The sequence below is a fragment of the Nannobrachium achirus genome (assembly GCF_963921795.1).
Source record: "Nannobrachium achirus genome assembly, chromosome: 17".
NCBI lineage: Eukaryota > Metazoa > Chordata > Actinopteri > Myctophiformes > Myctophidae > Nannobrachium > Nannobrachium achirus.
The window spans coordinates 13,566,986-13,711,164 of NC_137824.1; the positions used below are offsets into that span (position 1 = coordinate 13,566,986).

General features: G+C 43.0%; 4 protein-coding genes across 5 annotated transcripts; 3 read left to right on the forward strand and 1 right to left on the reverse strand.

Annotated features, from left to right (window-relative positions):
* Nucleotides 1-4,333: 4,333 nt before the first annotated feature.
* LOC308302270 (caspase-7-like) lies at nucleotides 4,334-14,327 on the forward strand (the record flags this gene model as incomplete). The annotated part of the gene is made up of 5 exons (XM_080746529.1): nucleotides 4,334-4,404; nucleotides 8,211-8,350; nucleotides 11,959-12,134; nucleotides 13,581-13,728; nucleotides 14,095-14,327. The coding sequence occupies 5 exons, from the start codon at nucleotides 4,334-4,336 to the stop codon at nucleotides 14,325-14,327; spliced, it is 768 nt and encodes a 255-aa protein (XP_080602655.1).
* A 5,758-nt stretch (nucleotides 14,328-20,085) lies between these two features.
* On the forward strand, nucleotides 20,086-47,863 carry irf2b (interferon regulatory factor 2b). Of its 2 annotated transcripts, none has more exons than XM_080746272.1 (9): nucleotides 20,086-20,386; nucleotides 27,679-27,771; nucleotides 30,396-30,495; nucleotides 33,798-33,974; nucleotides 34,473-34,528; nucleotides 35,432-35,540; nucleotides 35,652-35,801; nucleotides 42,187-42,233; nucleotides 43,473-47,863. In XM_080746272.1, exons 2-9 carry the CDS (start codon nucleotides 27,685-27,687, stop codon nucleotides 43,773-43,775), a joined length of 1,029 nt encoding a protein of 342 aa, XP_080602398.1. In that variant the 5' UTR covers nucleotides 20,086-20,386; nucleotides 27,679-27,684; the 3' UTR covers nucleotides 43,776-47,863. The 2 variants fall into 2 exon arrangements, with proteins under 2 accessions (XP_080602398.1, XP_080602397.1); XM_080746271.1 differs by lacking the exon at nucleotides 20,086-20,386 and adding an exon at nucleotides 20,492-20,574.
* Nucleotides 47,864-61,229: 13,366 nt separating this feature from the next.
* snx25 (sorting nexin 25) lies at nucleotides 61,230-106,315 on the forward strand (the record flags this gene model as incomplete). Its single annotated transcript, XM_080746530.1, has 21 exons — nucleotides 61,230-61,520; nucleotides 62,507-62,594; nucleotides 71,679-71,895; nucleotides 73,777-73,949; nucleotides 77,985-78,171; nucleotides 80,108-80,178; nucleotides 81,810-82,003; nucleotides 85,267-85,398; nucleotides 86,029-86,178; nucleotides 88,136-88,261; nucleotides 88,970-89,131; nucleotides 92,276-92,407; nucleotides 94,017-94,157; nucleotides 94,672-94,785; nucleotides 95,337-95,414; nucleotides 99,967-100,050; nucleotides 100,610-100,730; nucleotides 101,036-101,102; nucleotides 101,265-101,446; nucleotides 101,997-102,097; nucleotides 105,566-106,315. Coding segments are annotated over 21 exons (2,883 nt in total), but the record flags the coding sequence as incomplete, so codon positions are not given.
* LOC308302272 (ATP-binding cassette sub-family F member 1-like) lies at nucleotides 105,987-116,978 on the reverse strand (the record flags this gene model as incomplete). The annotated part of the gene is made up of 2 exons (XM_080746531.1): nucleotides 105,987-106,150; nucleotides 115,172-116,978. 2 exons carry the CDS (start codon nucleotides 116,976-116,978, stop codon nucleotides 105,987-105,989), a joined length of 1,971 nt encoding a protein of 656 aa, XP_080602657.1.
* Nucleotides 116,979-144,179: the final 27,201 nt, after the last annotated feature.

Below are 144,179 nucleotides of genomic sequence, written 5' to 3' on the forward strand. Positions count from 1 at the left end.
AAAATATAAGCATTGTTTCTGGTTAAGGCCGTCTACATATATATTATATATATTTTTTATCGATGTGCATTTGTTTTTTATTCACTTGTCAAACTTATAACTGACAAATTAGATATGTTTGGACAATGCAATTCTCCTCTGCAGGCTAGTTTTGAGACATTGCTCTTCCCACCAAAACAACCAAAGACCACTCAAATTTTGATTGTTTTGTGTCAAGTACAGTTGTGGCAAGAAACATGTGCAGTCATTGGCTGTTAAATTTTAAAGAGCTAGGAATTAATGGGGTCAACCCTAAAGTGGCCCATTTTAGCTGATCAGGTGGCTCAAAAAACCTGAAAAGTGTTAATCTTGAAAATGTGTGACATTTTAAGGTTAAACATTTAAAAAAAAATAACCATCTAATTTTCCTACATACATTTAACACAAATATATTAAGGACAGTCTATATTAACTATAAAAAATACATTCAGCGTTCTGCACTGCTTTTTCTTAGTTTCCCAGGCGATTTACCAAAAAGCGGCCCACATTACCTGAGTCCACCCTAAATCTGCTACTACTGTATGTGTTTGAGTATAAGACAGAATAGGCTATCACCTTAAAATGCATTTGTCATCAGTGGGTGGCCTGTTTTAAGAGGGTGGGCTGTTAAGAGATAACATTTATAGGAACTGACTTTATTGTGTAGTGTTATGTGTTGTGTTATTATACTGTTAATTAAAATTTACAATTTAAGCATTTAGCAGACACTCTTAATCAACTTTACAGTAAGTAAACACATAGACCAACCTACATAAAATGCATATACGTATACAGTAGTGTCTCAACTAGGATAGGTAGACCAATAACCTAGCATCAGTCTAAATATTAGGCTATAATACAAAAATTAAGAATCTGTACATTACTATACAAACTAGGATGCCAGGTCAACAAATGAATCTGTACTCTTTTGTCTAAATAACTGTCTAAATTACATTTAAACCTTTGCATATAGACTGCTTGCATGCCGACAAGGCTTAGATCAAATGCTAATTATATTGCTTAGTTCATGTTTGTGTCTTAATTGTGCAGTATAATCTAAGACTCATATCTTGTCATATAAATATTTTTTGGATCTTGAACCTAATACAAATTCATAGCCTACAATAGAGATTACAGTCATATAGATTAAGGAGATGCGCTGAATTGTTTCACTTTTAGTTCAACCTCAAAGTGTTCCGTTTAGGAGTTGTGAAATGAGTTGCAGTTTGTATCACTTTGAACTGTGACCACCAGGGCAGGAATTTCACGGCGGCCACGACGGCCATGGCCGTCGTTGCCCCTCTCTTTGGCCGTGTGCCCCTCGAAAAATGACATGCTCAAACGGCCACAGTGGCCGTGGTGCCCCTGCTGTCCCATGCAGTGCCCAGCGCCCACAGCAGTTCACAATTTCATTGAGGAATAAAGAGGAGACGAAAATAAAGACTGGGCTAAAATCTGTCTTCATTTTAGTTCACGAACAAAGAGAGTACGAAATATGTCCTGCGATGCGCATTACGGTCAAACACCTGCTGCTTTCTGACATGCAGTGGCAGATAGAGGCGGGACGTTCGCGAACGAATCGAGTCTTTTGAACGGCTCTTTGATATGAACGATGGGATCCGGTTCGCAATCGCAGTAGGGAGCCGTTCCTTTAATGAACAACAGTGGTGGGAAAAGTACAACAATGTAGAACTACTCTGCCACAAGTTGAAGTTTGGAATAAAAAATGTAAAACTACTTGAGTAAAAATATCAAAGTATTGGTATCAAAATGTAGTTAAAGTAGAAAGTACTTATTATGCAAAATGTCCCATTTCACAATTTTTCCAATGAATAAAATGTAGGGGGAAAAAACATTTGAAAATAGCAGATCTACAAGCTCACAGCTTGTAGATCGGCAGGTAGGCCTATGTACCTATTATGTCCGAAATAAATGTATATAGGGTTGAAGTGATAATTATAATCAAAATCTACAAAGTAACTACAACTAGTGACTAGAATGAGCCAGTCTTTTGAACGGCTCTTTGAAATGAACGGATCCTAGAGATCCGGCTCACTTCAAAGAGCCATAAATCCCATCTCCAGTGGCAGAGCGCACGCACACACACAGAGAGAGAGAGAGAGAGAGAGAGAGAGAGAGAGAGAGAGAGAGAGAGAGAGCGAGAGAGAGAGAGAGAGAGAGTTGAATGGACACAGCAGTAAAAGTTACAAAACTACTAAGCGACGATGTTTATCTGTCACAGAGGCATGGAGGATGTTTGCAACATGTTCCAACGTTATCAAGCCATACGTCCAACACGCGACAAAATAAAGGAATATATAAGGCTAGAACAGGGAACCAGCTGATGTGATGGAAATAATCCCCCCGCGCAGATGTGTGGAGACAGAGAGAATGTGAGTGAACGGCTGTGTACACGTACCTGAACTCTAGCATTAGGCCAAAAAAAAAAGAATCCATACAAAAAAGTTAAATCCATGTTGGTCTACTGTTAGCCTAGCGTGTAGCAACAACAAACACAAACTCAAACGACTAGCCCCCTTGTTTGCGTGCGACGCTCACGTGTATGCACATGCACGCGCGGGTGTGTGTGTGTGTGTGTGTGTGTGTGTGGTGTACATGCTTATGGTTCTGCAACTTCTGCAGGTGTTGTTTAGTAATGTTAGGCTGTGGCTACTGGGTTGTGGGTTCAGTTGGATGAACTGGACATTGTCTACTAGCTGGTATTGTCTTACTGTACTGTACTGTACTGTACTGTACTGTACTGTACTGTATGTAATGTACTACTGTAATGTACTGAGATCAGTTGGTTGAATAGACATTGGTTATATAACCAGGACAGGTGTTCTGTGTTCTCTTGTACTGTATTCCTAAAATAGTTTTTTTCATCAAAAGGATGAGAGGAAATGTTGTGTGAAATAATTATGATTACATGGCAATCTTTGTCCAATTAAGGGGTAAATAAAGGGGTAAAATAATTGTCATGATGACTAAAACTAGTCTAAAATGTCAACAGTTTTTGTTTGTACTTAATCTTTAAGCAAAATTAATTATGACTGTCGAGGCGTGGACTTAAAATCACTGTTTTAATTGATGGCCTTCTTGCCCTGGCACTTGGCCTTTGTGCCCTCAAAAATTTGACAACACTAAAGGCCAACTGGCCTTGCCCCTAAAATGACGAAATTCTAGGCCTGGTGACCACAAAGTAACATCTTTATTTTAATCTTCCTCTACAATCAGCAACATTATTTCCCCATTCGTGCTCAATTATGTAGCAACTTGTTTCAACCTTTACAATCATGTAGAGCAGGGGTCTTCAACAGGGGGTCCTCAGAGTTACTACAGGGGTCCTCCAAATCTTTGAGGGATAGAAAGTATTTCTCCTTTTTTATATTAACCCTAGTGTCCATATTCTGAGAACTTTAGCCAAAAAAAGCAGATCTACAAGCTCACAACGCCTCGCAGCGCGAGGCGTTGTGAGCTTGTAGATCGGCTATTTCCGGCAAAGTGCTTTGGTGTAGAGGGGAAAAAGAGCAGACTAAGTGCAGAGTTAAAGGTCAGAGTGAAAAGTTTGTTGACGGTTCAAGTGGTTAAATATCTGAAAACACAAATTGACATGAATCCAAAATAAACTGATGATTGTGCTGTCAAACGATGAAACTATATGGAATCTGTGAACAGGTTGTGGGGGGTCCCTGCTTCATCTCTCTCTCAACTAGGGGGTCCTTGGCCTGAAAACGTTGAAGACCCCTGATGTAGAGAATCTCTGAGAAGGAAAACTTGAGTGCCCAAAATTTTAGGTCAGGAAACTGACCCTACACTTACCCTTACCCTATAATCTACATCACTGGTTCCCAAACCTTTTAGCTCAAGACCCAAACGAGCACATTTTAAGACGTTTGCCCAGGACCCAAACCAGTGAAAATAGCAGATCTACAAGCTCACAATGTATCAGCTATTGTCACTACTTCTTAAACACTTATTTCCCCGTTTTTCGGGGGAAATCATTAAAAAAAGAACAAACCTTTGAAAAATTTTGGAATTATCAAATAGGTATTTTAATAGGTGTTTTTAATTGATGAGTTGTGATTTCTTTCTTTTTTTAATAGTTTTTTTAATCTTAAAAAAGATATATATATGTAGGAATAAAAAGGGGATATTTATTCGCGAGAGTCACAGCCCATACAAATTGGTCCACGACCGAAACTGTTTGGGAAACTGGTAGTACATTCTTCTAAGCTCATCCTGTCATTGTTTATGACCGGCCATGTTTATTATTTGTCCTCCCAATCTGCAGTGTTTCAAGTTGTAGGAAATCATGTCCGACTGTGAAGCAGATACCGGGAACAATGCTGATGGTGTCGACGCCTTTGGATTTTTCTCAAAGAGGTATGTGTACACACACACACATACACACACACAGGCATTGACAGTTTGACACTAAGGCTTGCCCACTTGCCCCCGGCAGGTAAATAAAACTTTCGGGCAGGTGAAGTCTGCTTTCAGGCTTTCAAGTGCTCATTTGAGAGGGGACACAACCGTCTATAAACACAACACAACATATCTGTCTAAACATCTGAATGTGGCCAGCGCGCTCTGTCTTCTGGTCTGTGGAATGTAACAAGTGTGAAACCACAGACATATTCAATCATAGCTATGTAGGTATTTGTATTTGGAGGTATTGTGTGACATTTTTTATCGCACAGCCCCAGAAAGTAAAGAAATAAGTTTTACATTGAACGGTAAATACAATCTTACCAATCATTTTACAATGGACAATTAACTTTTCGGGCAAGTGGGCATGACCTTTGGGCATGTAGAACATGACCTGTACTTGCCCGACGGGCAAGTGCCTCTGAGAGCTTAGTGTCAACCCCTGCCCGCACGCACGCACGCACGCACGCACGCACACCCGCACGCACGCACGCACGCACGCACGCACAGGGGCGCTGGAACTCCCAAATCCCAAGGGGAGCTGAGCTTGGAGGAGTTCATGCGTGCGGCCTCTGGCCGCGCACCGAAAATTCACGTTTTTTTATCCGGTTTTGGGTTATTTTTATAAAATATAAATCGGGTGCTTATTCCCCGCAGAACGGTGTAGCAAGGAGCTGTATTAGTTACTAGTTATTTTAGCACACAGTGCAACACACAGCACGCACACACACACACACAGTCACTCACACACTACAAAATCGGGTATTATTTTTGTAACAGTTTTCTACTGTTTTTTATTCCCCATATACAACGGTGTTAGTTTGCACCAATGAGCCTACAGACGGTTTCTAGTTTTCAAATAAATAGACTTTGGTGTGCCATCAAAGCGGGATTTATTTTAAAACAAAATTTAAATTTGACTTCCCTTCTGACTGGAGGTGGCAAGGTCACCATGTGATAATCAAACACCTTTTTTCCAACATATTTTATTCCCCAAAGTCAAATACATTATTGTTTTAATATAGCTCTGTGTGTGTGAATATATAGGCCTATATTAAAAAAAAAATGGATTTTTCTCAATCGAAAAAGTTATTTTTCTCCTCCCCACCACCAGGGGAGCTGCAGCTCCCTCAGCACCCCACTTCCAGCGCCCCTGCGCACGCACGCACGCACGCACGCACACACACACACACACACACACACACACACACACACACACACACACACACACCAACAAAGCCAGGGAACTGTACACCTGGCAGTCTGGCCCCTGCAGGCTAACCTTACCTGTTAACGTCCACCTGCAGCTCTTTCACAATGTAAACCTCCTACCATTGTACGATTGTACCCGTGGGGGAGTTGAAGGGAATGTGTTAAATGTATAATAGGTCGATATATATACTAAGACTATCTAATTATGTAGTTATGCGATCTTTGACTGAACAATGGAGGTATAGTGTTACAGTGTTACTTGTGGCACACAAACGTATTCTACAGGATAGCTGCAGAGCCGTCCAAAGAGCATTGAGGGGGCAGGTGCTCAGACCTCACAAAAGGGCACTTCGGGTTTTTGTGGAGGTCCTTAGTGCCATTTCATACTGTATATATATCCTATCACACAAAGAGTTGGCGGCCCCTCTGTAGTAACTCTGAGAGGGCCCCCTGTTGAAGACGCCAGAGATGGACACAATAAGGCAAAGACAACAGTCCAGAGGCTAAAAGAATGAGTGATTATATTTTGCAACCAAAAATGTGCAATTCAATGCAATCGGTAAAAATCCATGAACAGCATTTTTACTAAAACAGTATACATCCCAGAAACAAGTACAAACAGGAAATGACAATGAAAGTTACCGGCCCATCCCTTTGACCTAAAAGTCATCTGATAATTAAGGGTCTGTCGGAGAGCAGATGAGTCCAGGTTCAGGTCAGGACAGGTCTTAACTCTACAGCTCTGCCCTACAACTGTGCAGGTCAGCACAGTTATCTGGCCTCTGGAAACAGCGATGCTGTCTCTCACAGTAGATATCTGAGTTCACGTAAATGTTCCTATATTGTCTTTTGTTCAAGCTATCTTTTGGGCTTTGATAGTACACAGTGGAGATAGCTGGGAGTGACACTCAGCAAAAGGTCACCGGGATCCGGACTCGAACCCACGTTGTCATCCATCAGAGCCTATCCGGTATGCACCTGGACCGCTAGGCCAGCAGGCGCCCAGAGTGTTCCTATATAGCCTATTCTCAAATTATTTGACAACATCCGCAAGAACGTACAGTAAAGAAGGTCTCCTCTCAAATAGACTAGCTGAGGACAGCATATCACACACCCTTCACTCCCAATACTGACTAATCCCCTCAGGCGGTCGATACAGTGCCAGTCAGGTTACTTTACACCACTGGGACTGTTCAACAACTGACGTGTATCAAGTACACAAGTCAGCACATGTATAAGTTGAAGGAATGTCGTTTGTCTTTGATACAACCCTATATCGTCACTGTTGGATGGAAACGTGCTGCATTTAAAACACTGTTCAAGAATGCAGTGAGATAATCATGGCAAATAGCCTCTTAAAGGAGTAGTTCACCCCCAAAATGACTTTTTCTTTTTCTCATATTGATTACTCACCCCATGGAGACTTGAGTTCAATAATATTTTGGGGTTTTTGATTCCGGATGGTCATTGACAGAGGGTATGCGCAATGCATAGTGAATGGCAAATCGAGTGGCAAATCGAGTAGCAAAGTGAGTGGCAAAGTGAGTTTAACATCGTTTAACGTTGTTTAATGCAATCAGATAGGACTTTTCTGTTAGGATGTATGGGCTGTCAAGGCCAGAAAGTAGTTTTTTGCCACTCAGTTGGCGTTCCCGCTTAACACATGGGAAGCCAAGGTTTCTAACATTTCTAGCTGTTGCTGCTGCCGTCGTTCACTTACGCTTTAATTTTGAAGAGCCTCGGAAGCTTTGTGCGTGTGCACGTGAGTGTCCACTGACGATTGAGGAAGAAGATCCATTTGTTTACAAACGCTCGCGAAACTAAAATCCAAACCGGGGCCGACCATCGCGGTAAAGTGTCGCCGTGAAAACAGGCAGATCTCTGCTTCCCTGGCGTTCTTTGCATCTTATTCATAGATAAAGCTGTTTTTATGTTTCAGCCTAGAATGGAATTGTATGTAGCCTAGATCCTCCATTTTGTTTCTCTGCGAGCCACGGTATGACGTATGGACCAGGGTCTTTCACAGGGTACACAGAACGGATGCAGCTGCATGTAACCAAGTTAACCCTTTGTCTCGTCTCTCAACGAGATGACTCATTTTTGGCACAGCGACCTCCAGTGGCCGTATCTCGTTACTGAACGAGTTTGGCTCCCAAATTGTTAACATCCGGGTATGATGATGATGTCACGCGCATATGCTCTATTCCGGGACCCAAATCCATTTGGTCCCCATGCGGAATCAATGGGGGTAAATTTACTATAATAATTTCTTTGTCTTAGGAATGCGACAAATACACAACAATATTATTGAACTCAAGTCTCCATGAAGTGTAATTGTGCATCAGGGGGGGAAACTAGCTCTGCAGGGTGTCTGAGGTATGCATTGTGTGTGTGTGTGTGTGTGTGTGTGTGTGTGTGTGTGTGTGTGTGTGTGTGTGTGTGTGTGTGTGTGTGTGCGTGTGCGTGTGTGTGTGTGTGTGTGTGTGTGTGTGTGTGTGTGTGCGTGTGCGTGCATACGTGCGTGCGTATATGTGTGTCTGTCCATGCAGCCAGCCTCAGAAACCCAAGACCATCAGCAGAAATAACTCAGATAATGGGGTTGTCTCAGTGCCCTCTGACCCCTACCGCTACAACATGGACTACCCCAGCATGGGAACCTGCATCATCATCAACAACAAGACCTTCAAAGGTAGGACTGCACCTGTACCACAGTAGCCTGGGTAGTAGTGGGTGCCAGCCTGCTACGCTACGTTCAGTGGATTGCTTTTTGTCGCTTCGCTTCTCAGTCTGGCCAGGCTGCATGCTTGTTTTTTTGCCAACGGGATGCAGGATAGATATTCTGCATCTAGCTTCTAGGGGGGGTCCCTTTGAGATGGTGGGCCACGGCCAAATACATATCATTTTGGAGGTCCTTGGCATGACCACTGATATAGCAACATAGGCCTACATACATTCTTTTCAGAAAACTGGATTGTTAAGACATTTGTAGAATCGACCCATATCAGTGGTTTTCAAACTTTGTCATTTCAAGCAAGGACACCCCAAAATTATATGCATTTGTCCGCGGACCCCCATCTCAAAATATTTTGTTCCAGGGACCCCCAGAAGCAAAGGTTTGTGTTAAAAATGTTCACTCTGAATTAACAACTTCAGAAATAACTTCGGAAATAGAAATCAAATGGAGGCTTTCCAGACTGAGTGGCAAAGTGACAAAACCAATCCACGGAACGTAGTGTAGCAGCAGGCTGGTACCTAGGCTAGCACCACAGTGAGTGTGAGCTTGTATATCTGGTATTTTTTGATAGCTAAAGCATAAAATAACAGTTAAAGCGGTTCAAGTCTAACGCGTTCCCGGTCTCAATAGGTTTAACTGGTTATAAAGACAAAGGGCGGCAGCATCATCGTGAAAACACTGGTATTGCAGAGTTCAACAACACATAATATGTTCTAACAACAACCTTGGTTGGAACTGCTCAGTGCTCAAAAGCCGTGCTGGCATATATGGGCTTGTGCGTCCTTCCTTTATTCATTTGTCTCAAATGCTGAGTATTCACAAAATGACATTTCATGTTGGTGTGAGGCAACGTTCCAGCCAAACATCACGCAGTTAGTTTCACAAGGTAGACATGGAAAGGGGAAGCTCTTCACTTGACCAGACACAGACACACCATGTGGATGGTCTGACCACAAAGTGAAAACGTGACTGATATGTCTGTGAAAAGGGTTCCGTTTTAACGTGGTTGTTGTGAGATCACAGACAGTTGCTATGTGTTTTATTAACTACCGTTGTTTTGTGTTGAGATTGGCACATTTCCTGGGGCAATTTTCCCAGATCATGCATGGCCCACGTGTCTTCTTCTTCTTTATTAGTTTTTTTACTGTCAAAAAAGCATCTGCAATGTAGTGCATTTGAAACTACATTGCAGTGCACATCATGGGGTGATCACTGCTTGCCTCCTGTGAATTGTTTTATGTTTTATTTTTGTTTATTTTATTTTTATTTTGTTGTTGAGTGAGGTCAACAGACAAAGTGACATACTGTAAATAAGATGAAAAAACCTGAGTGAAATGTGCCAATGTGAACCAGAGACATCGGTACTAGTCCTGTGCCCGGGGGTATGCATACTCACATTATATGAGGGATTGAATGTAGGAGTCTCAGAAGTAATGTTGGAGAACTCAGACCCATGCCCATTGGGCAGAATAGTCACCATCCATGTCCAGTTGTGCAATACCCGTTGTATCAGTCTGTGACGTCAGAGTATGACGTCAGCATGCAGACAGACAGCCATGGTGGCGACACTGTATATTATCAGTGATGTCAGCATGCAGACAGACAGTGGACATCATCTCCCAAATTTGGGCATTGTTTCAGCATGCGGCTGTTACCATGGTGGCCACACTGTTTAGTATCAGTGATGTCAGCATGCCGATCTCCAAATTTGGGCATTTTGTCAGCATGCGGCTGTTACCATGGCGTGACACTGTTTAGTATCAGTGATGTCAGCATGCAGACAGACGGCAGACGGACGGACATTCGCTAAATTAATACCCATATATGGAGATTCCTTTATTATCAATATTAAGGACATTATTAAGGATATTATGTTATCAATATTAAGGACATATCTGGGAATGCCCATATTTGGTAATACCCATATACAGTATGGGCATTGATTGACATAACATTGTTGACTGTCATTCAGGGGTCTCCATATACAGTATGAGGTCCCAAATACATCACTGGTAGTTAGAAGATAATCGCAATGGCAATACAAGTACGATGCACAGGTAATCACACTTTAATTGCATTTTACACATCATCAGTTGTATCACTCTAGATTTTAACCACTCTTTGTGCCAAGATGTACAACAGATGTAGGCCAGATGTAGGCCACTCTTCACGTCCTGGACAATGCCAGATCAAAAACCCTGAGAACCACACTGTAATAGACTATCCACGACAATCAGGATACAAGGTGTTGCAATCTTCACCCTCGCAAATAGTATGTCGTTCACTTCTGTGAAGAATTCCATGATGTCATGGTGTCAATTTCTAAGATTGCTTAACATCGTGGCTTCACCAACAGAATCCCTGCTTCCATTTATTTTATTTTACTGTATTTTATTTACAGTCAGCGGCGCATCTTGTCGAGACGGCACAGATGCGGACGCAACGGCTGCAGAGGAGACCTTCACTCGGCTCGGCTACAAAGTCAAAGTAGTCAAAGATCAGAAGGTGTCACAGATGAAAAAACTACTATACAAGGGTATTTATATAATAATTATTATTGTTGTTGTTATTATCATTTACTCAGGCATATTGTTGTCTAATCTATAACACAGTTCCCTTGTACAGGTTTTTTGTGGGGGTCAAAAACACTTTACATACAGTTTTCTCACCTGGATTTCTCTGTTTGTTTACCATGTCCAAAACTGTTACTTTCAGTATTAAATTTCAAAAGTAGCAAAAATAGCAGATCGACAAGCTCAAAACACGCCGGGTTTCAGGCTTGTAGATCTACCACTTTTGATAGTTTTGTGTGAAGCTGTGGTGTGATCTCGTAAGGCATTCAAGTTTTTTTTAGAAAGGTACAGTGGTCAGAGGTTCCTGTCTGACCTTCGGCTGGCCACCACTATTTGGCTAGCAGTGATATTCTTGGACTGGGTGTGAACCGTGAACACGAAAATGCTTCTTTTGAAGCCTAGAACTGAAGAAGTAATACCTGGTGACAAGTTGGTCAACGTCTGACCACGTGTCAGACGTTTGATGAACGTTCCTGATGATCCCGTGTCACATGAATGCAGACTTGCGTTCTCGCTCCCAACTTTTAATAGGTTGACCGACGTGTTGGCATTTTAACCCATTTAGACCTGGAAAGCATCTGTGTCACTTAAGATTTTAAGCACTTACTTATACCATTATTTAATACTTTAGCTATTCAAAAATAGCACATTTACAGCGCTATGAGCTTGTAGAGCGAGTGTCTGCACCGAGCAGAGCGATGTCCGCTTTTCCGGCCCGGTGCCGTTCAAGTTGCCACTGATAGGCTTGGAATTGTAACTAATTCCGCCATGTTGCTCAACTCGTCATCGTATACAACCTGGGTGAGAATGCACGCCACTGTCGTGCTTAGGTAACAGCCCCAAGGAATGTGGGTAAAATGCCCACCACTGCTTTTATCCTGTACAACTAGAAGAAACCCGACCTGGAAAGAATAGTCTGTAGTGGACACACATACAGTATACACACACATCTAAACAATGTCTCTCTATCTGTCCTCTGTTCCTCTACAGTATCTCAGGAGGACCACAGCCGCAGTGCGTCGTTTGTGTGCGTGATGTTGAGCCACGGAGACGAGGGGAAGATCTATGGAACAGACGACCGCATAGAGCTGAAAGAGCTGACGGGGATGTTCAGAGGAGACCGCTGTAGGGGTCTGGTGGGGAAACCCAAACTCTTCTTCATACAGGTCAGTATGAAGGGACTCCAAACTGGTAAAATAGACAAAGCCTACCCAGCAAGCCAAATGACTTCGTGATGGGGAAATCCAGTTTTTCCGACGTAGCGATAAGACGAAGTGTACTAACAGGGGCAAATGTACTAACGGGGTCTCCTACCGTACTGATAGGGCGACATGCAAATTTCCATTCAGGCTTTTCTGCCGTGCCGATAAGGCGAAATGCAAATTTCCAGGCTTTTCTGGTGAAATGCATTCATAGTTATGACTGCATTCCAACAGACCGCGTGCAACACATTAGCAGAAATGTGTGAAATGTTATGACTGCATTCCAACAGACCAAGTGCATTGACGTTGTGATGACGTCCTTCAGAACTAGGCCAGATCACAACCCATATGGGGATGATCTCGACGTCATTACAGGACGTCATATGGACTTTTTTGTTTGACAGGATTATTGTTATTGTTTGTAATGTTAGTTGAAATATGATATAATAAATAAAGGCATAATAAAGGTTATATTCTGGGACATATCTGACTAGTTATGATAATTATCTGTTCTCGATCGGACCCTCTCTGATTAATCCAGGACGTCCGTTTTCGTGGGCAGGATTTCTGTTGGTTGAAATCAGGTGATATTCGGATAGATAGATCTGAGATCTATCTATCAGCCAGATAGTCCTTTAGATAGTCCTTTAGTTGACCTTGTACCAGTGAACTGTACTGTCCTGTACCTTTTCCTATGCAAATCTCTGAGTCTCAGAGAATGAATCAATGAATCAGTCACATGTAGGACACTCAAAACAACTAGCGACAGCAGAATTCTTCATGGGCACATCCCAGTCCCACAGATGCGTGCAGAAAACTCTGATCTCCATTTTCTTTCTATTTTATTATTATTTTTTCCTTTTTAAATTAACTTCCTTCGTGATCATAGTACAGCGTCACACAAAAGCATCAAAAGTGTTTTCTTCTTTTTGCTATTTTTTTTATTTGAATCGTGAAAAGTGACTTTTTGGACTTAATCAGGTTTCCACCCCACAGCAGTGATGTTACTTACAAATGGGGCACACATTTAAAGGGTAAATAAACAGACTCTCCAAAGCTATGAAATGTTATTGCCCAGAATTATCTACAACAGGTAGATAACAACCAAACACTAATGTCTTTGCTGTGGAGGCAGAAAAAGTACAGACTGAGTACAGAGTAAAAGATCAAGTTTATTATTGACGGTTCAAGTGGTTAAATATCTGGAAACACAAATTGACATGAATCCAAAATACACTGATGATTGTGCTGTCAAACAATGAAACTATATGGAATCTATTAGCAGGTTGTGGGGGTCCCTGCTTCATCTCTCTCTCAACTAAAGGGTCCTTGGCCTGAAAACGTTGAAGACCCCTGTGTTAAATGTTGTGTGGTGTTATGTAACCATCGTGTGCCCCTGTGTTTCACCAGGCATGTCGTGGCACCAACAAGGACGATGGCGTTGACTCCATGGAGATGGACAGTGACATTCAGACGGACGCTGTGGATGTCACACCGTCAGAAGAATGCAGGATTCCAGTGGAGGCAGACTTCCTGTATGCTTACTCCACTGCACCAGGTAAGTCATGACAGCAGATGTGGGGATGGTGGGCTAGGCCAGTGGTTCTCAACCTGTGGTTCGGGACCAAGCCCCCAGAATGGCTTGTAAATATACTCTCTCTAGTCAGGTCCTTGACACGAGAAAGCTTGTGAATGGATGCTGCATGTGGTCATTCTCCAGGGAGCATGTCGTTATTTCGACGTAACATTTGTTTGCCGTCCCATTAGTTTGACGCTGGTGAATGCTAACCTGGTGAAATGCTAACGTGCCGACGCTGGTGAATGTTAACCTGGTGAATGCAACTATGCGTAAACCTAACCCTAGCGCTTAGTCGAACAAACGGGAAATGTCAACAAAATATTGAGATTTTACCATTCTCCATAGGATACTACTCATGGAGGAACTTTGCCGCTGGATCCTGGTTCATGCAGGCGTTGTGTGAGACGTTGAACGGACACGCCCGGGCCCTGGAGCTGATGCAGTTGTTGACCAGGGTCAACGGGAAGGTGGCGCGGCACTTTGAGTCGTACAGCTCGCAGCCCGGATGCAACAAGAAGAAGCAGATCCCCTCTATCGTGTCCATGCTGACCAAAGAGCTCTACTTCCCCAACAACTAGTTCGGTGAATGGTGCTTTTATATTGCGCTTTTATCCAAGGCGCTTTGCAATGGTTGTGCATTACATTCACCCATTCTCACACACACATTCATACACTGATGGCGGAGGAAACTACAGTAACTAAGCCATATGCGGCAGCATTGAATTCACAAGTTCAGCGCATTGTGAACTTAACTTGTGAACTAAATGCCGCACCCATCTGGCGGAGTCAGGTGAGGAGGAAACCCTGAATCCATGCAAGGCACCAACCTGCTCATCGGGAGCAACTAGGGGTTCAGAGTCTTGCTCAAGGACACTTCGACACTAACTCTGGGGGAGCCTGGGATCGAACTGGGAACCTTCTCGGTTTCAAAGCGGCCACTCTACCTCCTGATCCACTACCGCACTAGGCTTTGAATGGCTTCTTACCAAGGACCCCCAGTTTGATATTAATTGGGCCACGGACCTCCATTTGATACCATTGGTCATCTCTGAGTCTGAGATGCCTGGGTGGTCCCTGCATCAGACGTTGACTAGCAGTGGATCTAAGATGGCTTGTCTTGGACACATGCTATGAAAGGCCCCAGAGTGGATCTCCGAAGTGTCCCTCAGATGGACGCCACCGGGGAAAAGTAAACAAAGTTGACCTAATTGAGGTCACCTGGCGGAGAATGACCTCCTATCATTGGTCTCTTTACTCCCTGACTCACTTTGTGAGCAGTTTTTCTCATTTCAGTGCAAGAGTCCTATTATGTTCTGTTTCCATTTTATTGAGCGTTTTTTGTTTTCCTTTTTAAACTGTTTGCCTTTAATGCCCAACATAGCAATAGATTATTTTATGAAACGATTTTGTATTCATTGTTTTTTTTTATATAATCGATTACATCGATAAGTTCTTTTAACTTGTGCAACCCTACAGCATATGAAGCAGTCTCGTATACAACCACTGGAGGGAGCTCTCCTCCCAGAGATGATGTTATGTTCATAGCTATATGGCAGTTTATGAGTCAGCAGTTTTTCCCATTACCCTCTCTAGTCAGGTCATGGTCAGGTAAAAAAAAATGCATAATGGTGCAAATGACTACTGAAGGCTACATGTGTAAGTGTCTTCCTCAGTGTTTTGTGTTTTTTACTTTAACACAGCTGCTGCTATGCACCATAAAGTGCCTAGTGGCCATAAAGTCAATACCTATACAGTTACTGTGTTGGTACAGTAATAATTTCATGATAGGCTATGAGTATTTAAATTGGTCAGACTAACAATAGAATACAACAGAACTTCAGAAGATACTTCTATAAAATGAAGCGTCGATTGGCATGCACAAATTCAGTGAAGGCAGTTCAGAACTGTTTCGTGCGCGCCATGTTTCAAGAATCAAATATTGGGACATGGTTTGAACATTTTATTTTTTATATATTTTTTTGCTTTACCCCCTGAACATGAATGTGGTGTGTATTGTCAAATGAAATCAATCAAATAAATATTTATACACGTAAAAAAAAAGGACAATCATTTCAGCCACAGGCCATATAAAAACTGCTCTTATGACACTATTGACCAATTATATTGCTGCTGGAACTTTGGACACTCCTGCTCTGAATTCACCATGTCCTGTCTACAGTACATGCACAACCTATGACAAGTGAAAATCACAACAGAAAAGCAGTGGTGTAAAAGAATTACAAAGTATTTAACTTAAGTAAAAGTACCAATACTGACAATGTGTGTACACTCTGTGTTTTGAGTAGCCTAGGCTATATGCACTTTACACCACTGCAAGTCTGGGAGGAAAGACAGTAACTTTATCATACCACCACCACCCGCAGGCCGCAGCCGCTGTGCGCGCGTGCGTGCGTGCATGTGTGTGTGTGTGTGTGTGTGTTTGATATACCCATCCCATTCATATCAGATCTACAAGCTCAAAATGTGTTGCTTCGTGCCACGTTTCTAGCTTGTAGATTTGATACTTTTGTGTGAAGCTGTAGTGTCCTAGGATGATCAATAGGGCATTAATTTACAAAAAACAAGACAAAGTTTTTAATAAAATTAAAAATAAACAGACTCATAGAATATGAGATAAGTGTTTTTTTTTCTGCCCGACAGTGAAGATTATGTTGAATAGGCTACTATTTTTGCTTTTGACATTCTGAATTTGCAACCTTAAAAATCACACAGAAAGACAACATTGTAAACCGAAGGGATTTTGTTTCTGTATTCAAAACATGCTTTTTACAGATTAGAAAACACAAGTGAGAAGCCACAGACAGAGTCATTTCCCCTGCTGGAGGGTGCAGGTGGTTTTGGGGTCAGTATCTTCCATGAGTCAAAAGTGATAGCGTTTCTACTTTCATTTCTGCCATCAGTGAGACAGAAAGGAGAGGGGAGGGGGGAAGTGAAACTGCAACACAGCCCCCCCCCTTATGTCCCATCGCTTGGAGCGACGATCGGTCTGTGATTGGTCAGATGGGTGGTTCTCAACCTGTGGGCCGGGACACCCAGGGGTGTCCCCAAATGATCCCTTTTCTCTCTTAAAGGAGTAGTTCACTCCCCAAAAATATACATTTTACTCGATTACTCATTCCTAAGCCATTAATTGGATGACTTTTGATTGATTGATGGATTGATTATTTTATTAGACAAAAATGGAGAACAGTACAAGTATATATAGTCAATCCAATTGAAATGTAGTACAGTACAAGTACAGTTAAACACTCTGCCTAAAAGGAACATCCAATGAGACCTGTTATGGTCTTTTTACGTTGGAAGCCCTCAGTATTTAATTCATGGACATAATAAATAGCAAGCAAAGAGAACATTCAATAATATTGCAGTTATAAAAACACTATATGTACAGGATAGGGGAAACAAGGGGGTGGGGCTACGGTAAGGGGGGGTGGGGGCTCACTTCTCGCCTGTCTATGGGAGAAGTGATAACTACCTCCTTCTCTGGCCTCCTGAAAGGTGAGTTTTCAGGGCAGTTTTGAATGATGCCAGCGAGCTACATGTTTGACCAGCAGTAAAATGGTGAATGGTGAATTTATATAGGCCTATAGCGCTTTACAGAGATTGTGCATTACATTCACCCATTCAAACACTGTGAAACAATACAAGGCACCAACATAATCATCAGGAGCAGTTGGGTGTTCAGAGTCTTGCTCAGGGACACTTTAGCCTAACTCTGGGGGAGCCTGGGATCGAACTGCTCCCGAGAGGAGCAGGTTGGTGCCTTGTATGGTTTCCTCTGCCAATGTGTGTGTGAATGGGTGAATGATCATTCACCCATTAAGATTGTGCATTTCGAAATGCACAATCTATATAAAGAGCCTTTTCCCCCCTCTTTTTTTTACCATTGAACTAATAGAGCCTTAACCTCGCCTCACCAGACTTTCTGAGAGAAAGCCTGGTGATCGTTAACAGCGGGCGGTTTGATCCGGTCTAGGCGGAAACCACAAGCCGAAGACGCGGCGTCGCTTTGTTTTGGTTCCCTCCTTTTGTTTCCCCAATCCCTATTAATATGCTCGAGTAGCCTAGTGTAGTCTTGCCAGTCGCTACGAGTTGGAATAAAAGATGCATATTCCAAACACACATTTTCCAAAAGCAAAACTACGCCGCATCAAGGAGTTTATTAGGTAGGCCCTAAAAGTATGTCATTGAGCGCAGGGAATTATTTTGGGTTAAAACTGAATCCGGTTTGATAGTTCCGGCAAATTGTAGTCCGTGGAGTACTACAACATGACGTAAAGTGGTTTCCTCTCCCGACCGGATCAAACCTCGAAAAGTTAAGTGATCCCCGACTAAGGCCCTATCACACTGGGCAGATCCCGGGAGCCTGCATGGCTGCTTGCTCAGGGGATAAATTGTATCTTGACCATCAGGTTGAAATTTGAGTCAGATGATCCTGTCTCTCTAGGTGAGACATGACCTTTGACACAATCTAATTGTCTCAATAGAAGAGCATGAGAGAAAATACAACCATCCACCCCAATTGTATATAAATGGTAAATGGTGCATTTATATAGCGCTTTTATCCAAGGTGCTTTACAGAGATTGTGCATTACATTCACCCATTCACACACACACATCATACACCGATGGCGGAGAAAACCATGCAAGGCACCAACCAGCTCACCGGGAGCAACTTTTAGGGTTCAGAGTCTTGCTCAAGGACTCTTCAACACCAACTCTGCTGGGGGAGCCTGGGATCGAACTGGGAACCTTTCGGGAACCCTCCGTGTTATAATGACGGTTTCTCTACCCCAGAGACACTGCCACCCCAACATGACTTTAACCCCCTTGGGGTATACCTTGTACATAACCCAAGTTATATTATATTAACATACTCTACCGTATTCATCAGACAAAATTATGGTACATTTTGTTATTAAAAAAAAAGGTTGCAGGATAGTGCTACTTTAAGCACTTTAATACCCCTAAAATGAAAATAAATAAATAAATAATAATAAATACAATACAAATAAAATAAATAGGACCACGACAGCGTCAAAAGTAATCAATCAAGCAAATATTACCAAAGAGGATTTTATATATTTTAATAGCCTATCTAAGCTTGTGCTTATAGCCTATAGATGTACTATTTTCACAATATTTGTCTGTGGGACAGAATCAAGCAGTGATGTCGCAACTCCTACACAGAATTCCAAGTGCTTGTCGGGGGGGGGGGGGGGGGGGGGGGGGGGGCAGTTCAAATATGATTATGTTGGGGGGTCCTCAGTTTAAACATAATTATAACACAGGGTTAGATCACTTAGATAAGATAACTGTATCTGGAGGTGAGAGGTTGATGAATTCAAAGATTTGTGAATAAAGGTGTCTGGTTCCTCCTCCTGTCTTTTTAAATATAGGCCTATATATTAATATGGACTTGAGTCACTTTTGATATAAAGTTGTGGGACAGATTCACATGCCGAAAATAGCAGATCTACAAGCTCACAAGGGACCATCAATAAATATTCATTATCATAATATCACTATTTACTATTTTATCAATTATGAGTTATGACTACACCACGACCATGTCACAGTCAGCGGTTGGTTGGTTGGTTGGTTGGTTGGTCGCTGCTGACAACCAACTAACCAAAGTAGCCAATCCGAGCTAAGCTCCGTCCGTCTGACCTGAAACATGACGGTCGTACTGCATCTCACGACCGTCATGGATTGACTTCAACCTGGTGTGGAGCAATGCAGCCAATTTGCCACGTACGTCCACACAAACGTTCAAATTTAAAACAAGAAGTGCTTACTGAAGGCTCGCGCGTGTTACAATATGGTGCGCATAAACACAATACCCGTATTTTCCGTATAGTTTAAGAAAAAGCATTTTAATTGGATCGGCGGCCATTTTCTCGGATTTGTAACTACGCGACCCTATCGGTTGGGAGGTGTACTGCACTCTGAAACATTCAATTATTTTTGAGAAAATTGCGACCAATTGGATTAAAATGCTTCTTATTAAACAATACAGCAAATAAGTCTAATTCTGCTTGAGCGTACATTATTGGGACATTATTGAGCCTTCAGTAAGCACTTAATTTTTTTTAATTTGAACGTTTGTGTAGACGTACGGGGCACATTTGGCTCCATTGCTCTATACCAGGTTCAGGTCGATTCATGACGAAACATGTCATGTTTTTTGGCCTACGTCCTCCTGGTCGATGGGACGCTGTTGCTGTGTGTGCTCTCGAGAGTTGTGAGTTGTGACACCACAGAGCAGGAGGGGATTTCCACCAACCCCCTCCTCCTCCACTTCCCGAAGAACAACTACAACCTCCTGCCCTGCTTTTGCTTTCGATCTGCGCACTACAGAAACAGAAATAAAACCAAAAGGAAAATAAATAAATAAAACAAACTATTATTTTTTAGTTTTTATGAAAACAAGACAAACCTGCAAACGAGGGAGGGAAGAGGCGTCACTTTACCCCACAACCGACAACAAACCAACAACAAGTCAACCCAACCACTGGTTTATAACCAACCAACCAGTGCTACAAGAGACTCCAATCACTCCACGCTGCTTGTTGTGACACCACTGTGTACAGGCGAAAACAACACTAGCAACAAGGTAACCACTCTTTATTTCCGCATGTTCCTCTCCTCGTGTGTGTGCGTGCGTGTGCGTGTAGCGCGCGCGCGCGTGTGTGTAAAAGTGAAGTGTGAAGTGCAATGCTCATTACAGAGGACCAGCCAGCAGCAGCCACTGACTGACCGACTGTCATGACGGATGATCCCACTGCTAATGCAACAGCAGCAGTAAGTGAAAGTGGTTTGTTGTTGAGGAGGGACATTTTTATTTTCACTTTTAGCTTCGGTGCTGTGCTGTCTGTCTGTCTCTGTGTGTGTGTGTTGTTGGATAGTGGGGGGGGGCATACTGGCTGGTGACAGGCTGGTGATAGTCAAACACTGTCCTGCTATTGATCTGTGCTTGTTTTGTGGTGACTCTCTCTGTATAGCTGAGCTCAGGTTAAGTTAAAAAGGATTATGGGGTTATTGGTTCAAGTGGTAACTTCAGGTGAATCGTAGTAAACTAGTAATTACTGGCTTGTTGGCATTATAGTCTTGGTGCAAGTTTTGTGACAATGTATTCTGGTGATTTGATTTCATTTGACTGGAAACAATGTAATAAACTAATAATACTTACACTTGGACTTGGCTCCCTGATACTATCTTGCCTTTTTTGAGCTGAGCGCAGGTTAAGTTAAAAAGCAGTGTTTCGTGCAAAATGGAACCAGTCCATTTGGTTCCATTTGTATACTGTCAGAGTTACAGACTTGTATGGGTCCATTTAGACCCCCCATGAAGGAACCCACACAGTCCCTGGAAACACTGAGTTAAAAGGATATGGGGTTATTGGTGCAACTGGTAACATTGTATCCAGGTGAATCATAATAAACTAGTCATTACTGCATTGTGAGACTTCAGAAATGGGAATGTATTCGGGTGATTTGATTTGACTGGAAACAATGTAACAAACTAATAATACTGATTGAGAGACTTCGATATTCATTTGGCTGATATTGAAGTACACTTGACACTGTCTTGCCTTTTTTTGTGGCAACTTTGTGTCTTTGTAGCTGAGCTCAATTCAAAGTTCAAAGGAAATGGCTGTGGTGCAAGTGTTGTGACAATGTATTCATTCACAGTGATTTGGTTCTGATTTGAAACAATGTAATAAACTGTTGATAGTGATTCAGAGATGTGGAATTGAACCACACTTGACTTGGCTTTGCTGACACTGTCTTGTTCACTTTCTTGTTGTTCGTGGCAACTCTGTAGCGAGCGAGCTCCAAAGGAAAGGGGTCGTCTTGGTTGCGACTGCAGGTTTGTAACAATGTACCAGTAGTGATGTTTCAATGATTTTATTTGACTGAAACAATGTAGCGTTGATTGAGAGACTTCGATATTGGCTGTCAGAAGAAGGAAATAAAACTAAATATACAAGCCAACCTGACTTGGCTTGTATATGGGCTGCCTTGTGTCAGTGGTGTAAAATGTACTCTATTTTTTTACTTGAGTATATAGAAATACTCTGTTACATGTAAAAGTCAGAAATTCAACATGTACTTGAGTAAAAGTACGAAAGTATTGGCATCAAAGCCAAGGTATACAACAGGGCTAAAGTGGTTCATGTGTGTTTTATAATATTATAATTCTGCAAATTAACTAGTAACTAAAGTTTTCATATAAATGTAGTGGAGTAAAAGTACAATATTTGGACCCGAGATCTAGTGGAGTAGAAGTAAAAGTATTGGGTATTGGAAATACTCTAAATTGTACTTAAGTACAGTACTTAGTTACTTTACACCACTGCCTTGTGTTGTGGGCATTTTCAGGTTGTTTTTCTCAACAGGATCACAGAGGATTGTGTTGACACGCACGCACGTACGCACAGACACATGTAAGCACAGACACATGTACAGCAGACACACACACGCAAGCGCACACACACACACACACACACACACACACACACACGTGCACGCACGCACACACACACACACACACACACACACACACACACACACACACACACACACACACACACACACACACACACACACACACACACACACACAGCAAAATCCTCATTCTGGCTTTAACGCTGACATTGTAAATATCCCAATTCTTTCATCTGACTCAGAGAGTGCAAATGTAACCACAAATGGACCCGTACAGTTGGTACAAGAGGTTATGAAATCATTTCAACCACTGCGGTATTAAAGGTTTTATTGCAGAGAGTATTGTGTGTGGCAGTGTGCTCTGCCATGCTTGGTTAACAGTATGCTAACCAGGAAATGGGTGTTTGTGTGTGTGTGTGTGCGTGTGTGTGTGTGTGTGTGTGTGTGTGTGTGTTGTGTGTGTGTGTGTGTGTGTGTGTGTGTGTGTGTGTGTGTGTGTGTGTGTGTGTGTGTGTGTGTGTGTGTGTGTGTGTGTGTGTGTGCTGTGCTGTTTGTAATACTGAACCTGCACCAGTGGAGGCGTATTTTTGGTCATAAACAACTCTAAATGAAAGTACTACAGTTTGTCTTATAGGCTATTCTGTACTGTAGAATGATCAGACTGCATTAAATATAGATTATGTGAAAATTACCACCAGTGCAGGTTTTGTTAACAACACAGGACTGATGATTATGATGATGATTACTATTATAATTATACTTTTATGACAACAATGGCAGAACACATTTAGGGATTTAGGGACGATAAGTGATATTATCGTTTATCATGATAAAAAAACACTCTTTTTATCGTGATATTGTCCTCCATCATGCATGCACTGGGATCAATTCACCTTTTATTTACCGAGCTGCATATCCGGTACCAATTAAACCCTCTACAATTGGTAAAAGGTACTTATAATATATACATACTTGATAGTCTTTTTTTTCTCACTCTCAAATATCCAAAAAATAGCCGATCTACAAGCTCGCAGCACGTCGCGTTGCGATGCGTTGTGAGCTTCTTGATCTGCTATCTTTTGGGCAAATGTTCCGCCCCAGGATAATGGATTTTGATTATCGTGATAATATTGTAAATCGTGATTTTATTTTTTCACAATAATCGTGATATGAATTGTTCATATATTGTCCCATCCCTGAACACATTCTTGTTTTGAATTCTGCGTGTGGGTTGGATGGTCAGCTAGCTGGATCAAAGTCTATGACTGGCAATACACCTCCTCCTCACAAGGCCAATATTTACCTTAGAATAAACCTGCATTCAATACAGTTTATTCCATCCAAGTTGCAAATGTCAGGCTGATATTTCAGCATCGGAAACCAAACCAAACAAAATCTTTATTATGTACTCATAAGTTAACAGCCTGTCTGGACTGGAAGTCATGAAACTAGCCTATATTGTCTCTGTGTCCTGCCTATCTGTCCAAAACTCCCACTTGCAAAGTAATTGTTAAAAGTAGCAGATCCACAAGCTCAAAATGCGTCGCTTCTCGCCACGTTTAGAGCTTACAGATCTGCTACTTTTGATGCTTTTGTGTGACACTGTTATGATCAAATGTTCATTTACTTGTTTATTTGGTGAAAAACAATGTTGTTTTTGACAGCACAATTTGATTTAGTTTTAGTCATAGTCTTTTGAATAAATTGTCATTTAATTTTAGTCATAATTTAGTCACCTGAAATGTTTTAGTTTTAGTCTAATTTTAGTCGACTAAATATCATGTGTTTTTAGGTGACTAAATCTACAGTTGATTTAGTCAACTGAAATGTACTTTGGCGGGCCTTGATGGCCTTGTAATGACAGATTTTACACTTGGTTGCGTGCTGAAAATTGCAGATCTACAAGCTCAGCGCGACGCGTTGTGAGCTTGTAGATCGGCTATTTTCAGTACGCAACGCCTGAGAGCAACCAAACATAAAATGACTCTCTTCTCCACTAGTCCCTTCCTAACGTTTTAGTTTTTATTTTGTTGACGAAATTGTCAATAGATTTAGTCTCAGTTTTAGTCATCACAGCTTAGTTTTTATTTAGTTTTTATTTAGTTTTTGTCAGTGAAAAAAAACGCAGTCGACAAACATTTTTCGTCATAGTTTTAGTCGACGAAATCAACACTGGTGAAAAACATCAAAAGTTAGAGTATGGTTTATGTCCAGACAGTCAGCAACACAATGTGTGAGCTGAGATTTTAAACAGCATTATCATGTATAGTCATAACAGCCAGTGGGGGAGTCCTGAAAGAAGCCCATGTGTTTTTGAACCTTGTCTGGGGAGTGTCTGACTGACTGAGTGTGCCAGAGGACTTTGACTGGGTGTGTGGCTGGTGTGGACGCAGCAATGATTCTACAGCAGGGATTCTCATTCAGATCTTTGAATATATGTATATTTAAAATTGTAACTCAATTTTTGCCTCTGGGGGTCCCTGGAACGGGGGTCCGTGGCCAAATACATATAATTTTGGGGTTCCTTCACATGAAAAAGTTTGAGCACCTCTGACATAGAAACATAGGTTTTCAAAAAACCTTCGAAGGAATTGAAATATCTTTCAAAAATAGCAGATCTATATTTTTGACACCTCTGCATGGAGGCCCTCAATCCGCAGCCTCCATGGGAGCTAACAGATAGCAGTCCACAGCCACAGACATATTCTAGGAAAACCCTTGATCCTTCCGCAGCTTAGGGCTGTGTGTAAACACTATACATGGGAGCCTGGCAGCCTGCTGCGAAACGAGAGAGAATGAAAAGGTGGAGTTTAGTGACTTTCATTGATGGGACATCGTGGCATGCAACATGCAATCGTCACTGTCTGGTCAAAACCTCTTAACTCCATTTTTTAGGTTTTAGATTTCTTTGTTGGCATAAATATGTGCTATTGAACACCCTTTACGTCTGTGTGTCGTTTAAAATAATATTCAACCAATGAAAAGTAAAAAGCCCTTCGGTCAAAACTTGAGTTCATTTTCCCGAAAACGAACATTTTGGAGTTAGGAGGTTTCGGCTCAAAATGTATTATTCACTCTATAATCGCTGACAAGTGACTCTGCTTCTGTCACATGCTATTGTTTCTCCCAAAGCCCCAAAATCCACACTCCCCCATACTTGACACCAGACATCAGGATTCGTAATTTGGCGAAGATCACGTGGTGCCACCAGTGAGACACATCTTCAGGTTTAGTTGGCAACTTGGCAGCAATGGTGTCGTTCATCCAGGCACTCAGCTCGGTGACGCGGGTGTACGCAGACTACGCACCAGGCCGGTGGACATCGCAGGTTGGACTGCCCACCCAGTTAGCAATACCAACCACAGTCCATATTCCTTCTTTCTCACAGACCAGAGGGCTGCCAGAGTCACCGGAGCAGACAGATTCCAGAGGCCCCGGCACTGATCCAGTCCTCCAAGTATTTCTTGCACTGCTCATTAGGGCTGTCACAATTATTACATAATCGTCTAATCGTGATTATTTGACATTATCGCAATTATTTTGTCATAATCGTCTAATTGTGATTATTTGACATTATCGCAATTATTTTGTCATAATCGTCATAATCGTGAATGTTGAAATAGCAGATCTACAAGCTCACAACGCGTCGCGACGCGTTGTGAGCTTGTAGATCGGCTATTTCCACTATCAAAGTTATTTTTTAAGTAGTAAGTTGTCAAATATGTCAGTAATTTCTGTGTATATTTAGGTTATGTGTCACATCTACCATGTGCCACTTCAAAGCCTAAAAGCCAAACAGAAATGTAATTATCAACGACAAAAACACAATTAAATCGTTAATCGCCAATTATTTGAGTGACAATTAATCGTCATGTAAAATGTCATATCGTGACAGCCCTACTTACTGCTCATTGGTGAGGAGGGGGAGAGTGGCCTGCTGGAGCCGGGCAGTGCGGGCATAATTAGAGGCATCGGTCACGAACCACCCCGACGTCACGCACATCATTCCACCCGGGAAGATGTCACTAGTCTCAGCCACGCAAACAGGACTCACATGCTTGCCCAACTCTGCAGGGCGGGCAAGCTTTATAAGGTGAATGTCACTGTTATGCGCGTCAGGGTGCTTGAAGGCCTTTGCAACCTCGATGACCTGGATGTCCTCCTTGCTGGAGGAGAGGTCGTGCTCGCCCAGGACCACACGGGTAAAGCCGGGCAGGGCAGCGGCCAGAGGTCACCACCCAGTTCTCGTTGACCAGCGATCTGCCACAGTAGTGGCGGCCAGTGGGAGTCTGCAGGGACACCTGCCACGGAAAAGAATGAGCCAAAGCCTCTTCACCGTAGACGATACATGGGCAACTGGCGGCCCGGGGGCCACATGCGGCCCCCACCTTCACTTAATGTGGCCCTCAGGTTAATACCGGGATGCTGATATTGATTTCAGCTGTTATAATTCCAAACATGAGCTGCTTTAATTCCATCATATTAGTAGCTTAATGATTATAGTAGTATTAAAATGTTTTTTTTATTTTTTTTAATGTCCAATCAATGTATTTGTATTTAGGTTCATGAAGTTAACATGAGTATATAGGCTAACTTAATGCGTTTGAAATTGAATCAAAATGTTACATTTCAGTATTCCAATAAAAAAAATAATAATAATAATTCAGGATTCCAATTCAAAAGAGGCAAAAATAGCAGATCTACAAGCTCAAAACGCATCGCGCGATGCGTTTTGAGCTTGTAGATCTGCTATTTTTGCTTCTTTTGTATGAGATATGACAAAGTAGGACGTAGCAATGTGGCCCTCTGGAGTGAAGGTGGAAATATAGTGGCCCTCGCCATCATCAAAGTTGCCCACCCCTGCCATAGACGATGCGGTCGTATCCACTGATCACCGGTGTTATGGCAGGTGAGCCGCAGCCTGAAGCAACAGCAAGAGCGGCCAGCAATGAGAGAATCCTCAGGAAATCCATGGTTCCCAACCTGACTCTTGCAGGATGACTGCAGGGTCTTTTATACTGGAACTGTAGAATACAACTCAAAGGAAAAGCCTTAAGTCCAGGAGCTGGATGATGATCTTGAAGGTTCTAGTCTCAGTTAGTTAAGGTTAACACTGATGGTCCTCACGCCTACGTCACGCCACCGATCTGACTGTATTTGGAGATCTCTGTATCTGTCAGTCCTTATATGGTATACAGTATGCCCGCATATGGGCATGCCCCCTTTTGGGCCCATATGGAGATCATCCCTTTTTTGGGTTGTACAGTTACCAAACTTTAGCAAACTTTAGGTCTGAATGGCAACTATACAGTAAGGGCATTTACGTGTGATGTACAAGCTCACAACGCGTCGCAACACAACATGTTGTGAGCATGTAGATCGGCTATTTTTTCCGCAAAGAGATTTGATAGAGAGTGAAAAAAAGACTGTATCAAGTGTGTCAATTTTTTGTGTACAGGCCACCATGCCAGTGGAGAGGATGCGGATGAGGCCATGGATAGAGGAACAGATCAACTCCTGTCAGATTCCTGGACTGCAATGGGTTAACAGAGTAAGTACACACACACACACACACACACACACACACACACACACACACACACACACACACACACACACAAAGGCTGGACAATATTAGGAAAACCTACGATATTCGATAACGTTGTTGAATCCCTCAATATCGATATTACTCAAAAATATCAGTAAAATCAATTGCATTATATCGTTTTTAATGTTTTTCTGCTTTAGGTCCACTGCTACCCAGATAATGAATAGCATATCCATGCATGCACATTGCACAGTACACATAGAATAAATAAATGAAATGCCTTATTCCCATTTTCCAACAATGGTTTTAATGAAACTGGTTACAGATGGACTGCTTTTTTTGCATGTGCTACAGTACAGTACTGTATGTGCATGCATAGTGTGTCTGTTAATTCATTTGACACATACACCAATACCTCATGTCAAGCCGCCTTCATCGATATGTATACCTCGCATGTTCATACCTCGATATTGATACATTTTTCCATATATTGCCCAACACACACACACACACACACACACACACACACACACACACACACACACACACACACACACACACACATTCACACTAGCTGTGTGTGTGTGTGTGTGTGTGTGTGTGTGTGTGTGTGTGTGTGTGTGTTTGTGTGTGTGTGTGTGTGTGTGTGTGAATGGCTGTTATACGTACAAAGGGATGTGCATATTACGTCACGACAGAATTGTGGAACTCAGGGCAAAGGACACATCAAAATACCATGCATCCTCAGTGAGAATGTCCAAACATTCCTGGGTCATTCCATCCATGTTTCACGCCTTTATAACCCAGACATCTTTACACCTTTGACAGCTAATACACTGTCCAGATGGTGTTGTGGTTGATGAAGAGTCCAGAGAAGTGTCTGTGTTAGAGATAGCCTTGCACCTTTGACCCTATAGCCTAGAGGAAACTTTCATGACCAAGGCCATTAAATACCACCCACTCCTACATACCATCTCAGAGCTGGGCTACAGGTGCAGACTATACATTTTTACATTTCGCACTGGTTGTTAGAGGGTTTCAGCAACTTGGGATGCCCAAACAGGAGGCAAAAAGGCTGGCAAAGTACTGTGCTGTCTCTGCCATAATTGGTAGCCGCCACATATAGCGAAGATGCTGTTATTTATGCCAGTAGGTCTCAACCTTTTCAGAACGCAAACCCTTCAAAATAATAATATTTGAACTGGTGACCCCCCCGCAAAATAATCATATTTGAACCCCCCCCCCCCCCCCCCCCCCACCCTGACAAGCACTTGGAATTGTAGGAGTAGAGGCATTACATTTAGTTTGACTCAGTTCCCACAGATAAATATTTAGTCGGGGGCCTTAGGGAGATAGAATGGTAATTTCGTGCTAATCAGTCTAAAAGTGCCAAATTTTGCACAGATGTAGCGGTAGCCCAGGGCTTGCTCTAATGATTTAGCTAGGACGCCCGAGTCGGCGACCTTCGGGGTCGCCACAGCGGCCAAATCAAGTTGGGCTCCCATCGACTTTCTATACAGGAGGAAAATACCCAGAAAAACTGTTTATTATACCCCTTATTATGACCTGCTGTATCATGAAGACATAGGGTTACCAACCGTCCCGTAAGATACGGGACCTTTTTTGGAAACTAAAAGACGTGTCCCGTATTGAACTGAAACGGGACGCTCTTTGTCCCGTATTTGAAGGTTGGGGGATAAATATGAATGACGGGATGATTTAATTGAGAAATGACTGCGATTCAGCCTGTCAATGAGCTTCCACTCTGCTCTCCTCTGAGACAAGTGCTGCATCCCATTGCTGAGTGAGGTGCTGCGCTGTTTGTAAGCAGCCCATTGGCTTATTAACAGTGTTGCTAAGACACAGTCTCCGCCCCCTACACCAATCCCTTCCCATGGGCAGTAGGTTCAGTCCACAAGTTGCCTGCGAGAGACGATACGAGTGCGTGCGAGCGAGCATACGACAGTGCTCGGCTCAGAACATTGTTTAATGTCTTAAAAAAAACGTGTGACAGAAGATTGTGTACAAACAGATTAGACATGAATCCATGATAGGTGATAGCCTAAACAACAAGGTGGAAAAGCAGGCAAGCAAGCAGAAAATAAGCCATGGATTGTGGGAGCACTATTGCAGTAGTCTTGTCTGCCAACTAAAGCGACCCCAGACAGGCTAGTATGTGAAATAACATAAGCATGCGTTGATTTTGTTTTTAAAAACCTAATGGTTATTACTGTATGCCAATATGATTAAACTAGTGTTGGGTAACCAGAGAGTGGGCACATAAGAACCAGGTAGACCTAGGCTATATGTTTTGGAAAATTGAGAGAAATACAGTATAGGACTACACTACATGATTTTAAGGTAATAGGTTAGGTGGCCCAAAGACACCCGAATTAATATTGTGAAAAATATGATTTAATATAGGAAAATACCAGTTTTAGCCAACTTTATAACCGAAAATACCCGATTTTTCGGCGGCGCCTACGGAGCCGCATGTTTCATTAGGAGGTGTCCCGTATTTGAAAATGTACCATGATTTAGTGAATGTAACATTTAACTGTCCTTTAGTATGTGTGTGCTGGCATGCTCTCCTTTATGTGTGGTTAACATTTGAATCCATCCATCAGGAGAAGAGGATCTTCCAGATCCCATGGATGCATGCAGCTCGTCACGGATGGGATCTAGAGAAAGACGCTCCACTGTTCATGAGATGGGCTGTGCACACTGGTAATTTACACACAAAACTACACTTCTATTTCATACACACTGGTAATTTACACACAAAACTACACTTCTATTTCATGCACACTGGTAATTTACACACAAAACTACACTTCTATTTCATACACACTGGTAATTTACACACAAAACTACACTTCTATTTCATGCACACTGGTAATTTACACACAAAACTACACTTCTATTTCATACACACTGGTAATTTACACACAAAACTACACTTCTATTTCATACACACTGGTAATTTACACACAAAACTACAGTTCTATTTCATACACACTGGTAATTTACACACAAAACTACACTACTATTGCATACACACTGGTAACGTACACACAAGACTGTGCTACAGACTGTGCTACTATTTCATACACAAGTGTGACTCGCGTCGCGAAAACCACACTGGTTATCATGATTTGTGTGATAGGAACTTCAACCCTAGCATCCCTATGCTGAGGGGAACATTAGCTCCTCCCCAAAAAAAGCTGATTTACAAGCTCACAACACCTCGCGGTGAGAGGCGTTGTGAGCTTGTAGATCAGCTGTTTTCGGGCAAACAGGTTTGGTTAGACCAAAAAAAAGAGCAGATCAAGTACAGAGATAGTGGTCAAGTTTGCTTAGTTAGTATAGAGGGTTTAAGTGGAATACACGTTAACATGGATCCATCATGGTCAACAAAACAAAGACACATGAATTTACACTTTTAACACTAGTGCTTTCAAAGGCTGTCTATGACGCCATGAAATCAATGAAATGTTTATGTATTTGGGGGGGGGGGGGGGGGGGTCCCTCCTGCTTCAACTCCCTCTCTCAGATAAGGGGTCCTTGGCTGGAAAAACTTCGGAAGACCCACGCTGCCATAATGGGAACACAAATCAAAAAGCGTGGCGCTCATAGATATGGGAGGCATGCAGAAGGACCGGACGGGCGACTCCCTTTTCTGCTCCACCTGGCCTTGAAGGCTGGCTCGCCTTGACAGACAACAGCGTTATAATTGTTCAGACCTGTTTAGACCGGACGTGTTTATACCATTAAGACTGGGCGGAAACGGCAACCACTTTAAAAAAAAATGTTTATACATTGGCTATTAAAAAATAGCAGATATACAAGCTCATAGCGCGGCACCGAGTGCCGCGCTATGAGCTTGTAGATCTGCTATTTTCGAAAAAAGCTTTGACATTTGTGCAAATCTTTGAATATCCATAATTTTTAAATCAGCCTTTTACTCAAGGCTTCTGGGCGGGTCCCTGGAACAAAATATTTTGAGATTGGGTTCCGCGGTCAAATACGTACATATAATTCTTGGGGTCCTTGACATTAAAAACTTTGAGCACCACAGATAAAGAAACCTATGTTTTTTCAGAAAACCATTAGGATTTAGAAGATATTTTTAGGTGTTTTTTCAGGTCTTAAAGGGCTGCTGATAGGTCAACATCTGGACCTCTGTCTTCTGATAGGACAATACCTGGACATACAGAATACTGACCCTCTCCCAACCTCACACTCTGGCCCAATCAAATGGCTCTGCTTCTTTCTCTCTCTCTGTCTCTGTCTCTCTCTCTCTCTCATCCCGCCCTGCCCCCTTATAAACCATGGCAACGCATGGAAGACGCAAGAAGGTTCAGAAGAACACTTTTTCTTTCTCCTGTTCATCATCTTTTTCATGAGTTGGATTCTCCAGCAAGATTTGGGACTTTCTCATTAGCAACACATTAGGTATACTTTTCTTTAGAGAGCTTTAGAGACACTATGTTGTTTCTTTAACATCATTTCTTACATTCTGAAGGTTTTCTAAAGCTTTTAGCAATTCATCTTCTTGAAGAGCCTTCCTTGTCTTTGCTTCCCAGTTTGATATTTTGTGGTGAGTAGCGTTTGCTTTTGGTGTTTAGCCTTAACACATTGTTTTATACGTTAGCTACTGAAGAATAGCAGATATGCAAGCTCATAGCGCGTCACTTTGTGCTGTGTCATGAGCTTGTAGACCTGCTATTTTCACAATAAAAGAGAAAAAAAGAAATAATAATCTTTTTAATTTACCCAAGTCTTTGCTTCTGGGGAGGGGGGGTCCCTGGAACAAAATATTTTGAGATGGGGGTGGTCGGCGGCCAAATACATATCAGTTTGGGGGTCCTTGACGTGAAAGGTTGGTGCAACACACTAGGTTTTATCAGAAAACGTAGGATTTTGAAGGCAGAGTCTGCCTGGGGTGTGAACAGGATACAGGGTGATGATGACTCAACACACAGAGCTATGTGGGGGCCTGTCGAAACAGGCCAGTCTTGTCAGGTCAGTCTTTTGAAGATCAGATGACCTGAGTGTCCACAGCTCTGAGGTCAAAGGGGGGGAGGGTGTTCCCTAGCTTAGGGCAGGGTTTCCCAAACCTTTTTTGTCTCAGGGCACCCCATAAATACGTTTTTAATCTGAGGCACCCCTACATAATATCATTTTCACTCCCAGCACCTTATATTTATAGCATATCGTCGTTGTCGGGTAGAAACCTTGTATGTCCAAAACTGTTCGTTTTGTATTTATCATCTATAAAATGTACTAAACTAGTGAAAACAGCAGATCTACAAGCACACAACGCCTCGCATCGCGAGGCGTTGTGTGCTTGTAGATCAGCTGTTTTCACTAGTTTTGTGCGACAGTCTTGTATGATGAAGCAGGGCTTTGCTTTACCAAAAGACGTACACATTTGAAACTTGGAGATACAAGGTTTCTACCCGACAGTGTCGATATTTTAGTGATGATGTTGCGAGGAAAACGTTGAGATAATAGCCATTTTGGTTAGAACTGACTGAAAATAACTTTGTACTTCAAGTTTAAAATGATACTAAATATCTTTTCAAGTGTCCAAATAAATTCCAAATATTATCAACCAATCTCGCGGTACCCCTGGACTGCTGTCGCGGCACCCCAGGGTTCCCCGTCACCCATTTTGAAAACCCCTAGCTTAGGGGGCAGTGGTTCTCATCCTGTCCCCACATGATTTGGGGAGGGGGGTCGCGAGTCACACTTGCAAATGAATCCCATCCTTCTCGCTTTTTTGCCCATATATGGAGATCCCTGATGTCATCAATATTACATGAGGAACCAGCATTTTCGTGACGTCACCTTTATGCAGCTTCTTCATTGGCTAAAAGTGTTTTTTTATTTCCTGTTTCCTCATTTTTCTGTTTCCTCATCTTGCCCTTATTATGGCGTCTTACTGGTGTGTGTGTGTGTGTGTGTGTGTGTGTGTGTGTGTGTGTGTGTGTGTGTGTGTGCGTGTGCGCGTGTGCGTGTGTCAGGTAAGTACCAGCCGGGCGTGGACCGTCCAGACCCCAAGACGTGGAAGGCGAACTTCCGCTGTGCCATGAACAGCCTGCCCGACATCGAGGAGGTCAAGGACAAGAGCATCAAGAAGGGAACCAACGCTTTCAGGGTCTACAAGATGCTCTCCTCCGCCGAGAGGAACAGCAAGAAAGGTCCTCCTCCTCCCCACGTTTTACTGGTCATGCAGGGGGAAACTAAACGATTTAATTGGGTTTTTGACAGTGGACATTATGGAGAATATACCATGAATAAATTAGATTTCAGTTGTTTTCCTTTTTCTTCTTTTAGGCTTTGTGAGAAAAGAGAAAGTTATTGCCCACTGGTACAGGGGTCTTCACGAGGCGTTGTGAGCTTTTAGATCTGCTATTTTTGGCTACAGTTCTCAGAATATGGACACTAGGCTTCAAGTTGTTAATATAAAAAGGATTGGAAGATTTGCAGGACCCCCTGTTGACCCCTTGTTGAAGACCCATGCACTAGCACTATCAATAAAAGCAGAAAACCCCAAACAAATATCTATCAGCCTTTTCCACTATTTCCGCTATGTTTGAGCATGTTTTAAGATTTATGAACATTTTTTTAACAGATTAATTCATTCAGATGAATGGGAGTGATTCTGACGACTCACTGTTTTTTTCTCCCTCCATCAGGGAAGAAGAAGGAAAAGACCAAAGGACACAAAGAAGGAGACATGGGTGAAACAGACGTAAGATAACTTGGATTTACTGTCCATAAATAAATGCATTCAAAAACAAGTTCTTTCATGAAATACACAACGCTTTATTGGTACAAACATGACATAAACAAGGCATTTTAAACTGTAAGGCACACACACATGCACACTGTTTTTTGGTTGATTGAATGGGTTTCTGCCGAGCTTCACACTTGATTTTATTCCCTTAATAAACATTGTCCCACTTAAAGGACAACTCCGCCCTAAATCACTTCTTGGCTAATTTTCCTACTTGTATTGATCCAAAATGACTGTCCATGGGGTCTATTAGGCACACATGCCCCTGTTGTCCAGTTTCCCCAGCAGAACCCAGCAGCTCTCATAGCATAGAGTGGAGACTATAAGCCTATCGCTTTTATACTATTTGTTGTGGTCAAAAGTGATTTTCTTTGAATGTGTTACTAGTTGTCATTACAAACACAGCCATGCCCTGGTTGTCCCACACAAGCCACCACAATCTCATTGATCATGTTTTGGGGTGAGCATTTGGCACAACTGCCATTCAAAGTGACTGTACTGGCGCATCTTTTCCAGGACTTGGCAAAACACATAAAAGCATAACATCTGTTTAGCAGAGTGTGGTGGCTTGTGTAGGACAACGATGGCACAGATGTGCTTGTAATGACAACTAGTACCACATTCATGAAAAATAAAAACACTTTTGTCCACAACAAATAGTGTAAAAGCGATAGGCTTATAGGCTCCACTTTATGCTATGAGAGCTGCTGGGTTCTGCTGGGGAAACTGGACAACAGGGGCATTTCTGCCTAATAGACCCCATGGACAGTTTTGGATCAATATAAGTAGAGCCTAAAAGTGATTTAGGGCGGAGTTGTCCTTTAATCTCAATGTATCTCTCTCTACCCCTCCATCCAGGTGCCTCCTAGCTCCCCCTCTCTAGACTGGTACCAGTCTTCTCACCTGGTACCTCTCAGCTACGTGAAACAGGAGGACTCGGAGCACCAAGTATCGGACAGCACCTCAGGTACCTTGATTACCCAATCGTCTGTGTGTGTGCTTCTATTTACGAATAATGGGGAAGAGTGTTCGTCAACAAATCGATTAAGCCCTGTTTTCTACTTGTCGCACTGTGCAGCGCTGCGCTGTCTAGGAGACGATCAGGTGATCACCAGCGAGCAGCTGCCATTCGTCTGCCAGACCATCGAGGTGACCACTGAGAACGAAGAACAGACCGTTAGCTCCTCCCACTACCCGCTCCAGATCTCCCCTGTGTCGTCGTACTGTGGTGAGACGCACATACGGACACACGATCGCACGCACGCACACTCAGTCACTCACTCACTCAGACAGAGAGACAGAGCCACTGACCGAGTGCAATCCAATAAATTACAACCTGCCGTTTATAAAGGACTTTTGTTTTCTTATTTTTTTTAAGATACCTTTTGGGCCTTTTGCTGCCTTTATTGATACTGTAGGTATACAGTAGGTTGACAGGAAACGGGGAGAAACATGGGGGGTGACATGCAGCAAAGGTCGGGACTCGAACCCACGACACGCTGTCAGGCCGGAATACTACCTGTGGCCAAGGCCTATCAAGGACTATTAAGACCTTTTTAATATAAAAAAACAAAAACAAGAAAAACATATTGCATCAAAATTAAACGACAAACTATGCTATAAAAACTGGTCAAACATTGGCCACATCGTCGGAAGAGGAGGAAGAGTTAAATGGTGCACTTATATAGCGCTTTTATCCAAAGCGCTTTACAGAGATTGTGCATTACATTCACCCATTCACGCACACATTCATACACCGGTGGCGGAGGAAACCATGCAAGGCACCAACCTGCTCACCGGGAGCAAAGTGGGGTTCAGAGTCTTGCCCAAGGACCTTTCGACATTAACTCAGGGGGAGCCCAGATTCGAACTGGGAACCCTTCGGGAACCCTTTGTGCTCTAATAACGGTTTCTCTACCCCTGAGCTATGCCGCCCCAAGAGTTGAAAATAGACAATCTACAGATAGACATACGAGGCGTTGTGAGCTTGTAGATTGGCTATTTTCACAATGTTTATCTGTGGAGCATAGTCAAAATAAAGAACTACGTAAGTGGTCCTTGTAAAGGCTTCCAGAGGGTCCCCCAGCTGAACGTTTGATAGTTAGGAGCCAATGGGACCCCTTAAATGTCTGTAACTCAGAGACTGTACAAATGGGATACAGTGCGTGTGGCATCGTAATTTCGAATGTCGTGAAAATAGCTGATCTACAAGCTAACCCTGCAGTGCATGTATTGGTGAGGGCCAGCATGTTTTGCTCTCAACAAGTCACTTCGGTATCTATAGATCCTATCTTTATTGCGTGTTAAGTACACGACATGTATAGCTGGCTATGCGTAAATCATATTTTAAAAGGTGTGTGTGTGCGTGCGTGCGTGTGTGTGCGTTTGTGCGTGCGTCCTGTTATGAGCTGAGATGGTGTGCGTATGCGTACTGTTATGAGCTGCAAGGGTTTTACTGCGGGTCATATATGTGGAACAGTTGTTTATGGTGGTTGCATAACTGTATTTCTTGGGTCAGAGATTGAATTTATAGCAGCCTGTATGACTATAAGACTGAGGAAGTGTCACACCGCAATGTCATATTTTATTTGCGTGTGTTTTTGTTCAGTGGTTCTCAACCTTTTCAGGCCGTGACCCCCAAAATAATCATATTTTAACTGGGGTACCACCCCCACACCCTGACGAGCACTAAGAGTTGATGCTTTACTTATTGTATAACACGGTTCTATTGTGAAAAGGCGTCGTGAGCATGTAGCATTGTAGATCATCGGCTATTTTCACAATTTCTGCCTCCGATATTTGACAATTTTACCAATATTTAACTTGTCATTTTAGAGGTATTAAAAAGTCCTCAAATTGTCATTTTAGAAATGTGCAGATGCCCTCTATACACTTAAACTTTATGTTGGTGTGTTTACTGTTGAGTGAGAAAACAATGTTGCACATTAAGTTAATCATCTGGGGACCCCCCCAAAATCATTTGGGGACCCCCTTGGGGGTCCCGACCCACAGGTTGAGAACCACTGTTTTAGCTAACCATAATAACCTTGGCAGTGCACATGCGTTTGTGTGTGTGTGTGTGTGTGTGTGTGTGTGTGTGTGTGTGTGTGTGTGTGTGTGTACATGCATGGTATGCGCGCACGTGCATGTGACTAATAGACGCGTGCAAACTTCAGTTGAAAGGTTTTGAGGAAGTAGGTCTGACTTGAAAACATGTGTTCAACAACAAGTCAGCTTTTATTCTCAGTTCCATGCGCACACACACACGCACGTACGCACGCACGCACGCACACACGCACGCACGCACGCACACACACACACACACACACCCCAAGCTAGATATACTACCAGCAGCTCCCAATGCAAGGACTGTGATCACTGGATTTCCCATCAGGTGATTAGATCGTTATCTAGCCGTCCGTCATCACTGTCATTGTCTTTTTATTTATTTATTGGCTGGAGATCAATGGACTCTGGAGTGCACTGGAGCCGTTACCCAATCACTGCGTGCGGTGTAGACCTTATGTTATGTGTGGGTGGGTCGTCTACTTCCCTACAAAGGAAGTGGCTCCTTGCAGAGGTCAGGTTTCATTCACTTTCTAGGGCTGTCTGTCACTGTCATGACGTTTTCCTTGACTAGTAAGTATTAGTAAGTAAGTCTTGCAGAGCCATGAGGCCCATAGGAGCCTGTCTCCTCTTTCTGTAGCGTGAGGCAGCTTGATGTACAAGTACACCCCCTGGACATGATGTACAAGTACACCCGCTGGACATGACGCCAGTATGTCGCAGGGACTTGACCCCCAATCCAACCCTTGATGCTGAGTGCCAAGCAGGAGTCACATTTATCATTTTGGTATGACCAGGCCGATAACCTTGACCTCCCAGTCTCAGGGTGGACACTCTAACCGCAAGGTTAGAGTGGAGCTGGAAGCTACGTTAACAATGAATTGTCATACAAATAATTGCGATTAACAATTGAACATTGGAACATATAACATGATTTACAATTTAGGCATTTAGCAGGCACACTTAATCCATAGAGATATACAGTAAGCAAGGTAGACACAAGGTAATGCATCAAATGCATAGAGACAGTGTGCCTTTCTCGCTCAAGGGTCGTTCCCAAACTTCTCAGGCAGCCACCCCCCAAAAAATAATCCTATTTGAATTGGGGACCCCCTCCCAGCACCCTGACGAGCTCGCTTTCACAGTTTAAATATTGTGAAAATAGCCCAACTACGAGCTCACAGTGCAAGGCCTTATCTTTCTTACGTAATATTTGGCCAATTTGGTCTTAAAAATGTCTTAGAAGTGATTCGATAATTGTGACTTTAGAAATGTGCACTCTGCACATCTATACTGTATGTTGGTTACTGTTGACTGAGGGAAACTATGTTGCACACAGTATGCTAATCATCAGGGGACCCCACCTCTAGGGCTGTCACGATATGACATTTTACATGACGATTAATTGTCACAAATAATTGGCGATTAACGATTTAATTGTGTTTTTTGTCGTTGATAATTACATTTCTGTTGGCTTTTAGGCTTTGAAGTTGTACATGGTAGATATGACAATATACAAAGAAATTACTGACATATTTGACAACTTACTACTTAAAAAATAACGTTGATAGTGGAAATAGCCAATCTACAAGCTCACAACGCGTCGCGATGCGACGCGTTGTGAGCTTGTAGATCTGCTATTTCCACTATTTCTGAAATTTTTCAACATTCACGATTATGACGATTATGACAAAATAATTGCGATAATGTCAAATAATCACGATTAGACGATTATGTAATAATTGTGACAGCCCTACCCACCTCTGTGAACCCCACCAACACACTGATTTAGCTAAAAGCCAGGTCTTGACCTTAACCACGTTCTATCAAACATGCTGAAACTGCCTCACAATGCTACCTGTTGTTCTCGTAGGGCTGGCTGAGTCACTTCACTCTTCCCAGTTTTCTGTCTGTGTGTGTGTGTGTGTGTGTGTGTGTGTGTGTGTGTGTGTGTGTGTGTGTGTGTGTGTGTGTGTGTGTGTGTGTGTGTGTGTGTGTGTGTGTGTGTCTGTGTGTCTGTGTGCACTATGATCGGATGGTATGACAGTAGTTGGCTTGGAGTCAAGGTTACTTTGACTGTCCACACAAGTGCCTCAAAATTGTACTTGAATACATGTACTTATAGTTACTTTACACCACAATCTTTAGGGAAGCATATCGTTCTTTTCGTGTGGAAAGCCGTCCAAAACCGTTTCGTATTTAACATTTGAAAATAGCTGATCTACAAGCACACAACACCTCGCGTGCGAGGCGTTGTGTGCTTGTAGATCTGCTATTTTCACTAGTCTAGATCTGCTATTTTCACTAGTCTAGATCTGCTATTTCACTAGTCTAGATCTGCTATTTTGAGGCGTTGTGTGCTTGTAGATCTGCTATTTTCACTAGTCTAGATCTGCTATTTTCACTAGTCTAGATCTGCTATTTCACTAGTCTAGATCTGCTATTTTGAGGCGTTGTGTGCTTGTAGATCTGCTATTTTCACTAGTCTAGATCTGCTATTTTCACTAGTCTAGATCTGCTATTTTCACTAGTCTAGATCTGCTATTTTCACTAGTCTTGTGTGACGGTCTTGCATGATGAAGCAGGGCTTTACTTTACTTTGAAACTTGGAGATACGAGGTTTCTGCCCGACAGTGATGATATGAAACATTGTGTTTCTTAGCCGTATAACAGCCAGATCAACAAGTCCAGGCAGCTTCTCTCGCTCCCATCGTGGTTTTGTAGCCTGGAGGCGCAACAACCTCCTCACCAATGCAACGACGGGCCATTAGGGACAGATCGCCTGCCAACAACAACCTGCCCTCGCAACTGTTGGCAACTGTTAGACCTACCAGCTCACGACGGAGGTTTCGCCTGATCTCTTACATTGACATTATTTAGAAGGAATAACTTCACTTGAGATGCAGCATCTCCGTGTTCGATGGGCGTCCAAAGATGGCAGTACGATAAGACATGGCCTTATACTCTCAAGAAAGCACAAAAACATTGTTCAGTCAGATATCATTGTCATTTTCCATATCAGCGTTAGCATACCGTTGATGTAAAGGAATGTTATTTTGATGATGGAATATGTTTCTGGTTTTCATTGTTTATAATAGAGCGCAATCTTTATATTACAAAAGAGTAAGTGATCTACTTCCGGGTCATGTATCGCTAACTTAAATACCAAACCACTTGGCCAAGATGTACTACATATGTATCGCTAACTTAAATACCAAACCACTTGGCCAAGATGTACTACATATGTACTAAATATAGCTTAAAAATTCAAACACCCATGTCACCTTTGCAAGATGTCGTTTCCAAACCTCTGTATACAGTTGTATTTGTTATTACCCTCATATTTTGCCTCTGTATAAAATAGTCCGCCGGTCAAATATATCCCACCGGAAACGTGCGCTGTGGCACAATAGTTCCGCCACAATAGTTCCCCCCCCAATTTTTTTTTTCCTTTTTTTTTAACTTTTTTATTTTTTTATTTTTATTTTATTTTATTTTATTTTTTAACTAGATGTGAGCGGTCCGAAGGGCCGCGACCCTCTAGTAGTGTAACGATCGTGGACATAAGAAGACGGTGCAGTCTTTAACATATTGAACGATCTCTTCAGTTTTGAAACGTAGACCTGTTCATTCATCTGTGCTACTGTGTATAATAATGATGTCACGTTTGTGTGTTTTCTGTGAAAAGGTTGAACTTATGTTTTATATCTGTTAACCACTTTCAACCTGGTGTTGCCCTATTTTGGGCATTATAGGGGAAAATCCTTCATACATTTTCAAAAAGGTGTGATCTACAAGCTCACAACAGGGGGGGGCATTGTGAGTTAATTACTTATTAACTCATTTCTAGCCGATCCCGAGTATACTTGTGAAAAATACTCAAGTATTTAGAGTGCCAATCCCGAGTATACTCGCGTAAAATACTGTATATAGAGTAACGCTGGCGTTCTTACCCTAGGGTCCGTTGGAAACGATTGGCACGATTGGACTCGCCGATTCATCATCATCACGGATGCACGTGCACAAAATAGTAATCCCTTAACATGGAGGCCGACGGCCGATCTCATCTTTAATGTCCATTATCTCCAAAAAACACTCTAGAAGCCAAGGATGGCATTAGATTCTCGCAAAAAAAACATATGTTGAAAGGCAACGGTCGGCCATTACACAACCGCATGTGGATGACGATCGCTTCCGGTGAATGACGTCATGACGTCAAACCGGAAGTGTTTACGCAATAGCCTTCTGGCCTTCAAAATAAGAGAACGGTCGCGGATGAAGCCTGCAAGAGGCACGCTGGACATTTTAACCCGTTAATTTCTGGAGCACTAAATGGGTTAAGAGCTTTTTTTTAAGCGGTTGACGAGACTTTGAAAAGAGTTTGAATTGTATTCTTGTCTCTCTTGGCCTACAGGTTAGGTCAGAATCAGTCGACTCACTAACGTACGTCTTTCTCTCTGTCTCCTTTTGTCTCTCTCTCTCCATTGTCCCTCTCTGTCTCTGTCTCTGTCTCTGTCTGTCTCTGTCCCTTGATTCTATGTCTCCAGATAGTGACACGGACAGTTTGCAAAGTGACGCAGAATACACCAACGAGGTAAGATTTGCAACACACACGCACCCCCCCACCCACACACGCACACACACACACACACACACACACACACACACACACACACACACACACACACACACACACACACAGAGTCACACAGAGTCACACACGTACACTTTCCACAAACAGCCTGTGGTTTGAGTTACAGTAACATTTGGCCTATTTGTCTGCAGGTATAAACCTGTTTATCTTTCAGATAAAGTTAATGATTCAACGTGTGTGTGTGTGTGTGTGTGCGTGCGTGCGTGCGTGCGTGCGTGCGTGCGTGCGTGCGCGCGCGTGCGTGCGTGTGTGTGTGGGGCACCTTAGAAAATGGAGGAGATGTGCTTGTCAATCATTAACAGCCTGCATGTTTCCTGTGTATATTATACAAGCACTAGGATGTAGTTACGGTGGCGCTGTAATCTAAAAAGAAAGCGCTGACCTCAAAATGAGGTGTCTTTTGAGATTGACAGCTGTCACAGATCGAGTCACGGTTGCCAGGCAAAAACACTGTCTGGGCAATGACGAGGTTTCTTGCAAGATCATTATTTAAGATGAATCTTTTAATGTTTATTTCAAGTGTTTCGGTGCAATGTAGAAGAATTGTTATTTTGGTCAACATTTTGCCTGTTATCTCTCCTATGGTACCAACATCAATACAGCATGGAATTGTGGGCAAAATCTTTATCCAACAATAACAAAATATGAGTTTTGGGTCTGAGAGGCTAAATCTCATCAAATGGTGGTCCACGGTTCAAATGCCAGATAGAATCAGTGGTTCTCAACCTGTGGGTCGGGACTCAAATTATTTCCGGGGGTCCCCAGATGATTAACTTCAACGTGCATTGTTTTCTCACTCAACAGTAAACAAACCAACATAAAGTTTAAGTGTATAGAGGGTTTATGCACATTTCTAAAGTAACAATTTAAGGACTCTAAAATGTCAAATTAAACAAACATTGGTCAAATTGTCAAATATTACAGTCAGGCATAACTTGTGAAAATAGCAGATCTACATGCTTGTAGATCGGCTATTTTCACAATAGAAGAACCATTTTATACAAAATGTAATGCCTTAACTCTTAGTGCTCGTCAGGGTGGAGGGGGTCCCCAGTTAAAATATAATTATTTTGGGGGTCGCGGCCTGAAAAGGTTGAAAACCACTGCGATAAATAACGAACCTCGATGTGAAAATTGTCAAAAAGCCCTGACATAGCTTTTATCCTTTTTGCCCGGCAGGGTTTCAGCGGCGCCTGGAGGCGGGGCTACGCCTCGTCGGTCCTGCGGGTCCCGTCCTGCTCGCTGCCCGGCATGGCCACCTTCGTCACCGCGGCGGCCAACAAGCCGGGCTTCCGCGTGACCACCTCGCGGGACCCCTCGCCGCTCATCAGCTACCACAGCGAGGGCTGGTCGGCCGCCTACATCCACAGCTCGGCGCCCTACGGCCCGCCGGGCCCCGTGACCACCGGGCCCTCGGGGAGCCACGAGACGCGCGCCAGCGTCATCATGAAGACCTCCGACGTGGTGACCACCTCCTCCTGACCTCCGACTCCCATCGTGACGTCGCCGTCGAGTCCTCGTGACCTCATCTGCGAAGAGAAAAGCCTGGACAAGATATGAGGCAGAGAGAGTTGGAAGTTGTCTTTTTTTCACAGTGCGGTGTTCCTGCAAACGTATTCCCCGCTGGAAAAAAAATCTGTTCTACGTCTCCTGCTCCGTCGGTTGCGCTCGCAAAAAAAACAATATACAAACAAACACATAGATTCGGACAACTTTACACCTATTAAGAGCGACTTAAGAGCTACAATCTATTTGTGTTTGTTTCGCTGGGGAATGTAATCAGATTAACATTTCCGCAGCACTTCCGCCACTTCCACTATAACCAACCGGAAGTCATATCTTGCCCAGGGTGTCTTGACCTCCGCGCGGGACGACGGAAAAGGGGCCGGATCTTCATTCAACACTGTGTCCTCCCAGACCATAGGATTCCATTTTCTTTCTTCCTAAAAACAGCAGCAGGACGGCCCCCAAACAGCCAGGGTGGGCGTGTAACGCCCGGGATTCGAACCCGGGTCTCCCGCGCGAAAGTCCAATATCTTAACCATTGATCCAAAGGGCTGTCCCTATGGACCAAGGGAGATACTAGACTTTTGAGGCCATCAGGTCGAGGCAGTGAGTCACTCTGCTGCAGGGGCTTAACTCGATCCAGAGAAGGCACAGACTTTTCAAATCCTCCACTCACCGCCTGCTGGATTAACATCAACCAACGCTGCCATTTGGGATCCTTTTTTGTTTTGTTTGTTTGTTTGTTGCTGTGACCATTCTCTTTTTGGCATCCCTCTCCTGGTTTTTCGTCCCTAGGGGGATGCATGCGCAGAATGCCCGAATGCGTTAAAAAGCAATCAGAGGTTTGTCGTCGATGACCGATTCTTTCACGTGAAACTAAATACCCCAAGCAAGTAGCAAATCGTCTGTTGTTTTAGGAAAAACAACAAGCTCCAAAAAGAAAAGGTAATCATAGGCATTGTCCTTTTGCTAGGGTAAAAATAATGACTAAAATAATATATACACGTCTTTAGAGTTTTCCCTGGTAGTGAAAAAAGAAGGCTTCTGTCTGTCTGTCAGTCTGTCTGTCAGTCTGCCCCTTTTCCACCGGTGGTTGAACCGGTTCAGTTCTTTTTCACCTAATATTGAAACCAGTTCAGAGTGTTTCCACTGAAAATGAATTGGGTTCAGAACCCTAAAAGTTGGTTTGGAAATGGAACCCCAAAAATGGCCGCCAGGCTCCGTGAAAGCAGCCACGGTTCCCAAGACTTAGGAACGGAACCCGTTCAAGAACCAAAGTTCTTTGGGTGGAAAAGGGGTCCTCTTGTGTCTCTCTGTCTGTTCTCCCCTGTCTGGAGACCCTCAGGACCATGTTAATGCATTCAGGAACAAACTAACACAGACGGTTGGATCGACGGACGGCGTGAAAGACACGGACGGACGGACAGACGGACAGACAGAATGAGATGCGTCACTGACTTGCTGTGAACATGTATTCAGTTCTTTTCTGCTCTTTTTAAACAATGTACATAGATGATATATATATGTATATGTACAGTATGTATGCAAGCCGCTTCTGCACCTTATGGACAGCACTGGTGTGTGTGTGTGTGTGTGTGTGTGTGTGTGTGTGTGTGTGTGTGTGTGTGTGTGTGTGAGCGTGCGCGCGTGTGTGCGTTAGTGTTTTGTGTGTGTGTGTGTGAATGAGACAAACCTCACCCTGAGGATACTCGTATGTGCCTTTCATGTAGTTTGGGGTTTGACTCGGCGTGTTTGCGCTTATAAGAAGGTGGTTCTCAAAGGTTTGGGATTCAGGGACCCTCAATGGGTGTTCCAAATGAACCCTTTACGAGCTCTGTAACTCTGAGAGTGTTCAGATGAAACCACGTTGGACCCACGCATTACGGGTCCCTTTTTGGTTTCATTTGTACACTTGTGCGTCTCAGGTCCTTAAATTATAACCCTTGTTTCCGACATGTCCTTTCCTCGCGTGTTGGAAACCTAGGAAAGGAGAAGAGGGGAAGGGAAAGGAGGACATTTTGTTAAGATGAATGGGTCATAAAATTACTCGTGTCATGTCTTACAACGTCCATTTCTGATGACCATAGCACACGGTAACCCTAACCCATTCGCGTCATCAGGGAATGGCAATTGCCACCCCTTAGTTTTAACATTTAACCTAAAATTCTGTTATTTTATGCAACTCTGAATTGTTTTCGCAGATGAATCTGATTTCATCGCAACCGATGCCCGTCCGTGCACATGTGACACGTTATAATTAAACATGTGTTTTGTTCTATGCAACAATTCAATTATTAACCGCTTCCCTATTTTGGGAATGTCATTACAGGTGAATATTTTCAAACATTTTCACTTTTCGCCCCCAAGAAAATGGTCGAAAAATAGTAGATCTACAGGCTCTCAACACGTCGCTGAGAGCATGTAAATCCGCCTTTTTTGCTGTTTTTTTAGAAATGGCTGTTTTATGAAATTACGCCTCTGGGAACCACTAACCTAGGTCTATGTCCTAAACGGTTTAGTACCACTGCCTGCAACCAACACAAATAGGACCACGTCTAAAGTAAACAAATCTGACCTGTTCACTAGCAAATAATAGTTTTATTGACAGTCGGTAGCACTTAAAGAGTGTATTTGAGAAACAAATTGGATTTGCCTGCTGTCCACCCTTGAACAAAGCCTTTAGTCCGCTAGCTACTAATAGAGCTAGCCGACACGCGGTGCGCTTGTGGTCTCGTATGCGCAGTGTATCGAGCATAAAGTCCAGAGATCTGTGATGGACCGTTGATGTAAACAGAGTCATACAAGAAGAGTGGGCACTAAGGAAGAGGGGGCACCTCAATTTAAAAAATTTTAGCGAAAGGGCCTTTCTGTGTGGAGTTTGCATGTTCACAAGAGGCTCCTCTGGGGAGGTGTTCATTGGGTGGGTCCCTCCTGAGGTCTTGAGGTGACACATAACTGGGGTGTAGAAAGGAAGATTGCATCTAGCCTTGTTTTATGTCCTTCTTTTCCCAGCCTATAGTGCTCGCTATGAGCACACTGACACTGATTTATAAGGAACCAGGTATAGGGTTTTCATCCGGAACCGGATCCAACAATGAGGAACCAGAATCGGTTTCCGGAATCCCTGGTTACGTGCACTTCACGTCTGTTGGCCAATAGTGGTGGTTCTCAAACTTTTTTTATTTCATTTCTAAGGACCACCATAACTCTGGAACCAAATGGACCTGTGTGGACTGTGCATTTGTGCACTGTGCACGGGTCAATTTGGTTCCATTTATACACTCTCAGAGTTGTAGACCTGTAATGGTCCATTTGGTATCCCCTCCAGTAACCCAGAGGGTCCCTGAACCTCGCCTTGAGAACCACTACAATAATATGTGTACTGTACTGTACTGTACTGTACTGTACTGTACTGTACTGTACTGTACTGTACTGTACTGTGTGTATGATTTAGAATTTGTGTTCATCCAAAATTATAATGAAGGCCAAAATGATATAGATTTTATTTTTTTTAAATACATAGGAATGATTAGAGGGAACCGTTAAGGAATCGAACCGTTAATTATAGGAACAAGAGCTCTGATTGGCTTGTGTCGCGTGTCACTCACCACTTAGAGACCTTTGACTCCGGGTCAAAGGTCAAAGCCAGAGACCTGTCACTCAATACATTTGTTCTGTCAAAAAAACTAAAAGAAAAAGAAGAAAAGAGAAATAGGAGAAATAACTGCCTGACAAAACCGTCGCATTGTCGGGTGTAAACTGTGTTTGTTCGCTCACTTTTCAGGAAATGAAAAATAACTTGTGTTCCAATGGATCCAACGTAGTTATTTATTCAAAAGCATGTGTTAATACTTTTCATTGGTTGTAGATCTACAAGCTCGTAGGGCTGTCACGATATGACATTTTACATGACGATTCATTGTCACTCAAATAATTGGCGATTAACGATTTAATTGTGTTTTTGTCGTTGATAATTACATTTCTGTTTGGCTTTTAAGCTTTGAAGTTGCATATGGTAGATATGACACATAACCTAAATATACAAAGAAATTACTGACATATTTGACAACTTACTACTTAAAAAATAACTTTGATAGTGGAAATAGCCGATCTACAAGCTCACAACGCGTCGCGATGCGACGCGTTGTGAGCTTGTAGATCTGCTATTTCCAAAATTTTTGACCTTTTTTTAAATATATGACATTTTTTCAACATGGAAACGATTATGACGATTATGAAAAATGATCACGATTATATCAAAAAAATCACGATTAGACGATTATGTAATAATTGTGACAGCCCTACAAGCTCGTTGTAAGCTTGTGGACAGGCCATTTGTTTTTTTGCTGTGCTTGTATGACTAAGAAGGATGTTAATGTACAAACTTAGACGTTATGAACATACAAGGTTTCTGCTCGACAAAACAATATAGGAACAACAACCACTAAGCATATTTATCAAACGTTGTCTCCACATGCACATCATCACTGTAGGCCAGGGCAGAAACCTTGTATATCCATATTTGTATGACAATTCCTCGACGAATGCTGTGTTTTATACGTTTTGGGCAGTAGAAGCAAAAGATCACAACGTGTTGCGCTTTTTAGCTTTTTTATACAATATTTTCCTATAATGGCATGGACAAAAATGGGACAATAGATTGAAAATGGATACGTGTGTCTGTGTGTTTCATCGATATTGAACCAATGAACTGTATTGGCAAGAGATTGTGACTAAATAAAAACAATCGTAAATAATAATAATAATAATAATAAAACAATAACTATGTTGTCTCCAATGGAACACAGGTTAGGCTGTTTTCCCCCATTACCTAAAAGCAATAAATGCACTTACGTTTTCCCCTGGAAGAAATCACCTGCATAAAATCTAATGTATGAACGAAAGAATGTTTTTAGACTCCAATAGAAACCCATTTTAGAAGATTTTAATTAAAACAAAAACAAAAAAGAATCCCAAGGGTCCTTTTTCTCCCTCTAGGCTCTACACCAAATATCTTTACCAAAATAGCTGATCTACAAGCTCACAGATGTGAGGCTAATGTTTGCCTCTTCTGACATGCCCAGAATAGGGACTCTAAAGGTTGATGTGGGGTTATGATACATAGGCAATATTTTAATCCGTTATGATCACTTTTCCTTTTGTCATGATTCTTAAAAGCCCCAAATAGACATACACATTATGGCCAAATCTACCTGAATTTAAGTTTATATCTCGACACACAGCACAAAATGTGTAACTGGTTATTCGGTTTAAATCTTAAAGTGATCTTAAAGAAAAGAGCTACATTTATGTTGATAATTCAAACGGGTGTAAAGGTTTAATTTGTTGTAATTGCACTTAGAAATGAACTGAAATCTATTGACTTATGTTTAGTACGGAAAATACTACAAGTCAAGACAAGCGAGTTCATTGCAACCTGGAAGAATCGTGGCCCATTAGTTGTGATGAAATCTAATTGTGAGCAGGGGGGTCATGTGGGTCATCAGGAGATGGCAATTGGCACTCCCTAGTGTTCAGAACATGTAACCTCAGTTATTCAGTTATTCATTTCTTTTATGCATTATAATTAGCCTCCTAAACCACCAACTTCCGGAAGTTAGTGGTTTACGAGGCTACATTATAATTTCCCCCCACTACATTTGTTGCAGATTAATCTGATTTCATCGCAATCGTTGCCCTGGCGATCTAGCCTAACATGTGACGCATGTTATAATTTTCATAAGCCTTTTATTGTTTAATGCAACCAATTCATTTATTAACCACTTTCCCAGTTTTGGGAATGTCATAGGCGAACATCTTCAAACATGTTGTCTGTTTTGCAAACAAATAGTGAAAATATTTTTTTTGCCACCCCCTATTTCTTTCTGAAATTACACCTCTGCTTGTGAGTCCCAACCTTACTTTTCTCTCTAACGACTACTTAAAACCTGAGAGTGCCTGTTCCCGCTCATGCTATTGTAACTAATGAGATGATTGAATTAGAGTCATTCCTTCACACTATAGAGCCCCAATCGATGCCAGGGTTTTTAAATCAATTTGTAAAAACTTAAATTTGATTATGTTCAGTTTGAGAACTTTTAAAGTGAGCTTGTCAGCTGTGGATTATGCTATTTGTTGAACGTTTTCAAATGGTTTTTAAAATATCATGCCTATCAATGTCAAGTAATGGCTGATAGATCAGGCAGCCAAACCGATACATGTTCCCACACAGTTCAGATGTCTCATTTAAAGTGCCTAAAAATGTTCCATGTGTCTCCCATGGTGGTCTAGCATCGCAATGACTTAAATGCTCTTAAACTCAGTCCATTTCTGCTTCATTTTAACATAAAGGGAGGTGGCCATAAGGAGTGGCCAATATGTTTTTTTTATTTTTTATTTTTTTATTACATATAGCTCCTGCAAAAATATGAATGAATGACGTTTGATGAACTGAAATGTTGTTATTGTCATTGAGCAATAGGACGTTCTTATCAGGTGGTTTTGGCTGACTGTGCTAATAATCGGCTTCCGTGTTGTCTAGTTACCAGATTCATGAATCACATCACGTCACTGTTATTATTTAAGTGATAACCTTCACAAACTTCTTCCTTAAGTCAAACTATGAGGAATTAAAAGACAAAGCGTGATATCATTTCACTGTTGACGCCCAAATGGACATGTTCAAACTGCAGGAAGCTGTTTTGTACAGCCTGTTCCGTTATATCCCGACAGTCTCTTAATACAGTACATGGATTTAATGAAAGCTGCATATCCTTGCTATTTGGGCAGAAACCTCTCTTTGCCATAATTGTAACTTTCTTTGTGTTGTTTCGTAAATGAACACCCAAATTCAGGGGTCTTCAACAGGGGGTCCGGGACCCCTAGGGGGTCCTCAGAGTTACTACAGGGGGGCCGCCAAATCTTAGCACCCTATTCTATTCCCTATTCTGAGTGGAACATTAGCCAAAAATAGCCGATCTACAAGCTTACAACGCCTCGCGCTGCGAGGCGTTGTAAGCTTGTAGATCGGCTATTTTTGGCAAAGAGGTTTGTAGAGGGAAAAGAAGAGCGAGAGTATTTGATAGTTCAAGTGGTTCAATGTCTGAAAATACACATGTTGTCATCCAACATGATGACAGAGCTGTCAAATAAGTCTAAGCTGTCTAAGAAATCTATGAACATTTATAATCTGCCACACATTTTATATAATATGTAGTACTTTAGGGGTCCATGCTTCATCTCTCTCTCAACTAAGGGGTCCTTGGCCTGAAAACGTTGGAAGACCCCTCCCCCGGCACACAAAAGCATCAAAAGTAGCAGATCCACAAGCTCGAGAAACGGCGTGAAGCGACACGCTTTGAGCTTGTAGATCTGCAACTTTTGCTGCGTTTGAATTTGAATACTGAAAAAGTAACAGTTTTGGACATGTTGAGGTTTCCACCTGACCTGACAGAGATGAATATATATATATATTCCTTTCAATATTCCTTCCAGAGTAGTAGAGAGTACTGTAGGTTAACAGGCCAAGTCAAGACCATATCCTTTGTTTTAATGATTGTTTGTTTGCTGGTGTGTCTTGGGGCTTCTACTCAGCAAAAAGAAACACACAAATATAAAGAAGCACACTCAGAGTAATACAATGATTAATGCCAGTATGAAGTCTTTGTTCTCTGCACATTGTCATGGTGACTATCATACCTGTGGATCAACTTGTAAATCTGAATAAAGATTGTTGTTGTTGTTTTTCTAAATTATTGTTTCGGGTTTTGTTAATTTTATGTCTCTGTCACTCTCCCCCATTTCCTTTGCGGGCCGCAATTTGTTTTACTAAGGTTATGTTCAGGAATACGTTTATGTTCAGGTACAGTTAGGGGAAAAAAAGAAAGAAAAAGCCTTATAGTATTAGTCTATATACTGTAGGACGAGTGGTTGAAACTGGAAAGTGACACTGGATGGGTGACATATTTTCGTCAAAATATATATTTTTTGTCGTGGACAATGGACATATCACGGAAAACACATAAAGAGACAGCCCTGAATGACCATAACAGGTCTGTAACTCTGAGAGGAACCGTGTGATCCATTTGGTTCATTGTTCATTTGGTTCCATTTGTACACTCAGAGTTATGGGCGTCCTTGCAAACAAAATGTTTGAGAACCACTAGAATAAACCCTTTTGCAAATCCCGCCCCATTCTGCCCTGTTACTATGATGGGACATTAACCCTGGGCAGATTGTTTTTATAGTGGAAGTGGATGGGATTTATTTTTCCCTTCATAGCCTCATTACAGCTATATAAAGTACCAAAGGAAAAACACCTAGGTGATATTAATAAAAAGGGAAGACAAAGGTACAGTAGTTACATTGCAAAACAGGGGATTTACCCGAAAATATATGTTTTAATTTGTTTAATCCCAGTGGGACAGAATCCTTTTTGCAGATTCTTTTATAGTGGTAGTGGATGCGATTTTTTTTCCCTTCATAGCCTCATTACAGCTATATAAAGTACCACAAAAAACACATCTACGTGATATTAATAAAAAGGGAAGAAAAAGGTACAGTAATTACATAGCAAAACAGTAGTTTTCCCCCGAAAAATAAATGTTTTAATTAGTTTAATCCTCTGGATCAGAGATAGAAAGAGAAGCGCATTGCATCTTGGGTACTAGGAAGAGGACAGAGAGAATGTTTCTCCTCACATAATAGGCTGGCTTTTCGTAATTCTGCCCATTTAAATTATATGTACCCAATCGTGACTCTTAGACCATTGATAAGGTACATGTGAACTAGTTTGTTGAAGCTTATTCGTTATGATGAGCGAGATCGCTTGACGCTTGCCGTCGCTATCACCGTACCGGCCGATCTCCGTGTCGCGCAGTGCGGACAGTTTTTGAAAGCCTGAAGCAACATTCTCCACTGCACAAACTCCACCCCCGATAGCAAAAAGTGAATGATTTTTTCTGGTTGGCCAGTCAGGGAGTCTCAGGGACCAATCAGACGGCTGACAAACGGTCTATTAGTGGACTCCTAATGTGCCATAGTGTTATAGTAAACTAGAGTCATCATACATTATGCACAAAACCTGGAGACTTGACATTCAGTGATTATGGGTCTTAATGGCGAAAATGTCTGGGAACTCAGATTATGGGTCTTATGATCAAAATGTATAATGTTATGTAAAACAGAGAACCTAAACTTAAGTTTGCCACGAACAAGGCCAAGTCTTTACCACAGACACATGTGTCCGTGTACGGACACATTGAAGACCCCTGACCGCAGGGCCACTGAGCTGTACTGTCATCATGCTCACAGTGGAGAAGAGGTGCTATACAAATGCAGCATGTGCTAGTTTCTACGGTTATGTTGCAACAGTAGAAGCTGTGCAGATGTCTCTCTCTCTCTCTCTCTCTCTCTCTCTCTCTCTCTCTCTCTCTCTCTCTCTGGCTAACATGTTTTTCGGTTTCAGTTCTCGTTTGTCAGCTTCCTGTTGCCTCTGTCTGACTGTGTTCTCAGTGTATCCCTGGCTGGTTGCCACGACAACTGTGTAGACCACAGGGAGGCCATTAAGTAACGGTAAACAGACTCCCTGGCAATGGGACGTGTTCATTTCTCCCAACAGCAGTAGGCTATATGATCCCTCTCTAATCTACAGTAGCGAATCAAGCTTTGTTTTCGTATGAAGGACTCCCAATTAAATATGAATTTGGCCGCAATATTGGAAATATTTTTGGTCTCCCTGCTCTTCTATTGAGACATTTAGATCACACCAAAGGTCATGTCTGACCTGTAGACACAGGATCTGACATCTGACACGGATGTTGACCTGATGGTCAAGATTCAATTTCTCCCCAAAACAGAAAGCAAGCACTTAATGCAAGAAGCTGTGTTCAAATCCGGGGTGGAAGAGGAAAGGTCCTGGGGTACCCGTTTAGGCCTACATTGTGGTCCTACTGTATCTGCCAGAATATTGCAATATGATAATTCTCTTGGGTCAATATCATGTAGGCTAGTCCAATATTAATTAAGGGCCGATGCATTGGGAGCGACTCAATTATGAAAAGAGAAAGAAAGTGACTTCTAAAATGACTTCACAGGTCATTATTCCACTTATTGCAATGTTTCCATTCTCACATTATCGGCCTAAAGAAATATTACATTTGATATTAGAAAAGCCTTCCATGGTTCACACTCATTCTACAGTGACATATTTTTGTCACCAGGTGTCACTATAATTATGTCCTTTTTTAAAGATCATGGCTGAATAGCAGGCTATAGATTATATTTACAGTGGTTCTCAACCTGTGGGTCGGGACCCCCAGGGGGGGCCCCAAATTATTTTAGGGGGTCCCCAGATGATTAGCTTAATGTGAAACATTGTTTTCTCACTGAAAAGTGAAGAACCCAAGTTACCCAACATAAAGTTTAAGTGTATAGAGGGTATCTGCACATTTCTAAATTGACAAAGTTAAACATTGGCCAAATTGTCAAATATTAGAGGCAGAAATTGTGATAATAGTCGATCTATATGCTCACAAGGCGTTGTGAGCATGTAGATCTGCTATTTTCACAATAGAACCGTCTTATACAAAATGTAATGCCTCAACTCTTTGTGCTCGTCAGGGTGGGGGGTCCCCAGTTAAAATATGATTATTTTGGGGGTCGCGGCCTGAAAAGGTTGAGACACTGCTATAGATTATACAAGTGGTTCTCAAACTTGTTCAAGTCAAGGATCCCCAAATTGATATGTATTTGGCCACAGACTCCCAACTGAAAATAGTTTGCCAGGCAGGGACCCCCAGAAGAGAAGATTTATGTTAATAAATGATCAAAACTTAAAAAATAAAATGTTTTAAAACAATTCTAAAATATCAGATGTACAAGCTTGCACGGAGCTTAATCTGCTATTTTTGCTGGGGACCCCCTGGGGACCCCCTCCTCCCCCCAAGGACCCCCGGGGGTCCCCGGACCCCACTTTGAGAGCCACTACTGGTTTATGCAACGTATGCCCTGTAGGAGGAATGTTGTGTTGATTGGGTTAAATGGGTCATGATGATGACGTATATAGGCCTGTGTGTGTTTAAGTGTTGCCACACACAATCCCACATGCTTAACTATAAGTAAGACCATAAGAAGCCTATTGTTTTTAGCATTCTGTCCTGTTGTCGTATATATGCTACTAGTGTGGGTTTTGACCAGCTCAGGCCTTGTGGTATGTCCTCCCTGAGATTGGGGTAAAGTTTGGGGTTTGATTCCATGCAGGGTCAGTCTGTATCATACAAAAATACTGAAAAAATGGGGTCCAATGCCTTCCAGCATTAAGGGTTGGACTGAGGGTGTTATAAGTCCCTGCAAAATATGTATTAGTGTCCAGGGGCTGTACTTGCAGATCAGTGTTTCTCAAATTTCAAGGTGTCCCCTTAACTCTGACAGTGTACAAGTGGAACCAAATAAACCCGTTAGGGTTCATTTGGTTCCATGTGTACACTGTCAGAGTTACAGACTTGTACGGGTCAATTTAGACCTCCCCAAAGGAGCCCACAGAGACCCTGGAATCCACTTTGAGAACCACTGTTGTAGATCATGGATGGGGGTTGTTGCCTACTTGTACATCATTAAACATTGTTTATTATGTTGTTGTTTGTGTGTGTATGACACTGCTTCTCAACACTGGGTCTGGGGACCACCCAGGCGTCCGTCCAAATGGACCCTATAAGGGTCTGTCTGTGTAACTCTGTTCCATTTGTACAGTCTCAGAGTTAAATTAACACTGAGGAGAGAAACTCTAAAAACTCGTTTTGGTCCATGGCCTAATTATTTAACACATATCATCAGGGCAGGAATTGCCCCTCAGTTTGGCCTTGTACCCCTCAAAGAAATGGCATGACCTGAGGCCACAGTGGCCTTAATGCCCCAGCTGACTGTACCATCTTTAGAGTCCCCATGTTTAAACCATTCCAGTGACTTTGATTGGTGCAGGGCTGAGCATGGATCAGATTGTAAATACCATAATTTATCTATTTCACTGCAGACTAGGTTATCACCCCTAACCCTTAAATTCAACAAATTCTTTCAATGGACTAAAATCTTGTTTTATTCGATGGCCTTCCTGCCTTGGCATTTGGCCTTTGTGCCAAGGACAACACCTAAGGCCTAGAAGCATAAATCGTCAGTGTTGCCAGATTTTGCGAGATAAATAAAAAAGAAGCAATAAAATAGATTGTTAAACATCTCTATTAGCCTACTTAGTTTACAAGAAGTCTACACACACTTAGAGAATGTAAAATAATTGTTATTATTTTGACCAACTTGTCTTAGTGTGCATGTTATCTCTCCTATATGGTAACACATCAATGCAGCAATTGTGGAAAAAATATTATCCAACAATAACACGTTTTGGGTCCAACAATAACACGTTTTAGGTCTCCAGATCTCATCAATATGTAGGGCTGTCACAATTATTACATAATCGTCTAATCGATTATTTTTCATAATCGTCATAATCGTTTCCATGTTGAAAAATGTTCATATATTTTTAAGAAAGTAAAAAATAGTGGAAATAGCAGATCTACAAGCTCACAACGCGTCGCATCGCGACGCGTTGTGAGCTTGTAGATCGGCTATTTCCACTATCAAAGTTATTTAAGTAGTAAGTTGTCAAATATGTCAGTCATTTCTTTGTATATTTAGGTTATGTGTCATATCTACCTACCATATCTACATGTGTGTGTGTGTGTGTGTGTGTGTGTGTGTGTGTGTGTGTGTGTGTGTGTGTGTGTGTGTGTGTGTGTGTGTGTGGACAGCTTTGTTTGTGTTTTCCAGCTGCTGCTGCTGCACACATCTACATTTAGCTTGACTACCATGTACAACTTCAAAGCCTAAAAGCCAAACAGAAATGTAATTATCAACGACAAATACACATCGCCAATTATTTGAGTGACAATTAATCGTCATGTAAAATGTCATATCGTGACAGCCCTATCAATATGGTAAGGTCCGCTGGCTCAAATGCCGATTAAATAATGGACCTTGGACCTTACGCCATGGAGACTTGAGTTCAATAATATTTTTTGTTTTTTTTGTCGCATTCCTAACACAAAAATGTCATTACAATAAATGTATGTACCACCATTGATTCCGGATGTGGACCCAAATGCTTTTGGGTCCCCATCCGGAATGCAGTGGGGGTAAATTTACTATAATCAACTTTGTTTCTTAGGAATGCGACAAATACAAAAACATATTATTGAAGTCTTCATGGTGTGAGCAATCAATAGAAGGAGAAAAAAAAGTCATTTTGGGGGTGAACTACTCCTTTACGTTTTTAAAATCACTGCTATCAGTGGTGTGTTCTAGACCAGTGGTTCTCAACCTTTTCAGGCCATGACCCCCAAAATAATCATATTTTAACTGGGGACCCCCTACCCTGACGAGCACTAAGAGTTGAGGCATTACATTTTGTATAACACAGTTCTATTGTTTTCACAATTTCTGCCTCTAATATTTGACAATTTGGCCAGTGTTTACAGTTTACAGTTTAGGCATATAGCAGACGCTTTTAATCCAAAGCGACTTACAATAAGCAAATAAACATCACAATAATAATCAAGATTAAGTGTCAGTACATCAACAGCAATATAACAAATGTGAATGAATATATATCTAGAAAAAAAAACTATATAATCCGTAAAAAAAAGGTTTCTAAAAACCTAAAAACAAATGCTAACTAGTGTTTAATTTGTCATTTTAGAGGTATTAAAAAGTACTTAAAGTGTCACTTTAGAAATGTGCAACTACCCTTACTACACTTAAACTTGGTTGGTTTGTTTACTGTTGAGTGAGAAAACAATGTTGTAAATTAACTTAGTCATCTAGGGACCCCCCCAAAATAATTTGGGGACCCCCCTGGGGGTTGAGAACCACTGCTCTAGACTTCTTGAGAGAAAACAAAACAAAAAACAAGCTCCAAAGTCGCTTATAACAAGCAGACCTGGCAACGTTGGGCCTCGGCGCCGGCCGCTGATTGGCCGAGGGCCCGCACGTGCGCAGAGCTCCGGTCTCTCTCGAGCAGTCAGTCCGTCAGTCAGTCAGCTGAAGACACAGAGAGAGCAACAACACAACAACAACAACAAGCAGAAAGACAACAAAAACCTCCTCATTCCGTATCTTTTACTCAAGTTTCGGGGGAGGTTTTTCGAGCCGATACCTTCTCTGTCGGCTAAAGAACACTTACGTGTATTTTTGTTTACGTTTTCATTAAGAAAATACAGCCAAAGCAGAGCCGCTAATACTGTAGCTTGTTCTTTTCTCCCCTAGCCAGGCAGGGAGTATTATAAGGTTAGTAATGGATGGATGGAGGATGCTGTTGTTTATTGTGTGAGCGCTTTAAGCTAACGTTAGCGGTTATTAACGTTAAAAAACATAAGAAAGCAACAGCCATAAGAGGGCTGAAGGTAGGCTATAGGTAGGTATAGCACTACTAGGGACTAAAGGTAGGAGTAGGACTACTAAGGACTAAAGAGGGGGATTATGGCAGCGCTGTGACTGAGTGACTTGTCACTGACGTGGAAAGAGAGAGAAAAATGTCTGTTCCCCAACTATAAGCTAATATTGGTTGTCTTTTACCTACTTACTTGCTTACTTACAAGCGTTTTGTGTGCTGCTACTATAGGTGTAGTATTATAGGTTTAATGTTAACAACAACAGTTGCTGCTGCTGCTGGTTCTGGTGGAGCTGTCAGTGTCAGCCTCTCCTCCTGTGGCTGCACCACCTGTCTGCTCTCAAGGTGACTAGGGGTGGTTGTTGCTCCATCCATCCTTCCACCCCTCCATCCTCTGTCACCGTGCCCTCCTCTGTGGGGTGACAGGCAGGCAGACATACTGACATACAGACAGATCCTGCATTCTCAGCCAGGGGACTCCTTCTTGGATGACTAAGCGGACGGGACTGCGCCTGTGTGTGTGCGCCTGTGTGTGCGTGTGTGTGTGTGTGTGACCGCTGTGATGCTATAAGAAGAGCGGCCGCCGCGACACCGAGGAGCAGCAGCTGCCGCTGGTGGTGCTGAGGAGAACATGTCAGAGTGGTGGGGATGCCTGTCCCTGCTAACCGCAGCGTAGTCCTCCAGGGTATCATCATACACCACCAACAGTACGCCACCAGCCAGCTCTTTGACTGGACATACGGCGACAACAACCTACTTTATCGTCATAGACTGACTAGCAGCGGCTCTGCAGACTATATGGATGGTGGTGGGGTCACAGAAGCATGCCCACCTCCTCCTCCTCCTCCTCAGCTGCCATCGTCACGTCACCCCACCTGGCTGGAGGGAGAGCACCCGCCGCCGCCGCTGCTGCCAGAGGTACTAGGGGTCGTGGGTGATATGGTGATAATTATATCGTTGAGATCAGACCTGGAATTTTGTCATTTTAGGGGCAAGCTAGGCCACTTGGCCTTTGGTGTTGTAAATTTCTTGAGGGCACACAGGCCAAATGCCAGCCAGGGCAGGAAGGCCATCAATTAAAACAAGATTTCAGTCCATTGAAAGAATTTGTTGAATTTAAGGGTTAGGGATGATAACCTAATTTGCAGTGAAATCGATAAATGATGGTATTTACAATCTGACGCATGCTCAGCCCCTCAAAGTCACGGTTTAAAGATGGGGACTCAGGGCAGTTAAGATTTAAGAATCTCAACAAAAGACACTGGTGTCGACATGACAAGAAAGAGACACCAGTGTCTACATATTGACAAGAAAGAGACAGAGGAGAAAGTGGTACAGTCAGCTGGCCTGGGGCATTAAGGCCAATGTGGCCTCAGGTCATGCCATTGGTTTGAGGGGCACAAGGCCAAACTGAGGGGCAACGGTGGCCATGGCCTTCATGACCTACATGAAATTCCTGCCCTGCCTTTTCAGAGATATCGTATATATAGTGATACAATGAGGGAGCTTGTTGAATTGTTAATACAGAGATTGATTGCAGAATTAATTTAAACCTGCATTTTGGTCTAAATCAGTAGTTCTCAATCTTTAAAATGTCAAGGTCTCCCCTTAACTCTGACAGTATACAAAATGAAACCAAATGGACCCTTACGGGTCAGAGTTACATACTTGTAGGGTCAACTTAGACCTCCCAAAAGGAACCCAGAGAGTCCCTGGACTCCACTTTGAGGACTACTGGTCTAAATGGTCTGACTGTTACTCCTTTTTTCCTTTTAGTTTTTGTTACCTTCTTGTGGGTGGTTGTACTGTTAACTGTTCTGCTGCTGTTGACGGCGCTCACCGTCATTGAAAGGGTTAATACCATGGCGCCGTTGACGGTGAGGACTGTGAATCTTACTGTATATACAGTAAAGATATTATTACTTACTGTACGTCGCTCCGGTCCCGCCCGCATCGGTAATGTCGGCGATTTGTTTACAACGCACGTTGGGCGTGCACGCGAAGTGAAGCTCCTCAATGTTAAGTCAATGGAGAGGCCCATAAAGAAACATCATTTAAACAAAATAGCCATTTTGAGACATTTTGCAGCAGATCTAAATGTAAACAAGGCACAAGGCAGGGCGCAGCCATCTTCCTCTTCTTGTCCCACACTGTCATGTGACTAGATGACGTAATCGTTGCCGTCAAGTGATAATCCAAAAAAACAAAAACAACCCCCCTCCAGCCCTTCAAAATAATAGCGGCGGCCTATGGAGGAAACTGCGTGGCACCGAGGCACCAAGCAACCTTCAGATTAAGAGGCACTAATTGTGTTAAGTGACTTGAAAAATAACAATTAAAAACCAACATGAAAAATTATCGTGATAAGATGTAGTGTACAATTTACAATTTAGGCATTTAGCAGACGCTTTTAATCCAAAGCGACTTACGGTACTATAAGCAGATAAGTAATTGATGCATTCATCAATATAATAAGCAAGATAATATTTCAGTACATCAACAACAATACAACAAATGCATAGGAATATCAATCTAGAAAAACAATAACATAGGTAGATCATGCACCTAATCAGTAAAAAAAAACTAAAAATGCTATCTAGCTTCATGTATGGTCATTGAGGGAAGGGGGAGTGTTACAGTAGTGCTATGGGTTTAGGTGGAGTCTGAAGAGGTGAGTCTTTAGTCCACAGCGGAAGCTAGGGAGTGAGTCTGTAGTTCTAAGTGCGACAGGGAGTTCACAGTTTGGGGGCCAGGATTGCAAATTGTTTAGGACGAGTAGATTTTTGTCCTGGGGTTTTTAGCGAGGGTTCTGTCAGCATCCCTGTGTTGGCTGTATTGTGATACAGCTTGGGGAAAATATGGTGATATTGTATTTGTCCATATATCGCCCACCACTAGCCAGAGGGGTGCTCCCACCACCACCACCACCACCACTACCAACTCCAACACCACCGCAACCAGAGGAGCTTCTTCCCATGTCTGCTGCTGCCAGTGCTGCCCACTCCTCCTCCATCATCCCCTCCGCCATCTCCACCTCGTCGGTCAGGTTCGTGCCGGCCTTCTGCCTGGGCGTGGCGGCCGTGCTGGTGTTCCAGTTCGCCTGGGGAGGCCTGAGCGTCACCTCGCTGTTCCTGAAGCTGTTCGTGTACGCCTCCTTCGCCCTGCTGTGCTTCCTGGCCGGCGGCGCCGTGCTGCTGGCGCGCAAGAGCCCCCCCAAGGCGGTACGCTTCGACCCGGAGCGCAGGCGCACGGCGGGGCAGCTGGAGTTCTTCGGCAAGCTCATGGTATGTATGGTTGGTTAGTGTGTCCTCCTGAATCTCTTCTTCTGCCTCTTCTTCTCGTCTGCTTTTCTCCCTCCTCTGTTAGGAATTAAAATAGTGTTTCTCAGACACTGGCGTAGGCAGGAATGAGAGTCAAGGTAGGCGAACTGCCAGGCGAAATGCCAGCGAAGTGCCAGCCCCCCTCTACAAGCTCACACAATGCGCTGCATCGCGACGCATTGTGAGCTTGTAGATCGGCTATTTTCAAATGGACAAAATGTAGTCCTATAGGGCTGAAGAGATTAATGTAGGCCTATAAGTAACTAGTAGGCTAACTAAAGTTGTCTAATAGTGGAGTACACAGGAGACAAAGACAATTTAGGCGAGCGGTTGTCATCGTACTTCTGCGTGCACATTTGATTCTTTGTAAAGCCAGGTGATGGCCCAAAGTAAAACCCCCCCTGTCAAGCGAGTTGAGTTGGCCTAGGCTATCGGCCGCCTACGAGAAGGAACTGGTTGAGCGACATTCTTTCGGAAGCCATTCAGGTCTTTACACAATGGAAAGAGATTTATTCATTCAATTTATATTCTCTAATTTAGGCTTGATCAGATCTCAGTTGGTAGGCGGTCGCCTAGTCCGCCTAACGCTGCGTACGCGCCTGTTGTCAGATGTTTTCGTGTCAAGGACCCCCAAATGTATATGTATTTGCCCCCCCCCCCCTTTTTATTTTCTTTTGTTCAGTTGTTTTCAATCGAAAACGTGAAAATGTGTTATTTTGATCAACGGCCAACTGTTATCTCTCCTATGGCACCATATCAATACAGCATGGAATTGTGGACAAAATCATATCCAGCGATAAGTGTCCCGTGGCTCAAATGCAGAATAAATAATGGACCTTGATATGAAAAAGGTTGAAAACCACTGTTTTAATGCTTTAGTTTCCAGATCACCGATCCATCCCTGTCAAACTGACCTGAGAACATGCTGTTCTTGTCTGTCTGTCTTTCAGGCTCGTTTTTTGGTGCCGGCTCCAGATTCAAACCAGAGCCGGGCGAGGGTGGTGGTGTCTCATAACGTGGACAAGGCCCTGAAGGAAGGTAATAATAACCTTGATTATCTTCATGAATAATGTGTCCACACATTTATGCAAAAAAAAAAGAAAGAAGCTCAGTGGCCTTGTGGTTAGAGTGTCCGCCCTGAGACTGGGAGGTCGGGGTTCGATCCCTGTCCGGTTCGTACCAAAGACTCTGGAAAATGGGACCCTGCAGTGCCTCACTGCTTGGCACTCAGCATCAAGGGTTGTATTGGAAGTCCCTGCGACATACTGGCGTCATGTCCAGGGGGTGTAATTGTACATCACGTCCAGGGGTACTTACCCATTCAGGCCGGGAACACATTTTGCTGTTTGGGAGGGGCTTACAGTACATGTACAGTAGTGATGCGCGGTGCGGCCCGCGCCCGCGGACCCCCGCGGTCAGCCCGCAGGCCGGGTTGAGCTGGGCCAAGAAATGTACACTTTATCGGCGGTGCGGGTTGAGGCGGTCTCGGTCTATAATGCGCACCAAGTGTCCTTCCCTATGCTCGTCAGCCAAACTGGTCCGTGTCATGTAATTCTAATTAAGTCCATTACTTCCTGTAAGTAGACTTGAAAATAAAACCATTTGCCTAATCATATTACAGGAGTAGCCTATCTTATTTTGAAATCCACCGCTTTGAGAGGAAGTGCGCTCTGCTTGCTAGTTGTTGGCTACTTTCCGCAGCCGATCTTGTAAACAGAACTCACGTGTGGACTAGTGTGGATTGTACAAGCTTTTGACTAAACTAAAGTTAATTTTATGATATGAAAACAATGCTCCTTTGACTTAAACAACATACACCCTTTGAAAGTTTGATCAACTTTGCACCTCCGCAGCCGATTAGGTAAGGAGCTGGTTAATTACCTTCTGCTGGTTCGTTGCATATTTGTTTTGTAGGCTAATTTCTGATTTAGCCCTATTCTATAGGTTAGGCCTAAATGGGTTAAAGTGTACATCAAGCTGCCTCATGCTACAGAAACAGCAGATAGGCTCCTGCCCTATGGGCCTCATGTCTCGACAAGGCTTACTTACTGACTTACATTTATGCAGAGAATCAGTTCTCATGTGACAACTTAAGTGGTGGCTTTAAAGGAATATTTGACGTGTCTACTCAGGCTTTTATGTGTGTGCTCCCCAGTAGGGATGGGACGATACGTGATATTATCGTTTATCGGGATAAAAAAACACTCACGATAATCGTATCGTGGAGATTTAATTTATCGTGATTTCGTTCTCCGTCATGCCCTGGGATCAATTCACCCTTTATTTGCCGAGCTGCATATCCGGTACCACTTAAACCCTCTATAATTGGTAAAAGGTACTTAATAATATACGTAGGCTACTTGATACAGTCTTTTTTCCACTCTCTATCAGGTGTCTTTGCCAAAAAATAGCCGATCTACAAGCTCACAACGCGTCACGTTGTGAACTTGTAGATCTGCTATTTTTTGGCAAATGTCCCACCCCCAGGATAATGGATTTGGATTATCGTGATAATATCGTAAATCGCGATTTCTTTTACACAATAATCGTGATATGACATTTTCATATCGTCCCATCCCTACTCCCCAGACAGTTTTGAAGTTGCTTCATTTTTATCAGACATGACCTCCTATATGAAACCATTGATTGATTGAAGGTTCTTTTTATTAGAGGTTTGCATAGGAAAAGGTACAGGACTGTACAAGATCAACTAAATGGATAAACACCACAAGAAAGCTTCAAAGTCCATTTTTCACCATGTTAAAAACACACATCCCTGGTTCTGGTGACTGGATATCGTCCTTCAAATGCGTGTGTTGACTTAATAGTTTTATATTTAATTAAAAAAAGAGAAGAAAACCAATAGAAGAAAACACATACGCACATTAGAAGGACAATATCAGTCACCAGAACCAGGAATGTGTGTTTTAAATGAGAACGTTTAGAATCAAGCAACTTAACACTGTCTGGGCTGTGGTGAAACACAAAAGACAGAGTAGACGTTAAAATTACCCCGGAGTTGTTTTAAGATGCGTTGTGAGCTTGGAGCTTGGAGGTCGGCTATTTTCGGTACTTGATACCACACTGAACTAAGCATACGTTACGTACGTGCATTCAAGTTCAGGAGAGTACTTTGGACAAGACAATTCTCTTGAATGCTGCCTTCAGGTATTGCATGGAAAGAAGGCATTTGCATTCTTTCACCATAGTAAAAATGATCTGGAGAGGGCACATTTTTTACAGAGGGATAAAAGGGCAGGGGCTCAAGCCCCCTTTGATGTCTGTGTGCACGTGCCTAGCCCATTCCCAATGGTGCCGAAAGTGTACTTGTGCATGGCAGCCCAAGCACCCGTAGAAAACATCCTTGTGGACAAAGTGTGGGTGTGCCTTCCACACCAGGGGGGTAGGGGTGAGATAGTAGATACCTGAGGGATACAGGTGTGTGTTTGTGGGCGGGGTGGGATACAATACAAGACAATACAAAACAACTACTGTATGAATAACACTGCAAGGCTAGACAAAGACACCATGCATGTCAATACCTTTAGACCAATACCCAGACTCTGCTCCGCCTTGGCCATGCCTTTAGGGAAGATTTATAAGAATCGTAGAAACTGTTACTCTTAACGTTTTCAGGCCAAGGACCCCTTAGTTGAGAGAGAGATGAAGCAGGGACCCCCACAACCTGTTCAAAGATTCCATGTAGTTTCATCGTTTGGTAGCGCAATCGTCAGTGTATTTTGGATTCATGTCAATTTGTGTTCAGATATTTAACCACTTGAACCGTCAGTACTTAATGAACTTGACCTTTCACTCTGTACTTAGTCTGCTCTTTTTCCCCTCTACACCAAAGCTCTTTGCTAAAAATAGCCGATCTACAAGCTCACAACGCCTCGCAGCGTGAGCTTGTAGAGCTGCTATTTTTGGCTAAAGTTCTCAGAATATGGACACTAGGGTTAAAGTGGTTGATATAAAAAAGGAGAAAAAACATTTCTATCACTATACGATTTGGAGGACCCCCTGTAGTAACTCTGAGGACCCCCTAGGGGTCCCGGACCCCCTTTGAAGACCCCTGTCTTAACCCATTAAAAACAGGACAGCATCCGTGCCATTTTAGATTTTAGCCAATTTATATAGTAAAATTCTTTCAGACCAGTAGTTCCCAAAAATAGATACAAGCTCATAGCACGTCACTTCGTGCCACACTGTTTTAGCAACAAATCTTCTGGGTCTGCTTGGAGGTCTGCTATTTTCAGTACTTGATACAACACTGAACTAAGCATACTCAAGTCAGTACTGGAGATGTGGCGTAACAGCATGGATTTCTACACAGAGAAGGCAATTCTTTCAACATAAGATGCTGCGTTCAAGTTCATGAGAGTTTGGAGACTTTGGACATGGCAATTCTCTTGAATGCTGCCTTCAGGTATGGCATGGAAAGAGGGGGCATTTGCGTTTCTTTCACCATAGTGAAAACTGCATTGATGGTCTGGAGAGGGCTCTTTTTTTTACAGATGGATAAGGGGCAGGGGCCCCTTTGATGTTTGTGAACATCACTGACCTTTTTGAATTATTACTGAGGTACTTCGGAGCTACATTATTCAACATTCTATGACCTGTCCTCTAACCCCGCCCCCTCAGCGTGGATTATGCACACACGCACGCACACACACACACACACACACACACGCACGCACACACACCGTTGTGGCTAAAATCCTGAAGCCATCTGTCACCTGACAGTAATGTCTTGATGATTGCTCCACTACAGACAGACTGTGCGTGTGTGTGTGCGTGTGCGTGTACGTGCGCAGGCATTGACACTAAGGCTTGCCCACCTGCCCCCGGCAGGTAAATAAAACGTCAGGGCAGGTGAAGTTTGCTTTCAGGTTGCCCGACTGGGCAAGTGCTCATTTGAGAGGGGACACAAACGTCTATAAACACAACACGGGTTATCTGTCTAAACACCTGAACATGGCCACAGTGGCCAGTGCGATCTGTCTTCTGGTCTGTGGAATGTAAAATAAGAGCACTATTTACCATAATGTGCTGTTTTTACTGTGGCTACTGTGTGAAACCATAGACATATTCAATCATAGCTACAGTATGTAAGTATTTGGATTTTGAGGTATTGAGGTGTGACATTTTTTATCGCACAGGCCCAGAAAGTAAATAAATTATTGTTAAATTGAGCGGTAATTAAAATCTTTACCGATCATTTTATAATGGACGATTTAATTTTCGGGCAAGTGGGCACGACCTCTGGGCAAGTAGAACATGACCTGTACTTGCCCGATGGGCAAGTGCCTCTGAGACCTTAGTGTCAACCCCTGGTGCGTGTGTGTGCGTGTGTGTGTGTGTGTGTGTGTGTGTGTGTGTGTGTGCGTGTGCGTGTGTGTTGGAAAAGGCTTATTATAAGTGGTCTGGCGGTAGAGTAAGGTAAGGTGAGAGGTCTCTGTGACATCACAGGGTCAAAGGTTAATCCAGATCATCTTTGTATCAGTAGTCATCGTTGTGCTACTACTCCATTCTGCCACTTAACCACTTAAATTTAGGCCTAGGATTATTGAATGCTTTAACCAGTGAAAAATAGCAGATATACAAGCTCCCAGCCGCGCTGCGAGCTTGTAGATCTGCTATTTTTGAAAAAGTCGTGAAAATGTGTGCAAATCTTTGAATACCGGTATATGTATTTTTAAAGCGAACGTTAGTTGCTTCTGGGTGGTCCCTGGAACTAAATATTTTGAGATGGGGGTCCGTGACCAAATACATATCATTTTGGGGGTCCTTCACATGAAAAGGTTTGAGAACCACTGACATAGTAGTCTCTCAAGAACAGACTGATTGAGCTCCAGTTAAGTGAAAAGGACCTTTTCTTTGACGATGGCTGGCCAGATTGCTGACATTGAAACAGGGTTTTCAAAAAACCTTAGAGGGATTCAAAAGACACTTATAGAATCGGGTCAAAATTCAAATTTTCACGATTTTTCAAAAATAGCAGATCTACAAGCTCGCAGCGCGGCACTCGGTGCCGCGCTGTGAGCTTGTATAGTTGCTATTTTTTAATAGTTAAAACTAAGGCTGGGACTTTAACTGATTAATTGCGATTAATTAATTACAGAAAATTAACGCGATTAAAAAAATTAACGCATTTTAATCGCACTTAGGTTTTGCACCACAGAACCTTCAGTTTCGGGCATATCGATCATAGCGATGCAGAGCGCTTTGCTTGGCCCAGTGGATGCGAAATTCAGGTTTAAAAACGTACTAGTTGATTCACTCGTACAACAAAATGAGTTTTACTTGAAAAAAAAATGCTTCTCAGGTCAAATATCGATGTGCGATTAAATCGCACATCGATTAAATGTGACATAGTGGGGCCTATGTGACGCGTTTTGCGTCATCGTTTGTGTTCATGGACGCGCTATCAATACAAAGAAGCCTAGATGCGCGTTCATGTTTCTGGCCCCAACCGTTAAAAAGCTGCAGTACCTCAAACGGCCACCATGACAATTTGGCTTCAGGCCTCCCCCTGGTGTCTGGGGGCTTGGGGGTGACCTTGCACGCCATGTAACTCCCATCTCCATTGACTTGATCTGTCAGTCATCCATTTGATGTCAAGGCACTTGGTTCCACACTCCCACTCAGAGTGTCATCCGACCCATTATTTTATACTTTAGCTATTGAAAAATAGCAGATTTACAAGCTGTTAGCTTGTATATCTGCTATTCTCTAAATAGTTAAAGCTAGGATCTTCAACCGGGGGTCCTATAGGGCCCTCAGAGTTACTACAAGGGGGCCACCAAATCCTTGTGTGATAGAATAATTCTTTTAACTTAACAACTTGAACCCTCGCATCCCTATTCTGAGGAGAACTTTATCCAAAAATAGCTGATCTACAGAGGCGTTGTAAGCTTGTAGATCAGCTATTTTCAGCAAATAGGTTTGATGTAGAGGTAAAAGAGTGAAAGGTCAAGTTGACTACATATCGACAATTTAAGTGGCTAAATGTCTGAAACACGAATCCAACATAGACTGATGACAGTGCCGTCAAACAAGTCGATGGAAATCTGCATGACGCATTCATACAATATGCAGAGGTGGTCCCTGTTTCATCTCTCGCGGTTAAGGGGTCCCCTGAGTTGAAGCATAAAATGATGGTTAAAGTAAGAAATGCGTAATAATGCGTTCCGGGACTTAAAGGGTTTATTTGTCATAGTGATGTCAAGGCTCTTGGTTCCACACTCCCACTCAGAGCACCATCAGACTCATTCCATTAGACATTGATGCTTATTGAACTTGTTCGCGAAGAGCGCTGTGCGGAATTGCACGTGATGCTCTGCCATTTCTTTTGAATTGCCGTGGCACTACATAATGTATCTGTGTGAATATTTCATTAACGGTCTTTGATGGCGAGAGATTCCTTGAGTGTGCTGCGGCAGAGTTAATCTTTCATGATGACTGCTGTCTTAATGCATGGACACTCAGTCAGAGGAATATCTCTTTCTTTCTTTCTTTCTTTCTTTCTTTCTTTCTTTCTTTCTTTCTTTCTTTCTCTCTCTTTCCCTCTCTTTCTCTCTCTCTCTCTCTCCCTCTCTCTCTCTCTATCTTTCTCTCCTTTATTTCAGATGTGTTGTACCGGTATATATGTATATTTAAAATGTGTTGTATATCAACAAATCTACACAAAAAAAGGTTTTTATAATCGATTACATTAATTAGATTAACCACTTAACCTGTATTATACTTTGTTGTACAGTGGTGGCGCATAAGAATTGTGAAAATCACACAACTGTGGAAAGATTGTTCCATGCATTCTTCTCCTAACAGGTCAGGTTACTGTAATGCCTCTTGGCTGGACTGCCAGGTCTCACTGGGATGAGAAAAGATGATCACATCATTACTGCTAATAGTTGGACGACCACAAATTATTTCAATGTGCTACTAATTGTTTCACAAAGCTCTTTATGGGGTTGCCCCTCACGGGAAAATCCCAGTTGTCCTACGCCCAGTTGTCCTACGTCCCAGTTGTCCTACTGTGTCCCAGTTGTCCTACTGTAGCCAGTAGCTACATGTAGCCTACCCCCACCTCAGCATTCGTACAGCTACTCAAGTAGTGTACAGCTCTCGCCGAAAATTCGCCATCCTACTGCTGTAATTATTGTCCACGACATTGCAAGCGGCGCGAAGGCCAGCGGACCTTGGAGAGTTGGCCAGGGCCGGCCGCGCGAGTTACGAAGCCGTGGTGAATGCAATCGTTATATTTATGCCCAGGCCGTAAGGCCTGGACAAGCGCACGATAAACGCATGAATGGGATGAAGATCGCTTGCTTTACAGTCTGTTCGCCGACTAGCCCATACAGCCAGGCTACAGTAGGACAACTGGGACACAGTAGGACAACTGGGACGTAGGACAACTGGGCGTAGGACAACTGGGACTAGCCCCTTCTCACTACGTGTAATCCAATCAGACCTCAGATCATCAGACACTGGTGCTCTATTTTGATTGTCTTAAGCACCAGCTCTTACTGTATGCCTTAACTTAAAGGCCTGTCCATACTGCCCCCTTTAAGATTGTACACTCTACACTGTACAATCTACTACACTATACCATCTAAATCTGCATCTACTGTAGTCTAGGGCATTCACCAAATATTCGAATATTTGAGTATTCGAATATCAAAGTCACTATTCGACGTTGTACACCGAAGTCGAATATTCGCTTATTTTTATTGTTTATTGTTTTTTCTTTAAAAAATGTATAGTTTAAAGCTTGGCTAGATAGGAAGTCATAAGAATGAGTTGTCAATGCCCCTGGTGGATGAATTTGTTAATGCTCTACACCAGGGGTTCTCAAACCTTTTTAGGCCGTGACCCCCAAAATAAACATGTTTGAACTGGGGACCCCCACCCTGACAAGCACTTGGAATTGTAGGTATTACATTTAATGTGACTCGGTTTCCGCAGATAAATATTGTGAAAATAGCAGATCTACATGCTCACAACGCCTCGCGTTGCAAGGCGTTGTGAGCATGTAGATCGGCTATTTTCACAATGTTCGCCTCTTGCTTACTTAATATTTGATAGTTTGGCCTGTCGAATATTCGACTATTCGAATACTTTGAGGTAGAATAATTCGAATACTAAAAATCACTATTCGTGAATGCCCTACTGTAGTCCCTAATGTGGTCCTACACTCTGTAACAACTTGCCTGATTACTGGTTCCTCAGGCCTTTTGTGTGTGTCTGTGTGTGTGTGTGTGAGCATGTGTGCGTGCGCATGAGCGCGTTCACTCCATCCCGTGTTAGTCTTTGTGGGGGTAGGGGATCATACACTGTCTTATCTTAGGAATGCGCCGTGAATACTGTACTTTGTGTAACTGTTTCTACATATTTTATTATTATCAAATGTATTATAAAGCATATTGTCTCTGTTGGGTGGAAGTCTCATCTGTTAAAAACTGTTACTTTAGTTTTTTCAAAGCGTGTTGCTTCGCGCCACATTTCGAGCGTGTAGATCTGCTACTTTTTATGCTTTTGTGTGACGCTGTGTAGTATGATCAAGCACACAAAAAGTTAAAATATGGAGGTTTCTGCCCGACAGCAACTAAATTCAATTTACATTTGTATGAAATGTGCCTGTTCAGATCACATGTGACCCAATCTGGCTAACCAACGTCAAAGAAAAGGGAAAAACAGTCTTGCTCTTGAGAGATTACATCTGACCTTGTCTCCCGCGATTTGCAAATGCTCCTGTCATACAGTCTGGGGCGACGGAGGTCTTATGATGAGTATCCGGTTAAAGTGGAAGTGAAGCCTCGATCGTCCCCACTTCTGTTTAGTTTTTAACATTGTGCACATTTATCCCAATATAAATGATGCTTAGCAGAAATGACATTTTAAAATATATTTTCATGAACGGAAATGCCAGTTTCCATTACTCGCCGCTCAGGAGCTGTCGTTCCAGACTCTATATAGCATTCGGAGATTGTGGAATAGTTGTCTGGCTACGCAAGACTACATCTGACCTGACCCTCTGTCTCTCTGGTGTGTGTCAGTGTTCGACTACTCGTACAGAGACTACATCCTGACCCTCTCTCTGTCTCTCTGGTGTGTGTGCAGTGTTTGACTACTCGTACAGAGACTACATCCTGTCGTGGTACGGCCCTCTGAGTCGTGACGAGGGCCAGCTGTACTCCATGCTGGTGCACGACTGGTGGCAGGCGGTGACCCAGCTGAGGTCACGTCTGCAGGACATCGACCTGGTCAACGTGGTCTGCTACGACACCATCCGCATCCTGCACACGCACTTCACCGACCTCAAGGCCGCCTCAGCCAGGTACGCACGCAAACACACTAAAGTGAAATACAATTAGGGTTGGCAACTTTATGAATGCCATTTTATATGTTTTTTAACTAAATCTTTTAACCCATTTAGGCCTAGAATTGAATGCTTTAACCAGTGAAAAATAGCAGATATGCAATACTCTAAAAACGGACCCACAAAACGATGGTTTAGTGATGAATCATCACTTTTCACCGTTTTGTAGGGGCCATTTGTAGCCCACGGAATGTTTTTTGTGCAAAACAAATGCTTGCAATGGATTCAGCATCATGAAAAAATCCTAGTTTGTCCCCTCTCATGCTACTTAAAGCATATGTATTTGTTGTGTTTTTTTCCTGTATAGTAAAGTTAATGGGACACAAACACAAATCAGTTTTTTATGAGGTTTCCCCCCCACACCTTTAGAAACGCATTGGTGAAGACATTTCTTGGTAACGATTTACTTTGCAGATTTTCTTATGTTCCCCTTACTACACCCCTTGAGTTGTGTAGTTACCATGTCCTGATGTAGGAAATCCAGCATAATTGCGCCATTGATTAGATGTTGATAAATAATTTTAAAAAGTGCTCCTCCTTGACATATTGTACAGTGAAAAGGCTCTCTTTGAGACCATAAATGAATGCAAACAAAGCTGAATCTGACAATATAGATTAAACATTCTAAAAAGTGAAAGAAAAATAATCAACTTCCTGTTGATTTTGCTATTTTTATTAGGAAGAAAACCAGGCTTAGAGCTGGATCTTCAATTGGTAAAATCAACAGGAAGTGGTCATTTAAAAGAAATTAAAAATAGAATAATACCAGGTTTGGTGATATATAATGCATAGTGCAGGGGTTTTCAAAGTGGGTGACGGGGCACCCTGGGGTGCCGCGACGGCAGTCCAGGGGTGCCGCGAGATCATTTGATAATATTTGGAATTTAACTCAGTCGGTGCCATATTTAAAGTGGGACCTCTTATATTGCCGTTTCGCCAACAGAGGGTTAAAAAAATAGTGTGCACGCTGGTGCACACATTCGTGCACAGATCATGCACTATGCATGTGCATGCTTTTCACAGCTTTCAAACAAAAAAATCCGCTTGGAAATCCGTTCAGGCATTCAGGAGAAGGCAGCCCTTATGGTTTCTTCAAATGTAAACAAACATGGCTGCCATGTTTGAAAGATGTGGTTGGTACATAGTTAAAAAGACGTTTTTATTATAGAAACGTCTTTTTTGGCAGGGTATGAGTTAATTGGACACTTGAAAAAATATTTAGTATCATTTTAAACTTGAAGTACAAAGTTATTTTCAGTCAGTTCTAACCAAAATGGCTATTATCTCAACGTTTTCCTCGCAACATAGTCACTAAAATATCGTCACTGTCGGGCAGAAACCTTGTATCTCCAAGTTTCAAATGTGTACGTCTTTTGCCCTGCTTCATCATACAAGACTGTCGCACAAAACTAGTGAAAACAACAGATCTACAAGCACACAACGCCTCGCAATGCGAGCCGTTGTGTGCTTGTAGATCTGTTGTTTTCACTAGTTTAGTAAATTTTATAGATTATAAATGCAAAACGAACGGTTTTGGACAACGACGATATGCTATAAATATAAGATGCTGGGAGTGAAAATTATAATGTAGGGCTGCCTCGGATTAAAAAAATATTCATGGGGTGCCCTGAGACAAAAAGGTTTGGGAACGCCTGGCATAGTGTAATGACACAACCCAAACCTAGCTCTTTAACCCTAATCCTAAAGCATGCAACTAGTATACAACTCTCCAACTGTGACCCGACCCCTAAACCTAATTTATCCAAATTAGTACTCTCTCTCTCTCTCTCTCTCTCTCTCTCTCTCTCTCTCTCTGTCTCTCTCCTCTCTGGGTGTCAGGCCGGAGGAGTGTGCGAGGCCCTTCCCTCTCCATCCCTGCCTGGTGAGTCCAGACTGTGAGCTGGCCTTCCTGCGCTGCGTGGCTCGCCTCCTGCTGCTGTGTCTGCTGCCGCAGAGGGACGCCAAGTCACGCACCCTGCGCTGCTGTCTGACCGAAGTCATCACCACTAAAGGTTAGAGACCAACTAGAGAGTCACTCTCTGACTGAAGTCATCACCACTAAAGGTTAGAGACCAACTAGAGAGTCACTCTCTGACTGAAGTCATCACCACTAAAGGTTAGACTTATAGACTAGAGAGACACTATCTGACTGAAGTCATCACCACTAAAGGTTAGAGACCAACTAGAGAGTCACTCTCTGACTGAAGTCATCACCACTAAAGGTTAGACTTATAGACTAGAGAGACACTATCTGACTGAAGTCATCACCACTAAAGGTTAGAGACCAACTAGAGAGTCACTCTCTGACTGAAGTCATCACCACTAAAGGTTAGACTTATAGACTAGAGAGACACTATCTGACTGAAGTCATCACCACTAAAGGTTAGAGACCAACTAGAGAGTCACTCTCTGACTGAAGTCATCACCACTAAAGGTTAGACTTATAGACTAGAGAGACACTATCTGACTGAAGTCATCACCACTAAAGGTTAGAGACCAACTAGAGAGTCACTATCTGACTGAAGTCATCATCACTAAAGGTTAGAGACTCCAGTGGGTCACATTGCATATTGTTACTGTCGAGCAAAAACCTCTCATCTACAGTAAGAGTAGCAAAAAATAGCCCATCTACAAGCTCTAGATCAGCGATTTTTAGCTACTTTTGAATTGGAATCCTGATTTGTAACATTTTGATTTAATTTCAAATACATTTAGTTATACTTCTGTTAACTTTATGAACTTAAATACAAATACATCGGACGTAAAAAGACTAACATTTTAATACTACTATACTAGTCATTAAGCTACTAATATAGACTGAAGTAATTAAAGCGGGTCATGTTTGCATGTTTGGAATTGTAACAGCTGAAATCAATTATAACCCTCCGCGATGCTCCGGTCCGCCGTGGGTGCCGCGGGACGGGCCGGGGCCTTGAGAAGAACTTGGCCTTGCTGGTTTTAGAACCACTGGTATTGTAATTGTATAGCAGATGTGACATTGTGAAGTCTACATAGGCCTACCAGCTCTGGCAGTGTAAAAAAAACAAAAAACTAAACAAAACAAAAAAAGTTCCTGGAAATGGTTCTGGTTCCTCGATGTTGGATCCGGTTCCTCCCGTTCCGGATCCCAGCCCTTGTACCCTACAGCAGTGGTTCTCAACCTTTTCAGGCCGCGACCCCCAAAATAATCATATTTTAACTTGGGGCCCCCCCACACCCTGACGAGCGCTAAGAGTTGAGGCATTACATTTTGTGTAACATGTGATAATAGCCGATCTACATGCTAACAACGCCTCGCAACTATCTGCCTCTAATATTTGACAATTTTGACCAATGTTTAATTAGTCGTTTTAGAGGTATTAAATTGTCACTTTAGAAATGTGCATATACCCTCTGTACACTTAAACTTTAGGTTGATTTGTTTACTGTAGAGTGAGAAAACAATGTTGCACATTAAGTTAATCATCTGGGGACCCCCCAAAATAATTTGGGGAGCCCCCTGGGGGTCCTAACCCACAGGTTGAGAACCACTGCCCTACAGGTACAAGGATGTTATACAGTATAGGTGTGTGTGGTGGTCTCCACTCTCCAGCATAGCAGTGCTGTATCATCCAATGCAATAAAGCAATTCCATTAGATGTAATTGGATAATGTTTTCCATTAGATGGGATCAGACGGCAGAATGTGATAATCTTGCATTATGAGATGTTCAGCCGAGAACAAAGAGGCTTTGTCCTCCTCCTCATCTGTCTGTCTGTCAGTCATTCTGAGGATACCTGACAAAGGCTAAAGAGTCTTAAACGTTTTTTTTTTTCTTTCTGACCGCTCTGGTAATTAGGGATGTTAACAATTCATCTAAAATCGATTACCGGTAATTGTCGTTAAGGAATTAATCGATTAAAATACATTATTATTTTTTACCTTTTTGCCTAGTGAAAGTTACTGGTATGATGTGTGTGATATCAAATGTGATCTTAACAAAATCACAGTAATCTTTAATCATATTCCATCATATTAAAGGGCTTTTGGAGCGAAATGAGACTCCATTTGAGCCCTGCAAAGGGGAGGGGTGTGTGTGTGTCTGTGTGCAGCTAAAGCTCGTTGACGCTCGTTAACGGCAATTGTGTTTCTGCACTCATTTTCGGTTTTGGACGAGAATTTTCCATTTGGCCCTAAAGAATGCCGCTTCGATAAGGTTATCAACTATCAATTAATTAATTAATCGATAATTTGCATCCCTACTGGTAATACATTATTTTGGGAGCATTTAAGACCGTGTGCAGCCCTTCTCCTTTTGTTGTCATTCTGCCTCATGGTGCGTGGCGGGAGGCTCTCTGGGCCCCTTGTCCCTAACTCTTTAACAGGCTCCCATCTTGGCAACCCACTATGTTTGTACACACTTAGAATGTGCTGTGGATTAATCAGATGTGGAGCGTGTCTCCTGGTAAATCAACAAGCGTCCTGGCGACACTCTTGGCTGTCCAATCTGTGGATGACAAACGGATGATGATGAATACATTACTCGGTGACTCATAGGGTTCTTCTGGCCTGCTGCATACGTACAGAGTGGCTCACAGCCTCAGCATGAAGTGTAACATCTCCCCAGAGCCAAAGGGAACCTACTCGTGAGCCGTTGGGTCGTGTGGGTTCGATCCCAGCTCGGGGCAGGCGCATACTGTACCACAGATGGTCCACGTCAAAGCGTCAAAGCGTCAAAGTGTTTTGGTCGGTCACAAGGACTGCACCAACTGCTAAAGTTGCAATCTATCCACAAGATTCCCAACAAGCTTACTGGGGAAAATGTGAGCTTCACTTCCTCTACACAGCTGATTCAAATCACTTAACAAAGCACCAAGTAATCTCAATGCAGAGATTCAGGTGACACAGTAGTAACAACCAATCATTTGAAACGGCTAAGAGGACAGGTAGTGCTGCCCACCTTTCATGCAAAGGCTCATGGAACATAGGAAACTTGTGGATAACTTTGATATTCTGTAAATAAGAAAAACAGTCCGCACACCAAATTTGCTGCTCCCAGTTTAGAGTTTACTCATGTAACGCTTCGAGCTCAGGTCTGAGGAAGAGCCGTCAGGCTCGAAACGTTACCCGAGTAAACTCTAAACTGGGTGCAGCAAATTTGGTGTGCAGACTCTTTTTCTTATTTACTGTATACTACTTTTAGTCCAGCACCCAGCCTACATGGCTTTGGCTGTTTGTCAACCTTTATTTCCATTACTTTGATATTCTACCCATGATGTAAAGTTTGCCAACCGGGGTCCCCTCTTTGTGTGTGCAAGAAATCTTTTCATTTGGGCAGAGTACACATTGCCTTCATTCAAATCTCTTGTCAATATAGTGGTCCTACTCACTATGTATGTACATTTATAATATACAATATCGGCATTTAGCAGACGCTGTTATCCGGTTACTACAATAAAAAAAGAACGATCTACAAGTTCATGGGTGAGCTTGTAGATCGGCAATTTTTTGGCAAAGAGATTTGGGAGAGTGGGGAAAAAAGTATGTTCTTTACAGGTCGGTTTTACCAACGGGTTTAAAGTGTTACCATATGCAGCTCGGCAAAAAAAAGGTGAATTGATCCCAGTGCATGACGGGGGACAATTTCACGATAAAGTCAGGATACGATTATTGTGAGTGTTTTTCTTTATCACGATAAACGATAATAATGATTATCGTCCCATCCCTATAATATAAACCTCTCTATTCCTATTCCTCTAGTGTTGAAGCCCCTGGTGGAGGTCCTCAGTAGTATAGTAATATAAACCTCTTCTCTCTCCAGTGTTGAAGCCCCTGGTGGAGGTCCTCAGTAGTATAGTAATATAAACCTCTTCTCTCTCCAGTGTTGAAGCCCCAGGTGGAGGTCCTCAGTAGTATAGTAATATCAACCTCTTCTCTCTCCAGTGTTGAAGCCCCTGGTGGAGGTCCTCAGTAGTACAGTAATATAAACCTCTTCTCTCTCCAGTGTTGAAGCCCCTGGTGGAGGTCCTCAGTAGTACAGTAATATAAACCTCTCTATGCTCCTCCAGTGTTGAAGCCCCTGGTGGAGGTGCTCAGTGATCCAGACTCCATCAACACCATGCTGCTGTCCCAGCTGGAGCAGCGGGAGCAGCAGGCGGAGCAGCAGAAGAAGGCCTACACCTACGCTGCCTCCTACGAGGACTTCATCAAGCTCATCTCCACCTCCGCCGACGTAGACTTCCTTAAACAACTCAGGTACACCACCATAGAGCATAGACTTTGTTAAACAACTTGGGTACACCACACACGCACGCACATGGGCGCGTGCACACGCGTGTGCGCCTGCGCCTCACACAAAGATAAGTTAACACAGACGCACACATTTTAATTTGGATATTCAGTTTAAGATATAAACAAATGCAATGCAAGATCATTATCACAGTTGTCTGTATGTGCTTAGTCTCACGTGGCCAGACATGCTCCTGTCATACAGTCTGAGTATCCGGTTAAAGCGGAAGTGAACCCTCCTCCCCTCCACTTCCGTTTCGTTTTTAACATCATCTCGCACATTTATCCTAATATAAATAAAAATCATCTAAGCATATTTAGCTTGCTGCTTAGCAGAAATTACATTTTAAAATATATTTTCTTGAACGGAAATGCCATCTTCCATTACTCACCGTTCAGGAGCTGTAGTTCCAGACTCTATATATAGCATTCGGAGATTGTGGAATAGTTGTCTGGCTACGCGATGTATGTATCTGTCTTTCCATGTCTCAGTATCTGTCTATCTATGTCTGTAATAATTTATACACTAGGGCTGCAAATCTTTGGGGATTCTTTTTAATCCAACGATTCGATTCAGAAACGATTGTTTTCCAATTTAACAGTTCTGCTGCCGTTGACGATCCTCACCGGCATTTAAAGGGTTAAAATCATGGCGCCGTTGACGGTGAGGACTGTCAATCTTACTGTATTTACAGTAAAAGTATAATTACTTACAGTACGTCGCTCCGGTCCCGCCCGCATTGGTAATGTCCGCGATTTGTTTACAACGCACGTTGGGCGTGCACGCGAAGTGAAGCTCCGCCATAGTAAATCCATTGAGAGGCCCATAAAGAGACTTCATTTACTCAAAAAGAGACATTTTGATCCAAAGGGTTGCCTGTTTACAGTAGAAAATACACTCGGCAGGGCACAGCCATGTTTCTTTTCTGGGCCCACACTGTCATGTGACTAGATGACGTAAACGTTGCCGTCAAGTGATAATCCAAAAAAACTAAAAGAACCCCCATACGGCCCTTCAAAATAATAGCAGCGGCCTACGGGGGAAGCGGCGCGGCACCAAGGCACCAAGCATCCCTTCAAATTAAAAGGAAGTAGAAGTGTTAAAAACTATTCTCGATTCAAAACGATTCTCTATTCAATTCCTAGGATATCAGGATCTACTCCAGTCTGCTGGCATGAAAGCAGAGTACATTTACATAGCTTTTGTAATTGTACTTACTTATTGCATATAATTGCAATAATGTAAACACACAAAGGTAAATCCAAGACAACATGTCAGATGTATTCATGCTTGCACATATTCTTTTAACTTACAAACACAACATAATATCCAATAAAAAATCTGAATAAAAAAATAATACAAAAAATATCATAAAAAATAGATTTTTGGAAAATAAGAATCGATTCTGAATCTTAACATGTTAGAGACGCGATTCGAGTTCGTATCGATTTTTTCCTGCACCCCTATTATACACACACACTCTCACTACTACAGCAGGGCTCCATTCACTGCTGTGGGGTTTCCATGGGAACAGACACGGCCTCCATGGCGATAGACCGCTTCTAAATTTGGAGCAGGCCAGGGGACTGTCATCTTTTTTCCCCCCGTTTCGGTGAAATAACGAGCGTTTCTGACGTGATTGTGTTGGTCATGCTGCCATGTGTGGCGGTGTGGCCTTAACTGTGTTCACCTATTCCTGTGGTTTTCTAACTTTTGTATTTATTTCAAGGACACTTCCATAACTCAGAGTGTACAGAGTAAACAGACCTGGAATAAACAAATACAATTAAATGCTTGCTAAAATATATCATGTGGCTGATAAACCATCAACCATTTAAACATAACAAATATCTCTCTATCTCTCTCACTCCCCCCCCCCCCCCCCTCCCTCTCTCTCTCTAGGTATCAGATAGTAGTAGAGATCATCCATGCCACCACCATCAGCAGTCTGCCTGCACTGAAGAAGCAGAAAGGTAATAATAATTGTTGCGACCGTAGGTCGCAGTTACTTGCACACTATCCAAACCTCCACCGGCTGTCCCTCCGTCACTCCGTCACTCCCTCTGTCACACGTCACACGTCACACTTTTGCCCTGCTCATATCTCTGCAACCGTTGCCCCGATCCATGCCAGATTTTGCACACACACTCCTTGCCTGCCAAACTACAACCTCCAAGGACCCCCGGAGTTTCGCGGACCCCCAGGTCCCTGGGGGACCCCCAGGTGTAAAAAATTACCAAATGTGCAAAAATGACCAAATGACCACCCCAACGGGGCTGCTCACGGGGCATTCCCGGGGACCACCCACTCCTGGTGCTCCAGAACGGATGCAAAAGTGGTGGCGCCCCCAGTGGAGGACCCCCTGCCACTGCAGCTCACATAAAATGCCGTAACTCGGGCTAGGAGCGACCGGGAGAGCCGGGGCCGGTACCTATTCGTCCGCCTTGGCGGCGAGGAGACCCCACCCCTCATTTCTCACATGGCCCTCTAGCGCCACCATGAGGCCGATTCAGATTTTGCCCTAAAATCACGAAAATCACTACACAGTATGTCTACACTCATGTCAACAACATGGATCAGGAAGATTTTGGAAAAACACATTTTTGCTCTATTTATGGAGATAAGCGACCAACGGTCGCTTATCTCCCGATTAGGGAGTCTTACTGGTAATAGATAGATACCTATTTCCTCCCGCAAGGGAAATTCAGTATTTTCAGCCCAACCCAGCTGATTCGCTGTCCACAAGGAGTGTGTGTGAGCAATTAGGGGTTAAGAGTCTTTCTCTTATTATACTTTAAAAAGAACATTGAGTGGAAATAGCCTATCTAGTCGCATCGCATGCATGGTGAACTTGTAGACATTTTTGAAAGAAATGTCAACATGGAAAGCGATTGACGATTATGATAAAATAATTGCGATAATGTCAAATAATTGCAATCACCGATCATGTCAAATAATTGCGATTAAACAATTATGTAATAACTGTGACAGGCCTAGCGTTGGTGTAAAAAAACAAAAAACAAACATGAACCGTGTCTCCTTGTGTCCAGGGGCGTCACACTGGGGGGGAAAGTGGGACTGAGTTACTAGGGCCCAAGGTGGAGGGGCCTTGAATTATGTTATACTTTAGCTATTGAAAAATAGCAGATATACAAGCTCACAGCGCGGCACCGAGTGCCGCGCTGCGAGCTTGTAGATCTGCTATTTTTGAAAAGACGTGAAAAATGTGTGCAAATCTTTGGATATAATGTATTTTTAAGCGAAAATTTGTAAATTTTGCTTCTGGGGGGGGGGGGTCCCTGGAACTAAATATTTTGAGATGGGGGTCCGTGGTCAAATACATATCATCTTGGGGGTCGTTCACATGAAAAGGTCTGAGCACCACTGACATGAAAACATAGGTTTCTTGCACCCATTTTCACGATTTTTCAAAAATAGCCGATATACAAGCTCGCAGCGCGGCACTCGGTGCCGCGCTGCGAGCTTGTAGATCTGCTATTTTTCAATAGTTAACATTCATGGGGGGCCCCGCAGTGAATCCTTGTACCAGGGCCCAGAATTTGGTGTGACGCTTGTGTCTCTCTTCCCGTCCGTCCCCGTGCAGAGCGCAAAGGCAAGGAGTCGTCAGCCATGAAGGCGGACCTGCTGCGCGCCAGAGACATGAAGCGCTACATCAACCAGCTGACCGTGGCCAAGAAGCAGTGCGAGAAGAGGATCCGCCTGCTGGGGGGGCCCAACTACGACCACACCACCGAGGAGGGGGCCACGGAGGACGGAGAGGGCCCGCAGAGCCAGAGGGTAAGAACAGAGGAGGGGGGGCCAAGAGTAGGGCTGTCACAATTATTACATAATCGTCTATTCGTGATTATTTGACATCATCGCAATTATTTTGTCACAATCGTCATAATCGTGAATGTTGAGACATTTCAGAAATAGTGGAAATAGCAGATCTACAAGCTCACAACGCGTCGCATCGCGACACGTTGTGAGCTTGTAGATTGGCTATTTCCACTATCAATGTTGTTTTTTTGAAGTAGTAAGTTGTCAAATATGTCAGTAATGTATTTGTATATTTAGGTTATGTGTCATATCTACCCTATGCAACTTCAAAGCCTAAAAGCCAAACAGAAATGTAATTGTCAACGACAAATACACAATTAAATCGTTAATCGCCAATTATTTGAGTGACAATTAATCGTCATGTAAAATGTCATATCGTGACAGCCCTAGCCAAGAGGCAGCGAGGGCCCGCAGAGCCAGAGGGTAACAGTGCATGCAGCTCACGTCACACATAACTAGGGAAGTAGGGATGCACCAATATGGACATTCTTGGACGATATCGATACCAATACCCCCATCTCAAAATGTTTTGTTCCAGGTACCCCGAGAAAGGAACATTTGAGTTACAAATGTCTGTTTTAAAAATATATATTTGTTCAAAGATTTTTACAGGCGTTCAGCGGGACGCATGATACTTCATCCTGCCATGTTATGAACAAATTCAGCACATATAATGCGAGCCGTTCCCGCTTAATGTTACACCCAGAGCCAACGTGTGGTGAAAGCGCCTGCCGGGAGTCAGGAGTCGTCTCCTTCTCTCCAGAGCGGCTGCCTCTCTCTACATGCCTCTCTTCTTCTTCTTCTTTCGTGTATCATCGTCCTTGATGGCTATTCATAGTTTGTCGAAAGGCCATGTTGCTCACCGAAACTCTGAGGTGCCACGACTCGTGGTAAATTGTTCTTTGCGGTGCAACACGGGCATATATATAAATATAGATGTAAATAAATCATCTGAAGGGAATCTCGCTTTGTAAAAAAACACAAGCAATAAATACCTGTTCCTCCAATACTTAAGAAATATCTCTGTTCCTTCTCTATTATACTGAAAAAAGAACAACTTTCCTAACACATTTCTGAGGCAAATTCTGCCTTGGAAATAAATGGCGTTTAGCAAAAAGAAGAAGAGCCCAGCACTCCCTCCCTCCCTCCCGCTGTTAAAACAAAGGATATGGTCTTGACTTGGCCTGTTAACCTACAGTACTCTGGAAGGAATATTGAAAGGAATATATATATTCATCTCTGTCAGGTCAGGTGGAAACCTCAACATGTCCAAAACTGTTACTTTTCAGTATTCAAATTCAAAAGTAGCAAAAGTTGCAGATCTACATTCTACTGCTATTTTTTTATATTTAAAGCATAAAATATTGCGTCATAATGTGTTCAAGCCTAAATGGGTTAAACGTGCTTCCCTTGGCCTTGCTCTGAGGACAATGTAAAAGCAGAAGAATGCCCAGCACTCGGCGGTAGGAAGGAAGCGTCCTTGAGGAGCGTGTTTTATTCAGATAGACACGAGGAGGCCACCTGAATACAGAGCAAGAGAAGGACACGGCGGCGCCGCGGAGCGCTGCCATTTCTCCTGCTTTTATTCAACTCCTCTGAGCCGCCGGGTACCTGTTAAATAAACACTCACTTCTGACTTGATTTGTGCTGCCGTTCTTTTATGGGCTTTATTATGTTTAAATAGCTTCTCTGGCACGCAAGATTCGTGCTCACGCAACACCCTGATGAGGTTATGAAGACTGCTGTGTACTTCTCGTGTGTGAATAAACCAACACGTTCATTCATTCATTCATTCATTCATTCATGCACAGTGTGCTGTGAGGACAATCTGATTGCTCAACGCCAACAGAGGCAAAATGTGTGCACGCAGACGATTGCAACAGAGGAAGGTTTATGGCATGACCCTTGGGTTCAAAATGGTTAAACCCTGGGGCGCTCAGATGGCGTGGTAAAGTCCCTGCCCACACCACACCACGGAGGTTGTGGGTTTGAATCCACCACGGTGCATCTGGCTTTGTCAGGAGTCTATTCCTGAGGGGGTCGAGAGAGAGAAATGTATGTATGTATATCTATGGAGAGGGAGAGAGAGAGAGAGAGAGAGAGAGAGAGAGAGAGAGAGAGAGAGAGGTATGTATGTAATGAGGGGGAGAGAGAGAGATTTATGTATGCTTGGAGACTAGCTTTTTGTTGTTGTTTTTACAAACCCACAGGATGCAGGTGAACTGTGTCCATACTCTCTCTAAGGCGCGTGAATCAAAACACGTTCCGGTTCCAAGGGCAGAGCGCTTGTTTGGAGACGACGGAGGCGCGCCGTCTCAGGCGACCTTGAGCCGCGTGAGACACCGCCGAGCGAGCGGCAGCAAGCGAGTTTCTGCGTAGAGCGTTGCGAAGGTCGAATGAGCCGCACTCAGCACCGTCCAAGTTATGTCACGTTATGGACAGAATAGTAAATCTTCGTCCCCCCGACAGGTGAACACAACGGAGCGCTCCCTACCTGAGGTTCAGCCAATCACAAGCTTACCTGGGAGGGTCTAAATTAGAACGGGTACACATTATTGTGTATCATTATTTTATGCTTTAACTATTGAAAAATCGGTGCCACGCTGTGAGCTTGTATATCTGCTATTTTTGAAAAATCGTGAAAATGAGAATTTTGACCCGATTCTATAAGTGTCTTGAATCCTTCTAAGGTTTTTTGAAAAACCTATGTTTCTATGTCAAAAATCTGGCCAGCCATCGTCAAAGAAAAGGTCCTTTTCACTTAACTGGAGCACAGTTAAGTCTGTTCTTGAGAGACTACTATGTCAGTGGTTCTCAAACATTTCATCTGAAGGACCCCCAAAATGATATTTATTTGGCCACGGACCCGCATCTCAAAATATCTAGTTCCAGGGACCACCCAGAAGCAAAATTTGAGTTACAAACGCTCGCTTTGAAAATACGTCATATATTCAAAGATTTGCACACATTATTTCACGACTTTTTCAAAAATAGCAGATCTACAAGCTCGCAGCGCGGCACTCGGTGCCGCACTGTGAGCTTGTATATCTGCTATTTGTCACTGGTTGAAGCATTCAATAATTCTAGGCCTAAATGGGTTTTAACTGGAACCGGAACGGTGTTTCGATGCACGCCTCCTCGTCCACACCCTGCAGTTTGACGACATCCGACCTGCGTAACCTCTCTCTGTCTCTTTCTCTCTCTGTGTCTCTCTGGTCCAGATCCTGCAGTTTGACGACATCCTGTGTAACCCGGGCTACAGGGAACACTTCAGAGTGTACATGGAGAGGGTGGACAAGAGAGCTCTGATCAGCTTCTGGGAGCTGGTGGAGACGCTCAAAACCGCCAACAAGGTAACGAACACAGACAGACAGACAGACAGACAGACAGACAGACAGACAGACAGACAGACAGACTGACTGACCAGGGACGTGCAGAGAATGTTAGAGAGGCAGGGGCTGAAATGTCTAAAAGGGCCTTTAGATGAAAATATTGAAAATAGCAGACCTCCTCAGACCTCCTCTCTCAGACCTCCTGCGACGCGTTGTGAGCTTGGAGGTCGGGGCATTTGCATTTCTTTCACATTAGTAAAAACTGCATTCATGGTCTGGAGAGGCATAAAGAACGGATAAAAAACACTCACGATAATCGTATCGTTGAGATTTAATTTATCGTGATATTGTCCCCCGTCATGCACTGGGATCAATTCACCTTTTATTTGCCGAGCTGCATGTCCTGTACCACTTAAACCCTCTGTAATTGGTAAAACGTACTTATAATTTACGTTTTTTTTTTTTCCACTCTATCAAATGTCTTTGCCAAAAAATAGCCGATCTACAAGCTCAGAGTGAGCTATTTTTGGCAAATGTTCGGCCCCAGGATAATGGATGTTTTTGATTATCGCGATAACATCGTAAACCGCGGTTTCTTTGGTCACAATAATCATGATATGAAATTTTCATATGGCCCCATCCCTACTACAGAGCGAGGTGCCTCAGATCGTGGGGGAGATCTACCAGAAGTTCTTTGTGGAGAGCAGGGAGATCCCGGTGGAGAAGTCTCTGCTGAAGGAGGTCCAACAGAGCCTGGTGGGAAACCGAGGAACGCAGGTCTTCATCAGACTGCAGGAGCAGGTAACCTGGTAGCTGTTGGTAGTCAGTGTAGCTGCCTGCAGACCACATGGATTCAAGTTCTTATTCCCCACCACTGATTTAAACCATTTGGATTCCATTAGTCTGGGATCCCTTCACTCTTCGGGGTTTGATCCGGTCGGGAGCGGAAACCACTCTACGTCATGTTGTAGTCCTCAAAGGACTACAATTTGGATGGAAAGATAGAACCGGATTCAGTTTTAACCCAAAATAATTCCCCTGCGCTCAAGGCCTATCTAGTAAGCCCCTTGATGCGGCGTAGTTTTGCTTTTGAAAATCTTGTTTGGTATACGCGTCTTTTAGTCCAGCGACTGGCAAGACTACACTAGGCTACTCGAGCATTTTAAAAGGGATTGGGGAAACAAACGGGGGGAACCAAATCAAAGCGACGCCGTTTCTTCTGCTTGTGGTTTCCAGCTAGACAGGATCAAACCGCCCGTTGTAAACGGGACGCGAGGTTAGGATTCCATAGAAGTCAGCATTTCCTCTATGGAAGCATGTTGCACACGCGAAATAGGCGGTCTTACAAGCTTACAACACTTAAAAAAGTATTTGAAGTGGTCAAACTAGCAACAGAACAATCTTCCAGAAAATCCTAATGATCTCGGATATTTTAATAAAAGCAAACGTTTAAAAGCCTGAATCATTCTCGTCTTAGGAAAGACAGAATTATCCCTATAATTTATCTTCATTTATTTTTGTTATATATCTTATCTATTACAATTATCCTGTTATGTATTTACGTTTTTGAACAATGACCAAGAAAGGGGTATAGAGCACCCTGTGGACAATATGCCTCCCGGTTGGTTCCAAGATTTCTAGCGGAAGTGCTGCGTTTAACGGAAGTTACATTAGGGGAAAACCGGGGAAGCTCACTTCCGGGGAAGCTCACACGGTGGAAGTTGAACGCTTTCTGCCTTATATTGTCACCAGGCTTTTCTCTTCGCAGATGAAGTAAAGCCTGGCTACGCGAGGCTAGGTATAGAGTAGGATCTGACAAGTTTGAAACCTCTTCCTTTGCCCCTTTCCGAGCACTTTAAAGTTTAGCGGCAGTAAAGCATAGCAACACGCCAACGTTTCACTCCTTCTATTAGCGAGTGACAAACAAACAAACAAACAGTCTTTTTAATCTTGAACCTCCAAGAGTGACTGCTGCTCTGCCAGAACATCCTATTTAGCCACGGCCAATCTGGATGAAACGCCACCAACCATAGCATGTGAGCATGTTAAGCCCTTAAGATCGGTGTCACGTAAACACTTTAAACTATATTTATTTTATACTTTGGCTATTCAAAAAATAGCAGATATACAAGCTCATAGCGCGGCACCGAGTGCCACGCTATGAGCTTGTAGATCAGCTATTTTGGAAAAATCATAAATCTTTTGGCAAATCTTTGAAAACATCTTTTTAAAGGCGAACATTTCTAACTCAAATATTTGCTTCTGGGGGGGTCTCTGGAACAACATATTTTCAGATGGCCAAATACATGTAATTTTGGGTCGTCATTGACATGAAAATGTTTGATAAATGATAACCACTGATTTAGAAGAAGGATTTAGAAGACATTAATGGAATCGGGTGAAAAATATTCAAAGAATTGTACAAATGTTTTTCACGATTTTTTCAAAAATAGCAGATCTACAACCTCGCAGCGCGGCACTCGGTGGCGCGCTGTGTGAGCTTGTATATCTGCTATTTTTTAATAGTTAAAGCATAAAATAATGATTAAAGTGGTTCAAATCTAAATTAAGTGACACAGATTTGCGTTCAGGCCTAGACGGCTTAATGTCCCTTCAGTGGCTTGTCTTTGCGGTCCCATGGCACCGTGGCCGTTTGGTTTCGTGGCATTGGAGTCGGGTCATAAAAGTTGTGGTGGTTTATCGCGCGTGTGTGTGTGTGTGTGTGACTGTGTGTGTTTGTCGTGTCTTATCGCATTAGGTTGCCGAGACGATGCGGGAGCGCTACTACCCCTCCTTCCTGGTGTCCGACTTCTACGATAGGCTGATCAGACGGGAAGAGCAGCGCAGCCAATCACACAGCAGCGCCGAGGACAAGGAGGAAGGGGTCAGACTCACAGGCACAACACACGCACACACGTGCACGCGCACGCACACACACACACACACACACACACACACACACACACACACACACACACACACACACACACACACACACAGACTGATGTCAGTGAATTATAGAAACTAAAGTTAATATGACATTCTGATAAAGAAGACAGAAAAGAACAAAAAACAAGCTGATATACAAGCTCACGTCACGTTGTCATGTTGTCACGTTGACATGTTCTGAGCTTACAGATCTGCAAGCCCATATGGGCCATGGCTCGGCAAGGCTTGCTTACTTTACTTTACTGTGTGCGTGCGCACGTGCGTGCGTGCGTGCATGATCGAGCCTTTGCTGCGGCTGCCCCGATTCTCTGGAATAGCCTGCCACTTAATATGATAGCTTCCCAGTCCATAGACATTTTTAAATCACTATTGAAAACATATTTATTCTCTCTGGCTTTTGAGCACAGCTAAATGTGATACTCTCAACTCCAAGACCATTGATTTCACCTCGTTATTATTCTGCTGTTTTCTCAACTGCCGCATGTATTTGTTGTGTATCTATTTGTGTGTCATTGTCGTTTATTCCTGCTGTGTTGTATAGCACTTTAGTTGGCCTCGGTCATTATGTGTTCTATTCTATAAATAACATTCTAGTTGAGTTGTGTTCATGTGTATTCCTGTGTGTGCCGTATGTCCACCACAGTGCCCGGGTCTGGACGCAGGAGAAGTGGTGGACGAGGGCAGTAAAGGAATCAACGAGCAGGCCAGCTACGCTGCTACTAAGCTGCGGCAGCTCCACGACAAGTTGCTGTACAAACGACAGGCCCTGAGCTCCATGCAGAACGCACCCAAACCTGACAAGAAGGTAAGCTCAACACTAGCCTTGGACCGAGTAAGTACCGTACTGTAGGTCGGAGAGGCTTATTGTCAGTCTAGTCTATCCCTGTTTCCATGCGATAGACCCCTGGGAGATGGATTGCTGAGGTGGAGCTTCACACCTACCATAAGCTCCCAGTACCAACCGCACGTCTTGACGGCAACCAAGCCGTGCTACTGTACTTACAGTATACGCTGAGTTGTCAGGGGTCCCGGGAAAGGCGAGAGCTCTAACGACACGACCCGGACACAAACATCATAGATTTATTTTAACTCATAGACTGCCCCCTCACGAGTTTCCCCGAGTTATTCCCATTTCTACTAGGCATGATCGCGATCGCGAAATTGCATGTTTGACCCCCATATCAACCCCATCTATCAAACATGGCAGCCATGTTTGTTTACATTTGAAGAAAACATGATGGCTGCTATCTCAAAGATCCAAGTGGATCTTTTTGTTGAAAGCTGTGAATGTGTGCACACACGTGGTGCATGATCTGTGCATGGGCGTGCATTATTATTGTTATTATGGGTGAATTTGGCAGTTCAGCCTGAAAGGGCAGCAAATTCTGTGCCAATGACGTCTCTTGACGTATTTTTTTCAAAGGGCCCCGTGTGCCAATGACGTCTTTGACTTTGATTTCTTTTTCCTTTTTTTTTTTTTTAAGATGTCAAAATGACCTGAGATCAGAGAGATGCTTTTCTCTGTTTGTGTGTTGGCTCCCTCGTGTGGCTGCTTTAGAAAATGCGTGTTCATTCTAGCTGGTGGACACTTTTTTTGATTCATTCAGCTCTATCTCTGGAACCATTTGTCCGATTGACAAAATTCGATTCGATCGATCAGTGGGCCCCCCCAAAAAAATATTTTTTCATTCAACAGTAAAGAAAAACATACAAAATCTGGGCACATGGACCTTGGAGCCATTTTTGCTTCTGGCACGGATAGAGTTAATCAAGTCTGACATTTTGCGTATCTATGACTTCCTCAACACCAAACCTGTCTGAAAGCAGTGTACTTGTAGCCTGATTTCAGACTCTACGCTGGAGCTTGAGTCTGAAGTTGTCCCCATTCTATTTGATTGAAAAGGGGAGGGGATTTAAAATGTGAAATTCCCAATCACAAGAGATCTGGTGGGAGGGGTTGTGTTTGACTTTTGCACACAAAACATTCCCTCCTCCCCCTCCCCTCAATGACATGCACCAAACAGGTCATTGTCTTTGATGTTTCATTGATTAGAGAGAATCACTAACGAGCTATTCGACACTTGTATGGCTCAATCAATGACTGCAGTTCGGAGCCCTTTTGAAGTTCAAAGGGAGCAATTAAGAACTCTGGTGAGCCACGCAGCCACCCCTCCCTCCACTGTTTCTGTTGATTTTCAAAAGTTAGACGCACCCCTCCTCCGTATTGCATTGATTTCATTGGTCGGTAAGTCAAGATACCGTATCAAGAGACGCGTCATATGACACATCCAGACCAAGAGAAGCAGTTCACTCAGAGAGTGGGTGGGTCTATTGGCTGGAGCCAGGCAAGTGTACTTGTGCTCAGGAAGAAAAGTTGGTCTGAAAGTAGGGTCTTAAGTAGTAAGAAAAAGGAATTGATTCCTTCTTAATCTAATTTCTTTCTAGTTTTTAAGAGCGCAGTAGTTTAACCCACTAAGAGAGAGAGAGCAGTAGTTTAACCCACTAAGAGAGAGAGAGCAGTAGTTTAACCCATTAAGACCTTGATTGATTGAAGACTTTATTAGAAGTTTGCATAGGAAAAGGTACAGTTTCATGACGGTACAGTTCACTGGTACAAGGTCTACTAAAAGGAGATCCATGAAAAGACTAAGCTTATTTCCACAGGAAACCATTAAAGTATCTCATATAACATTGAATGACAGACGAATAGAACACAGTACTATGCAGTAGATATGTAAAGAAAAAAAATGAAAGAACAAAAAAAAAGAAAACAGTAAGTCTAAACAAACAGTAAGTATATACAAAGAAGGGGCATAAGGCGGTAAAGCATCTTTGTCATTTTAGATTTTAGCATTGGCTATTCAAAAATGTCCGATATACAAGCTCACAGCGCGTCACTTTCTTTGTGCTGCGCTGCGAGCTTTTACATCTGCTATTTTTAACTCTTTTTGAAAGATCTTGCAAAAACATTGAGAATCTGCCTCGACACTTCTCCTCCAGCTGCTCCAGAGGCGACCGCATTTCCTTTTCCCTTGGGGACTTCAACATTTCATGGCTCACATGGTGACGTTTGTTAGCATGGTTCCAGTTGATTCACATTAACACTGAGGATTTTCACTTACTTAAGGTCATTTTGAAAACGGCATGGCAGTGAACGCTTGAAAACCCCTCGCATCTCAAACGGCATCTTTAACAACCAAACACTAACGGTGCTGCCCTCCCTGAAAGACCAATAACTTTAGTTCTTAACTCTTTTACTGCTACATTAAGGATTTAAGGAGGTCTTAAACTGCCATCAAAGTAGCTTAAAAGTAGCTTACCTTTGCAATGTTATAGAAAAATATCCATCCATTATTTCCAAACACAATCTTTAGTAAAATATAGGCGTATTTGTCATCGAGCTAAACTGACTGCAGGGGCAGCCATTTGCAATGAACGAGGCTTGCAAATGTCCCTCGCTAGCACCAGTAGTTTTTAAAGCATAGAAATGGAGAAGCTAGATCCAGGCATAGAAAACAACCAGAAAAGTGATCCCGCCTCCATTGTTGTTTATGTGTGGTCGAGATTTGAGACCAGCGTTAACGGGAGCTCTTTCTACTGTAGACAGCCGCGCCACCCCTCATCTGCTCACAGTGCTCAGACAGGGTAAAGAACGAACGGCCGCTCGTTCATGGCTGTGCGCTACTTGAATAATCGGGCGAGCGCGCTCATAGCAGTTCATAGCAGTAAAAGAGTTAACAAGACAAGCTTAATGAGACCAAGTTCACGATTATTGTGACTGCAGCATTTCTCTGCATCGCAAAAGCAGAGAATGTTAAACTGTGTGTGTGTGTGTGTGTGTGTGCGTGTGTGTGTGTGTGTGTGTGTGTGTGTGCGTGTGCGTGTGCGCGTGCGTGCGTGTGCGTGTGTGTGTGTGTGTGCGTGCGTGCGTGCGTGTATGTGCGTGCAGCTAGTGAGCAAGCTGAAGGAGGAGATAGGAGCCATGGAGCGGGAGCACAGTGAGCTCCAGCAGCACATCAGCAGAACCGACTGGTGGTGTGAGAACCTGGGCCACTGGAAGGCCACCATCGCCACTGCAGAGGTCTGTGCACACATTATAATGAAACCGCAGGGCTACAGCAATTCCACCATGTCACAAGAAAGTCGTGAGACTTAACCCTTTTTGTGCCTATCCCGAACAAGTTCGGCTTTATTTCAATCCAATACAATATTTTATTTACCCCGAGCTGCTTGGAGCAACGTGGGTGGTCCTTGCTCGTCCAGCGCCTACCAACGAGAGACGCTAGATGGTCCGACGATTTATTCCATTGAAAATGGTTTAAAATAAAGTTTAGAGCCCCCCAAAAAAAACTCAATCTATACTGTTGGCGGCGCAACGTATTCCGGGATGCCTATCCCGAAGAAGTCCGGGATATTTAATAAAATGAATTATTTAATCGGAGGCCTCAACGAAGCCCCGGTCTAAACGTCCATCCATGGTCCGGGCCAACACTCGGCCATACACGGGCCGTAGTCGCGCTAACGGCCGCATCGCGCCGCCCACTCCAATAATAAATCACATCTTTAGACAGGATTTTCTCCGGATTGTGTTCCCAGACCCAAAGAGAACGTTTTTTGCGACTGAAATAGCTTTAGATCGGGCTTCTAAAGGGGTTAGCATTTTGGCTACGTGTCAGCTAGCTTCCTCCTCTCGTCCCACATAGCATTGGCTGGAGTGAAATCCCAAGGTACTTGGGACAGTGTCGACGGAAGCTAGAGCGAAGGTCTATAGAGAGATTTCTGGCACTCTAGAGGCCACTTGTGGCCCGGGGCACTGTATGAGTTAACAGTATATCCGTTGAGTTTCAATACAAAACACAAAACATATAGAGGACATACATAACAACAATTGCTCACTTATCTTTCCCTAAACGAATGGCCCTCTACAGGGGAACCTTTTCTAAAAGTCATGCTTTTGCCTGCCTTTTAAAAGAGCTCAGATTGGTTGTCAGTTTGACACTGGTTTACAGATGGTTGCACTGTGTGGCTCCTAAGTAAGTAAAAGAAACCTTAACCCACTTTACTTTTAAAAGCTGAGTGGCTCACATCTGCTACACTAGCTCTGGTGAAATGCGTGTGCACATCGCTTACCTGAGTAAAACATCTCTATGAGAATGTGGGGACCGGCAACGTGGGGTCCGGCAACCTGAAAGTAAACTCCATCTGCTCGAAAGTTATATTTACCTGCCGGGGGCAAGTGGGCAAGCCTTAAAGGCCCAGTTCACCTGCATCATATGATGCAAAATGCATCACTGAAGATGCAAAATGCATCACTAGTCATGCTGAAATACTAAAATATCTCAAAACACAGATTGAACACAAAAAATAACTGCTAATAAGATCTGGTTGTCCCAGAGGTGAACTGGGCCTTTACTTCGTCCATACTTCGACCAAAACCGAAGATTTCGGTCAAAAGGTCCTTTTCGACCATAAAATTATGTCCCTCGCGACTTCTGAAAAGCATTAGACCGAATGAGAGTTCAGAAATGTGCACGTCGGAAAACACAACTCACCGAACATTTCTGAGAAAGTATGGACAGGCCTTTAGTGTCAATGCCTGGCCTTTAACGACATGCCCAAAAAAGGAACACTAGGCTTCTTGTAGTTGGTTATAACTTAAAAACGTTATAAGTGTGTGCTTTGCGTTGCAGGCCACGGAGGAAGGCAGTGAGACGGTGGCGTGCTACAGTGTGTGTGTGAGCCTGGCGGAGGCAGAGGAGACGGCCAACAGTCGCTGGAGCGTCCAGAGGAAGCTGACCGAGTTCCACATCCTGCACCGAAAACTCACCGAGGTAAGCAACCAACCAATGAAAACTCACGAGGTAAGCAACCAACCAATGAAAACTCACCGAGGTAAGCAACCAACCAATGAAAACTCACAAGGTAAGCAACCAACCAATGAAAACTCACCGAGGTAACCAACCAACCAATGAAAACTCACCGAGGTAACCAACCAACCAGCCAAACCGATACAACCACCCCAGCACCTCCGAGCATTTTTTAAATCAATCGTGCATTTTGTCAAAACTAGAATAAAAATTTTCAGATGAGTAAAATCATCTAAGTTCATAGTCATAATCTAAAGACTTATGACTAAAAGTAAATCCCCAAAAGATTTAGAACACTGCTTAGAACACCTAGATGTTTTTACTCTCCTAACCACCTCGCGCCACCTCTCCCATATTGTTGGTCACTAAAACACATTCATTCAGACCAGCCCACTGGGAGCAGACTTGGGCTGAGGAATTCATACAAAGAACGTTGTCGCCCTCTAGTGACCATTCATAAACCTGTCTCTCTCCCCAGTGTTTTCCATCATTGAAGAAGCTCCAGCTACCGTCTCTCAGTAAACTGCCCTTCAAATCCATCGACCAGAAGTTCCTGGAGAAGAGCAAGACTCAGCTCAACGCCTTTCTTCAGGTATACGCTGTATATTTTTGGAGATGGGTTTACAATTGTTGTTAGGATTAGACATTTTAGAGGTTAGGTTTAGGTGCTATTTTATTCTTAGTTGTGCGTCAACGCCACTCACCGGAAAATATAGTTGAGCTTGTAGAACTGCTAGTTTTCGGCTGCTATTCAATATTCTCAGCTATTATCCATGTTGTCCTCACACGTTTGATGTCCTCACAAGTGTAGTCCGTGGACTGAAGACTCACCTTTTCAGACTCCACCAAAACCCTTAGCACTACTGGAGAATCATTGTCCATACATGAAGCTAGTTAGCATTTGTTTTTTTAGGTTTTTCTAGAAACCTTTTTTATTATTTTATTTTTTCTTTACAGATTATATTGTTTTTCTAGATAGATATTCATTTGCATTTGTTATATTACTGTTGATGTACTGACATTTGTTTATTATTGTGATATTTTTATCTGCTTATTGTAAGTCGCTTTGGATTAAAAGCGTCTGCTAAATGCCTAAACTGTAAACTGTAACACAAACCTGTGTGTGTGCGTGTTTGTGTGTAGCGTCTGTTGACAGATGAGCGGTTGTGCCAGTCCGAGGCTCTCTATGCGTTCCTCAGTCCCTCACCGGAGCATCTCAAGGTAAGAACTCCCACGCGTTGTTCGTCAGAGTCATGTCTTTGTCACCCCTAGGGGGTCCTCAGAGTTACTACAGGGACTCCAAATATTTGTGTGATAGAAACCTTTTTTCTCCTTTTTTATATTAACCACTTGAACCCTAGTGTCCATATTCTTACTGCTTTAGCCAAATGATGAAACTATATGGAATCTATGAAAAGGTTATGCGAGGGTCTCTGCTTCATCTCTCTTCTCAACTAAGGGGTCCTTGGCCTGAAAATGTTGCCCCTGCACTAAGGAATTTTCATTGTAACTATATATGAGCGTGTGTGTGTGTGTGTGTGTGTGTGTGTGTGTGTGTGTGTGTGTGTGTGTGTGTGTGTGTGTGTGTAGCAGAGTCACTCACTGGCTCAGCCTGATGGCCTCAAAAGTCTAGTATCTCCCTCGGTCCATATAGTAGAGGAAAAAATAGGCCAGAAGTTGACCATACCCCTACCCGGGGTAGAACAAAACGCGACATAGTTTTTTCATATCTTTAGGATGTCCCTTTCATGAAATGGATTGTCCCGAGTTTTGCTTTTACTGCAAAAGTCATGAAATTGATCCATGAAGGGACTCATCACATAAGCAAAAAAACGCCTATCCTGAAAGATGGAGTTCCAAGTCAAACCTTTGTCATTTTCTACCTGCAGGTTGTTTTCACCTCATACTTGCACAGAAGGTCTACAGGTAGTGTCCTTACATCCCAGAACAATCAGAATGCAAAAATATGGTTCTGTTTTGAATCTGCTGCCTTTTATATAAGGACCATCTATAGGCGGAAATGACATTCCTAAGGAAAATTCCCCTGTAATCCTTCTATAAGGGGTAGTACAAACTATGACAAAGTTTTTTCATAACTTTTACTTGTCCTCTTCATGAAATGGATGGTCAGTAGTTTTGCTTTTACTGCAAAAGTCATGAAATTGATCCATGAAGGGACTCACCACATAGGCAAAAAATACGCCTACCCTGAAAGATGGAGTTCCAAGTCAATCCTTTGTAATTTTCTATTGCTGGTTGTTTTTACCTCATTCTTGCACAGATGGTCTACAGGTAGCGTCCTTAAATCCCAAAATAATCAGAATGCAAAAAAGTGATTTACCAAGAAAGGGCAGAAATATCCCCACAAGTTAATCATACACCATTTCCACTTACTGGTAGGGAAGGAGCTGGAAACAAGGGCCTACTACAAACTTGATATCCCGGTATCAATAAGCTTTGGGCTTATCAAGCTTGTTATTAAGCATAGCGGCCCATGACATCATGTTTAAATAATCAAGACAAGAGGCGATTAATACATTGTTACAGTACTATTCATAATATATAGCCATTTAACACTTACTGCACACTAATGAATGATTTTCTAAAGATATTAAATGACAATATTTTTTACTTTTGTCAATTCTCATTCTCATAGACAAACTCAGACTCACAACAACTGGCCAATGCAAAAAGATACCAGTTCTGTTCAGAATCTCACATCTCACATCTTCCCACAAAATATTATAAAGCGCTCAACAGTGGGCTCGATAAAAGCCCATGGGTCAATAAGCAGGATCGATAAGGTGCTCATTATCAATACAAATTAACAAACTCCATTTCAGATTGTCAATAGGGAATACACCAACAACCAAAATAAACCAGAAGAATATGTCATAATATGCTTGTATTGTGAATCAGGAGTTTTTCTATATATGTGTGCCATTCTTACTGCATGCCAAATAATCAAACGGCAGCTTTTTCTCATTTTAATTTATTTTGTTTATTTCTTTTTCAATATTTTCATATCAACAACTAATTTGAGTGTGAGGGGGACTGACCAATTTGCAAAGCTGGTCAATGGATACAAAGCTGTGATCTCCCAAATTCAGACATAATTTTGTCAGGAGTTTGTTCGTGACGTAATCGGCTGTGTATCTATTGGTCAATGGCTGGTCAATGGATTAATTGAATTCAGTCTTACTATTTATGTTATGGTAATAAATATGGTATGATGGTATATATTATTATAATATAAACGGTAAGAAGGAATTCCGTTCCCAGTGGATTACAACCAAGGGCCACTACAATGCTCTACAGTCAAGGCTGGTCCACAAGGCACAAGCTGGTATAAAAGGATTGTGTCATTTCTTGTTTATTTTAGTTTACAGGCAATGTACTGTAAATACAGGAGCAATATTATGTACAACACAATCCCACAGAGAGACATTGAGGCACGTACTACTTTGACTGCAACAATCCTTATCATAGCAGTAGAGTTGGGTGAGGTCTCTTACTGCTTGGTGCAGGCTATTTTTTGAACAGGACAGGCTTTAGTGATGTATCCTTTAGCATCCAACCCTTCCCAACTGGATTCCACAAAAGGGGTTTGGGGACCTGATTGTGGCACCATATACTGTACCAGTTTGGTACATAGCCTGTTGAACATTCAAAAATATCCTCAGTGGGAGGCAGGTGTGAGACTGGCATGTCTGTCGTTGATGCAAGAATACAACGGAGCTCATCAAGACTAGAACACACCTGGCCCTTTGCCTTCTTTTTTAGGCCATAGAGAGTGAGGGCATATTGTCTTGAACATCCTGAAGCCTCTGGTAGACTATCTGTCAAGCCAAAGGTTCTCAGACCCTGACCTAATTTATATGTACAGTACTATGGATATACTTGTGTTGCTCGCCTACTATGTCAGTCAACAACTCCTTGGAATAGCTGCCATTTTCATGCATGCTGGTCATGGGATAGACAACGATACATCCAAATGTCTGATATTACAAATACATTGGGAGTGGCTTTGTGTGAGAGTCTTCTAGCATGGCACGCATTGACTGGATGCAATGCAACAAGTTCAGAATAAGCAATAATACAGCTTTCAACAAGCTGGCGAAGCACATTCATGAACTTCAGGATCTGAGAATCTTTGGCTTACTGCATGCCAAATAATCAAACATTGGTCAGTCTCCCTTACACTGCTCAAAATAGTTGTTGATTGAAAAAGAAATAAATGAAAATGAGAAAAGGCTGCTGATTATTTGGCATTAAGAATGGCGCACAAAGTGTAGTGTATTCTACTGAATATAGGCTTACATATATAATGTACTGCATTTAAGTCTGAATACCATAGACTGCTTATAGAACAATATGTTTGCTGCTTTTGAGGTGAAGAGAATTAGGCCTTGGGATGGGTGCATCTCTCCACTCCGACATGTCTCCTTTCCGACATGTCTGCATTCCGACACTAACCCTATCTCTACCCCTAACCCTAAACCTTAGGCCCATGGGAGTGTCGCCACTCCGACAATAAGAAGTCCATTTCGGAGTGGCGACATGTCGGAATGGAGAGAGCCCCCCCCTTGGGATGTAGGGACACTACCTGTAGACCATCTGTGCAATATGAGATGAAACAACCAGCAGGTAGAAAATGACAAAGGATTGACTTGGAACTCCATCTTTCAGGGTAGGCTTTTTTATGGTGGGTACCTTTATGGATCAATTTCATGACTTCTGCAGTAAAAGTAAAACTACTGACCATCCATTTCATGAAGAGGACAAGTAAAAACACTGTCAGGGTTTGTACTACCCCTTATAGAAGATTATCTCCAGGATCACAGGGGATTCTTCCTTAGGAATGTCATTTCCGCCTATAGAAAGTCCTTATATTAAAGGCTGCAGATTCAAAACAGAACCATATTTTTGCATTCTGATTGTTCTGGGATGTAAGGACACTACTTGTAGACCATCTGTGCAAGTATGAGGTAAAAGCAACCTGCAGGTAGAAAATGACAAAGGATTGAATTGGAACCCCATCTTTCAGGGTAGGCGATTTTTGCCTACAGTATGTGGTGAGTCCCTTCATGGAACAATTTCATGACTTTGGCAGTAAAAGTAAAACTCGGGACAGTGCATTTCATGAAGGGGACATCCTAAAGATATGAAAAAACTATGTCGCGTTTTGTTCTATCCCTTATAGAAGATTATCACCAGACTTACAGGGGAACATTCCTTAGAAATGTAATTTCCGCCTATAGAAAGTCCTTATATAAAAGGCTGCAGATTCAAAACAGAACCATATTTTTGCATTCTGATTGTTCTGGGATGTAAGGACACTACCTGTGGACCATCTGTGCAAGTATGAGGTAAAAACAACCTGCAGGTAGAAAATGACAAAGGATTGACTTGGAACTCCATCTTTCAGGATAGGCGTTTTTTTGCCTATGTGATGAGTCCCTTCATGGATCAATTTCATGACTTTTGCAGTCAAAGTAAAACTTGGGACAATCCATTTCATGAAGGGGACATCCTAAAGATATGAAAAAACTATGTCGCGTTTTGTTCTACCCCGGGTAGGGGTACCTCAAAAACTAAGGCTCTTTTTTAGGATTGTTTCCTCCTCTAATAGGGGATATCCCTTTGGATCAATCAGTGGTTGAGATATTGGACTTTCACGCCGGAGACCAGAGTTCGAATCCTGGGCATTACATGTGTATATAGGCTTACTGTAGTGTAGATGGTGATGTATGACATTATGTCCCTCTTGAAGGTGATGACCATTCAGAAGAAGTCATCTTTCTCGCTGGCCTCCTTCCTGGAGAGGCTGCCCGGGGACTTCTTCTCACACACCGAGGTACACGCACGCACGGTCGCATGCACACACTCGTACATACACACAAGGCATGGCTCCTTCAGTGTTCCGTATTGATCAGCCAAGTAAATACTTGGACACAATTCTCTCTCACAACTTGACCCTTTGTCTGCCTTCTGGTTGGTCCCTGACTGACTGACCAACCTCATTTATGTTTAATTTGCTAAAATATCATTTTTGGAGAAATAAAAAACATTTAAAAAAACATGCCTAGTCACTAAACTGCACTTGAGATGTTCCTTTTTTTACTGAAACCACGTTTAAAATGAGAACTGAACACACAGCAGAACATCAATACGAAGCAAACTGAAAAATTATATAAGTTATTTCAATGGCAGTGGATGGAGAGAAAGGACTTTTGTCCAACTAAGTCACGGCAACCAATGGATGCGAAGAGGGGCTCGGACCATGGGCGGGACTTGACAAAGGGTCAATTGAGTTTGCAGGGAGCTTGGCATAATTAAGTTGTAACACTGTGTGTGTGTGTGTGTGTGTGTGTGTGTGTGTGTGTGTGTGTGCGTGTGCGTGTGCGTGCGTGCAGGAGGAGGCGGAGGACGACAGTGACCTGTCAGACTACGGGGACGAGGCTGACGGGAGGCTGAGAGACGCTCTGGCCGAGCCCTGCTTCATGCTGATAGGAGAGATCTTTGAGCTCAGAGGCAGTAAGATCACTGATCTATAATATCACTGTTGTTGCAGAAACCTCTCATCTGCATTATTATAACTTTGTGTTTTTTCTCTGTAAATGATCGCCCTACGTGATAACGCTCCAGCGTCACGCAAAAACAACTTTCCTCAAGCTCGAAACTGCGATTTGATCTTGCAAATTTGCTACTTTAGAATTTAAACAGGCATTGAAGTTTTCACCTAAAGTAAAAACACAGAAAGCAATGGATGGGAATAATCAGTACAAAAGAGCTGTAACTCTGTCTTGCCTCACGACTGTCTTTGCGTTCCTCTTCATCAGTGTTCAAGTGGGTGAGGAAGACTCTTATTGCACTGGTCCAGGTCACATTTGGACGAACTATCAACAAGTAAGTGGCTTCATCCCAGACTATTGTTATTCTCTTTCTTTCTCTCTTCTGTCCCCCTCAACTCTCACTTTCTTGTCTAACTAAGAAAACTAAGAAAGAGAAAAAAATGCCACACAAAACCTAAACTGATATCAATCTCTGGTATGTTTTCTTAAATTCCAGACAGATCCGGGACACGGTGCACTGGATCTTCTCAGAGCAGATGCTGGTGTGTTACATCAACTTGTTCCGCGACACCTTCTGGCCCAACGGGAAGCTGGCGCCGCACCTCACCGTGCGGACGGACTCGGAGCGCAGCGAGACCAAGGAGAGAGCCCAGCAGAAGCTGCTGGACAACATCCCAGGTAACAACCTAGGGGTCTTCAACTTTCTCAGGACAAGGTCCCATTAGTTAAGAGAGAGTTGAAGCAGGGACCAAAATCTATATAATTTGGGCCTTTGTTATAGATTTTTTTAAAACAACACACACACACACACACACACACACACACACACACACACACACACACACACACACACACACACACACACACTCACAAATTCAATCATAGATACACAGTAATGCATACATAGTATTGTAGTGGTTCTCAAAGTGAGGTTCAGACTCTCTTGAGTTACTTGAGGGGGTTCTAAATGGATCCTTGTTGGCCCATTTGGTTCCTTATATTTTGTGCACTCTCAGTTACAGAACAGATGTTTCCTGTTAAGGAGATGAGTGTTTAACTTAGTTTTCTCCCCTTTCCTTTTTACTTAATTCAAATGTACTGGTATATAATTTGTTTCCATTGCTTTAATGCTTGATGTATCAAAGCACACTGAATTAATTGCCTTGTCATGACCTCTGACCTTGTCTTTTCCCCCTCTGTCCATTGATGATGTCATCTATGATGTCAGAGGCCCTGGCGAATCTGGTTGGCCAGCAGAATGCCCGCTACGGAATCATCAAGATCTTCAACGCCCTGCAAGAGGCCAGTGCCAACAAACACCTGCTCTATGTAAGAAACACCAACAACAACAATAACACAATGAAACAGATTCATTACATGCATTCTTTTAGCTCCCTCTCCCTTGGTGCCAAACACGAGTTTCCTGAGTTTGGGCCGTGTACCGTATGTCCCTGTGCCAAACACGAGTTTCCCGAGTTGGCCGGTTTTGCTCTCCCTACTCTCCCTACTTCCGGCATGATCGTGATCGCGAAATGCATGTTTGACTCCCAGAACAGCGCTATCTTTCAAACATGGCAGCCATGTTTGTTTACATTTGTGGTGCATCATCTGTGCATTATCCGTGCACATTGTGCACATTAAAAGGTAAAATTCTGGCATTTCTGGCAATTGAAGACATTAGTCGATTTTAATTATTGGCAACGAACACGTTAAGTGCAGTACTTAACTCATCCCCTGCTTATGACGAGCTTGACGAGCTATATTTATGGGTCCACTCTGCTTATGACGAATATGACGAGTTATCGTCGCCACGCGACGGAGCGCGTGGCGCTCCGTCGGTTTCGCTTTGAGCAATGGAAGGCTGTAGTGTTTTGTTGCTTACCGTGCCTGGATCGTATTGTGAATGGAATCGGTGAACCATCGCGCAATACACCAACACGGAGCTAGAAAGGAACGCCCATAAACGTCACATCCGCTTTGAGCGTGGGGGAAAACAAACCGCCTTTCCCCATTGAGTTAATACAGCGTAAACAGTACACTATCGTTTTAATCACGTTCAGAGCGATTTTTTTGGACGATAAAACACTCGACAGCCAAGAAAAATCCATCAGAAGGACTTCTGGAACGCAATCGTTCACTCGCTGTCGTAAAGTTCACTTATTATTAAGATAACAAGCCTATTATGGATGACTGATTGATTGATTGAACGCACCGCTGTGCAGCACGGAGCTACTGTACCTCGCCACCTCGTCTAAACTACTACTCCTGCCTCATCAAAACCTCTGGAATAAAACGGGACCCAATTTTACTCTTTATACGTTGACCACATATTCAGTCTACTACACCAAATCTATTTTTGCCAATCTATGCCGTGCCAAAAATCAACAAGCTTGCACATAGGTTGGACCCCGGTTATCTTCTCCCTGGCATATAGGATATAGAAGTCGGAGTTCAAGTGGTTTGTAATCAGAGTCAGATTAATATATTCCCCGCAAATTACACAAGCACTGACTGAGATGGAGATCTGTCGTTTCTGTAGGCTATCCAAGTTACACAACCATGAGATGAGATCGGAGATCTGTTTTTCTCTCCATCTACTCTACTCCCTGTGTTACAAAAAAAACATGTTTGCACATGCAGTGTTCATTTCAATCCTGGTAGAGACACTAATATTAATATGAGATATGATCAATTAAACGTCCCACAATATAAATCCAACAGCCAGGCCCATTAGTCGTCAATAGATTTGAAACGTGAATATGGTCTAAATCCATTCCCATTGCCTAATACACTTACAATGGCATCCTCCTCCTGTGTCCTTCCCGTACGTGTTCCATGAACATCATTGCTGAATTAATGGCCTTTGTTTTTTGATATTGTGATTAGTGTAATTGATCATGTTCATGAAAATGTGAAAGTGTGTCTCTTACCAGGTGATTAAATCAGTCAGATAACCATGGCATTGATCCGACCAGTCCTATAAGGACAACAATTAATCCCGATGCTATTGCAGATAGTTTTTTGTCCAGGCATTTGCAGTAAGGAATCAATGTAATTAAGTGGTTTATAATCAGACTCAGATTATCCCCCGTGCATGTGTCAGAGTTGCACAATATAAGCACCCGTGGTCCCCCTCTTCCCTCTATGCTACAAAACCTGTTTACATTATGTCTTTAATCACCTGGTAGAGACACAATTACAATATATGATCAATTAAACTTACTCTAATATCAAAAAACAACAGTCGTTAAGTCGTCAATGTTGTTTATAGAACACATCGTAGTGAGTTCAAGTAGGATAGAGACCTGATCTTTGAATATATTGCAGGATCGACGCCAGTTTAAAAGTATTTTCTGCAGGTTTGAAACTATTTAGGATAGGATTGTGTTGTGTTGCGTTGTGTCAGTGTGTAAATCCTTGCATGATAACAAGCTGTTAATGGCTGTAGACAACTGGAATTCATTTAATGTGCTCTATAACCATCATTGATTAATTAATGCTTTTCGTTTTTTGATACGATAAGTTTAATTTATCATAAAAAAAAATGTAACAGTGTCTAATACCAGATGGATAGTCTAGATAACCCATGGTCTTTGATGATGCGACCTGTCCTTAATATCAGACAATATTTAATCCCAAAGCTGTTTAATTTTAAATGCATCATTTTTTGTCCATTGGCAACCAAGGAATCAATGTAAGACATTGCAATGAATTAAAACATCGCTATACTATTAAAAAATCGGATTTGAAAACACGGAAAACCCCATTCTACTAATGGGGGTTGTTAAATATTTCCCCCACGCTTGACTCCGCCCCCAGCTATGACGCGCTGATGACAAAGCTCCGTGTTGGTGTATGGATTCGCGCGCGCGCCCACGTTAAAGGTAGGCAAAATCCTGGCGGTGTGGACCATTAGAAGGGTCTTAAAAATAGCGGTGGGTGAGTTAATTAACTCATTCATTGCCAAAATGGCCCCCAAGTTCCTCACTGCCACGTTCCTAAATTTCTAGTGCACGGATACATTTTTTGTGCACGGATCGTGCACGCCCATGCCTAGATCATGCACCATGTGTAGTACTTTTTCACAGCTTTCAAACAAAAAAAGGCATTCATGAGATGGAAGCCTTCAAAGTCTTCAAATGTAAACAAAGATGGCTGCCATTTTGAAAGATTTGTTTGTTATGGGGCTAAACATGCAATTTTGCGATTCTGATCATGCCTAATACATTTTAGGCATTTTTGTAATTCGTTTTGAAAAACATTTTTTTTTTTTTTTTTTTTTTTGAAAAAAATGGAAAACTCTGGAAACTCGGGCCGTGGCAGTGGGGGTACTGAAATAACACGGGAAACTCGGGCTTGGCTATAAATGTACTTAGTTACTTTACAACACTGTGTTTCTCCAAAACAGTTTAAATATTAGCCATTTAGCATACACTTTCAATGGCCGGGTCAAAGTGGCCCAAAGACCCTGGGTGTTATATGTTGATACAGGGGGGTGTTGCAAATGCATGCAAATCATTTTAACATACTTTTTCTTGATGTTGAAAATTGAAAACCGGGTCAAAGTGACCCGAAGACCCTACGAGGGTTAAATGCTACCTTCAGTTTAAATGAAACATTGTCAACCATCATTTTTATATTATACCTCTGTACTTTTTGCAAACTGTTGATAAAGTAAACAATTAACCTCTCCTCTCCTCTCCTCTCCTCTCCTCTCCTCTCCTCCCCTCCCCTCCCCTCCCCTCCTCTCCTCTCCTCTCCTCTCCTCTCCTCTCCTCTCCTCTCCTCTCCCCTCAGGTACTGATGGAGATGTTTCTCAAGGAGCTGTGTCCTGAGCTCAACATGGAGGTGGAGAACCTGAACATCTGAAGGTGTTCCCGGTGATAACCAGACATTCTGCCATGCAGCGACATGTCGGTTTTTCCAGGCCTTTTCTGTAGCTGACCAATCACAGGCTGCCAAACGAGACCGACTGCCTGTCGGTTTATGTCGGTTTGTGTAATGAAGGAAAGTAATTCTATTCCTGGAGTCGTTTATCGGCAGAACTTTGCTGTGAACTGACGGACGCACAGAGCTGGTCTTCTGGACACCAGAAATGGTTGAACTGGTCGCACAGATCTAGCTCTTTCCTCATGAAGTTGAACTGGTCGCAGATATCAGATCATGAAGTTGAACTGATCACACATATCGGATCATGAAGAAGAACTGATCGCAAAGATCAGATCATGAAGTTGAACTGAAGTCTGAAGTTGAACTGGTCACACAGATCAGACATGAAGTAGAGGTGGTCGCACGGATCATGAAGTTGAACTGATCGCACAGATCTTGCTCTTTCCTTGGCCGTCTTAATGAGAAGGAACACCACAGAATGTGTTTTCCATCCTGTGTTATACAAACGTACAAGAGAGCAGAGTCAGTGTCTCCAAAAGAAAAGAAATAGAGCCAGCATCCCTCTATCCAGAAAGAGAACATTATGTTGTGGTTTTCTTTTTTAAGATTGTTATTATTTCTCAGTTCTGCTATATTGTTGACAGTAACGGTAAGAGAGTGACTGGAAAGGCAGAGACCAGAGCTTGGGGTCGGGTTCGAGCCCCGGACTAGACTATCTCTGGTCCAGAGCGTCAGCTGCACTGACGCTCTGACAGGCTTGACCAGGATTTCTGTGCCCCTACGAGGGCTCAACTTCAGTCAAAATAAAGTAAACTACTTCGCTACTCACCTAACCAAAGGTAGTTTTGCGTAGTTGAAAGTCTATTCTCCGTGGTGGGAAACCTCTCAGCACCCCACCTGCATTTTATTTCATGACAAAAATCATGTATTTTACAGAGTGGGTGGGGTTCTGAGAGGTTTCCCACCGCGGAGAATAGACTTTCAACAACGCAAAACTACCTTTGGTTTGGTGAGTAGTGAAGTAGCTTAGTTTATTTTGACTGAAGTTGAGCCCTCGTAGGGGTAGAGAAATCCTGGTCTAGTCTTTTAGCGGGCTGCCTGTCAGAGTGTCAGTGCAGCTGACGTTTTGGACCAGAGCTAGGACGAGACCAGCTGCAGGAACGACCACAGCCTTCTTTATCGATGTGGTATGCACTTTGACCAAATGGGGAGCCACTTATGTTATCCAACATAATCCATCATGATTTCTGTGATCCAATTGTTTGTTTTTTCTGTGTTAAATTATGGGTTACCAAAAATATCACGTTTAATGTCTGTATATGCCTCACTCAGCGTAAAAAGCCTGAGATGTACTTAGTTGCGCACGGGTGTCAGAAGAATTGCTGATCTGCAAGATCTGACGCGACACAGGGCGACACGTTGTGAGCTTGAGGATTGAATCTTTGTGGTTTGTGACACAAGGATGCACAACCAAGTATACCTCAAGGCATTAGAAATGTGACATTTTAGTTCTGGTATCAATGCGCGCTCTACAAACTAAAAGAGTTGGCCGACAATGGAAGGCAGTTGTACCAAACCTGCAACGCCTACAAAGTGGATTCCAGGAACTCTGTGGGTTCCGTTCGGGGTGTCTAAATTGAGCCATACAAGTCTGTAACTCTTAACAGTGTACAAATGGAACCAAATGAACCCTAACGGGTTTATTTGGTTCCATTTAGTACACTGTCAGAGTTAAGGGGAGGGTAGTTATCTCATCAGCTGGGACTGGGTGGTTGTAAGACCCTGATCATGGGATCTCATCAAATGGGACTGGGTTGGTTGTCAAACCTGATGATGGAATCTCTTATCAGCTGGAACTGGGTTCGTTGTAAGACCCGGATCAAGTCTATCGTTTGCAGCCTGAGCTGAAGCTGTTCTGTTCTGTGAAAGCGTCTTTTAAACTACTTTAAACCCCATATGGTTGGCCCGCAAGTCCCTCAGGGCTCTGTACTAGTGTCTTCTGTTTTCTGTTAATGTGGGGAAAGCTTTAGCTGAAAACATCCGATCGGCAAGCATCACGACGCGCCAAGATGCTTGTTGATCGGATGTTTTCCCTGCGAAATCCTTCCCCACAATAAAGATGCTGTTGGGTTTAAGTGGTTTCAGGGGTGTCGCACCAAATTCTGGACCCTGCATGGGTACAAGGATTCACTGCGGGCCCCCCATGAATATTCTTCATAGGGGGGGGAGTGGGTTTAACCTATTTAGACTGGGAACACATTATTTTGTGCTTTAACTATTGAAAAATAGCAGATAGGCCTATACAAGCTCACAGCGTGGCACTGAGTGCCTCGCTGCGAGCTTGCAGATTTGCTATTTTTGAAAAATCGTGAAAATGTCTTGGAATATTTCAAATCCTTCGAAGGTTTTTTGAAAAAAAACTATGTTTCTATGTCAGTGGTGCTCAAACCTTTTCATGTGAAGGACCCCCAAAATGATATGTATTTGGCCACGGACCCCCATCTAAAAATATTTAGTTCCAGGAACCCCCCAGAAGCAAAATTTTAGTTACAAATGTTTGCTTAAAAAATACATATATTCAAAGATTTGCACAAATTTCCACGACTTTTCAAAAATAGCAGATCTGCAAGCTCGCTGTGAGCTTGTAGATCTACTATTTTTCAATAGCTAAAGTATAAAATAATTAAGGCCCCTCCACCTTGGGCCCTAGAAATGTGACCCCCAGGCGTGCTCTCCACTTTCCTTCCAACGAAGTCACACGACCTGTGCAACAGCATCGTTGTAAAAAAAACAGAAAACTAAACTAAAAGAAGGAAAAAACAGACTTAACTGTGCAATATGTCGTCATGTAAAAGTCATTGTGACCAATTTTATTTGTGATTATTATTGATAGATTTTTATTTTTACCACAAAAAAAGAGATATTGTTTAGAGAGCGTTTATATAAGCAATAAATTGCACAAAAAAAAAGGAACTTTTCTTTCTTACAAGCTACTTTGCAACTTGTACTTTTGAATACTTGAGTATTTACTCAAGTATATATACTTTGTCTACCAGTGGATTTTGGTGGGATGTGAAGATCATGACCAGCAGGGCAGGATGGCGCTGAAGGAAGAAAGCTGAACATCTGGGTGGTGGTTGATGGAAACACCAGTCTCTGACAGACAGCTGAAAGGACACCAGAATGTTACGTGTAGTGCTCAACATCAGCAAGAGTGTCGCCAACAAGAATCTGTATGCTGGAATATTAAGGGTGAGCGATAAAATAGCAGCCAGAAGACTTGCAGGCAGGCCTGTCAACATTGGACTGTCAGAATCCAGGAGATTTATTTTTTGGTGGGTGCGCGGAACTCCCCAACCGGGGTCTGAGGGTCCTCCCCCCAAAACTTTTTAACATATATATATTTTCCTGTGTTCTGCATGTTTGATACATCAATCAGGCTTGCTTTACTAGCATGGGTACAATTTCATGCTTAAAATGCCGAATGCAGGTGTACAGATGTGATGACTGAAGCAAAGTAAGACATCTTTAATAATGATTTCTTTAAAGGGGTACTGTCACTTTAAAAAGTAATCTTAAAATATGAGTTAATATTTTTATGATGTCATTGTGGGAATGGGAAATTATAAGCCAATCAAATTAATTGACTGTACTTAGACTACTTACCAAGTCAGATGCACCACAGTGGATTTGAATCCACAAGTTTCAATCTCCATGGAGACGTGCAGGAACTTTACCACTGTGCCTCTCCGATTGCCTGTTAAGGGAATGCAGTCATGCAAGGGCTTCTAACTTTAGAGGTGAGCAAATGTAATGGTGATTGTGCACCCTAGGCTGTGGATCAAGGGTTTCCACTGCAGCATCGAGGAGTGTTAGGCCTATTATTAGGCCTATATGTTGTTATTTTTGGACACATTGTTTTTTTATATATATATATATAGTTTAGGTTGTGGTAGAATTCACAAGATGTCAAAAGTTTTTTGATGGTTTTTCCCCTCTGCACACTTACAACATACACACAATAATATACAACATAGGCCTACATACCAATGCAACACACATTTACAACTTCCAAAATATGGTAGTTATCTTTTCCCACCCTTTTTTGGGTGTAGCAGAGTGACTCACAGCCTCAACCTGATGGCCTCAAATGTCTAGTGTCTCCCTCAGTCCATAGAGATATCCCTTTGGATCAATGGTTAAGATATTGAACTTTCGCGCGGGAGAACTGGGTTGGAATCCCAGGCTTTACACAGACATTTTGATGACCCCTGGGACCACCAGGGGTCTTAGGGACAGCAAGCGGGTATCAAATGGGGGACCGGGTCCTGGTTGTTGAGAATCACTGTCTTTGACTATGGTAGAAGCCAAACAGTTGGTGGTGTTACGACCTGGCTCGCAGGGCATAACAAAAAGGAGGAAGGCATACAGCTTAGTTTAAAAGTGTTGGGTTGGTGTCAGCGAGAGTGTTGCGAGCCTGCAAGGTGTATACAATGATACATTTATTTAAAATATAATTTAAGTCAGCATGACAAAGAATGGAACAATTAAATAAAATTCAAAGGAGCTTTATTGGTTTGAGAAGACATACGTTTACATTGCCAAAGCAAGTGTCCAAATATAATATAAATGGGGAACATACATACAGTTGGAGTGGGTACAGCATTGTATACACAGAGCTATGTCACATTGTTATACACTGTGCCCCTTTTCCACTGACAAAGCTCAACACCACACCACTCCACAGCGCCCACTTGTGCCAGGTTTTCCACTACAAGGACCTGGGTAGAGTGGTGTGAAAGTGGTACTAAACGTGGTACTAAAACGTATCCAATCCAGAGTAGGTCTAAGCTCACTTCATGATTCATCATCATCACACACTGACTTAGTTATAGTTGTAATACTTGATAATAGATTCTATTGTGTTATAACCACTATTATAATCTATTATAGTTTATTATAGTTATCATTGTAATAAAAATACAAAATGTACCCAATGTCAACAAGCCATTCTTGGGTTTAAAGACCCGTAATTGCTGGACTATAAACCACACCTGAATATAAGCCGCACCAGCTAAATTTAGAACAAAAAACGAATGTTTACACATATATAAGCCGCACCTGACTATAAGCCGCAGGTGTCCTTCCTGCTTCCCGCCAAGGAAGATAAGGAAGGAATGGAAACACGTGACCACCGGGCATGCATCATGTCTGGCTATGAAGCTCACCATGGGTGCCAGAACTCACACCGGAAGTGCGATAAAATACATGTCAGTGAAGCGACTGCCGTTTTCCCAATGACCCCGAGCGCAATGGTGGGGGCCGATGGGCAATAGGCTTCCCACACTCCTGCGCCCCCACCGTTGCGCTCAGGGTAGTTGGGAAAACTGTGTTTGCGTCAGTGAATGGAGCCGGCTTGATCAGCTCATGAACAAACCTGGAACAAAAACTATTTATGAACGACTGAGACCTTTGTCATATAATCTCTTCAGGAATATAAAAGAAAACATATCAAAGGTATTTTTTACAATCGCTTGCTTTTCGATGTGCACAGTACATAAAGAAATAATAATATTAACAGTAAATAATAATCGTTTCTGTTTCCGAAGTATCGCGAGATTTGGTTCCCAGACAGGAAACACTGGATAGTATCGCGATACTTGGCACGTTTAGAAACATACTTTTTGCTCTTTAGATACACATCGAAAATCCACACAAAAAAATTGTGACATGCCTTCTTTTATTTTCCTGAGCTGAGTATGTTATAAAGGTCTCACTTTTTCATAAATAGTGTTTGTTCATGAATTTCATGAGCTGCTGGGAGGCTGCTCCACAGTCTTCCACCGAACTTCCGGAAAAAATTCTCCATGGCATGAGTAATCAATAGATAAAAAAAAGTCATGTTGGGGGTGAACTATTCCTTTAAGGAGAAACAGCAATGCTTAGAATGAGTGAATGCCACACAGCATACTCCTGAGCGTTCATTTATTGATTTCTAGAGTGTGCAACTGGAGCCAAACGGACTATTAATGGTCTGTGTGGTCGTATAGTTGGGTCTTTAATTATTCTGAATCCATTGCAAGCATTTGTTTTGCATGAAAAACATTCCTTAGGCTATAAGCGGCCGACAAAACTATGGTTTAGTGATGAGTCATCACTTTTCAATTTTTTTTGGGGTCTGTTTTTAGCCCAAGGAATGTTTTTCATGCAAAACAAATGCTTGCAATGGTTCAGAATAATTAAAAAACCCTAGTTTGACCCCTCACATGCTACTTAAAGCAGGGGTATTTTGTTCCTTTATAGTATAGTGTATAGTAAGTGAATGAGACACAAACTTTCAGAGGCTGTCAAACATTTTGCTCACATTTTTGCGAGGGGCATGGGAGCTCAATTTGTTATTTAACCTTCATAGTTGACAAAACCACTGAGAAACGGACCTCCGCTCTCCACGGTCACGAAAGTATCGGCTTCGACCCAACTAGTAAATGAACTGTATTTGACACCGTGTGTGTGCGTGTGCGTGCCTGTGTGCGTGTGTGCGTGTGTGTGTGTGTGTGTGTGTGTGCGCGTGCGTGCGTGCATGCGTGCCGTCCTTCAGGCAGAGTTTGACAAGGCAGCAGAGGACGTGAAGAACATCAAGACCAGACCATCGGACCAGGAGCTGCTGGAGCTGTATGGTCTTTTCAAACAGGCCAACGTCGGAGACGTTAATATTGGTACAGCCTTCTTCTATTACAGTACATATAAAAAAAAAACTAACTACTGATTTTCAAATGGCAAAAATGATGGCTACGGTTTTTGCTTTCAGGGCCACCAAAATTCTAAATGAATATCTTTAAACGTACTAAACGCAGCTGCACCAAGAGGGTAACACTTTACTTAAGGCCGGGTCTGATAACGCATTCCCTATAAGCCCCCTGTCACGTTGAATTCATAACGTAAAAAATCAAACCTCGGTTCGAAGTGAAGCGATGAAGTGTTATTCTATGTGTTCTAGAGTTATGAACTCTGTGATCTATACATTCTTTATATTCTGAATGAATGAATGAATGAATGATTTTATCTGGAGAGCCGAATTGTCATGTGAAGCTTGACCAATCCTCAAAGTATCCAATCATCAGACCGGGACGGACACTACACACATATTCTGGACGTACGGGACAGATAAAACCTATTCATTCTGAACTGAAATGGCCATATATGGACATGGGACACACATTTAGCTTTTTGAAAAAGCCTATTCATTCTGGACTGATATTCTGGACGTATGGGACAGAAAAAACCTGTTCATTCTGGACTGGAGTATGGAAAATGTATGTCACCTCATGTCCATATTATGGACATGAGGTGACATACATTTTGTTTTTGAAAAAGCCTGTTCATTCTGGACTGAGATGACCATATATGGACATTAAACACACATTTTGTTTTTGAAAAAACCTGTTCATTCTGGACTGAAATTACCATATATGGGCGTGGGACACACAAAGCCACTCATTGGAAGCGGTTTTCACCGCTTCAAAAATAACGTAAAAAAAGAAAAAGAAAAAAAAAAAGATTTGGCGGCCCCCTTGTAGTAACTCTGAGGAGCCCCTAGGGGGTCCAAGACCCCCCTGTTCAATATACTTACTGTAAGCTTAGAGCTTGTAGGTCGTCTATTTTCGGTGTAGAGATCTAGTGCAGAAGAAAAGGGGAAGGGGTCAAGTACAGACCCCTAGGGGGCCCTGGTCAACAATAGACATAGGGTTTAAGTGCTTAGGGTAGGGTAATACTGTATATTGTCGACTCCTAGCTGAGTCTTATTCGACCGTGCCCAGGATTGAACGCAGAACAAGTTAAGTTGAGCACTTTTTAGGTTATGTCACGTTGGGTTCTGACACAGAGGGCGCCCTCTCCCCTGGAGTTCACTCGTCGGCCTTGTGGACCGGCGTTACTCCTAGTGCAGGGGTGTCGAACTCATTTTGGGGTGAGGGCCGGATTGGATGAAAGGCGACTTGATGAGGGCCGAACCAGTCGCGGATCGGATGGCATGCACACTCGCTCATGTTCGCTCTGTTTTTCTTCCTGTCGTCTTAACCACTGCTATAGTATAGCAGTATATCATTTTACAAATTGTGTTCATTATTAAGTAAAATAGCTACTTTCATTATTGGTATTACAGTTGCAGTTAGGTACGAGAGATGCTATTTGTTTAAAGGAGTAGTTCATGCCCAAAAGGACTTTTCTTTCTTTGTTAACTCACGCCATGGAGACTTGAGTTCAATAATATATATTTATTTTATTTGTCGCATTACTAAGACAAAAATGTGATAATAGTACACTTCCCCCCATTGATTCCAGATGGGGACCCAAATGCATTTGTGGGTCCCCATCCGGAATCAATAGGCATGCATTTATTGTAATCAAATTTCTGTTTTAGGAATGAGTCTACATTGGCTCCATGGCATTTTGGGGGTGAACTACTCCTTTAAAGTGCCAATAAGAATAAACCATTTGATAATAGAATAATTCAATTCCTGATAGACTCTGCTATAATTTGTAAATGGCTAAAAAATATATATTATTGATGCAGGACAATAATTATTTTTATTGTATTTTATAATAAAAAGAATAAAAGTAATGAACAATAATGGCATATTCAGAAAATATCTGAATAATGAAACTTTAACATTTTATTATTATTATATTTTTTAAATAAGTTATTTTCTTAACAACATTAATTTCCATGTCTAATATGTGTAATCTTTGAGTACAGTTCAAATATTGAAGGTACATTCAGGTATTATTCATAGCCAGACTCCCCAACCCATTCCTAGCAATGCTGTCATCTTCAGAGAGAGAGAGAGCTGATCACTTAACATTCCAATCAATCAACTCAATCACCGCCACCTGGTGGGAGAAACCTAGCCTGCAGTTCTTAAAGTGATCCCTGACTAATACGACAAATATGCCTTAATACATTATAATTGTCCTCTATAACTACAATGTAAAATTAAAAACACCTTAATTATTTTATTTCTTCTAGAAATAGCTAATCTTTCACTCAACAGGGGAAATGCCCGTCGCAAGTTGATGATGTCATAAATGTCATGTGTGATCTATCCCTATGGAATTTATGGCATGCATGTGCAAATAAAAACAAACTTAATACTTCATATGGTTAATATGAGCATCAACTCAATATTTCAAATGTGTTTTTTGAACATGCATGCCATAAATTCCATAGGGTTAGATCACACATGACATTTATGACATCATCAACTTGCGACAGGCATTTCTCCTGTTGAGTGAAAGATTAGCTATTTCTTGAAGAAATAAAATAATTAAGGTGTTTTTAATTTTACATTGTAGTTATAGAGGACAATTATAATGTATTAAGGCATATTTGTCGTATTAGTCAGGGATCACTTTAAAACAATCATAACTCTTGACAGGAATGGGCTAGAGACTTACTTTCTTTTCCTAAATGCTCAGAAATATGTGCTCTACAAGCCTGGGGCCGGATTGAATCACCTCGCGGGCCGGATTCGGCCCGCGGGCCGTATGTTTGACATCCCTCTAGTGCCTCCAACACCTCCCGTCTATAGTCCTCGAAGTCACCTTGAATCTGATTGAGCGAGCAGTTCTCAACCACCCACAGCTGACACTGAGTCTCGGTGATAAGCCTGGCGTCGTGGCTCACAATGATGACGGCTCCTTTGTACTTGTTGATGGCCTCTGATAAGGCGTCGATTGACTCGATGTCCAGGTTGTTGGTGGGTTCGTCCAGGATCAGTACGTCGGGTTGGCGGCAGGCGAGCTCGGCAAACATCACGCGCGCCTTCTGTCCTCCGGAGAGTTTGGAGATCAGAATCTTGTGTGCGTGGCCTTCCAGGCCAAAGCGACCCAGGCACTTCCTGGCGTCCTGTTCGACCAGGTTGAAGTTCCTCATGAGATACTCCGTGGCTGCTTCGTCCATGTTCAGCTGGTCCGCGTACTGCTGACAGAAGAAGCCTACTTTCACCCGATGGTTCTGCCTCATCTCGCCTCTGGATGGGCTCAGTTTTCCTGTGAGGAGCAGTAATAGGGTACTCTTTCCGACGCCATTGGGTCCAACAATGCAAATCCTGGACTCCCTGTCAATTCCAAAGTCCACATTTTTAAACAGGGTCAGTCCATCATAGCCAAAGTCAACACTATGCAATCCCATGATGGGTGTCCACCCATCTTGGAGTGAATGTGGCTCGGGGAAGGTAAAGTTGACGGTGTATTCTCTGGGTCTCTTCAGGAGCTCTGTGCTCTCCTGGCTCTCCTCGTCCATGCCTCCTCCCTTCTTCTTACCCTTCTGCTGTTTTCTGGTCAGCGCCTCCTTTGTCTGCTTCACGGCCTGTTTGGTTGACTTGCCACCTTTCTTGAGATCCTTCAGCTTCTTCTCCTGCTTCTCGTATTGCTTCTGGCACTCCGTGAACTTCTGCTTGTACATCAGCTTAAAGGCCAGGTAATTGCCCCTGTAATAGTACAGTTTCTGGTTGTCCAAGTGGATGATGTCTGTGCAAACACCATTCAGGAAACTCTGATCGTGGGAAACGACAAGGAGAGTCTTCTTCCAGCCTTGAAGGTAGTTGTTAAGCCATGTAGCGGCGTTCAGGTCCAGGTGGTTCGTGGGCTCATCCAGCATCAGGAGCGTGGGCTCCATGAACAGAGCTCTGGCAAGGGACACTCTCATTCTCCAACCTCCGGAGAACTTGTTGGTGGGTCTGTCCTGCATCTCAGGAGTGAAAGACAGGCCAGCCAAGATACTTCGTGCTTTGGGCTCAGCGGAATCGGCTCTAATGGCATTCAGCTCTTCATACACCTTCTCTAGTCTCTCTGACACACCGTCATCTCCCTTCTCCAGCTGGGCCAGTAGCGTTTTCTTTTCTTCCAAGAGCTTCAGACGCTGAGTGTCTGAGTTCAGTACTGCCTGGAATGCTGAAGTGTCATCCGCCTGAACTTCTTGTTCACACAGCAGCAGATCAATGTTGGGGGGGATACTTAGTGCTCTGTTGGCTATGTGTTTCAGTAACGTGGTCTTTCCTTTGCCATTTGGTCCAACCAAGCCATATTTCCTGCCCGCCACAATCAGAAGGTCAGCATTGATAAAGAGTTCCTTTCCGTGAGCTGAAATACTGAACCTCTCCAGTTTGATATCAGAGGCATTCTCCAGCATGGCCTGTCTAGAAGACATCTCAGCTTGGGACAAAGAGAAGTTCTTGGGGGCTTCTGGCATCATGGCTCTGACACCGTTGTTGGGTGGAGTCATGGAGTTCTGCATGTTGGGTGGAGTCATGGAGTTCTGCATGGTCCTAAACACCTGCTGTAGTTGTGATGATAACTATAATAGATAAGGTATTAGTAGTAGTAATGTCAGTAGTTCTAATAACAATAGTTATTAATGTTAATGATCTCCTCTGTGCTCTGAGTCTACAACACACTGACAGCTGTCTCTCTCAGCCTCCTTTTATAGCACAGCTTGTGTACAGGCTCCGCCCACATGTACACAAACCTTTGTGTACGTTGCTATGGCAACAGTCTGCTGCTGGTCTGTTTGTGTACGTTAGCAACCACCTGGTCTGTTTGTGTACGTTAGCAACCACCTGGTCTGTTTGTGTACGTTAGCAACCACAATAGAAAAAACTTATTTTTTTTCAAAAACTTATTTTTTTTCAAAAACTTATTTTTTTTCAAAAACTTATTTTTTTTCAAAAACTTATTTTTTTTCAAAAACTTATTTTTTTTCAAAAACTTTTTTTTTTCAAAAACTTTTTTTTTTTCAAAAACTTATTTTTTTTCAAAAACTTATTTTTTTTCAAAAACTTATTTTTTTTCAAAAACTTATTTTTTTCAAAAACTTATTTTTTTTCAAAAACTTATTTTTTTTTCAAAAAACTTATTTTTTTTTCAAAAAACTTATTTTTTTTCAAAAAACTTATTTTTGTTCAAAAAACGTATTTTTGTTCAAAAAACGTATTTTTGTTCAAAAAACTTATTTTTGTTCAAAAAACTTTTTTTTGTTCAAAAAACTTTTTTTTTCAAAAACTTTTTTTTTCAAAAACTTTTTTTTTTCAAAAACTTTTTTTTCAAAAACTTTTTTGAAAAAAAAAGAGCGGTGGGTAAACCACCGCTCAGTTCACACAGGTGTGATTTTTTACCTCAGCGACCAACTGTTTACCATAGCAACCACTGTTTTAGACCAATGGTTCTCAACCTTTCCAGGCCGCGACCCCCAAAATAATCATATTTTAACTGGGGACCCCTTCCCACCCTGACGAGCACTAAGAGTTGAGGCATTACATTTCGTATAACACGGTTCTATTGTGAAAATAGCAGATCTACATGCTCAATGCGAGGCGTTGTGAGCATGTAGATCGGCTATTTTCACAGTTTCTGCCTCTAATATTTGACAATTTGTCCAATGTTTAATTTGTCATTTTAGAGGTATTAAAAAGTCCTTAAATTTTCATTTTAGAAATGTGCAGATACCCTCTATTCACTTAAATGTTATGCTGGTTTGTTTACTGTTGAGTGAGAAAACAATGTTGCACATTAAGTTCATCATCTGGGGACCCCCCAAAATAATTTGGGGACCCACCTGGGGGTCCCGACACACAGGTTGAGAACCACTGTTTTAGACCACTGTTTCTTGCCAATACGCGTTACCATGGCGACATAATCCAAAAAAAAAAAAAAAAAAAAGTAAAATAAATTAAATAAAAGAAATGTTCTTTTCTAGTGCTACAATGTTAATGCTAATGTAATTACAGCGTGACACCGAGTGCCATGCTCCACGCTTGTAGATTTGTGCAAGTCTGATTATTATTATTTTTTTAATTACCCGCGTCTATATAAGGTTTTTGAAAAACACATCTCAATATCCCCCAAATACCCTCCATCAGTAGCCATGTTTCCATAAATGTATTCAAATTAGGGAAGAAAATGATCAGAAATGCGTATTAAGACAAAGCAAATTTAGCCTGTTGCCGACGTGCTGTAAATACTTCCCGCGGGCTTGCACACAGTGCACAGAGCTGGGATGGGGCTGATTTTTTCAGACCGAGAGACGTGAGCACTGCTGTGACTCGCTGCACACTCATCCTGCAGCGTCGCAGATGCGAGCTGCTGTGAGCTTGTAGATCGGCCACTTTTGGCACGCGCAACACGGTGTGATGACGAAGGGTCACTCCGTGTGTAACAACCGGTTTGTTTTGTGGGCTAACGCTATACAATGGACGTTAATTAAGCGGCGGGGGAAAGTATTATAGGAGGACGATATGGACCAGAACGTCATAATTTATTCGCATTTATTGTCTGGCCCGTTTCCATTAGCAAAATGCCCATTTAGTTTATTCGATAAAGCCTCAAAATCCACCTCCAAGCGGATAAAAGTTTTTGTGGATTTTGAAGTGTTTCTATAAAAGGATTTAAGCGAATAAGCCTTAATGCGCATTAAGAGGCTTTATGGAAACGCCACTAGTGACTGCTACGCTTCTTCAAAGGAGGTGAAGAAAATACCTCTCAAAATACCTCAACATTCTCATCATCTATACTATAATTTTGCGAATGTCTGAGTGTCTGTCTGAGTGAGTGTCTGTCTGTCTCAGCGTTTCTCCTCGGTGGCTGGAGCAATTCATCTGAAATCGCATCACCATCAGCATATGAACACACCTGACATAACTGTGAAGCCCGTTTGTCACTTTCACAAATCGTATGCTGTATAATAGCATTTTTATGGTGTATCTATATCTATTTACAGTACCTTTTGTGACCACACATGTTAAGGGAGGGGCGCTGTTGTTCAGGCCATGCACAATCACACACAAACCCACACACAAACCCACACACACACACACACACACACACACACACACACACACACACACACACGGGGGGGGGGGGGGGGAGTGTGTGTGTGCAGGCGGGCGGGCGGGGGGGGGGGGGGTTCTGGCCCTGTTACAGATGTTGTCCAAAATCATGCAGATCGGTACACAGTATCTCTGTAGCCGTTAAATGGAACGGGTATTTACATTGATGCTCCTACATATTAGCATGCAAGCACCAGTTAAAGTTACTTTCCATCCCTCATATATTGTGTGCACAGTGCACATCCCATAATCCACACACTGCACATCATTTCGGAGCTCATATCTTTGAACGGGTAAGGGCTAGTGTTAATACAATAACCAACACAACTGCTGTGCTTGTATTTGGTGTCCCTGAGAGGTTTAGATCCTGTGTCTGGACTTTATCATTTTAATTTATCTGGGTTTGAATTTGGGGGGAACATGAAAGTTACAGAATAGCATTAAACCTGCAGTCTCTAACTTTGATGTCCAACTTTGATGAATATGTAGGATAGGCATTCACAAGCTCTCAGCTTCAGCCTGTTCCTTTTGATCACCTGTAACAATGATTATGTGGATGTACGACTTGTATAAATGTATGAGTTGATCAAATAAACTAAACTAAACAACTTGTGAGAGTGAACAAAAAGACAGCACTTTGACTTTCATGCAGTATCTCTTGTCAACCAGTAGGTGTCCTACCAGGCCATAGGATATAGACTAGAGCAGTGTTTCTCAACCAGTGTGCCTGGGGACCTTTGGTGTGCCCCTGAGAAGGGTCAAGTGTGCCCCTTGAAACTGCTTGAAAGCCAGTATTGTATTTATCATTTTAAAAATGATTTGAACTAGTGAAAACAGCCAATCTACAAGCACGTGCTTGTAGTTCTGCTGTTTTCACTACTATTGTGTGAGAGCCTTGTATGATGAATCAGGGCTTTACTTTGCGAAGAAACGTACAAATTTGAAACTTGGAAATACAAGGTTTCTTCCCGACAGTAAGGATATTTACACCCCCGTATTACTGTATGTTGGTGTGACCATGGATTCTTGGGACATGAAAAGTGTGGCCATGCAGAAAAAAGGTTGAGGAACACTGGACCCTAGGTACATATCTAAACAGGAGGCAATACATTAAATTCAAAAGCCTGACTAGCAAAATATTGAACTGGAAACAATACTTAGATTTTTCATAGGATTTATTGAAATGTTAAAGCCACACAGATTGAAATACATCTGAGTAATTATATGATTGGAACATTATTTACAATATAATACATATAAATGTTTGGTACATTTAATAAAAGTACATTATATAACATTTAGGAAGCATCGTCGTTGGGAACGATGTCTGTAATGTCTGTAGTGTCCACTAGACTCTCCTCTTGTTTGATCATGATGATGTCACATCCAGAGAGCATGTTGATTGGTGGAGTGGTGATGATGTCACATCCAGGGAGCATGTTGATTGGTGGAGTGACTGGTCAGTCATCTCAGAATAGTCCAACCTCCTGTGAACTTGTGGGCGGGTCTCGCAGAGAGACTGCAGTGACAGACGCCTGAGGCGTCTCCTGGGGGCGTTTGGCAGAGGAGGGAGCAGTCGCTGGTTCTCTGGGGTCTTCAGAACCATCTGAGACGACTCAGAAAAGTCCAAACACCGTTTAACGTCTGACCCAAAGAGTGGTGAGCACAGCGGCAGTCGTCGGAGGCGTCTCCTGGGGGCGTTTGGCAGTGGGGGGAGCAGTTGTTGGTTCTCGGGGGTCTTCAGAACCATCTTAGATGCTTCAGAGAAGTCCAAACAGCACCGAACGTCCGACCCAAATAGTGGCGAGCGCAGCGACAGACGTCTGGGGCATCTCTTGGGGGCGTTTGGCAGTGGGGGGACCGGGCCTTGGTTCTCTGGGGTCTTCAGAACCATGCTCTGATGCTCCCTGCAGGCTTCAGAAAAGTCCAAGCGGCAGCGAACGTCCGGCCCAAAGAGTGGCGAGCGCAGCGACAGACGTCTTCTCTTGGGGGCGTTAAGCAGTGGGGGGAGCAGTTGTTGGTTCTCAGGGGTCTTCAGAACCGTCTGAGACGCTTCAGAGAAGTCCAAGTGGCAGCGAACGTCCGGTCCGTAGAGACGTTGAAGGCGTCTCTTCTTGGGGGCTTCTGGCATCATGGCTCTGACACCGTTGTTGGGTGGAGTCATGGAGTTCTGCATGTTGGGTGGAGTCATGGAGTTCTGCATGTTGGGTGGAGTCATGGAGTTCTGCATGGTCCTAAACACCTGCTGTAGTTGTGATGATAACTATAATAGATAAGTTCTTAGTAGTAGTAATGTCAGTAGTTCTAATAACAATAGTTATTAATGTTAATGATCTCCTCTGTGCTCTGAGTCTACAACACACTGACACAGCTCTGTCTCTCTCAGCCTCCTTTTATAGCACAGCTTGTGTACAGGCTCCGCCCACATGTACACAAACCTTTGTGTACGTTACCATGGCAACAGTCTGCTGCTGGTCTGTTTGTGTACGTTAGCAACCACCTGGTCTGTTTGTGTACATTAGCAACCACCATAGCAACCATGGTTTTACCTTAGCAACCAACTGTTTACCATAGCAACCATGGTTTTACCCTAGCAACCAACTGTTTACCATAGCAACCATGGTTTTACCCTAGCAACCAACTGTTTACCATAGCAACCAACTGTTTACCATAGCAACCAACTGTTTACCATAGCAACCATGGTTTTTTTTACCCTAGCAACCAACTGTTTACCATAGCAACCATGGTTTGTAGAATCACTATTAGTTTTTTTTTTTTCAAAAAACTTTTTTTTTTCAAAAAACATATTTTTTCAAAAAACTTATTTTTTTTCAAAAACTTTTTTTTTTCCAAAAACTTTTTTTTTTCAAAAAACTTAAAAAAACAAAAAAAACGTATTTTTTTCAAAAAAACTTATTTTTTTTCAAAAATACGTATTTTTTTCAAAAAACATATTTTTTCAAAAAACGTATTTTTTCAAAAAAACGTATTTTTTTCAAAAAACGTATTGATAACTTGATAAAAAAAAGAAATGTTCTTTTCTAGTGCTACAATGTTAATGCTAATGTAATTACAGCGTGAGACCGAGTGCCATGCTCCACGCTTGTAGATTTGTGCAAGTCTGATTATTATTATTTTTTTATTACCCGCGTCTATATAAGGACCCCTAATCGACCCCAAACTCTAAATATGATGTATCATGGACCCCCCAGAAGCAAATGTTTGAGTTAAAAATGTTAGTTTTTTCAAAAATGGCAGATCTACAATTTCTATAATAAACCTGACAGAATCCTGATTGAGCCAATTTGAAGGTCTTCTCAGTGTTGAAGCTCTCTCTCCCTCTCTCTCTCTCTCTCTCTCTCTCTCTCTCTCTCTCTCTCTCTCTCTCTCTCTCTCTCCCCTCTCCCTCTCTCTCTCTCTCTCTCTAGTGGAGGACAGTGCAGAGCTCCCCTGTGCAGTGAGGACAGTGTTGAAGCAGGAGATCTCCAGGCTGTTTGGAGACAACAACCCAAGCAGCTTCAACAAGAACTACCTGAGTCAGCACTCCAACTCTATCCCCCACCGGCTGGCAGGTAAAGACTACAAGTCCCATGTCATAGAACTACAACTCTATCCCCCACCACCTGGCAGGTAAAGACTACAAGTCCCATGTCATAGAACTACAACTCTATCCCCCACCACCTGGCAGGTAAAGACTACAAGTCCCATGTCATAGAACTACAACTCTATCCCCCACCACCTGGCAGGTAAAGACTACAAGTCCCATATAACTCTATCACTTATCACATGTCTAGGAGAAAAGTGACGACTACCTAATACCCTCTAGTTTTTTGGCGGCTCCATTTTCTTTGGAGGCGTTTAGTCAGATATGTGGGGATTGAGGATAAAGTTGCTCTGACTATTTTGAAAGCCAACCACATTTTTAGTAGTTTAACCCTGTCTTCTACAATGAGCCATCCTAGGCTATCCTAGGACCCTGTGGTACAGTAGTCTAGTCATTCAGTTTGAACATAACTCAGCACTAATGAATGGCTAACCCTAACCGCTAATGGGCATCCCAATGAGTAAAGAATAAAGAGTCCTTATTCTGAGGAGAACTTCAGCCAAACAGCAGATCTACAAGCTCACAATGCCTCACAAAAAGCTTTGGTGTAGACTAGAGGAAAGAAAAGAACAGACCAAGTACAGAGCCAAAGATCAAGTTTACTAAGCATTGATGGTTTAAGTCAGACTGCATTGCGGTTGCATTGCTTTTATTTTGAAGTTTTTTATTCATGTACATATGGACACAATGCGTGCATCAGCATTTGTGCGTGATCATTGGATGTTGTCTCAATAACAAGCAGGTGGTCAGACTGTTAGGCCTAACGTGTCGCCCTTGACTCCCTCACTATTGAAGTATATCTCACTATACTGGGCTCTGCTTCATCTCCTCTTGTGTTGTCATGTGATTCTAACGTGTGTAGGGCTGGGTAAGGTAACCGCCATACCGCCGTACTGCGGTATACCGTGGCCTACCGCGGTGTCAGGGTCCGTACCGCAGTCAAAAATGACAAAAAAATTGCTATTTTTATTGAGAACGATCGAGTTTTAAAACGGGGGAGAAGCGAGGACCGCATGCGCTCCATGCCGCTCTGCTCTGGGCCGCGTAGCACAGGTTTGGAAGCTCGGCCCGTCACATGGAGAGTCGGAGACAGAAATCCACACTGGAGCAGTGCAGTAGCCTGGTAGCCACAGCAGCGTTAAACTTTCTCCATAATCCACACGACACAACTCACACAAGTATGTTTATACATACCTCGTGGCCGTTTCTTTTTTATTCATACGGGCGGAGCGCGAGGACTAAAACCGAAAATGAAACCAGCGCTAGACGTGAGTACTTTTACAGGAGCGCGTTGTGCCCCGTCTCTGGTCGACTACAACCTTTTCTGTCAAGTCTGGTAACTAAAACCTGTCTACTATATGTTTATATCACCACTCAATCAATGCGATTTGAGACGTGAGTTTACATAATCACAGACCGTACACAATCACTACACCCGTCTCATCTGGTTTGTTCACAAACAGCGTGCAGTGTCTGAAGCCCCAGTAGCCTACGTTACTATAGTAACCCAACACTGCACAGATCTACAAGCACGCAACGTGCAGTGAGCTTGTAGATCTGCTACTTTCAAAAGCCAGACCCGCTGTGCTGTACGGGGAACTCGGGCAGTCGGGCTTATAGGACTGTGCATGGAGCAGCGAATTCTGGCAGATGATTGGAATATTTTTGCTATCGCTGAACTCTAATTAATAGATACGGGGGTGCGGTAATTACCGCATTATCGTCGGTAATCGGAAGACGATAACCGTGATAACAAAATGTTGATACTGACCCAGGCCTAAACGTGTTGTCATGTGATTCTAACGTGTTGTCATGTGATTCTAACGTGTTGTCATGTGATCCTGTTGTGTTGTCATGTGACTGTAGCTGCTAAAATGATGGTGTACCTGGAGCCGTCCTCTGACAAGATGGCGTGTGATCTGGCCACGCCATTGGACGAAGCTCTGACTGGGCGGAGCATCGAGGTACACCCCCCCCCCCCCCCCTCCCCCCCTACTCTAATACATCACATTATGATGTTTGTATGCAGAGCAGTTCTAAAGGGAGATACACTACATGATACAATTACAATTACAACCGTAAAGAAGAATAGGAAGGAGTGTGTGTGCCTGGAAAGACTCCATGTTTCCATCTGGTCTTCATTGCTAGCATCAGAACAGATCACTGAAACACTGTCACACATCTTGAATGGCTGCTATGCATACAAAGGGATGTACATAGCAGCACCTCAATAGAACTCACAGCAAAGGACATCATGCATCTTCAGTGAGAACGTACAAACATTCCTGTGTCATTTCATCCATGTTCCATCTCTGTGATATAACCCAGACATCTTTACATCTCTCACAGCTGTTTACAGTTTAGGCATTTAGCAGACGCTTTTAATCCAAAGCGACTTACAATAAGCAGGTAATACACATCACTATAATAAGCAAGATAATATGTCAGTACATCAACAACAATATAGCACATGCATAGGAATATCAATCTAGAAAAAAACAATAATATAGGTAGACCAAATGTTTGTAAAACCTAAAAAAAAAATCATATTGGGATTGATGAAGAGTCTGTATTAGAGATAGCAGCACCTTTGACCTTAGCCTAGCCTAGAGGAAGCCTTTATGACCAAGGTCATTAAATACCAACCACTGCTAAATACCATCTCAGAGCTGGGTCATACTGTAGGTGCAGACTGTTTGTTTTTATATTTGGCAGCCTAGGACATTATACACACAGGCTGGTTGTTAGAGGGTTTCAACAACTAAGGATGCCCAAAAAGTAAAAAGGCTGGCAAAGTATTGTGCTGTTTCTGCTATAATTGGCAGCCGCCACATACAGAGACACTGTTACTTATACCCATAGAGTACTGAGTGACATGCCCATTGTATCATGAAAACATACCGGTATGCCATGATTTAGTGAATGTATTCATGCTGCACCAATAGTATTTGTGTCCCTGTGTTTCTCCCTTTTGTGTTTCTCCCTTTTGTGGGCATGAATAAATGGTTAATGTGGTTAATGTGTGTGTGTGTGTGTGTGTGTGTGTGTGTGTGTGTGTGTGTGTGTGTGTGTGTGTGTGTGTGTGTGTGTGTGTCTATACAGGTGTGTACAGAGGTTCTGGAGGCGGTGTGGGGGGGTCAGCTGGGCGCCAGCGGGCAGCGGGCGGCCGAGGCGTACCGGGCGGCGTGCCACGCCCTGTACCCGCTCACCCTGGCCTTCATGCCCGCCGGGTACCAGCACCACAGCGCCCCCTGCAGCGCCAACGGAGAACTGTCAGCGGAGGGTGAGCAGGACCACGGCCAACGACATGTGAGAGAGAGAGAGAGAGAGAGAGAGAGGGAGGGAGGAGCGAGCCACCGTGTGGGGAGGGGGGAGGGTGGGGGCAGGGGGGGGTCCAGGGACCCCTGGGGGTCCTCAACCCATTAACCCTTTCAGACCTGGAGATCCTAGATGACGTCATGGCTTTAAATCTGGAGGAACGTGTGTGGTTTTAGTTGTTGCTGCGTCTGTAGGCTCACACACAAGATCTACAAGCTGCAAACAGCTGTGAGAAGCCAAGCGTTTGTAGCTTGTAGATCTGCTCCTTTTTGCTATTTCTTTCATTTTGAATCCTGAAAAGAGAACAGTATGTTTTTCAGAGAACTGGCTCCTCCCCTAAACTAAATGATTGATATTTATGAACCAATACTGTATATGGGGTTTAAACCTTTATACATTATTGGACCTGTTTTGCTCGCTGCCAAGCCATTTCTTACTGTTTTGAAAAACATGTCATAATGGTTCAAATAAGACGATCTACAAGCTCAGTGACGATGTGTTGATGTGCTAATTTGGACCCTTCCATCTGTACACTCTCAGAGTGGGGGTCCCACAGATCTGAAATGATCACATTGGGGGTCCATGGAGATTAATTAACCCATTGAGACCCCATTCTACAAATGTCGTCTAAATCAGTTTTCTGAAAAACCTGTGTTTCTGTATCAGTGATTCTCAATCTTTTTTAAAACCAAGGACCCCCAGAATTATAAGTATTCGGCCGCGGACCCCCCATCTGAATATGTTTTGTTCCAACACCCCAAACACCATGCCCTGGTCACATGCCCTCACAATGAAAACCATGCCCTGGTCACAGTAAAACTGTTACTGTAACCCTGCCCTATAGTCGGGAGCGTAAGGGAGATAACATGGCCATTTCACGCTATATTAGTCTAAAAGCGCCACATTTCGCACAGTTGTAGCCCAGGGCTTGCTCTAATGATTTAGCTAGGGCGCCCGAGTCGGCAACTTTCAAGGTCGCCACAGCGGCCAAATCAAGTTGGGCTCCCATCGACTTTCAATACAGGAGGAAAATACCCAGAAAACGATGGTTTAGTGATGAAAGGTGATGAGTCATAATTTTTCACCATTTTGTGGGCGTTTTCTTGGGCCATTTCTAGCCCAAGGAATGTTTTTTGTGCAAAACAAATGCTTGCAATGGATTCAGCATCATGACAAACCCCTAGTTAGACCCCTCACATCCTACTTAAATCATATGTTTTTCTGGGTATTTTCCTCCTGTATTGAAAGTCGATGGGAGCCCAACTTGATTTGGCCGCTGTGGCGACCCCGAAGGTCGCCAACTCGGGCGCCCTAGCTAAATCATTAGAGCATGCCCTGGGCTACATCTGTGAGAAATGTGGCGCTTTTAGACTAATATCTCCCTAACGCCCCCGACTACTGGTCACAGTAAAACTATTACTCAACCTCGCAATGATTCAAACCCACCGCCGCAACATGACCTTTATATTCACAAACATGTTGGCTGTTTCTGCAATAAACAGATCAACCAAGAACTCTTTAATATTTAATATGCTCCGCACGACTGAGATCACGAGTGGTTTCTACAAATTCATCATTAAACGCTCACTCTCTGAATGAAGGTGGTGTTTTTACGTAGACGCGTCGTGACGATCGTATTTACCCGCCGGTCACAAGGGTGTGAATAACGGCCTATGTGGACAGCAGCCATGTTGGAATGAAATGGGCTCACTTAACTTACTGGTTACTTATATTAACCACTTGAATCCTAGCGTTCATATTCTGAAAACTTTAGACAAAAATAGCAGATCTACAAGCTCTGTGAGGTGTTGTGAGCTTGTAGATCGGCTATTTTCGGCTAAGACGTTTGGTGTAGAGGGGGAAAACGAGCAGACTAAGTACAGAGTGAAAGGTCAAGTTTATTAAGTATTGACGGTTCTAGTGGTAAAATATCTGAAAACACAAATTGACATGAATCCAAAATACACTGATGATTGTTCTGTCTCTGCAGTGAGAAGCCTTTAGGCATAGGCTACACAGAGCTGGATATTTCATATATCCTGTTTTTTCAGATATCCACATAGAAAAATATCTAGGTCCACACGACAAATATTTCTAGGTCTAACAAGCACACACACAGTAAAGTCTTCAGAGATATCCGGGTTCCCTGTCTACACGGATCCAGTGAATCGGATATTTTTCAATCTCTCCACTTATTTATCCGGTTTCAAAAATATCCAGCTTCGCAGCCGAAATATCCAGCTTCGTGTGGCTGCAAGCCCCAACAGCACAAAAACATGTCTAGATTCAGAAATATCCAGCTTCGCAGCCGAAATATCCAGCTTTGTGTGGCTGCAAACCCCAAACGCATAAAAAATGTCTAGCTTCAGAAATATCCAGCTCCGTGTAGCCGGCGCCTTAGTGTTTATCTGTGATATCAGTTGTGTGGAATTAAATTGTCCCCGTTTGATTGGCTGACAGTTTGTGAGTTCTGCCAATAAAGCAGGTTTTGGCGGCGGTGGTCCGGGGTCGTTCAGAGGTCAACCGTAACTCGGCACAGTTTGGGGAAGAGAGGAGGATTGTGGGTAATGGGGTTTTCTACAACGCCATGGTGTTCTGCTAGTGTTGCATCATCCTGCTTCATGTTTTTAAGAGGTAATTTATATATTACAAACTTGACACATTTAATTAATAAAAGATAATGTTTGCAAAAAAACTAAGAGACTGTACCATTGTTAATAGTGGTGGTGTTTATTTTATATGTTCTTTCTTTCTGTGTGTGTGTGTGTGTGTGTGTGTGACATGTGTTTGTGTGCGTGTGTGAGACGTGCGTGTGCGTGTGTACGTGCCCCAAACGCAAAGGTTACAACTTAATTTTAAGTCAAAATAGAAATAAAAGTCTCAAAAGTCTAGTATCTCCCTTTATCCATAGGGATATCCCTTTGGAGCAATGGTTAAGATATTAGACTTTGATACAGGAGACCCGAGTTCACATCCCAGGCGTTACACTGGCTTGTGGACATGTTTGTAAAAATATTTTTTTTGCCACGGATATAGAAAATGTGTGGACAATATTACCAGAGACACAAAGGGATAGTCCTAGATGACCTTAACAGCTCTAACTCTGACTGAGTGTTCAAAATGGAAGTGTTGGTGTACAAATCCATCTGTAGGCCTACCCTCTCAGAGTTAAGGCCTGTCCATACTTTGACCGAAACCGCCGTTTTCGGTCAAAAGGTCCTTTTCTACCATAAAATTATATCCCTCGGGACTTCTGGAAAGCATTGGACCGAACGAGAGTTCGAAAATTTGCACGTCGGAAAACACAACTCACCGAACATTTCGGTCGAAGTATGGAGAGGCCTTTAGGCTGGTGCCGGTTGTTCTTAGTTGCAAATAAAACGTACTTCTGCACTCGTAACACGCCAACATGTAGTCAATGTTGTCTTACATATTCTGAAGAAAACCCTGGAGACTTGGCGTTAGGTAAGTTATTTGGGGTCTTGAGATCAAAATGAGAAGGTCTCAGATGCAGCAGGGGGAGAAGAAAAGAGGTGGAAAGGACTGTGTAAGCCATTTACCATGAGAGGGAGTGGGTTGTTGGCTGATTTACCACTGTTTCAGGGTTGTGCCACGAGGCAAAGACAAAAAGTGGTAGAACGGTAAATAACTGACTGCAAACACCAAAGTTCTGAGAAGAAAACCAATTCAATTCAAAGGAGCTTTGTTGGCATGGGAAAACATGTTTACACTGCCAAAGCAAGTGTCAAAATAAAATGTTTAAAATGGGGAATATATTCTATACACAGTTAGAGGGGGTACAACATTGCAGCTATGTTTCATTGTGTCATTTTATATAGGCCTATACAGGTCAAAGCTTTTGGAACAAATAGCATTTTCTTTTTCTCAATACGATTTACATTTTAAATAATAATAAAAAAAAAGCCTTTATGAGCTTCCAACTCATAGTTAAACGCATATTCTGAATTCCCCAAAAAGGACACTTTACCAAGGCTTCTTGGAGATCCTGAAAAATACCCCAACATACTCACAAAATTGCTTTATAAATAATATCTTCATTTGTCTAAAGTATTTCTCCCACGGCCCAGCAATATAATCAGTCACATGCAAATATGCTCTATAATAGTTATTGATCCATAAGCTCTGTATGAATATTAAGATTTGTAACAAAATAAAATATAAAACAACTCTCATCTCACGGAGACATTCATGAGATGAGATGAGAGATGAGATATACTTTATTAATCCCCGAGGGGAAATTGAGGCATTACAGCAGCATAGTGTACACAAAACAAATAAACAACTAGACAAAAAAGACACAGACAAACATTTGATGGACACCAATCACACACAACCAGAGTCAGCCCATGACTATGCACGAGGGAGAAAGTTCTTAAACATGTAAGTTATGCAGTCTAATGGCAGTGGGCAGGAAAGAGAGTCTATACCGCTCCGTGTGCATTTTCGGGGGGAAAGTGAGCCTCTGACTGAAGGTGCTCTTCCTGTCCTGCAGATCACCATAGAGAGGATGGGAGGGGTTAACCATGATGGCGTTTAGTTTGTCCCTTATCCTCCTCTCTGCTACTGACTGCAGCCCTTCCATTTGGAGGCCAACTACTGAGCTGGCCTTCTTAATGGTTTTGTTGAGCTTGTTCAGCTCCCAGGCCTTAATGCCACCTCCCCAGCAAACTACTGCATAGAGCAGAATGCTGGCTAACACAGACTGGTAAAACATGTGCAGCAGCCTGCTGCACACATTAAAGGACCTTAGTCTCCTCAGGAGGTACAGTCTGCTCTGTCCCTTTTTATAGACAGCCTCTGTATTCATTCCACACATTCTGCTACAGATTGTTATGACCCGGACCAAAACACGTGTAGACTACTTTTCCTTTCCCCAGCATTCCATCTGTGAAATTGCTTTAAACCGCCCTCATCATTTTCTGCTTTGCCAAGTCGTACAGACTACAGACTCGCTCTGCCAGTTCTGCAGAAAAGAAGAGAAGCGCTCTCCCCTTGCACAGTGTCTTGTGCTTGTAGTGGCAAATCTGGCGATATGAACCTTTAAATAATAATGTCTCTTATGGGTTGAGGTAACTTGTTGTGACTGATGTAAAACATAGATGATGTTGTGGAGTTTGACAGAAACGCTAAACCGCCTCATCTTCTGCTTCGCCACTTTGCCATATCGTACAGAGCGCTCTGTCAGTTCAGCAGGAGCAGAAGGCAGCAGATTCTCACAGCAGATTCTCACAGCGCTCTGTGCATTCCTCTGTGCAGCCGCAGCGCCAAAGTGCTTTGTAGTTTACCACCACGGAGACACTGATAGATTCCTTACAGACAGAACACATTGTGCTACAGATTGTCTCGATCCCAGACCAAAACACGGGTACGGTTTCCCCCCCGCATTGAGTCTCAGCCTCTTCGCTGCTGTAGTGTGGAGTTAACAAAATGTTTAAACCGCCTCATCCTCTGCCGGCCTTGCCAAGTCGTACAGAGAACTGTCAGTTCTGCAGAAAGGAGAGAAGAGAAGAGATCTCTCTCCTTGCACAGCGGTCTTGTGCTTTGTAAATGAAGTGGCGATATGAACCTTTAAACACATAATGTCTCTTATAGGTTGACAAGGTTGTGGTTGTGACTGATGTAATAATCCATCTACCAGTAGCTGCTGTGGAGTTTGACAGTGAAATGCTAAACCGCCCTCATCCTCTGCTTGACTGCTTCTACAGTTCTAGTACAGAAAGGGAAACAGCAGAGCTCTCCCCCTGTGCTTGTAGTGAGCAGTGGCGATGTGGGCTTGCAGGTCGTTGGAACTTCTATTTGCCACGGAGACATTCCTGCTTTGCAAGACAGAACACATTCTGCTTCAGATTGTCTCGACCCAGATCCGGGGCTCCCACTCTCCAGACCAACGACCGACCCGTCGTGCCAATAGAGCTGAGCCCGACTGGCAGTGGCACTGCCACCGTAGGCTACTAACAGTCACAACACATTGGGTAATAAAGGTATATCTATCTAACAGCAGCCCTGCCAGCTGCCGCCGCTGCAAGGCTGCACTGGGGGCTACACAGTACGAGTGGCGCCAAGTTTTTTTCCCACGCCACCTAGAAAAGCAGCAGCTCTGAACGCTAGCAGCAGTGGATGCTCATCTATTCTACTCAAACAACTCAACGTTATTAAACATTATCAAAATCCGTCTGAAAAGTCTCCTACAAACGGTTGCTACTCGTAATAGACTATAAGCCCATTCCTACCTCCCATTTTCACTGTAAATATCTCATATTTCTCTTTATTAGCCTACTATTGTTTATTTTCCCCTTGTTATTTTACTTTTTCTTATGTCTGCTTTTTAATTATGTTTAATCTGTTATAGTGTGTTGAGGAGTTTGACAGTGAAACGCTAAACCGCCATCATCTTTCTGCTTCGCCACTTTGCCACACAGAGCTCAGCCAGTTCTGCACAAGGAGAAGAGCAGATCTCTCTCTCTCCCTTTGCACAGCGCTCTTAATGCAGCGCCAATGTGCTTTGTAGTTCTGCCCGTTGGAACCTGTATTTACCACGGAGACACAATGATAGAACAGAACACATTCTGCTACAGATTGTCACGATCCCAGACCAAAACACGGGTAGGGTTTCTCTTTCTCCCCAGCATTTCATCTGATCAGCCTCTTCTCTGCTGTAGTGTGGAGTTAACACAATGCCTCATCCTCTGCTTCGCCAAGTCGTGCAGAGCGCTGCCACTTCTGCAGAAAGGGGAGAAGAGCTCTCCTCTTGCACACATTATAATGTCTCTTATGGGTTGAGATAACTTGTTGTGACTGGTGTAAAACATAGCTGTTGTGGTGGAGTTTGACAGAAACGCTAACTGCTTCGCCACTTCGTACAGGGTTATCACTGCTCTGTCAGTTCAGCAGAAGCAGAAGGCAGCAGATTCTCACAGCGCTCTGTGCAGCCGCAGCACCAATGTAATGTGCTTTGTAGTTTATTTACCACGGAGACACAATGATAGTTTCCTGCTTTGCAGACAGAACACATTCTGCTACAGATTGTCTCGAACCAGACGAAAACACGGGTAGGGTTTCTCCCAGCATTTCATCTGATCAGTCTCTTCGCTGCTGTAGTGTGGAGTTGACAGAAATGCTTAAACCGCCCTCATCCTCTGCTTCGCCAAGTCGCACAGAGCGCTGCCAGTTCTGTAGAAGAGCTCTGCTCTCTCCTTGCACAGCGGTCTTGTGCTTTGTAAATGTAGTGTCGATATGAACCTTTAAACAAATAATGTCTCTTATGGGTTGTGGTTGTGACTGGTGTAATAATCCATCTAGCTGTTGTGGTTTGACAGAATTAAACGCTAAACCGCCCCTCATCCTCTGCTTCGCCAGGTCGCACAGCGCTCTGCCTGCCAGTTCTGCACAATAAACAGCAGAGCTCTCCCCGTGCTTGTAGTGGCGATATGCGCAGGTCGTTGAAAACTTTTATTTGCCACGGATTCCTGGTTTGCAGACAGAACACATTCTGCTTCAGATTGTCTCGACCCAGACCAAAACACAGAGACTTTTCCCCCAGCATTCCCTCTGTGATATAAAATTGCGTTTGCGTTTTTTTGCGTTTATCTTTTCATTCCTCCTCCTTTCCTTCGCTCGCCGGCAGACAGTGAGAGAGCATGGATCGTAGTGATGCAGGGATGGATTGAACCCGGGGCTCCCACTCTCCAGACCAACGACCCGTCGTGCCAATAGAGCTGAGCCCGACTGGCAGAGGCACACTGTCACTGTAGTGCCACAGTCACAACAGCAGCCCTGCCAGCTGCCACAGTGGCAGGGCTGTGTGAGCTGCTTCATGGCTGTACTGTGGAAGATGGGATCACACACAGCGCCGAGTTTTTATCCACGCGACCTAGAAAAGCAGCAGCTCTGAACGCTAGTAGCAGTGGATGCTCATCTATTCTACACAAACAACTCAACGTTATTAAACCTTATCAAAATCCCTCTGAAAAGTCTCCTACAAACGGTTGCTACTCGAAACTCGTAACAGATTATAAGCCCATTCCTACCTCCCCTTTTCACTGTGAATATCTCCTATTTCTCGTTATTAGCCTACTATTGTTTATTTCAACACGTTATCATCCCCACCGCGTATCACGCAAGACGCCCCGTCAAGTGCTTCACTGCGTCTTGTCTAAACGTCAAAGGACAATCACCGCGTCTTGTCTAAACGTCAAAGGACATGCCCAAGGCCTCCATTTCATACGCTATAAGTCATGCTCTCCGCCTCCCACTCTTTCAGTCGCCTAGCAAGGTTACCATGGCAACGCGTCAACGGAGCGCTAGGAGCGCTTCATTGTCAGAACCTGGATGCTGTTTTGATCGTGTATCAAACCAGCATCCCGGTTCTGCAACATGGGCTAAAACGGAAAACTCCCCCATTCAAATATATGGGAGCCGAGCAGCCAATCAGATGGCTGGCCGTCATCCACGTTGGTTTGGACTATAATAATAATAATATTCGTGTACACTGTAGGGAGCTACAATGGAAAAAACTATGGCTCGTGGACCAACCGGTGACTTTGTACACGACTTCGTACATTTCCCATAGATTCTATGGGACTTGACCACTTGCTCCTGCCCTTCGTGTACACGGTCTGTGCCGTCTATAGTTTCTTAATGGGGGGCAGCAGAGAGCCATATGTACACAGGCCCTAGGTGGTGTCCACGACCAGTAGTTTTACATGAACCCTCAGAGGGACACTGTGGGCTTAACAAGTGGTCCGTGGTGGTTCTCAAAGTGAGGTCGGGGGACCCTCAGAGGGACACTGTGGGCTTATCAAGTGGTCCATGGTCGGTTCTCAAAGTGAGGTCGGGGGACCCTCAGAGGGACACTGTGGGCTTATCAAGTGGTCCGTGGTCGGTTCTCAAAGTGAGGTCGGGGGACCCTCAGAGGGACACTGTGAGCTTATCAAGTGGTCCGTGGTCGGTTCTCAAAGTGAGGTCAGGGGACCCTCAGAGGGACACTGTGGGCTTATCAAGTGGTCCGTGGTGGTTCTCAAAGTGAGGTCGGGGGACCCTCAGAGGGACACTGTGGGCTTATCCATACCTTGGCTACAGGGGGGAAATAATTAAATGTACTTTTCATCGTGCCTGTTGCTAAGGTATGGCAACATGATTGGTGTCTTGCAAGACACCAGTCATGTTGCCATACCTTAGCCTTTCCTGAACTGACGCAGCTGTGAACATGTGTACACAGCCAGCATATTACTCAATGCCAAACTTTGCACACACACTCCTTGCCTGCCAATCCACAACCTCCACCCCTCCAGGGACCCCCAGGGCTTATCTCCCGATTAGGACACTTTCCAGCATAGTGACATGCAGAACAAACTGTCCATATAGTATGGTTTACATAAAAGTCAGTTGTCTTTCACACACACACACACACACACACACACACACACACACACACACACACACACACACACACACACACACACACACATATATATATACATATACATATATATATATATATATATATATATATATATATATATATATATATATATATACATATACATATATATATATATATATATATATATATATTTCATTTATTTATTTCATACATATTTTTCATCACAATTGGGTTTGTGGGGAGCCATCCCTGCTTCAAGCTGTCACAGCATGGCACCAACACTTCAAACTAGTTAAAAAACCCAATACAGCAGATCTACAAGCACCTCACAGATCTACAAGCACCTCGCACATGCCAGGGACAGAGTAGGTTGGCCTGTATAAGCCTTGCTGTCAACACACTATACTACACCACTCAGGCCACCAAGCCAGGTGTGGTCAATTAGTGCCTTCTTTTGATCAGTGGCTTCTGCTTGATGAGTGGCACCAGTCTGTCTTTGTTCCCTGGTCAGTCAAGTTCACTGGGAGAGAATGTTTCAGATCAGTGCAAGTGTATTTGTTTTCCATTTGGACTTACTGTGTTTTGTTGGTACAGTATGCGTGCGACTAACTAATATTTCTGATAATTCCAATTTGTTTGTTGTTTAATTAGCCGGATTGTGAATGCCCTGCATTTTTCTTTCATCTTTAGAACCACACGTGTGTAACAAAACAGAGTGGTGATCATTTGGTGTGGGTGAAGAGAAGAAAAACATTTCATTAAAGGAGTAGTTCACCCCCAAAGTGACTTTTTTTCTATTGAACTCAAGTCTCCATGGCGTGAGTAATACATTGAAAAAATAAGTCATTTTGGGGGTGAACTACTCCTTGAATGTCAGTTTTGTGGTGTTTTGACTGGACACCCTGAGGATATTGCCAGATAGACAGACAGACAGACAGACAGACAGACAGACAGACAGACAGACAGACAGACAGAGAATTGTAGGCCTTGCATTTATTTGACTTGGTTCCAACAGATGGCGAAAATAGCTAATCTTCAAGCTCACAATGCCTCACTGTTTGGACAAAGAGTTGAGGCGTTACATTTTGTAAAACACGGCCTTGTGAAAATAGCAGATCTACATGCTCACAACACCTCACAACGCAGGGCGGCGTGAGCATGTAGATCTGATATTTTCACAATTTCTGCCCCTAATATTTAATTTATCATTTTAAAAGTATTAAAAAGTCCTTAAATTGTCTCTTTAGAAATGTGCAGATAGCCTCTGTATACTGTTGAGTGGAAAAACAATGTTTCACATTAAGCTAAACATTTGGGACCACCCAAGATCATTTGGAGACCCCTCTAGGGGTCCCATAGTTGAACCACTGACTTATAAGGGGAGTATGGAGACCCCTCTAGGGGTCCCATAGTTGAACCACTGACTTATAAGGGGAGTATATGAGGCTGGATCCGTCTGGAACACTGCACTAGGCTCTCGCCAGCTCTGTAGCTCTCCACACTTGAACAGTTGTGTCCTTAAATTCAATTATAATAATTAACCCCTGTATATACGGGCAATAGTTTCACATGACTTTGTGTACACAGCCAATAGTTTTACATGAACATGTTCAGGCTTTAGTACTGTACTGTCTCGTGTAGCCCAACAGAGCCCATCACAGCACAACACGGCCCACCAGAGCCCAATACAGCCTACCAGAGCCCAATAGACTCCAGCAAACCTAAGTCCAGCCCAGTCCTGCCCAATAGGAGTATAGACCAGGGAAGGGGGGTAGTTAGATGACTGCACCAGACTCCACCAGGCTGCTCCATGCTCCAGCCAGCTCTGTAGATCCTGTGTACACGGCACTCCTAACTCGAAAGGTCAAGGAAAAGGGTCGTTTTAGGCGTCAAAACAGGCCCTTTGTCCTTAAAATGAATAAAAAAATCAAAAAAATATGTTTTGTTTCAGGCAGGACACACGTTTCATATTTGAAGCATGCCCGATCTGGTCCATGGCCGGTTCTCAAAGTGAGGTCGGGGGGCCCACAATGTCCCTCTGAGGGGACACGGCACAGATTGTGTACACGAAGGGCAGGAGCAAGTGTTCAAGTCCCATAGAATCTATGGGAAATGTACACAGGCGTTTACAAAGTCTCTGAGTGTCCCACCAGGCTGGAGCAGCCTGGTGTTGTCTGGTGCAGTCCTGTCTACCCTAGTCTGGCCTATTCAAGCCAGATCTGGACAGTAATGGCCTGGTGGAGTCATCTAACTACCCCCTTTCCCCGGTCTATACTCCTACTCGGCTGGGCTGGACTTAGGTTCTCATGACCCTTTACGATTGCGAAAAAGACACCGAAACCCGGATTTTTGTCCTTAAAATCAATAAAAAAATCTAAAAAAATCTGTTTGTTTTACGCAGGAAACACTTTTCATATTTGAAGGATGCCTGATCCGATGGAATGGGTTTCGTGTCTCTCCGACACTTTGAACCCTTTATGATTGCGAAAAAGACACGAAATTTGCACGCCACCAACACGATTACACATTCTTTCGGATAAAAGACACTTATTCTGACTTACTTTTTGACGCTGAATCCAACAAACCCGGTCTCGTGTCTCTACGACACTCCTAACTCGAAAGGTCAAGGAAAAAGCCACTGTGTACACAGGCAATAGTTTTACATGACTTTGTGTACACGGCCAATAGTTTTACATGAACATGTCTAGGCTTTAGTACTGTACTGCCTCGTATAGCCCAACATAGCCCAGCACAGAACAGCACAGCCCACCAGAGCCCAATACAGCCCCCCAGAGCCCAACAGAGTCCAGCAAACCTAAGTCCAGCCCAGTCCTGCCGAGTAGGAGTATAGACCGGGGAAAGGGGGTAGTTAGATGACTCCACCAGGCCATTACTGTCCAGATCTGGCTTGAATAGGCCAGACCAGGGTAGACAGGACTGCACCAGACTCCACCAGGCTGCTCCAGCCAGCTCTGTAGATCCTTGCACATGCGATTAACCACTGTGTACACGGGCATTAGTTTTAAGTTTTACATGAACCCTCAGAGGGACACTGTGGGCTTATCAAGTGGTCCATGGCCGGTTCTCAAAGTGAGGTCGGGGGGCCCACAGTGTCCCTCTGAGGGGACACGGCACAGACCGTGTACACGAAGGGCAGGAGCAAGTGTTCAAGTCCCATAGAATCTATGGGAAATGTACACAGGCATGTACAAAGTCACCAGTAGTTTTACATGAACCCTCAGAGGGACACTGTGGGCTTATCAAGTGGTCCATGGTCGGTTCTCAAAGTGAGGTCGGGGACCCTCAGAGGGACACTGTGGGCTTATCAAGTGGTCCATGGTCGGTCCTCAAAGTGAGGTCGGGGGACCCTCAGAGGGACACTGTGGGCTTATCAAGTGGTCCATGGTCGGTTCTCAAAGTGAGGTCGGGGGCCCACAGTGTCCCTCTGAGGGGACACGGCACAGACCGTGTACACAAAGGGCAGGAGCAAGTGTTCAAGTCCCATAGAATCTATGGGAAATGTACACAGGCGTGTACAAAGTCACCAGTAGTTTTACATGAACCCTCAGAGGGACACTGTGGGCTTATCAAGTGGTCCATGGTCGGTTCTCAAAGTGAGGTCGGGGGACCCTCAGAGGGACACTGTGGGCTTATCAAGTGGTCCATGGCCGGTTCTCAAAGTGAGGTCGGGGGGCCCACAATGTCCCTCTGAGGGACCGGGACACGGCACAGATTGTGTACACGAAGGGCAGGAGCAAGTGTTCAAGTCCCATAGAATCTATGGGAAATGTACACAGGCGTTTACAAAGTCTCTGAGTGTCCCACCAGGCTGGAGCAGCCTGGTGTTGTCTGGTGCAGTCCTGTCTACCCTAGTCTGGCCTATTCAAGCCAGATCTGGACAGTAATGGCCTGGTGGAGTCATCTAACTACCCCCTTTCCCCGGTCTATACTCCTACTCGGCTGGGCTGGACTTAGGTTTGCTGGACTCTGTTGGGCTCTGGGGGGCTGTATTGGGCTCTGGTGGGCTGTGCTGTTCTGTGCTGGGCTCTGTTGGGCTATACGAGGCAGTACAGTACTAAAGCCTAGACATGTTCATGTAAAACTATTGGCTGTGTACACAAAGTCATGTAAAACTATTGCCCGTATATACAGGGGTTAATTATTATAATTGAATTTAAGGACACAACTGTTCAAGTGTGGAGAGCTACAGAGCTGGCGAGAGCCTAGTGCAGTGTTCCAGACGGATCCAGCCTCATATACTCCCCTTATAAGTCAGTGGTTCAACTATGGGACCCCTAGAGGGGTCTCCATACGTTGTGCGTTGTGAGGTGTTGTGAGCATGTAGATCTGCTATTTTCACAAGGCCGTGTTTTACAAAATGTAACGCCTCAACTCTTTGTCCAAACAGTGAGGCATTGTGAGCTTGAAGATTAGCTATTTTCGCCATCTGTTGGAACCAAGTCAAATAAATGCAAGGCCTACAATTCTCTGTCTGTCTGTCTGTCTGTCTGTCTGTCTGTCTGTCTGTCTGTCTGTCTGTCTATCTATTTGGCAATATGTTCAGGTTGTCCAGTCAAAACACCACAAAACTGACATTCAAGGAGTAGTTCACCCCCAAAATGACTTATTTTTTCAATGTATTACTCACGCCATGGAGACTTGAGTTCAATAGAAAAAAAGTCACTTTGGGGGTGAACTACTCCTTTAATGAAATGTTTTTCTTCTCTTCACCCACACCAAATGATCACCACTCTGTTTTGTTACACACGTGTGGTTCTAAAGATGAAAGAAAAATGCAGGGCATTCACAATCCGGCTAATTAAACAACAAACAAATTGGAATTATCAGAAATATTAGTTAGTCGCACGCATACTGTACCAACAAAACACAGTAAGTCCAAATGGAAAACAAATACACTTGCACTGATCTGAAACATTCTCTCCCAGTGAACTTGACTGACCAGGGAACAAAGACAGACTGGTGCCACTCATCAAGCAGAAGCCACTGATCAAAAGAAGGCACTAATTGACCACACCTGGCTTGGTGGCCTGAGTGGTGTAGTATAGTGTGTTGACAGCAAGGCTTATGCAGGCCAACCTACTCTGTCCCTGGCATGTGCGAGGTGCTTGTAGATCTGTGAGGTGCTTGTAGATCTGCTGTATTGGGTTTTTTAACTAGTTTGAAGTGTTGGTGCCGTGCTGTGACAGCTTGAAGCAGGGATGGCTCCCCACAAACCCAATTGTGATGAAAAATATTTATGAAATAAATAAATGAATATATATATATATATATATATATATATATATATATATATATATATATATATATATATATATATATATATATATATGTGTGTGTGTGTGTGTGTGTGTGTGTGTGTGTGTGAAAGACAACTGACTTTTATGTAAACCATACTATATGGACAGTTTGTTCTGCATGTCACTATGCTGGAAAGTGTCCTAATCGGGAGATAAGCCCTGGGGGTCCCTGGAGGGGTGGAGGTTGTGGATTGGCAGGCAAGGAGTGTGTGTGCAAAGTTTGGCATTGAGTAATATGCTGGCTGTGTACACATGTTCACAGCGGCGTCAGTTCAGGAAAGGCTAAGGTATGGCAACATGACTGGTGTCTTGCAAGACACCAATCATGTTGCCATACCTTAGCAACAGGCACGATGAAAAGTACATTTAATTATTTCCCCCCTGTAGCCAAGGTATGGCAGCTGCCATAGCTTGCCATACCCAATTGACGCCCCTGCATGTTCACCTCCAGTAGGTTGGGAAAGTAGCCTGCCACCCTGTGGAAATAGGCTTGAACTGCAAGATAGGACCCTAAAACAAATAAAATGGAATAAAAAAGCATCCGTAAGACGGATGGGCGAACAAGTGGTGTCCATACGTAGATGGGGTCCCAGAGGACATGTAGAGCCCACCCCCTTATTTTTCACGCCCCCAGGGAACACACAGCGGGGTTTGGAAATTTGTCGTGTACACCAGCCCTAGGACCTCGGCTTCGTGGACCGATTTAACGATAGGGGTAATAATAATAATAATAATAATAATAATAATAAAATGGCCTGGGACTGTATTTTTATAGCACTTTTATAGCGTTTTTTCCAAGTGCTCAAAGCACTATATTATTGTGCTATAATAGATGTTGACAGAATGTCTTTACACAACCTGATTCACGCTGATATCGCTTTTGTTGTTTTTTTTTATTTTTATTATATGTATATTTAACAAGGAAGTCCCGCCTACTGCAGTGCATCCGGTTTACTCCCGTTGCACTTCCTTGCACTTTCACCCATAGAGTATGCTTACACCACCGTCCCACTTGCAAAAGGCGTGCTGTTTCCGTGATCCGCTCTAGACCGGATGGTCAAAGTGTTTACACACTGCTGCAGGCTGTGGGCTCACGGCACGGATTATGTCTTTTCTTCAATAATTGAAATGTCCATTCAGGTAAGATAATAAATACGTTACATCATATTATGCACCAACACCACTAGGATGTGTAGGTACTGTAGCAAAGGGTGTGTGACTGTCTGCTTTCGCCTTTGTTGGGAGGGACACATATTCATAACTCTAAAGTAAGCTAAACAAGCTAATCTAAGCTAAGCTAATTTAGCCAAGATAACAAAAACCTACAACAAGCAGCTAAACCTGGGGTCTTCAACGTTTTCAGGCCAGGGACCCCCTAGCTTATAGAGAGATGAAGCAGGGACCCCTTAGCTGAGAGAGATGAAGCAGGGACCCCTTAGCTGAGAGAGGGATGAAGCAAGCAGGGACCCCCTTAGCTTAGCATGCCTTGAATGCTTTGTTGTCAGTATTAAAGTGATAGGTAAAGCCACTGTTCCTTACTTCAACAGGGGGTCCGGGGGTCCCCAGAGTTACTACAGGGGGCTTTTCCAAATATTTGAGTGATAGAAACTTTGGTTTATTAACCACTTGAACCCTAGCGTCCATATTCTGAGAACTCTAGCCAAAAATAGCAGATCTCCTATTTTTGGTGAATAGGGGAAAAGAGCAGACTAAGTACAGACTACAGAGTGAAAGGTCAAGTTTATCAGGCCAGGGACCCCCTAGCTTATAGAGAGATGAAGCAGGGACCCCTTAGCTGAGAGAGATGAAACAGGGACCCCTTAGCTGAGAGAGGGATGAAGCAAGCAGGGACCCCCTTAGCTTAGCATGCCTTGAATGCTTTGTTGTCAGTATTAAAGTGATAGGTAAAGCCACTGTTCCTTACTTCAACAGGGGGTCCGGGGGTCCCCAGAGTTACTACAGGGGGGTCTTCCAAATCTTTGAGTGATAGAAACTTTGGTTTATTAACCACTTGAACCCTAGCGTCCATATTCTGAGAACTCTAGCCAAAAATAGCAGATCTCCTATTTTTGGCAAATAGCTTTGGTGAATAGGGGAAAAGAGCAGACTAAGTACAGAGTGAAAGGTCAAGTTTATTAATATTGACAGTTCAAGTCAATCTCTCTCAACTAAGGGGTCCTTGGCCTGAAAACGTTGGTTAATCGGTCAATTATTTAAGCAATTAATCAGATTGTGGCATTTGTTTAGCTATTACCTTCTGATTAAAGAATAGCCACACATTTGTCAGGCTAAATTCTTTTCAAATAGGTAATTTAAAAATAAATATTCAAGTCATATCTTTAGCAGGGTTCCCACGGTGATGAAATTACTGGAAATATTTTGAAAGAGTCCTGGAAGGTCCTGGAGAAATAGCTATGCATTCTTTGGTTATTGATGATGTTGTACCTATGAAATGACAAATTAAACATGGGGCAAAAAAACTACAAATATTAGAGGCAGAAATTCTGAAAATAGTCAATCTACATGCTCACAACTTTGCGAGGCGTTGTGAGCATGTAAATCTGCTATTTTCACAATTGAACAGTGTTATACAAAATTCCTCAACTCTTAGTGCTCGTCAGGGTGCCGGGTCCACAGTAAAAATATGATTATTTCGGGGGTCACAGCCTGAAAAGGTTGAGAACCACTGGCATACACTACCTGTCTTTGGGCATTGCGCATAGGAGTAAGCAAAATGTAATTGAGCTGAATTATTGTTATATAGTCCTGGATAATGGGTTAAGTTTTGGAAATTAATTGGAAAAAATGTGTGAGAACCCTGAGTAATACGTGTGTGTGTGTGTGTGTGTGTGTGTGTGTGTGTGTGTGTGTGTGTGTGTGTGTGTGTGTGTGTGTGTGTGTGTGTGTGTGTGTGTGTACTTGTTTGTCTTATTGTTGTTTTTGTCTGTTTTTTGTTATCCGTCACCATGAGTGATTCAAAAGCTCTGGTTGCGGAACT

What these genes read in the sequence shown, in the direction of transcription:
- irf2b (XM_080746271.1), top strand. Translation starts at nt 20,539, where the DNA reads ATGACGGATGATCCCACTGCTAATGCAACAGCAGCA. An exon ending in CTGCTAATGCAACAGCAGCA is followed by an intron (nt 20,575 to 27,678) that starts GTAAGTGAAAGT and finishes TTTTGTGTACAG; the next exon opens with GCCACCATGCCAGTGGAGAG. An exon ending in CGAGAGGAACAGCAAGAAAG is followed by an intron (nt 33,975 to 34,472) that starts GTCCTCCTCCTC and finishes TCCCTCCATCAG; the next exon opens with GGAAGAAGAAGGAAAAGACC.